General features: G+C 33.2%; 9 protein-coding genes and 3 long non-coding RNA genes across 20 annotated transcripts; 7 read left to right on the forward strand and 5 right to left on the reverse strand.

Moving 5' to 3' along the window:
• Positions 1 to 20,236: 20,236 nt before the first annotated feature.
• Positions 20,237 to 24,301, forward strand: LOC108489455 (asparagine synthetase [glutamine-hydrolyzing]-like). Of its 2 annotated transcripts, XM_017794013.2 has the most exons (13): positions 20,237 to 20,421; positions 21,320 to 21,458; positions 21,568 to 21,663; positions 21,764 to 21,905; positions 22,084 to 22,274; positions 22,395 to 22,553; positions 22,643 to 22,723; positions 22,803 to 23,024; positions 23,122 to 23,256; positions 23,382 to 23,462; positions 23,543 to 23,629; positions 23,718 to 23,825; positions 23,908 to 24,301. In XM_017794013.2, exons 1-13 carry the CDS (start codon positions 20,342 to 20,344, stop codon positions 24,070 to 24,072), a joined length of 1,686 nt encoding a protein of 561 aa, XP_017649502.1. In that variant the 5' UTR covers positions 20,237 to 20,341; the 3' UTR covers positions 24,073 to 24,301. The 2 variants fall into 2 exon arrangements, with proteins under 2 accessions (XP_017649502.1, XP_017649503.1); XM_017794014.2 differs by lacking the exon at positions 23,908 to 24,301 and having other exon boundaries at positions 20,238 to 20,421; positions 23,543 to 23,627; positions 23,718 to 23,740.
• Positions 24,302 to 28,162: 3,861 nt separating this feature from the next.
• LOC108489456 (chlorophyll a-b binding protein 6, chloroplastic-like) lies at positions 28,163 to 29,537 on the forward strand. Its single transcript, XM_017794015.2, has 4 exons — positions 28,163 to 28,465; positions 28,549 to 28,651; positions 28,784 to 29,072; positions 29,206 to 29,537. The coding sequence occupies exons 1-4, from the start codon at positions 28,266 to 28,268 to the stop codon at positions 29,355 to 29,357; spliced, it is 744 nt and encodes a 247-aa protein (XP_017649504.1). The 5' UTR covers positions 28,163 to 28,265; the 3' UTR covers positions 29,358 to 29,537.
• Positions 29,538 to 44,390: 14,853 nt separating this feature from the next.
• Positions 44,391 to 45,257, reverse strand: LOC108488103 (uncharacterized). The gene is made up of 2 exons (XM_017792410.1): positions 45,051 to 45,257; positions 44,391 to 44,978 (listed from the first exon to the last, which is right to left on the reverse strand). The coding sequence occupies exons 1-2, from the start codon at positions 45,255 to 45,257 to the stop codon at positions 44,391 to 44,393; spliced, it is 795 nt and encodes a 264-aa protein (XP_017647899.1).
• Positions 45,258 to 52,349: 7,092 nt separating this feature from the next.
• On the forward strand, positions 52,350 to 53,170 carry LOC128292812 (uncharacterized). Its single transcript, XR_008282744.1, has 2 exons — positions 52,350 to 52,395; positions 53,016 to 53,170. It is a non-coding gene; the product is annotated as an uncharacterized LOC128292812 (long non-coding RNA).
• A 9,971-nt stretch (positions 53,171 to 63,141) lies between these two features.
• On the reverse strand, positions 63,142 to 66,043 carry LOC108487590 (gibberellin 2-beta-dioxygenase 6). Its single transcript, XM_017791963.2, has 3 exons — positions 65,344 to 66,043; positions 63,638 to 63,959; positions 63,142 to 63,515 (listed from the first exon to the last, which is right to left on the reverse strand). The coding sequence occupies exons 1-3, from the start codon at positions 65,802 to 65,804 to the stop codon at positions 63,285 to 63,287; spliced, it is 1,014 nt and encodes a 337-aa protein (XP_017647452.1). The 5' UTR covers positions 65,805 to 66,043; the 3' UTR covers positions 63,142 to 63,284.
• On the forward strand, positions 65,648 to 66,490 carry LOC128293158 (uncharacterized). Of its 2 annotated transcripts, none has more exons than XR_008283240.1 (2): positions 65,648 to 65,783; positions 66,029 to 66,490. It is a non-coding gene; the product is annotated as an uncharacterized LOC128293158 (long non-coding RNA). The 2 variants fall into 2 exon arrangements; XR_008283241.1 differs by having other exon boundaries at positions 65,776 to 65,925.
• A 4,547-nt stretch (positions 66,491 to 71,037) lies between these two features.
• LOC108487199 (U-box domain-containing protein 44-like) lies at positions 71,038 to 75,292 on the forward strand. Its single transcript, XM_017791474.2, has 5 exons — positions 71,038 to 71,657; positions 71,740 to 72,528; positions 73,020 to 73,326; positions 73,409 to 73,873; positions 74,052 to 75,292. Exons 1-5 carry the CDS (start codon positions 71,223 to 71,225, stop codon positions 75,164 to 75,166), a joined length of 3,111 nt encoding a protein of 1,036 aa, XP_017646963.1. The 5' UTR covers positions 71,038 to 71,222; the 3' UTR covers positions 75,167 to 75,292.
• A 3,250-nt stretch (positions 75,293 to 78,542) lies between these two features.
• Positions 78,543 to 80,198, forward strand: LOC108489259 (uncharacterized). The gene is made up of 2 exons (XM_017793662.2): positions 78,543 to 79,653; positions 79,736 to 80,198. The coding sequence occupies exons 1-2, from the start codon at positions 78,714 to 78,716 to the stop codon at positions 80,086 to 80,088; spliced, it is 1,293 nt and encodes a 430-aa protein (XP_017649151.1). The 5' UTR covers positions 78,543 to 78,713; the 3' UTR covers positions 80,089 to 80,198.
• Positions 80,199 to 81,319: 1,121 nt separating this feature from the next.
• Positions 81,320 to 84,725, reverse strand: LOC108489257 (zinc finger CCCH domain-containing protein 66-like). 6 transcript variants are annotated; one of them, XM_017793660.2, is made up of 2 exons: positions 84,334 to 84,725; positions 81,320 to 83,893 (listed from the first exon to the last, which is right to left on the reverse strand). In XM_017793660.2, exon 2 carries the CDS (start codon positions 83,873 to 83,875, stop codon positions 81,764 to 81,766), a length of 2,112 nt encoding a protein of 703 aa, XP_017649149.1. In that variant the 5' UTR covers positions 83,876 to 83,893; positions 84,334 to 84,725; the 3' UTR covers positions 81,320 to 81,763. The 6 variants fall into 6 exon arrangements, with proteins under 6 accessions (XP_017649149.1, XP_017649150.1, XP_052884106.1 ...); XM_017793661.2 differs by having other exon boundaries at positions 81,320 to 83,867; positions 84,334 to 84,645; XM_053028146.1 differs by lacking the exon at positions 84,334 to 84,725 and adding an exon at positions 84,279 to 84,325 and having other exon boundaries at positions 81,320 to 83,867.
• Positions 84,726 to 88,444: 3,719 nt separating this feature from the next.
• On the reverse strand, positions 88,445 to 93,582 carry LOC108489403 (protein SMAX1-LIKE 6-like). The gene is made up of 4 exons (XM_017793940.2): positions 92,966 to 93,582; positions 91,498 to 92,711; positions 90,665 to 90,911; positions 88,445 to 90,508 (listed from the first exon to the last, which is right to left on the reverse strand). The coding sequence occupies exons 2-4, from the start codon at positions 92,688 to 92,690 to the stop codon at positions 88,598 to 88,600; spliced, it is 3,351 nt and encodes a 1,116-aa protein (XP_017649429.1). The 5' UTR covers positions 92,691 to 92,711; positions 92,966 to 93,582; the 3' UTR covers positions 88,445 to 88,597.
• LOC128292980 (uncharacterized) lies at positions 93,449 to 94,240 on the forward strand. Its single transcript, XR_008282988.1, has 2 exons — positions 93,449 to 93,729; positions 93,967 to 94,240. It is a non-coding gene; the product is annotated as an uncharacterized LOC128292980 (long non-coding RNA).
• A 12,941-nt stretch (positions 94,241 to 107,181) lies between these two features.
• Positions 107,182 to 110,185, reverse strand: LOC108488472 (phosphoinositide phospholipase C 2-like). Of its 2 annotated transcripts, none has more exons than XM_017792749.2 (9): positions 109,636 to 110,185; positions 109,314 to 109,510; positions 109,075 to 109,210; positions 108,783 to 108,986; positions 108,487 to 108,698; positions 108,272 to 108,389; positions 107,895 to 108,047; positions 107,716 to 107,802; positions 107,182 to 107,633 (listed from the first exon to the last, which is right to left on the reverse strand). In XM_017792749.2, exons 1-9 carry the CDS (start codon positions 109,939 to 109,941, stop codon positions 107,334 to 107,336), a joined length of 1,713 nt encoding a protein of 570 aa, XP_017648238.1. In that variant the 5' UTR covers positions 109,942 to 110,185; the 3' UTR covers positions 107,182 to 107,333. The 2 variants fall into 2 exon arrangements, with proteins under 2 accessions (XP_017648238.1, XP_052884714.1); XM_053028754.1 differs by having other exon boundaries at positions 107,940 to 108,047; positions 109,636 to 110,184.
• Between the last annotated feature and the right edge of the window lie 10,286 nt (positions 110,186 to 120,471).

The following is a 120,471-nucleotide window of genomic DNA, read 5'->3' on the forward strand; positions in this document are numbered from 1 at the left end:
CACGAGTCATAATTGACAAATTATGGAACAAAGATAACAAGGAAACCGAATAAAGAAATCCAAGATAGAAATCCGAATAAAGAAATCCGAATAAAGAAACCCAAGATATGATACTATGCCGGAGAATCGAAAACCAAACTCATAGAGAAAATACAGAATACCCCGATAATTCTTCAAAGAAAGAAAGTCCAAAAGAAAACATCATTTAATCCCACTGGAATCAAATATAACAAGAACAATATATCTTCCCATACATATATATCAGATGAAGCATCAAGTAGAAGAAACAGAAACATAATATCTTACGTATTCTCTCATCAATTCTTATCAGACGAAATGAAATAGAATACCCGATGAAATAGAGCAATATAAATTATAAACCAATCAGACTACCAATACTTTCATCCAATACCAGAATTAGAAGACATTCCCATATAACAAGAATTTCTTCAGAAGATCAATAGCCATAGAAATATTTCTGAGAACGGGTAAACACATAGAACATCTCAAAAGAGACTGCTAAATCATCCGATCATAACTATCACACTCGGATAGTTCACATTTCAAATATCATTTCCCCAACTAGTTCTGCCATCACAAATTTCATATTAAACCATTCACTAAAGAAGGCCAGTTCTGAATAAATTTCGATTTACACTTTTCACGACCTTGCACCTGAGCAATTCGATTTACCAAAGAGAATTCCTTCTCTAACTGGGACAATGCATAATTCCAATAATCTTTATATCAATCCGATACTTTACTGGCTCTGACTTTACTTATCAGCCCATTTTCAATCTCTGATCATACTTATAATTACTCTATCACTGAACTCTTTGGGTTCTCAACCGGAAACTTATTCAATATAAATCTCATGAAATTCCATTATAAGTACCACTTCGGTAAGGGGGAGGGGTTGTAGGACCTCTGACTCGACTTTCTTATACATACACATATGACACAACTTCCATCATCGTAGCAACATCATCAAAATCATGTCATTCATTCAGGCAATGCAACATTCATGTTGGCTTACACCAATTTTCTTATTGTCCCATTTAGACAATATACTTATGCATACATTCTATGTTTTCTAGATAGCTTTACTTATCCATTCATTTAATTAATTTAATTCATGCTTATGACATCATATAAGGCCAAACAAACATAGATATTTGCATCACAATCACAACTTTCATTTTGTGCATCATCATGTACATATCATTACAATCATATAATTCAGTCCAACAATTTAACATAGATAAGTTCATTTCATTATAATCCTTTATCTCATAAAAATTGTATATCATTAACATTCATCAACATTCAACGTCCAATCAAGACAAGGACATTTTCATTCGTATCATGATATTATGACCTTTATTCATACCTCTACTACTTTCTATTTATTCCGTTCATCTTATCAAGTAAGCCACATACACTACATCGTATGAGCATTAAGCAAATATGGATATTTATCACAACATGAACTTTCATCTCACATATTATCACATATGTATCATAAACTTTTATTCATACTTTTCTGAACCGAGACTTATCATAATCATAACTTTACTCAAATACCTTCGCATAATATTGAACATGGTCAGCGCAGCTCGGTTGGAGAGTACCTTGTCTAAATAAGACGGTACTTATACGCGTCGAAAGACATCACACTATCACAGATCAGTGGCATGTATAGCTAAATTTTTACACATGCTAAGTTAGTCCGAGAACAGACTAAACCTGCTCTGATACCACCAAATGTAATGCCCCATACCCGAGACCATCGCCGGAGTCGAACATGAGGTGTTAACAGACTTAATTCATTACTTAAACAGCTCAAACAATTTATTTTTAAAATTTTCAGTTAAACTAGCAATCTATGTCATAGTCGCTTAAAAATTCATATCTCAAGTTACGAAACTCGAAATCTAATTCCATCAATTTTACCTGAAACTAGACTCATTTATCTATTTACTAATTTTTTAATAGAATTTTTGGTCAAGCCAATTAGTACAGTTTATTAGTTAAAGTCTCCCCTATTTTAGGGTTCGACTGCTCTGACCTCTGTGTATTACGAATCAGATATCTCTCTGTACAGAATTTCAATGACTATGAAGTTTGTTTCTCTTAAAACTAGACTCAATAAAGAATCTGTACATATAAAGAATGACTTCTAATTATATTTGTACAATTTATGATAAATTTTTAAAGTCAGAATAAGGGATCCAGAAATCACTCTGGCCCTATTTCACAAAAATTCAAATATCTCATAAAATATAATTCATATACCTATTTTGTTCAATCCATATGAAAATAGACTCATTAAGATTCAATTTCATAACATACTCATCATTTAATTCTATTTCTACTATTTTTAGTGATTTTTCAAATTTACATCACTGCTGCTGTTAGAATCTATTTTATGGTAAATTTTACCTATTTCATGGTTTCCATGGATTAGCTAGCAATTTGACATACATAACACCAAATATGATCATGATTAGCCATTCCAATGGCTAATCATTACCAAGCATTTCCATTCCACTCAATAACCATATCATAAGACCATATATACAAAATGATTATAATACTATCCATGCCATACTCAAAATATACAAGCCATTATGCCAAGATGGTATACAGATAGTGTGAGCGAACCTCTGACCGTTCCCGATTTCCGAGCTGGCTTGTCAAAACTATAAGGAATGAAAAGGATGGAGTAAGCATAAATGCTTAGTAAGTTCACATGCAAATAGCAAGTAACATAACCATATAAGCAAACATAAAACATCATTTGCATAATCATCACCAAGACATTCATATCATATTTTCATTTATCATCTTACCATATTATTGTTATATCGATTTTTCAACCCGAGGGTTAAGTACATACCTGTTCAAAGTATCCATTTCACAACACTCACCAATACGTCTCTTTCATCTCTAGTATTCCTCCATTTGAGTAGAACTTTACCCGTTGAACACATCGGAATATAATTCGGATACATGGAAAGTTTGCACATAAGTGCCACATATGTAGCCAAGCTACCATGTAACCCGCCCATAAGTGAACTCGGACTCAACTCAACGAGCTCGGGCGTTCGCATCCACAAGTGAACTCGGACTCAACTCAACGAGCTCAGATGCCTAGTTACATCTCTCGAACTCGGACTCAACTTAACGAGTTCGGACATTCGCATCCATAAGTGAACTCGAACTCAACTCAACGAGTTCGGATGCTCAACCATCCTAGTGACATGTCACTTGTATCCTAATCCATTCCTAAGGTTCAACGGGACTTTTTTCCCAATCATGTGTCTCAACCACCTTCTACGAAATGCCGATACCGATACTCGGTAGTATTTCACATTTTCCAAGTATATCACACAATTTGACATATTATCAAACAATTATCACGAGTATAATATTTCATAATAATTATCATATCATTTAAATAACATAAAAACATTTAAAATAATAACTATGTTACCAACATTTACATATGAACTTACCTCGTATGCAAAAATGGCTACTTTTACCATTTCGTCCACAACTTGGTATTTTCCCCATTTTAGCCCGAATTTTAGTTTTCCTTACTCTATCATTTAAAATATAGTCTAATTAGGACTCAAATTATTCAAATTGACCCAAAATCATATTTTGGACAAATTACAGTTTTACCCCTAAACTTTTGCATATTTACACTTTTGCCCCAAAGCTCGTAAATTAAACTTCAGCCTATCTTATGTTTTATGACATGCTGATCATTTTTCCCTTCTATGGAAACATCAAATTCTCACTCTAACATGTACTTATGACTATTAGGTATTTTTACCGATTAAGCCCTTTTGCTCGTTTTCACTTAAAACCGAGTAGCACAAGTTGTCTAACATAATTTAAAACCTCATATTCTATCATAAAATACCAAAATACACAAATTTCACCTATGGGTATTTTTCCAAATATAAAACCTAGGTTAAATTATTGCTAGAATAAGCTAAATCAAGTTACCGGGACTCCAAAAATGTAAAAATCATTAAAAACGAGGCTAGAACGAACTTACAATCGAGCTTGGAAGCTTGAAAAACCCTAGCCATGGTTTCTCCTTGCTATATTCGGCCATGGGGTTGAAGATGAGCAAAATTGGCTTTTAATTTTGTATTTTAATTCATTTTACCCCTAAATGACGGAAATGCCCTTACTACTAAACTTTTCAAAAATTCCATCCATGTCCAATTTTTGTCCATAGACTTATAAATTGGTAAAATTGCTATTTAATACCTCCTAATTAATATTTCAAAACAATTTCATACTAGAAACTTCTAGAATGCAAGTTTTGCAAATTATTCGATTTAGTCCCTAATTTCAATTTAAGCACTTTATGCATAAAATTTCTTCACGAAATTTTCACACAATCATGCAATCATATCATAGACCTCAAAATAATCATAAAATAATTATTTCTATCTCGGATTTTGTGGTCACGAAACCACTATTCCGACTAGGCCCAAAATCAGGATATTACACCTATTCTACTGTTTGACAGTTCCGACCCTTCTTCACTCAAAATTAATTATCTCACAGTACAGAACTCAGATAATATTCCCGTTGATTTATCCTGAAAATAGACTCATTAGGGATTCTAAAAATATAAATTTAAGCCTCTAATTATTTTTCTCCAATTTTTGGTGATTTTGCAAAGTCAGAACAGGGGAACCCGAATTCATTCTGACATTGTCTCACAAAATTCATTATATATCATAATTTACAATTCAATTGCTTACACCGTTTCTTCTATAAGAAACTAGACTCAATAAGCTTTAATTTCATATTTTTTTCATCTTCTAATTTTATTTCTACAATTTATGGTGATTTTCAAAGTTAGTCTACTGCTGCTGTCCAATATTATTTTAGTGCAAGCTGTTTGTTACCATTTTTCCCTTAAGCTTTTAATAAATAACAATTTCATCCCTACTCAATTAGCCTCTCAATTGAGCTGATTTTTCTCAATTAATACTTTATTCTATCACCTTAAACTAGTTTACAACCTTTAAGAATCAAAAATTCAGAAATAAACTTTAATTCCAAACATTTTTACAATTAAGTCCTAAAAATCAATTTCTATTGAACTTACCTAATAAAATCATCTCATAAACAAATTAAAGCTTTAATTTTATTCTATTTCATCATAAATTTACAGCACTCAACCATGGTTACTTTCAATTTCATCCATGAAATCAAAAACTAATGAATTTAATAGTAGGACCTAGTTGTAAAAGTCTTAGAAACACAAAAATTACAAGAAAAAGGCAAGTATTAACTCACTTGGTGCAAAAATTATGGAATACCAGCTTAGATAACCCTCCTATGGCGTTTTTAGCTGCTGGAATTGAAGAGAAATGAAGAGAAATCTAGATATTTCCTATTTAGTCCTAGTTTTATTTAGTTAATTTTGCAATATTCCAATTTTACCCTTAATTTATCAATTTTCCTGCTGATTTCATGCTCTTGTCGTCCAGCCCAAATAAATTTTGGGTCCAATTCCTTTTAAACCCTCTCTCATTAGACACTTAAGCTATTTAATCATCCCATCCATTTTTACACCTTTTACAATTTAGTCCTTTTCATTTAATTAACTATCCAAACATTAAAATTTTCTAACGAAATTTTAATACCACATTACTAACACTTCATAAATATTTATAAAATTATTTTCAACTCGGTTTTACGAGATACTGGTCCTGATACCTTATTTTACCTAATTTCTTTAATAATTTCTTTTTCTAACTAACCACTAAATCGGTAAAATTTTTCTATCAATATTTTCATACGATTTTCCTATCATATCAATTTTCATGCAAAAATATTGAAATAAATTTATCTTTAAATCGGATTTGTGGTTACGAAACCACTATTCCGATAATCTTGAATTTAGGCCATTACAACTCTCCCCCCTTTAGGATTTTCGTCCTCGAAAATCTTACCAGTAAAGAGGTTTGGGTATTGTTTCGTCATTGCCTCCTCCGGTTCCCATGTCGCTTCCTCAATACCATGTTTTTGCCACAATACTTTCACCAAATTTATCTTTTTATTTCTAAACTCTTTTGTCTCCCGTGCCAATATCTTGACCGGTTCTTCACTGTAAGTCATATTCGGTTGAATCTCCACTTCTGTCGGAGAAATAACATGTGAAGGATCTGATTGATATCGTCGTAACATAGATATATGAAAAACATTATGGATTCTATCAAGTTCTGGTGGTAATGCCAATCGATAAGCGACCGGTCTAATTCTTTCTATGATTTCATATGGCCCAATAAATCTTGGACTCAGTTTACCCTTTCGACCGAATCGAAGAAATTTCTTTCAATGAGACACTTTCAAGAATACCTTGTCACCGACTTGAAATTCAATCTCTTTTCGTTTAAGGTCGGCATATGATTTTTGACAATCGGAAGCTGTTTTTAGACTATCCCGAATAACCTTTACTTTTTATTCTATTTCCCGGATCAAATTAACCCCATGTATCTTCCTTTCACTGAGTTTTGTCCAATATAGCGGTGTTCTACATTTTCTACCATACAAAGCTTCATATGGAGTCATTTTAATACTGGACTAATAACTATTATTGTAAGCAAATTCAATCAAAGGTAGATACCTCTCCCAATTACCTTCAAACTTTAGTATACAACATCGAAGCATATCTTCCAATACTTGAATTACACGCTCAGGTTGACTATCTGTTTAAGGATGAAATGCAGTGCTGAAATACAACTGAGTACCTAAGGCTTCTTGCAATTTGTCCCAGAAACGAGACGTAAATCGGGGATCTCTATCTGATATAATAGAGACAGGCACTCCATGTAGCCTGACAATCTCAGATATGTATAGTTCAGCTAATTTATCTAAAGAATAATCCATACGTACTGGAGTAAAGTGCGCCGACTTTGTCAATCAGTCAACAATCACCCAAATAGCATCTTTTTTCCTCGGAGACAAAGGTAACCCCGATACAAAATCCATAGTAATTCTTTCCCATTTCCATTCCAGTATAGTAATTGGTGAAGTAACCCTGAAGGTACCTGATGTTCAGCATATAACTGCTTCTCTCGCAGAATTTGCAACACAATTCTCAAATGTTTTGTATGTTCTTCTTCATCCCGAGAATAAACCAAAATATCATCAATGAATACTACTACAAATCTGTCTAAGTACTGTCTGAATATCCGGTTCATCAAATCCATGAATACTGCAGGTGAATTAGTTAGCCCAAATGGTATAACCAGAAACTCATAATGTCTGTACCTGGTTTTGAAGGCTGTTTTTGGCACATCTGACTCCTTTACCCATAACTGATAATAACCTGATCGAATATCAATCTTTGAAAACACAGTAGCACCTTTCAGCTGATCAAATAAATCATCAATCCGGGGTAACGGGTACGTATTCTTTATGGTTACTTTATTAAGTTGCCGGTAGTAGATACAAAGTCTTAAAGACCCGTCCTTCTTTTTCACAAACAGAACCCGAGCACCCCAAGGTGAATGACTCGGTCGGACAAAACCCCTGTCAACAAGCTCTTACAACTGTGTCTTTAACTCCTTTAATTCAGTAGAAGCCATCCGGTATGGAGCTATGGAAATCGGAATAGTTCCCGGAATCAAATCTATGGAAAATTTCACTTCTATTTTTGGTAGCAACCCTGGTAATTCATCTGAAAACACATCGGAATACTAAAGCTTCAGTTGTTCCGAAAGAAGAAATTACATGGGAATTCTTTCAGACCAAGTTCAGAAAAAAATATATCAGCCAGAGGTTCCTTGACCAGAAACAGAATAGGCAAAATGAAAAGCGGGGAAAGAAAGAAAGAAAGGAGAAAAGAAAGAAGAAAGGAAAAATTGTCTACAATTTACTACTGCATCATGCTGGGTTAACCAGTCCATGCCCAATATCACGTCAAATTCATCAAATGGTAGTAACATCAAATCAGCCGGGAAACAATAACCTCTTACCATCAGTGGACAATTTTTACAAATTTTATCCACCAAAACAGATTGACCCAAGGGGTTCAAGATTTTAACCACAAATTTAGTAGGTTCAACAAATAAATTTTTAACGATTGCAAGTTTAACACATATATATGAATGCGTAGAACCAAGATCAATCAATGCAGTAATATCAGTTCCATGTAAAGAAAATGTACCAGTAATAACATCGGGTGCTGAGGCATCTTCTCTGGCACGAATGGCGTATGTCCTAGCAGGTGCTCGTGCCCCAGACCTGCCTGCAATATCTTTCGTAGCTCCTCGGCTACCACTGACATTACCAGTTGGTCGAGGTGGTCTGCCCCTCGAAACTAGATTACTTAGCTTCGATATCTGCTCAGCTTCTTTTTCACCTCTTTCTGGACAATTTCTGAGGAAATGGTCAAAAGAACCACATCGGTAACAAGCCCCGCTCTTTAATCAACATTCACCAAAATGAGCTTTATTACAAGATCGACATCTCGACTTAGAGTGCCAACACGCTTATCTCGCCACTGATAGAGTGGAAGGTCTTGGATTAGTGCATTGAGAACCTCGCTCTCTACCCGAATACCCAGTGGCTGAGGTAGAACGATCCTGGTACTTCTTCAATTTCTTTGGAGCAGAAAAATGGGATTTTCCCATCGGTCTTTTACTAAAAATTCGAGCTTCTCTCTCAGCCTGTTTTTTTTCTTTGCTCAATTCTTCTGCTTTATAAGCTCTCTCTGCTAATGTAGCAAACTCTCGGATTTCAAGAATTCCGATCAGTAGGTTAATATCTTCATTCAACCCTTATTCGAATCGTTTGCACATTTCAGCTTCTGACTGTACCCATTCTCGAGCATATTTACTCAATCGAACAAATTCTCTTTCATACTCAGATACTGATCTGTTACCCTGTTTCAGCTCAAGAAATTCTTTTCTCTTCTGATCGAGAAACCTCTGGCTGATATATTTCTTTCTCGAACTCTCGTCGATGAATTCCCATGTAATTTCTTCTTTCGGAACAACTGAAGCTTTAGTATTCCACCAATAGTAAGCTGTGTCCTTTGGCAGTGAGACGACACATTTCAGACATTCTTCTGGTGTACAAGATAATTCCTCCAAAACCCGAGTAGTGTTTTCTAACCAGAATTCAACCCGTTCGGAATCATTGTCAACTGCTGCTTGAAATTCTTCGGCCCCATTTTTTCAAATTTTATCTACTAGAGCTTTCCCTTTTTTGACAGATTCAGTACCTGTACCCTGTGGGATCTTGGGAACCGGTGGAGGAGCAGGAGGGGAAGCTTGAACTTGCTGCACTACAGGGTTAGTTTTTAAGTATTGACTAAACCATTCATTCATCATTTGAAAGAAGGCTATTTTTGCCTCCTCCCCGACCCTCCGCTCTCGGCCTTCTACTGCTAGTTTCTTCTCTTTGTACTGAAGCCGGAGCATGACTCCCAGCTTCCTCAGATTGAGCTCGATCGGTAGACATTTACTATAAGAAAAACACATTTAAATGGTAAGGAGATATCACACTATCAATAATAATTTAAATGGCATGTATAGCTAATCTCGTATTTACTATGTCAGTCCGAGAACTGGCTAAACCGTAGCTCTGATACCAACAAATATAATACCCCTACCCGTATTCATTGTCAGAATAAGGTACGAGATATTACCGGAGTTTACGATTTTTTTTATATATTCAATATAGCCCCTTTATAAATATCTAACCTTGCCTACAATATTAAATCGAGACCAAAAATAATCCACATCAACCAATCCAATTCAACATATTTTCAAGATAGGTTAACGCATATATATTCACGCATATTTATAAGATAACATCATCGCATACCAAAACCAAGATTTGTTAGCCATACCATTGGTTGACCTTACATTCATTTCACAGAATCATTTACTTTATTAGCTTATACATGCCATTGATTTCCAAAATAAAGTTTTTTTTATATACCAAAATCCTGAGGTTGATAATGTGATGTGTCTCCGACCAAATCCGACCTCCGAGCTCTTAACACTACAAAACAAGGGAAAAGGAAACAGGGTAAGCACTTTGTGCTTAGTAAGCTCATGTAACAAGAATTATACTTACCTAATATTTTCAGTACAATACAATAAACATTCATATATCCATTCAATGCATTATTACCCTAACATGTACAAACTCAACATTCAAGTTAGTACAATAATTTCCATGTACCAATAATATATATTATGATTGATGAGCTCATCAATACCATGATTTCCATTTCCTTGTTATTTTTCCATATTTATCCCGTTGAATTTATCGGAATTTTGATGGATTTTCAGAGGTACACTTTTAGTGTACAATTTCGACTCTGTCAATTCATATTCATGTGCGCACATTTCCATTTCAGAGAGCACACTCCCTGAACCTCAACTTTGCAAATGGATTACCACCAAAGCTAAATCCTCAGAACGACAATTACTCTAATGAGCTTGGATCCGAATTACCACCAAAGCTAAATTTAGACCCTAATTTGGATTACCCGTCCAAGCTAAATCCATTTTACACATATTCTTCGGAGGGCTATATCAGATAGGATTACCCGTCCGGCTAGATCCTTTTACCGTCAATTCCTTTTCGAGATTCATCGAATTTTCCTTTCATTCAACCGGATTTCTTCCCATTTTATCAAATATATCAATGTTTCATTAATTTTCATACAATGAACATTCAATTCATATTCACATCAATAACATACAATCTCAAGCATTTAAGAATATAATTCAAGTTACGAACTTACCTTAATACTTGTTCGTGTACAAAAATCTACTAATCTGAACTTTTTCTTTCCTCGATCTAGCTTCAGATTTAAATCTTCCGGATCTAAATAAATAAATTTAATTATCAATTTAATACATTTCATGTTCATATGCAACAATTTCTATAATTTTATTATTATTATTTATAGTTTATTCAAAGCTGTCTATTTGAGTCATAGTCACTAAATTATTTATAACTCAAGCTACGTAACTCCAAATTAAGATCCGTTAATTTTTCCTGAAACTAGCTAGACTTATATATCTTCTTACCATAAAATTTTCAGAATTTTTAGTGTAGCCAATAAGTACAGTTTATTCTTTAAAATCACCCCTATTCTACTGTTTGACAATTTCGACCCTTCTTCACTAAAAATTAATTATCTCACAGTACAGAACTCAGATAATATTCCCGTTGATTTATCCTGAAAATAGACTCATTAGGGATTCTAAACATATAAATTTAAGCCTCTAATTATTTTTCTCTAATTTTTGGTGATTTTGCAAAGTCAGAACAGGAGAACCCTAATTCATTCTGACATTGTCTAACAAAATTCATTATATCTCATAATTTACAATTTAATTGCTTACACTGTTTCTTCTATAAGAAACTAGACTCAATAAGCTTTAATTTTATATTTTTTTCATCTTCTAATTTTATTTCTACAATTTATGGTGATTTTTGAAAGTTAGTCTACTCCTACTCTCCAATATTGTTTTAGTGCAAACTGTTTATTACCATTTTTTCCTTAAGCTTTTAATAAATAACAATTTCATCCCTACTCAATTAGCCTCTCAATTGAGCTGATTTTTCTCAATTAATACTTTATTCTATCACCTTAAACTAGTTTACAACCTTTAAGAATAAAAAATTCAGCAATAGACTTTAATTCCAAAAATTTTCACAATTACGTCCTAGAAATCAATTTCTATTGAACTTGCCTAATAAAATCATCTCATAAACAAATTAAAGCTTTAATTTCATTCTATTTCATTATAAACTTACAGCACTCAACCATGGTGGCTTTCAATTTCATCCATGAAATCAAAAACTAATGAATTTAATAGTAGGACCTAGTTGTAAAAGTCTTAGAAACACAAAAATTACAAGAAAAAGGCAAGGATTAACTCACTTGGTGCAAAAATTATGGAATACCAGCATAGATAACCCTCCTATGGCATTTTTAGCTGCTGGAATTGAAGAGAAATGAAGAGAAATCTAGATATTTTCTATTTAGTCCTAGTTTTATTTAGTTAATTTTACAATATTCCAATTTTGCCCTTAATTTATCAGTTTTCCTGCTGATTTCATGCCCTTGCCGTCCAGCCCAAATAAATTTTGGGTCTAATTCCTTTTCAAATCCTCTCTCATTAGACACTTAAACTATTTAATCATCCCATCCACTTTTATATCTTTTACAATTTAGTCCCTTTTCATTTAATTAACTATCCAAACATTAAAATTTCCTAACGAAATTTTAATACCACATTACTAACATTTCATAAATATTTATAAAATTATTTTCGACTCGGTTTTACGAGATATAGGCCCCGATACCTTATTTTACCCAGTTTCTTCAATAATTTCTTTTTCTAACTAACCACTAAATCGGTAAAATTTTTCTATCAATATTTTCATACGATTTTCCTATCATATCAATTTTCATGCAAAAATATTGAAATAAATTTCTCTTTAAATCGGATTTCTGGTTACGAAACCATTATTCCGATAACCTTGAATTTAGGCCATTACACCCTCTAACCCCAAACCGTCACCGGAACAGGGTTACGGAGCATTACTGGACCTATCGAACAATTTACAATTAATTCAAAATAAATTACATACATATCTTGATTTAATTATAAAGTCCCTATAATGGACCCTCGAGGTCCAAATCACACGTTAGAATCGAATCCAGACTTGTTCAGATACTTCAAAATATTTTTTTTTGTGAACTCAATATAACCCCTTTTATAAATATCTAACCTTCCTTACAAATTCAAATCGAGACCAATCCAAACAAATCAATTCATGAATTTATACATCTCTAATTATAACAAACTAATAATATAAAGTTCTAACATTTTCATGTTTATAACAATCTAACATAAGATGTCTAATTGATTCATTTAAATTATCATTCAACAAAATTACCCAAAACTATGATATAGACTATGTTTAAGACATATGTAATTGTATGAAACAACCATTACCATCATTTATCATTAATATTTATGTATCAAAATAACTACAAATTACAACCAAGGTACATGCCATTTTCAAAAGAGAAAAATACATCACCACGTATTTGAGTTCGGGATTGACTTGGATGCTCAATCGTTAGTCACTTTTGTACTTAACCTGCGCATGGAAACAAACCGTACGCTGAGTATGCACTCAGTGGTATTTCTATAAACCAACACTTAAATAATTATAAAATACATATATAACACTACTCAAATTCAATAACTATTCAAATATTCACCTTTCAATCTAGTATTCTATTTTATTTCAAACTCAGTATCAGTCATTATTTTTCAATAACAATTATTTGTTTATTTTTATTCAATAATAATCAGTTATTCAGTATCAAACAATCAATAACAATCAGTTATTTAGTACAGTAATTTAGTCATTCAGTAAGTATCAAATATTCAGTGCAGTAGTTTAGTTATTCAATAACTATCAATTATTTAATACAGTAATTTAGTTATTCAGTAACTATCAATTATTCAGTACAGTAGTTTACCCCTATTAACATAACTCGAACCTAGACGAATACACAGATCCAACCAACACATCAGTACGGCACATTGTGCCTCATCGACTTTGCGGAATTAAACTGTAACAGTACGGTACTTAGTACCTCATCCAATTAAACCGAAGTAACTGTAACAGTACGACATACAATGTGCCTCATCAACTCGAAATCGAAGTAACAGTACGACACTTATAGTGCCTCATCGACTCAAGGTCGAAGTATCCCTGAACACTTCAAATCCTATGGCATGCCAATTATATCCGACCCAATCCGATACAATTAATAAAGGTATTCAATTCATTTCTCAATTCACAGTAATTAATTATTTCAATATCCATTTCACAATAATCACAAATTCACATACACTCAATTCAATATCAAAACACTAATACTTACCTTAATATCTTTCCATACACATATAATAATAAAAAACAACAATTTAAATGTTAAGTTCAGTTTATAGAAATATAAACCGTAATTCTCGAATTACTCTTCGTCAACTTTCTCCTTTCCTTTCTTTGTCGAGGTATCCGGTATTACGTTAGCTACGGAAATTAAAATAATTATACCATTAATTATAGCATTAATTTATAATAATAATTGAATTTCTATCCAATTTATATTTTAGTTCAGACACTATTTCTACTCAAATTTCATTCAAACTCAAATTTAACTACTAAATTTTCAACATATTTCACTAATTTTGAATTTTCCTCAATTTAGTCCCTACAACATAAAACTTATAGCTTACTTCGCAATTTAATCCCTTTATTAATTCTAACTTGAAATTCTTTCAATTAAATCCCTAATTCATCTTTTTGCCCAACATAAATTATACTTGAAAACCTATAAACTTCTAAACTATCAACTTAATTTTATCAAAACCTTGTTTTAAGACTTCTAAAATATCAAAATTAAGAGAAAATGACTTAATTAAGCTTACCAATTAAACTCCAAGCTTCAAATTCCCTATTTCCCCTTTTTCTTTCTTTTTCTTCTTTCTTTCTTCTTCCTCTGCTCTATTGCGAAAGCTTCTCTGTTCTTTTACCCTTTTCTTTCTTTTGTCTTTCTTTTATTCTTTTATTATTTCATTTGTTTTATTTATTTTATTAACTTAATATATTATAATTTAATTATTATAAATATCTATCATATAATTAATAATATAATACAAACGTATACATTTACTTTTCTACATTTGTACATGATTAATATCATACATTTATCATAATTTTATCTAATTATTTCATAAAAATCTTATAAATAATTATTTAATTAATAACTATCTTTTTAATTTAATAAAAATAATAAATATCTTTGATATTAAGTAAATATATATATAAATTACAAATGTATATATTTTATTTAGTACACTTGGATTCATTATCACCTTACACTTGTCACCATTTAATTTATTTATCATATAAAAATCTTATAATATTATATAATTATAATAAATATCTATTTAAATAATTATAAATAATAATAAATATCTATTTAAATAATTATAAATAATAATAAATATCTATTTACTTTAATAAAAAGTAATTAAATAAATATGTTACAATTGTAGATATATTATTATTACATTTATATATTTTATTACCATACATTTAGCTTTAATTTATATATATTTCATTAATTTAATAAGATAATATCAATTAAATAATAATTTATACTATTATATTCTAATATTAATTAATAATAACTTAAACCATTAAAATCTTTAGATTTTTCTCATTGTTTTGCCGCCTCAACTATTACTTAATGGCATATTTGCCATTTTGGTCTTTTATATTTTCTTTTAATCTATAATTCAATTTTTACCCTTATTCAATCTAGTATTTCTTCCTATTTTCTCTTAATTAAGCTAAATTCACCTAATTAAAACTAATTAAACACACCACTAAACTCATAAATATTTTTAATAATTATTTACAAACCCATTTTGTTAAGACGGAGGCCCGATAATGTACTTTCCCGATGCCTAATCATTACGAAAAATAACCAAATTAAAGTACAAGTACTAAATTCATAATTTATGTAAAGTATAGGGTCCGCTAGCAGAACTTGACCTAAATTATAATATTTCCTTTAGAAGGGTTTGTTTGACCTAAAATTAAGTACTGAAATTTTATTACTAAATTTTATAAGTGTTGAATATATATTTAAAAATGTTTATAAATTAGTAAATATGTTAATTTAAATATTTCAATTTTTAAAATAGTAATTTATTTTTTTAAAATCAACTCAATATTTTCTACATTAAATGATAAGTAGCTACCTACCTACTTATTTCGGCTTTTTTAGATAAATAATCCAAAAATATTAAAAATTTATGAAAATGACCCTAGTACTAGATTATTTAGAAAAATGACCTAGTTTCTACAATGTCAATGGGTGCAACCACTTCTCATGGCAACACACACCAAAATGTAACGGAATCATTGCCTCATAATTAAAAAAATCATAAGATGAAAAAAAATCTTTTTTTTAGTACCGCCACTTCTCAAAGCGACAACCGTATAAATTTTCACCCTACTGTATTTTTCATGCATATTTCACGAAGTAAATGAAAAATATATATATTATTGATTTTTGGTGCTGCATCCTTTAATGGAGGCACTAAATTGAATAATTCTCTTTTTTTTTTTACATTCTTTTAAGTGGGGGCACCAAATTGGATTAAAATAAATATTTGTTGGTGTTGCCTCCTTCATCGGAGTCACTAATATTAGTAATTTTTTTTTATCTCTGGTGACTACTCTAGATGTGACGGTACCAATATTTTCTTTTTGGAATTTTTTGGTGATGCCACTTCACATGGAATCTCCAAAAATAGTGGCAGCGCCAAAAAATTTCAAAAAAAATTCTACTACTGCCACATCTCGAGTAGTCATCAAAGAGATTTTTTTTTTTTACTATTATTGGTGGCTTCATTGAAGGAGGCGACACCAACCAAAGCTTGGAACCAGAAAAGAAAATTTTATTCAATTTGATGTGTAATGACCTGAAATTCACGGGCACCGAAAAAGTGAGTTATAGGGCCTCCGTCTTAGTGAAATAAGTTCGAAAATAATTATTAAAAATATTTATGAGCCTAGTGGTGTGTCTAATTAGGATCTAATTAAGTGAATTTAGCTTAATTTAAAGTAAGTAATAAAAAGGATTAAATTGAATAAAGGGTAAAAGTTTAATTATAAAGCAATAGAAAATAAAAAGGATTAAAATGGCAATTAAGCCATTGACTACAAATGAGGTGGCATATTGGTGAAATAAAATCAAAGATTTTTTTAGGTTTTATATATTATAATGATTATTATTATGGTTTTATATTAAATTGTTATGATTATTTAATTGATAATATATTATAAATAAATTAAATAGAAGACAATTGTATGGTAATAAAATACACATGTGTAAGAATTGTATGGGTACATTTGTAATTTAAATATTTAATTACTTATAATTTAAGTATAAAAATATTTTATAATTATTAATTGTATTAATTAAATCATGAGATTTTTATTTAATAAGCAAATTAGATAATGACATTTGTAATAATATAAATATGTACACTTGTTATATAATTATTAATTTACTTAATATTAAAGTAAAAGATATTTTAATATATTATATTAATGTTATATTATGTTAATAAAATAATAAAGTATAAAAGAATTAAAGAAATAAAGAAACAAAAGGAAATAGAAACAGAGTTGAAAAAGGGGAAGCAGGGGAGAAAAGAGAAAGAAAAAGGGAAAGAAAAATAAAAGAGAAAATTAAGGATTTGAAGCTTAGAGTTAATTTGGTAAGTCAATTAAGTCCTTTTTAGTTAATTTTGATGTTTTAGGAGCTTTGAAACAAGATTTTGATGAAATTAAGTTGATAGTTCAAGAGTTCATATGTTTCCAAGTAGGGTTCATGTTGGAAAAATTATGGAATTAGGGATTTAATTGAATGAATTCTAAGTTAGAATTGATTAAGGGATTAAATTGTAAACTAGGCTATAAGTTTTATGTTGTAGGGACTAAATTGAAGAAATTTAGAAATTAGGGAAATATGCTGGAAATTTTATAGTTAAATATAAGTTTAGACAAAATTTGAATAGAAAAAGAGAGTGAATTGGATTAAGAAAATAATTAAGTTTAGTTAGGATTAAATTGGGAATAAGGTAGGAGTTGTTTAGAAATTTAATTATTTATTATAATTAATGCTGTAAATAATAATGTAAATTACTATTATTTTCGTAGCCAACAAAGAACCGGAAGCATCAGCATCGAAAGGAAAGGAGAAAGTCATCGAGGACTAAAACGGGAGAATTACGGTGTGTATTACTATAATTCAAATTTTAATTATTATTGATTGCTGAAATTTTAATTGTTATGTATGGTAAATAAGACTTGAGGTAAGTATGTGAAATCGATATGAATATTGAGTGAAAATGAAAGTGATATAAATTGAATCAAATTGAATTGAATAAGTGAATTATGGAATATGTGATTATTTGAAAAGTGTATTGATTGAAAATAAATAAATTGTGACAAATGTATGGTGTTGATGGTATACACTTGTGTGAAAATTAATTTGTATATGAATTAAGATAATAGATATTTGAATTGAATGAGTATTGAAAATTTTGTGTAAATGAAATTGAAATTAGAAAAAAAGTAAAATAATACCCTATTAACTTGTCGGACTAGATTCGATACAAATGGCATGCCATTGGATTTGTGATGTGATGAAGAGATTGTAGTTCGACCGAGAAGATGTTTCTATTATTATATACTTCGGTTTATCCGAATAGGCATTTAATGCCTTATTAGTGTGTTTGGGAGGATATATTATACCGGTGTGTTATGGAGGATTTACAATATTCCGGGTGTGTTTGGGTTGGACATTCTGGTGTGTTTGGATGGAATCCGCATATCTGTCATAGTCCGAGCTTTGTTAATAGGGTAAATAATTGAAATGAAATTTTGAAAATGAGATTATTTGTTTTAGCACTATTGAAAAGTACGAGAAAGAATGTATGAACTAAATTATGAATTGAGTTAGTATGAGAAAAATAAATTATGAATTTAAGATTTATGAAGTAAAATAATTTTATATAAAAGTAGTTTAAATAATTATAAATTTTATGGTTGATGTTTGTAATTTATTAATGTTAAATAGTCTTGATTTATAGTAATACCACTGAGTATATCCATACTCAGCGTACGGTTGCTTCCGTGCGCAGGTTAGTAGAAGTCAAGTGTCCTGGCTCAGCATCCAGAACAATCCCGACTCCAATACAAATTTGGTGATGTATATTTTTCTTTTGGGTAAAGGTGGCATGTACATAGGTGTTGTTTAGTCACTTGAATATGTATATTACTTTGGGTAGTGAAGGATGAATTATAAAATTTAGATGGTTAAATGAAATGGTAAGGAAAGTACATGATGTTTTGATACATGAACATTAAGTTGTTAAATGAATGAAGTTTTTAATCAATTTTGAATGATGCTATGATAATTATTAAGTTAAAATTTTGTTAATGATATAAATATTAGTTATATAAATGTGAAATATTGGTGTTGGTTGTTTTGGTTTGAATTTGCAGGAGGTTTAGGTAAAAATAAGCAGAAATGCTGCCGAAATTTTTATAAAAAAAAAAAATTTGGAATACTCGAACAAGTCCCGTTCTACTTTTAATACGTGTTTGAACTTCGAGAGTTCAAGATAGGGACTTAATTATTATATTATACTATGAAAGTTATATTAATTGTAAATTATTCGTAAGTTGTCTGATATGTCCGATAATGCCTCATAACCTCGTTCCGGTAACGGTTTGGGGTTAGGGGGTGTTACATGATGCCTCCATTAAAGAATGTGGCACCAAAAATCAATATATATATATATATATATATATATATCTTTCATTTACCTCTAGAAATATGAGTGAAAATATGGTGGGGTGAAAATCTATACGGGTGTCGTATTAAGAAGTGGCGGCATCCATTGACACTATAGAAATTAGGTCATTTTTTAAACAATCGATGCTAAAATTATTTGCATACTTTTTTAATATTTTTAGATTATTTATCTAAAAAGCACTTTTTTATTAAAAATTTAAAATAATTATCAAACTTGTTTAAAATATTAAATGTTGAAAATAAAATTTCCAATCATTTACTAAATACATCCTAAAAAATAAAAATTAAATGTATTATTTTAATTAAAAGTTGATTTTTATTTGGGTTGCTTTAGAAGAAAAACATGCAAAAAAGAGTTTTCTTCAAAATCAATTAAATGGAAATATTTTTTATTTTTTATTTATAAGATCAATCATTTCATTACAGTATATTTTATTTATATTTCATTTTAATGAAATTAAAATTTTAAATTAAATAAATATTATTTAAAAAATATCTTAATTAAATTAGTATTAATATTATTATTAGTCATGGATTAGAATGAGCAAGCGGTGGTCCTAAACATTTTATGAAAAACAATAGAAATTAAAAAAAAAAAAATTGAAAAGCGACGAAAGGTGCCGTTGTTGGCGAATCTGACCAACTTCAAAAATCAAAACACATAGTATTCCATATTGACACATGTCTATTTAATCTCATGCATGCAAAACTTGTCATCGTCTTCTCCCTTCTTAACTTTTTCCCTTCTCTTTGTATCTCTTGTTGTCTCTTAGCTTGCACTAGTTCTTTAAAAAGAAAAGGAAGAAAAAAAAGGTGCTTGGGAGTGAGAATCATTGAAGGAAAATGTGTGGGATTTTAGCAGTTTTGGGTTGCTCTGATGATTCTCAGACTAAAAGGGCTCGAGTGCTGGAGCTTTCCCGCAGGTAAACAATCTCTAGTTCTTACCACATTTTCTTTTCCATTTTGGGGTCTATTCTCTTAGCCTATTTTAATGTTTGCCTTTAAAATGGTTGAATAATCATTTTCCAAACAGGTTTAAATTATGATAATTTTTTGTTATTGCTTGCAAAGGCAAGGAGAAGAAAAAAAAACAGGAATAGTAATTTAAAGATAGATCATCTCCAAACTTGGAGGAGAACCCATGCTATGTGGAGTCTTGAAAACAGAGGACAAAGGAACTTCGAGGATTCCATGCTTTAACATTCTAAATCAATCATATACATATGAAAATGGAAAAGGATTATATTAAACCGAGAACACACGTGATCTTGTATCTTTTACCAACTGTTCAATGTTATACTAACATTTTTTTCTTCGTAGTATTGATACATCATTTTGGTAATTCTTTGGAGTTTAGATTCTGGACTCCAAACCATAAATCCTGAACCTTGATCCCATATTTTGAATCTTAAACCTTAAATCATGGACCTTAAATTTTGGACTTTAAATACTGAACCTTGACTTTAAACTTTGAATCCTAAATCATGAACCTTGAACCCTTTGAGGTTCAAGGTTCAATATTGAGAGTTTAGATTACAAAATTATCAAAATGACATGTCAATAACATGAAAAAAATATTAAAATAAAATTAAATAATTAATAAAAAATACAAAATGATGTAAGGTCCCTATTTTATACAATTCCTTCTCATAAAAATGAGAAAAATAATTTCCTTTAAATTTAACATTCGCGGTGCTTAGTTACTGGTATCAACGTCGGCTATCGGCCGAAATTTAACAAGAATATGGAAAAACTAATAGCTTAAATAGAGAGTAAATAATAAGCTGAAATATATATAATAATTGGATGGTGTGTGAACAGATTGAAGCACCGTGGTCCTGATTGGAGTGGACTCTACCAACACGGAGACTGCTATTTGGCCCATCAACGCCTTGCCGTCGTTGATCCTAATTCAGGTGACCAACCTCTCTTTAATGAAGACAAGAGTGTTGCTGTCACTGTAAGCCTCTCTCTCTATGTTTCAATAGTTGTACATCTTCAGCCTATATATGATGACTCATTTTTAACTTTTCAAAAATTTAAGGGCTAATTTATGTGGTGAAAACTAGGTGAATGGGGAGATTTACAACCACGAACAACTGAGGAAGAAGTTGGTAAACCACAAATTCAGTTCTGGCAGTGATTGTGATGTTATTGCCCATCTGGTAAAACTCCCCATTGCGAAACTTTTGAGGGATACAACTGATTTGGGGTGCAATTTTTTCAAATATAAAAATTGTTTCTTAAACTTGTACTATATTACAGTATGAGGAGTATGGGGAAGACTTTGTGGACATGTTGGATGGAATCTTCTCATTTGTGTTGCTAGATGCCCGTGACAATAGCTTCATTGTTGCTCGTGATGCTATTGGGATCACCTCCCTCTATATCGGCTGGGGCCTTGATGGTATTACATCTTGCTTTCTCTAATAGAATTTATTTTAGTTAGCCGTTGTTTTACGATTTTGACACTCTTCAGTTCACTACTGATATTTATAGTAATTGACCGCTCGCGATAGAAAATGTATGTGGGGCTTTGAGGAGACTGGTTTTGCTAAGTTGTTTTACTTGTTATATATATTCAGGTTCGATTTGGGTATCATCAGAGTTGAAAGGATTGAATGATGCTTGTGAACAGTTTGAGAGCTTTCCGCCTGGACACATGTACACTAGCAAATCAAGAGGACTCAGGAGGTGGTACAATCCACCCTGGTTCTCTGACTCTATTCCATCGGTTCCATTTGATCCGTTTGTTCTCAGACATGCACTTGAGAATGTAAGAATGAAGAGTTGCTATCTGAAAAACATTGGACAACTACATTAAACCAAGAAACAATTTTTTGTTCTTTGGCTTTCTGTAAGTTTATCTTACGTGTTATATGTGATATATTTGTAGGCTGTGATCAAAAGGCTAATGACTGATTTCCCTTTTGGAGTTTTGCTATCCGGAGGCCTTGATTCTTCATTGATTACTTCTATAACGGCTCGGTACTTGGCTGCTACCAAGGCTGCCAAACACGGGGGAAAGCTCCATTCTTTCTGTATCGGCCTAGAGGTAAGTCTAATAGTATAGGATGAATCCTTTCAAGTACAGCTTTAAAGGATTCAGTTGGTCTTAAAATTTGCTTATCGATATCTCTACAGGGTTCACCCGATTTGAAAGCTGCAAGGGAGGTTGCAGATTATTTGGGCACTGTCCATCATGAGTTTCACTTCACCGTTCAAGTACTGACCCAAGATTTAGTATTAGTTTTAATTCAAGCATGGGCATCTAACTTTGCTAATTTTCACTCCGATGTGGCAGGATGGAATTGATGCGATTGAAGATGTTATCTACCACATTGAAACCTATGATGTGACCACAATCAGGGCAAGCACTCCTATGTTTTTGATGGCACGGAAGATCAAATCACTAGGAGTGAAGATGCTTATTTCTGGTGAAGGAGCCGATGAGGTTTTTGGTGGATATTTGTATTTCCACAAGGCACCAAATAAGGAAGAATTCCACCGTGAAACTTGCCGCAAGGTACTTGGTAGTCACCACTTCAATTACCACCATTGGAATCCGAAAGGAATGATTTAACAGAAACCTAGTTTTTTTTTTTTTGGATACATTTGTCCAGATCAAAGCACTTCATCAGTATGATTGCCTGAGAGCTAACAAAGCAACATCAGCTTGGGGATTGGAGGTTCGAGTACCTTTCTTAGACAAAGAATTTCTCAACGTTGCCATGTCTATAGACCCCAAATCAAAGATGGTATGTAAACAAGTATTATTTTTAGTAAAAAGGACCAGCATATTGTTCCTAGAAAATTGCTTGGTTTGTTCATCAATGGGAGAGATTTAGACTGATCAAGAAAGCTTCTCCATGTTATGAATCAGATCAAAAAGGATGAAGGACGCATTGAGAAGTGGGTTCTTAGAAAGGCATTTGATGATGAGGAGTGTCCATATCTGCCTAAGGTCATATAACATCTTTTTTATTTCTTAATTTTAGAGTTAGTACCCAAATAACCTCTCCTCTTCTATTTGATGCCGTGCAGCATATCTTGTATCGACAGAAAGAACAATTTAGTGATGGCGTTGGTTATAGTTGGATCGATGGTCTTAAGGCGCATGCTGCGGATCGTGTAAAAACTGCCTTCTTATTGCTTTCAATTGAATAACTATCTATCATTTCCATTTGTTGATAAATTCTAACCTACCTTATACTTTCAGGTGAGTGATAAGATGATGGTTAATGCTTCTTGTATCTTTCCTCACAACACCCCGAAGACAAAAGAAGCATATTACTACAGGATGATTTTCGAGAGATTCTTCCCTCAGGTGATTTCTGGTTTGAAGTCTTTAACTTTGTCAATAGCATCTGATTGCTGAAGTGATCATCCTTATTTGCTGGGTTTAACAGAACTCGGCTAGATTGACAGTCCCTGGAGGAGCTAGCGTGGCATGCAGCACTGCTAAAGCTGTTGAGTGGGATGTTGCCTGGAAGAACAACCTTGATCCTTCAGGGAGGGCTGCCCTGGGAGTCCATCTCTCAGCTTACGCAATGTGCAAATCTCCTGTCCTTTAGACCTTAATTTTTTATTCGACCAACTCGAGTCTAGGTACTTCAACTAATTTCGCAATTAGGGTTGGTTATCTCATCTTTAAATTAGGGGCGTTTGTTATGAGAACTTTGTTAGAGCTTTCTATTCCAAAATTAAGTTTAGCTATGACGATGATAGTTTAACTTTCATTTTCGTCAGTTCTTTTGTTATGGGTGGAGATGTTGATATATTTGTTTCCTTCTTTGCGAGACATCTTTCCATTCCTAACAAGGGTGACGGTAACAGTTATGGCGGATGGCCTATTCTCTCCGGACCTTATCTAACCTAACAAATATGTCGTTGACCTTAATTTGCACGATAGGATTCTTCATCTTATTTTTACTTGGATAATGGTCCCTACCAACAAGCATTACGATAATTGGATACAGCATTGCTTTCACATCAACCGTCACTTTGACTTAGTTTTAGTTATTTTTCTTAACATTGTCAACATCATCCGTTTTTCTGTGTCTAGTAACAAAACGCTTAGGTATGGAACTTTCTTTTCCAATATTTTTCGAGCCTTGAAGTTAAAAGTCCATGTTGATCTCGGTCGAGCTAGTACCTTTTATTTCGATATATCGGCTTCTTATAGTTGTGGTTGGATTAAACGCGATAGTTAATGGATTCACAACCCCGATTGTGTTGGTCAATAAGCACAAGGAGCGACTGCTGATCAACAGGAGGAAGGCGTGTCACGTGAAGATGATCCTCCGCCTCCGAGAATGTATATTCCCGCTTTGATGGCTCCTTTGTCTCCTTGTACCCTTAGTCTTTTTGCTGCTATACATGGGTTTCTCTCCGTGTTAATGCTCAGTTTGATGTATTAATCATCTATGTTAATGATCGGTACAATTTTTTGGATGACCATATCTCGGACGTTGCCTATCGGTTCCCTGAACTTTTGGACGCTTGGCTTAATACTCTTAGTAGTTGTTTGATTAGAATGTTTGTTACTTAGATTGTTTATTTCTACTTTGAATGATACTATGTTATGTCTCTATTTTTCTTTTAATGTTATATGCATGTTACTATGGAGATGTATATATATATATATTTCTAATATGATTGTGATGTGTTTTTTACTTGTGTTAATACTTTAACATAAATATAAAAAATCTCATTGTTCAAATATAAATTTAACGCTTGCATCGCATTTGAGATAAATATTATATGATTTTGTTGGTATTGTTCTATTAAAGGTTATTGTTGGTTAGAGTGAAAAAAAAGTCAGTTTAGATCAATTTAATTAATTAATTTATCATATTTGATTTTTCCAATTTCAATTAACGTTATTATATTGGTTAGGTTGATTAAAGGTTTGACTAGGTTAATTAATTTAAGATTGTTGAAATTTGTTACTAAATTGATTAACTTAATTAAGTTTTTATATAAGGGCATATTCAGGGAGTTGGCAGTAGAGCCCGGCCCGGCCCAAAGGCCCGCCTAAAATGTGAGAGGGTTTGGGCAAAAATATAAGCTAGAAAAATGGGCTTGGGCAAAAAAGTAAGGTCCGTTTAAAAATGGGCCAGGCCTTGGGTAAGGCATTTTTAGCCCGGGCCCGGCCTGAATTTACTAAATGAAAAAAAAACTATTTTTTAATATTATTTTCTCTCTATTTTGCTACTATTTTAGTATTATGTTACTACTATTTTGTTGTTATTGTTTGGATATTATATAAAACTTATTTTATTGTTATTTTTTATTATTTTAAAGACATTTGCTACTTTTGTTATTATTTTAGAGACATTTTCTTGTTAAATAGCATCTATTTTAGTGTTATTTAAGTATACATATTTTTAAAATTTATTTTTAATTTGTTAAAAATATTTATTTTAATTTTTAGTATTTTTGATGGTTTATATATATTTTAAAATTATATAAAAATAATATAAAATTAATATGAACTTGCTGTGTCGGGCTTGGGTAAAATTTTAGGCCAATTTTTCGGGCCAGGCAGGGCTTGGGCCTAAATTTTTAGTTGGGCCCAACTCGGCCCGACCCATGCACACCTTTAGTTGGCAGGGCCGTGACCCCCTAAAATGGAAAATTATACTTTGACCCCCTCTAAAAATGATAAAAAATTAATTTAATTATTTAAAAATTATATTTTTACTATAGTAAAAATTACAATTTAATTCTGGCCTCCTAAAAAAATTTACTGGCTTCACTCTGCTTATATATATACATATATTGTTTATTTTAAATATATTTATACTATATATTTTTTAAATTAAATTCAACCCAAATTACAAACTTAATCCAAATTCAATAACCCAATTATTAATTATTTAACCCAATCCAATAGACCAAACCAACCCAAATGTGAACTATTTTACCCAACCCAATTCAAGATATAATAACCTATGTATAGCGCAAGCCACCATCTCCACATTTTCAATTAATAAGGATTAATATCTCATTTGGTACTTATATTTAGTTTCAATATTTAATTTGGTATTAGAATTTTTATTTCAATTTGGTATCTAAGTTTGGTGTCAATATTCAATTGATACCCAAGCTAAACAACATCATGTGACCTGATGAATTATTTGACATGTCTACTCTAGGTAACAAATTAAATATTGAAATCAAACTTAAGTATTTATATATGCAAAGGCCGATCCTTTTGGGGCCTAGGCAGCTTGGCCCCTAAATATTGGGAAATCTTGATTTTTCCCTTCAAACTTTTAGAAAATTTTGATTAGGCCCCTTCAAATTTTTAAAATTCTTATTATACCTTCTATTTTATTTTTTTTCTTTGAAAATTATAATTAACTTCTCTTAAAATTTTTAAAAATTCTTATTAATCTCACAAAAATTTCAATTAGGCCCCAATTTTTTAAAAAAAGATTTCATTGAACTTCTAATTTTTTTAAAAAAATTTTACTACACCCCTTCGAAATTTAGCTCCGATTACAGGATCCATCCCTGCTTGTATGAGACAGAGAAAACCTAAGTATGCATTTGAAAAAACTCAGGCACCATGCATTGGCAAATTACTTACACTACTACTACAACTTTTACCAGAGATATAATTTATAACTTCATAGTTGATAAAGTTAATTTTTTAATAATTTATTTAATTGAACCGTCCAGATCAATTAAATCGGTAAATTAATAATCTAATCAAAGAGGAATCTGATTTTAAATAGTTTAATAAAAAAAATGCCTTTGTGGGCTAACTTCTCTATGCTTTGGAGTAATTTAGCCAGAAAAAAAAACATATGATTAGGGGGAAAATGTCAATAATATAATTTAATTACAAATCAGCAATCAATTCAACTTTAAACCAAATTAAGGAAGATGGAAAGGACAAAAGAAAACACCAATCAATTTATATGAAATTAATTATACGAATATTTAAGTGTTTTAAATTTAAAATTTAACAAATTCGTTTCACGCAAAGGGAAGACAAAAAGAGTTAGGAACTGAAATGATACCCTTTTTTTGCCTTAAAAAAGGTTATATTTAAAAATAAATTCAATTTTATTTTTCCACGAAAAGAGAAAAAATTGACAATTAATAAGTTTAGATAGGTGTTAAATAGATACCTAATTTGGGATTTTTTTTTTAGCTATAAACTACAACAAATCACTAAGCTTTTTTATCTTAAAAAACCTTAATGAACAAAAAGACTAAGCCCTATAATCACTTAATATAAATTAACGTTTTAATTAAAATAAAATTTACTTGAATACAGATAAAAAAGATTTATTTAAGGGTAAAAAGTATAACTTACGGATAAATTTTATGAGCATTTTAACATGAAAATGTATAAAAAAATAGGAGTTTTTTTAAAATTTATAAACAAATTGAAAATATAACATGTGTTTTATATAATATATTAAAACTAAAAATTACATAAAGGAATGAACGTTTGTGATGCCCTGCTGATGTGTATAAGGTAATTTTCCTTTCAATATTCTATCCCATATAATTCCAAGTCTACTTCTTAGCTCCTATCTAATGTATCCACTCAAAGATTGATTAATTCCACGTGGCCCAATAACAAAGAAATTGCTACCATCTTTTAGCCAATAAAATCCCATTTTTAGATTCCCTCCAAATCCTTGGACCAGCTTTATCCACTTCCTTTCTCTTAACCTTCATACACACAGTTCAAACTTCCCCCAATCTCCCAAAAAAATAAAAATAAAATAAAGAACACACAACAATGGCCGCCAACACACTAATGAGCTGTGGCATAGCCACCACATTTCCTTCACTTCTTTCCTCATCAAAGTCCAAGTTCAGTGGCGCCGCCGTATCGTTGCCTAGTGCTGTTGGTACCAATGTTGGCCACCGTGTTAGCATGTCAGCTGATTGGATGCCTGGTCAACCTAGACCACCTTACCTTGATGGCTCAGCACCAGGGTAAGGTTTCAAAGTAGCTAAAAAAATTAACAACAAATGTATTTATAGCCATTTTTCTTACATCTAAAGCTTTTTTTTTTCAGTGACTTTGGGTTTGACCCACTAAGACTTGGTGAGGTCCCTGAGAACCTTGAGAGGTACAAAGAATCTGAGTTGATTCACTGCAGATGGGCTATGCTTGCTGTTGTAAGTGTTCCATCTTTGTTAATTTAATTAGCAGACAAATTGTATAGAAGGTTCATGTGCTATGCATCTTTTACAAATTTAATCTCATTTAATTATTCAAGTCCTAGTTCAAATTTGGGTTAATTTTTGCAGCCAGGTATATTGGTACCAGAGGCCTTAGGGTTAGGAAACTGGGTAAAAGCTCAAGAATGGGCAGCAATTCCAGGTGGCCAAGCCACTTACTTAGGGAACCCAGTCCCATGGGGTACCCTTCCCACCATCTTGGTCATTGAATTCCTATCCATCGCCTTCGTTGAGCACCAACGAAGCATGGAGAAGGACACCGAGAAGAAGAAGTACCCCGGCGGCGCTTTCGACCCCTTGGGATTCTCCAAGGACCCCAAAAAGTTCGAAGAATACAAGGTCAAAGAGATCAAGAACGGTAAATAAACCTTCATCACCTTTTCTCCGGATTTAAACGCCGATTTAATGTGATATCAATAAACTTGAGACGATTAAAAACATGTTTCTGACCGTAATTTAAATTCGTTTTTTTGTTTGTTTGTTTGGAATAGGCCGTCTAGCATTGTTGGCATTTGTGGGATTCTGTGTTCAACAATCAGCTTACCCAGGCACTGGACCATTGGAGAATTTGGCTACACATTTGGCTGATCCATGGCACAACAACATTGGAGATGTTATCATTCCTAGATCACTTTACCCTTAGATGATGATAGATTGATGGAATATTTTAAATGTAATGTCCGTTCTTGCATTGCGTAAAACATATGTAATGAATTCTAATTTGATGGCTTTGTTATGTGTAATTATAATTTTTTATGATCTGAATATCTTAAATTTTGTAAACTTTTTATCTATCAAAAATTTACAATTGGATTATTGTAAATTTCATATGTAATGATTCTCGAAAAAAAATCAAAGGTTAAATCGCTTGTTAGACATGTAAGTTAGAAATTTGGTAAATATATTTTATTATTGTTTATTTAAATAGGAAAACACCTTTGATCTTATTTCTTCGATATTACTTTTTTCTTTTACCCTTTGAAAATTCTAAAATATATTATATTTTCAAAGGAGGGTGAATATGTTCTAATGGCGAAATGAAGATCATGAATTTCACATTTAACTTGTCTGATTTAGGCACAAAACATTCAAAGACAAGAAACTTAAAAAAAGAAGGAAATATTTTATTTCTTAGTTTTAAGGTAAATATCCAAAGGATTTATGTCATTGACATCACAATAACCCCAATAAGAAAAACCAATTAAGTTTGATAGCAATGTAGATGATCAAACATCAGCTGGTGGAGTGTGGTAGCAAACACAAAGGGTTCCTCCAAAAACTGTAGGGTCTTTCTCGCAAGCGGATCGAATTAATCGACTTCCATAAGCCTTCAAGCATTTGTTCTGACAATCGGGCTGAGAACATGTAACAATCACCCCATCGCCCTCGATCGGCCTTGCTGCTTTGGCCGTGAATGTCAACATCACCAAAGCTATAACAGCTGCCATTGCCACCATTCTTTTACCCCTCATCTCCATCTCAAATGAAATCTTCCCTTGCCTTTTTTTTATTTAAACCTTTTATCCTTAAATTTTCTATAGACTGCAAAATGATGGGTTATTTGAGTGACCAAAAACTATGGTATTTAAAGTGTGTTTCATGTGTCCCAACGGATGACATGTCAATGGTTGCTCAAATCCTACCATAAATAATCTATTGCTGTATTTCCAAAAAAGGAGTAAATTTGGAGATTCATATACCATATGAAGTTTTGGGTAGTAAATCTGCTTATTATTTGGAAAACATGTGCGTATCTTGAGCTTTGGCCAATAATGGAAGGCATGTACTGTCATTACCTTTCTTTCTTTATTTCCTTTTATGAAGAAACTGAATTATTTTTATCCTTTTATGGAATCCATTTGATATATTTAAAGTTAAATATTCGAACTATTATATTGCCAAACAATCGTACCTAAACCCAGAAAATGGCTCAAACCAGAGAACAGCTCGCCAAGCCAGCAAATCAGTGTATTTGAAGCTGAATCACATCATTCCTCTCCTCCTTCGTCTTAGGACGGAAGGACCACTTTTGAGCACACCGTTCTTCACCTCAGCTTTCCTGAAAAATCTACCAATAAATGACGAACCCCATTATACAGATAATAGGACAGGGCTAAGGCAGCAATTGAGACGGAAATTAGGAGAAGCTTTGATGAATAAAAGAAGAATTGGTAGAAATTCGTATAGGTGAAGCAAATCAAACCTATTTTCAGACAAAGAAGATAAAAAAACAAAAGTATAGTGGCTAGGAAAGCCCCGGAGATTCTATGGGAAATTGGAAACGTCGAAGTAAGCTGTGGCTTATAAATAGGAAGATGAGGAGATAATGTACGAAGGTTTGATTCTCTGGTCTTGCTCCCAAGCCCTGGAATGTCACGAGATGTGGAGAGAAATCGATTCCCCTTGACTGTCATGTTCAACACTTGGCTCAGGCTCCTTGTTGGAGACACAGAATCAAACACATCTACAGAGGCCAAAGCCAAGCGAAAAAGTTTTTTCTTTAGGGGGCAAAATAACTAAATTATAATTTTACAATTTCTGTAAGGACTAAACTGGAAATTTACCCATTTTTTGGTCCCCTGGCGCCACCCCTACCGATCTGCACCGTGAAAACCGGAAGGGACAAAATCGGCATCAATTTTAGATAACCAAAAACAAAAAGAAGTCGAAATGAAAAACAGTTGGGTGGATTGAGAAGAAACCGTTAGCACAACACCGATCATCATTGAGTACACGGTCATCACGTGTGGCAGCGTTGGTGTTAAAGATTCTGGAGGTGGATGGTGCGATGGCAACACGCAAGGGCCTAGGGAGGATGTTGGATGAGACGAGCCTCGTGAGAGCTAGAGATGAAGCCATTGCTAAATAGAATAGTCTCAAATTTGCTTGCCTGCTAAAATGTAAAATTGAGCGAAATACTGGAAGGAGGAAGCTGCTAAAAAAGTAAAATTGACTAATTAAATTATTTGGATTTGGCATTTACATGGTGCGTATATATATATTTCAAATTCTGTTGCGTGATTGGACAAATGTGTTACACTTTTAATTTTAGAAGTCGGAATAATTTATACGAATCAAATGTAGTTTAAGAGGTGAAAAACATGGATCAATTACCTAGCAATCTAACAGTTTAATAATTTATTTCAAATACTGATCATCATCAACAACAATTAAATTTCTTAATACAACTCTCGAAAAAATAGTTGCAAAACAGTGACATAAAATTTTATCTAGTGTCAATTTAAAATCATCACGTATTAGTAATAGTATAGTAACAAAAAAGATAATGTGACCTTGTAATTAATATTCCATCACAATCATTTCATCTCCTAATTATAAATTACTTTGTACTACCAATAATCAAATAAAATTAGTAGTCGCAAAAGCAAAACCATCAAATTAATAATGATGTAATTATCATCACCTAGGATGATAAAAATAACAATATAAAGTTGCACGTTAATCTCCAAATATTTATATTTTACTAAACATATTAACATAATTCATTTATTACAAAATAATAGAAGTAAAACAATCTATACTTTTTACTTAAAAATCTAGGTAATTTTATTACTAATATAATGAAACTTAGATGTTGAAAGAAAAATAAAAAAATATAATCATAATATAGGTTATAAAATCATTTGTAGCTAGCCAGCTCGAATTTGTAAGAGAAAAACATACAATTACTTCACATAATCACGTTATAAAAGAATGAAACAAGAATAAGAGGTACAAGACAAGGGGAGATTAGCTGCTATCAAATGCATACAATTTCTAGATCCTGTGCCTTTCTATTATAGAAATATATGACCTTCATTTCTTGCTCTAGCCAAAATATCCCATGTATCAAGCTACTCCCTGATGTCTCATGGAAAAAGAAAATGTTTCAGAAAGGAAGATTCAAAATGATTAGCAAATGTCTCAAATGCAAGAGTTTGTTTTAAACGGGTTGTCTTTGGTTGGATTCAATTGTTGGTGGTTTCCTAAGTTTGGTTTGGAGACGAAAGAGAGTGTGAGATAATTGAAATTTATTTTATCTTATCTTTAACTCTTTAGTTACTAAATTTAAAATTATACATAAATTAAAATTTTATTGTAGTTATTTGACATAAAAAAATCATGTTTTTACTTACAATTTTCATTTAAATCCTTTATGATATTTGAAGTGAAGGTAATTTGTGTAACAGTGAGGAAAAATCATGGTTTGTTGTATAATATAAAGTGAAAGTTTTGTGGCTAATTTATTTTTCTTGTAAATGACAGGAACAACCAAGGTGAATTATCATTAAAAAAAGTTTTAATTTTTTCTTTTTTATTTAAGTTTAAATTAACTTTCTCAGGAGAATGTATACCACAATATTTGTAATTTATTTAGTTAAAAATCAAGATTTTACATCATTTAGCTAATCTCTATGATCTGAATATATTAAATTTTGTAAATTTTTTATCTAGCAAAATTTTACAATTGGGTTAATGTAAATTTCATATAGAATGGTTTTCATTTTTTTTGTGTGAAAAAAAAATCAAAGGTGAAGTTGCGCATTAGGTATGTGTCGTAACCATTTTTTTTAAAACGGGGATCGACTTTGATTTTGAAAGTGAAAATTAAAACGGGAGTCGCCACCAATCTTTATTGGATGTGATCGGATCACCCTTGTTTTAATAAAACATTTTAGTTTACTAGAACGACATTTTGGTCTCGAAATTTGAGAAAACGGGTTCGAGTCGGTTACGCATTTAGGAAGGATTAGCACCCTCGTAACGCCCAAAATTGGTACCTAATTGATTAATTAATGTCTTAATATCGTAAATTGAAAAGTTTTAAAATAAATTTTGAAATACGATCCCTTTTTATGAATGTCGAGTTTAAAAGTGCTTGAATTGGATCAAAACGATTGCTAAAGATTTCCTCGTCTCGAGACATCAGAGAATCACATCCCGTAAGTTAGGACGCGATACCTTGAACTTCCGAGCGCAAGTTTATCTTTAATTTTAATTGAAATTTCATGTGTTCTTAAAACTCGAAAGGATATTTGGCTATTTAGAATCAACGAGAGAATTGAAACCCCGTAAGTTAGGGCCAATTCTTCGGTGTTCCAAGACGCGAAACATTGTCTTATTTTCAAGATTTTCTTTTGTTTTAAATTCGGATCTAAAAATTTTAGTGAAGTATTTAAGAGGTACGTTTAGAAACAAATCACGATGAATAATTAAAATGATGAAACAAAAATGTACCATAAAAAGGTCATAATGTTAAAATGTTTGGACATGATTAGAATGAAAAAGCTTTACGAATCAATGTATGAAACATATAGACCACTCAATGAATAGGTGAGCAGGCTAAACGTATATAGTATTAAGCATGTATATTTCGAAATAGAAATAATATATAAATAACATGAATAATGAATAGATAAATAACATAACATGGTAAACGAATAAATGAATATAAAATGCAAAGTATTGAATTTAGAACATAAAACATGTAAGGGTATGATAAACGGACAAATAAGACCAAATGTAACAAAAGTATAATCATATGAAATCCAAGCATAATGAGTTGGGATTTAACCGATTTCAAAAATGGAATTTGGAGTTAAGAAATGTATAAAGTAGTTTTCCTTTATAAAAATAATGATGTAAATGAATTTTAAAGTGCATAACATACAAAATAATTTAAACCAAGTAATGCATATGAAACTTTAAATAGATGATATATACAATAAAAGGCCCAATATAAATAATATATGAAAGGGATAATGATATATGAAAATTTTTAAATAATAAAATATATAAAAAATTTCTTTTAAATATATACATAATAGATTTGAATGGAAATGTATATATGTACATACATATATGTAAATTGGTTTAAAAGAAAAAGACAAATCGTATATATAAGATAACGTGAAATCAATAATATATATTAAAACGATTATCACGAACTATGCATATAGATATGTATGTAAGATAATGAGTATATAAAATATTTTAGAGTAAGCAATGTACAGAAAGTTCAAAATAAGTAACAATGAAAGGAATTTAAAACGATTGATGTATAAGACAAGATAAAATAATGCATACAGAATTTTAAAATACGTGTTATGTATAAAATAACTTAAACTAAAAGATATATAAAAAAATCGCAAGATAATAATACGTATGGTAGTTTAAAATACACAATATATGTGGAAAGATAACTTTAGAATAAAATATACATAAAAGAGTTTTGACATAAATAATATAAATAAAAAATCTAAAGTTTAAAAACTATGTAAAAGATATAAATAAATGAAATGATAATAGCAAGAATAAAATATGTATATATGAAAAATAAACGTAATATTACTATATAAATATAAATAGAAGTATCATGAATGGAAATATAATAGGAACATAAATAAATAAATAAGATCAAGTGAAACAGTAATAATGTTAGAAAAATAGAATAAACATGAATATAAGTATAATAATAATAGTAATAATATAATAATGACAATAGTGACAAAAAGTAACAACAACAATAATAATAATAACAATATCAATAATAATGACGATGATGATAATAAATAAAATGAGTAATTAATGAAAGAAAATATATATAAAAATGAATGATAGATGAATAAATAATAAAATAATAAAAGATAACAAAATAGCAACAACAAAAGTAAATAAAATTGGAGAGAAATAAAAGAATTATGAATTAATGATTCCAATAATGTAAACGAATAATATTTACCAATAAATAAATGAACAAGTAAAACAGAAGAATAATGGAAAAATATATTTATAAACAAATAAATATATGAATGAGTGAGTGAGTAAACTAACAAAAATGGACTAGTTTGAAAGTCAAATGGGGTTTTGGGGTAAAAATAGAAATAAAATAAAATCAAAGGACCAAATTGCGGTGCGCTGAAAGTAACAGGGACTAAATGAGATAATATCCCTAGTCCTTATGCGTTGTGTTTTGGCTAGCAAGGCCCTGGGTTAAATTAAAAATGAAATAAAATTAAAGAGGAGAATTTGAAGAAAAATAAAAAGGAAAATGGGATTAAAATGAAAACGCAGAAAAGTGGAAGAGACTAGCCACACAAATTATCCATTTTAGGAGCATGGACCCTTTCCCTTTACCCAAACGGCGTTGTTTTAGTTTTATTATTTAAATAAAACTTTTATTTTGAAACCATCTTAGCCTTTATTTCCTTTTTTATTTTTTTTTCTAAAAACCTAACAGTTTCAGACTCTTCTATCTCTTCTCCTTCTTTTCAGCCGACAAGGCCATTCCCTGCTCACCTACACGCTACCATGGTCAGTGACCGGTGTTGCGGAGAATAAGCTTTTACGCTCTGTCTTCAAAGCTTCTTTTGAAGGCTAAACTTTTAGGAACCAAAGAACGAGGAAAAAAAGAGTTCTTTGTCCCTTTGCCGAACTCGATTACAACGACGGAGAAATCACTCCGACACGAGCTCAAAGGGATTCAGGTGAGCCATTTTCCTTCCTTTTAGTTTTTGCTTAAACAAATTCGCGAAGAGAAAGAAAAAAATAAAAGAAAATACAAAAGAAAAAACTAAATAAAAATAAAAAAGAACCAAGAACACCTTTTAGTTTCCAATATTTCTTAGATTTGCTTGTGTGCGTTTTGATTTCTAATATCTGTGTTACAATCTGTCTTTTTGTAAAAAAATAAAAACCTCCCTTTTCAAAATACAATCCCCTTTTTCTTTCAAAATTTCTCCCTTCGATTTTATAACCGATTACAATAACAATAAAAAATGCTCTTATTCCTCTATTGTGGCTGCTATTTTTTTTTGTTTGTGTTTGCAGGGTATGGGCGTGTCAGACGCATGGAGGGAGCATATGCCAGTGGTGGTGCACGAGGCAGCCATTGGTTGGCCGAGTGTGCTGCTGAGGCTTGAGGGCTGCTACTGTTTTCTCTTCTTTGCAGGGGGCTAGGATTTGGGCTTTAGGGTTTCTATTTAATTAGGTTTGGTCTTTTAGTTTGGGCCGAGCATAATTGGGCCTATACAGCTGCCCCTCTTTGCTCATTATCGTGTAACGAGAATAGAGCAAAGACTTTCAGGAAAGACCAATTTGCCCGGTCGCCAAGTCTGACTTCTTTGGTGCTCATCATTCTTCAGGTAGCTTTATTATGTTCCACTGCAACTTCGGGGAGATAAGTCTCACTCCGTTGTAACTTTAGGAAGATAAGGTTTGTTTGGATCTGCTCTACTGCAACTTCAGAGAGATAAGATCTGTGATTTTCAATCTACTGAAACTTCAAGGAGATCTGCTGTGGCTTTTAGCCCTCCAACGCCATTTCAGAGAGAGGTTATTTGATTTTCAGCCTGTTACCCTACTACTTAGGGGGTTAAGATCTGTAAATTCAGCTTGTTACCCTACTTCTTAGGGGGTTAAGGCCCTTCGTCTTCGATCTGTTTCCCTACTGCTTAGGGCGTTAAAATCTGTAAATTCAGCCTGTTACCCTACTGCTTAGGGGGTTAAGGCCCTTCGTCTTCGATCTGTTTCCCTACTACTTAGGGAGCTAAGATCTGTAAATTCAGCCTGTTACCCTACTGCTTAGGGGGTTAAGGCCCTTCGTATTCGATCTCTTTCCCTACTGCTTAGGGGGCTAAGATCTGTAAATTCAGCCTGTTACCCTACTGCTCAGGGGGTTAAGGCCCTTCGTCTTCGATCTGTTACACCATTCTTTGGAGAACATGACCTGTTGAATTCATTTCATGGACCTATTTATGTCAAATGATTAGGATGTCATGATCAGAATGAATCAAATGCTCCTAGCTAGACGTGTATGAATGACGTTTGCATGAATGCAAAATGTCCCTTTTTTTTAAATCACTCGTTGTTCATCGAGATTTTATTATTGACGTATTATTCTATCTTTTCCTTGACTGGTATCTCTACCAGAATACCTGAAGGATAATCGCAATTTGGGCTATTCTTTCCTCAACTTTTCCAATCCTTGAATTTGGGCGATTCAAACTAATTAGTCCGTTTCAGGTCCTTGTATCATTTAGAAGAATTTCAGAGTAATATGCAGAACTCTTTTGAATATTATTAGTCCATTAATCATCAATTTAATGAAAGACGCTTGAAAAAGATTATCGCAATAGGCAAGATGGAATTTTATTAAGAGCGAAGCTCAAGATGAACAAGGTAATTAAGATAGCACATTTGCTAAGGTACAAAATGAGAACCTACGAATTAATTAAGGTGGCACATTCTGCTAAACAAAATGAATAAGATAAGAATAGGTGCCCCAGATATCGCAGTATGAGCTTCGTTGCACAAACTTCTCGAGAACTCTTTGAACTCGGTATATGCTTGGAAGACCAAGAATACTTTGTTGATGCCTCAATACATAGCATCCCTCCCTCCTGTTAATTCAGAGAAGGCAAAACTGCCGCATGCCCCATGTTCGATCAAAATTTGAATTGTCCATTCCTGGGTTTTCAATTCAGACCCCTTTGGTCTCAAAGCGCCCTTTCACGGGTTTTCACATTGGCCTCTCCCTTTTTTTTTTTTGGTAAAATACCTCTTGACCAAATCCAAATTAACAGGATTAGGCGGGCTCTTACCATCCATCTCGGTCAAAATCAGAGCCCCTCCAGAGAAAGCCTTCTTTACTACATAAGGTCCTTCCCAATTCGGCATCTATTTCCCTCTGAAGTCCTTTTGTATGGGGAGGATCTTTTTCAATACGAGGTCTCCTTCATGGAATTCTCTAGGGCGAACCTTCTTATTATAAGCCCGTATCATTCTCTTTTGATACATTTGACCATGACGGATAGCCTTTAGCCTTTTTTCTTCAATCAAGTTCAATTGGTCGTATCGAGACTGGATCCATTCTGCTTCATCTAATTTTAGTTCTGAAAGTACGCGTAGAGAGGGAATCTCGATCTCAATAGGCAAAACTGTTTCCATTCCATAAACTAAAGAAAAAGGTATTGCCCCGGTAGAGGTTCTGACTGACGTCCGGTAGGCGTATAGGGCAAATGGTAATTTCTCGTGCCAATCTTTATAGGTCTCAGTCATTTTTCCTATGATCTTTTTGATGTTCTTATTGGCTGCTTCGACTGCATCATTCATCTTTGGGAGATAGTGATGAGTTATGATGTTTGATCTTGAAATGGCTACAAACTTCCGCTATCGTGCTGTTGTTCAAGTTCAATGCATTATCGGATATAATTCTTTCGGGCATCCCATATCGACATATAATCTCTTTCTTTAAGAATTTACTGTCTGCCGACTTTGTGACGTTAGCGTAAGAAGTAGCCTCTACCCACTTGGTGAAGTAATCTATGACCACAAAGATGAATCGGTGTCCATTAGATGCCTTTGGTGAGATCGGCCCAATGACATCCATGCCCCACATGGAGAAAGGCCATAGAGAAGTCATGACATGAAGGGGTGAAGGAGGTACATGCATTTTATCTCTATAAATTTGGCATTTATGGCACTTCTTGGCATAGTTGATGTAATCTCCTTCCATGGTGGACTAATAATATCCGAATCTCATAATCTGTCTGGGCATGGTGAACCATTAACGTGTGTTCCGCAGACACCCTCATGAACCTCTTCCAGGATTTGCTTAGCCTTGACAGCGTCTACACATCTTAAGAGTACATGATCCTTCCTTCTCTTGTATAAGATCTCTCCATCCAAGACATAGTCACTAGCCAGCCTTCTTAGTGTCCTTTTATCATTCTCAGTCGCTTGGTCTGGGTATTCACGACTCTTTTCATATCGTAAAATATCCTGGTACCAAGGATGATCATCTTTCTCTTCTTCTTCTTCAATGTTGCAGCAATGAGCCGGAGCCTCATAAATACTCATTTGGGTAGGCTTCATATCCTTTTGTTTATTCACTTTAATCATAGAAGCTAAGGTTGCCAAAGCATCAGCCATCTGGTTTTCGTCTCGTGGAAGGTAGCAGAAAGTGATATCGTCAAACTCCTCGATTAACTCAAGAACCAGCCTTCGATAATTGATTAGCTTAGAGTTTATTGTCTCCCATTCCCCTTTAAACTGATAGATCACTAATGCAGAATCCCCATATACCTCTAGCACTTTAATCTTACGTTCTATTACTACACGGATTCCCATGATACATACTTCGTATTTAGCCATATTGTTTGTGCAATCAAAATCCAGTTTGCTGGTGAAAGGATAATGATCTCCGTTTGGGGATACCAAGACTGCCCCGATTCCGTTACCCACAGCATTTGAAGCTCCGTCAAAATTCAGTTTCCACAGGTGACCTTCTTGAGAATCTTATTCCGTGGTCGCAACGTACATTAGGTCTTCATTTGGGAAGTCAAAGCTCAATGGTTCATAATCTTCTAAAGCTCTACTGGCCAGAAAATCTGCTATTGCACTCCCCTTTACAGCCTTTTGGTTCACGTAGACTATGTCAAACTCAGAAAGCAAAATTTTCCAACGAGCCATTCTTCTGTTCAAAGCATTTGACTCCATCACATACTTCAAATGATCTAGTTTCGAGATAAACCAAGTTGTGTGGTACAACATGTATTGTCTCAGTCTTCGGGTTGTCCAAATTAAAGCACAACACAACTTCTCGATCGACGAATATCTTGTCTCACATTCGGTGAATTTCTTGCTGAGATAGTATATCGCTTTCTCTTTTCTTCCTGACTCGTCATGTTGGCCCAACACGCATCCCATAGAGTTTTCAAACACTGTCAAGTACAGTATCAGTGGTTTATCCGGGCAAGGTGGTATCAGTACTGGGGCACTGGACAAATAATGTTTGACTTTATCAAAAGTTTTCTCGCACTCCTCATCCCAAACACCTGGATTATGCTTCCTAATGAGACGAAATATAGGGTCATATTTCTCCATTAGTTGTGAGATGAAACGGGCGATGTAATTTAATCTTCCTAGGAAACTTTAAACTTCTTTTTGAGTGCGTGACGGGGGTAATTCTTGTATAGCCTTGACTTTATCCAGGTCAATCTCGATTCCCCTTTCACTGACTACAAATCCCAACAATTTTCCTGACCTAGCCCCGAAGGTGCACTTTGCTGGATTGAGCTTTAGTTGGAACTTTCTTAATCTCAAAAATAGTTTCCTCAAGACTTGCACATGCCCCTTCTCGGTTTTGGATTTTGCAATCATGTCGTCAACGTAAACTTCGATCTCCTTGTGCATCATGTCATGGAACAAAGTTACCATGGCTCTCTGATATGTTGCTCTTGCGTTCTTTAATCCGAATGGCATCACTTTATAACAAAACGTTCCCCACATGGTTACAAATGTTGTCTTTTCCATGTTTTCAGGATGCATTTTTATCTGGTTATATCCCGAGAGGCCGTCCATGAAGGAGAAAAGTGAGTAACCTGCCGTGTTGTCCACTAGTATATCAATGTGAAGCAATGGAAAATTGTCTTTGGGGCTGGCTTTATTCAAGTCCCGATAGTCCACGCACATTCGTACCTTCCCATCTTTCTTAGGAACTGGGACTATGTTGGCTACCCATTCTGAATACTTGACCACTTGTAAGAAATCGGCGTCGAATTACTTTTTGACCTTTTCCTTTATCTTTAACAAAACATCGGGTCTCATCCTTTGGAGTTTCTATTGTACTGGCCTGCATTCTTCCTTTATGGGGAGTCGATGTACCACGATATCAGTATTCAATCCGGGCATGTCTTGATATGACCATGCGAAGACATCCTTGAATTTCTGGAGTAACTCGATGAGGTCTTGCTTTGTTTCTGCAGCGATACTAGCTCCAATTTTCACCTCTTTTCCTTCTCCTAAGCTAACAATTTCCACTGACTCCTTATGAGGTAGGATTTGTTTCTCCTCTTGATCTACCATTCTTAACAAATCAGGAGATAGGCTGCAATTTCGGTCATCTTCAAAATTCTCAGTGTCCTCCATACACAAATCTTGTTCAAAATGAATATTTGAGTCATTGGCAACGTTGCTCATATCATTGATATCTAGAGACCTGTTATGGATGAAGAAAGAAATCCAAAAAACAAAAGAATCTAAGAATATTTGATTTGTGTGGTATGATTATGAATGAAGTAAAAAGAATAAAAGAATATTTGCTCAATATGATACGCAAAAATACATTTTTATTGACATGACGATATTTGGACATATGCCTATTTCATAAAAGGGTTCTTATTGCCCTTAAGCATAGAGCAATAAGCTTGTTTTGAAAATTACTCTGAATTAATTCTAAAAGTTACAGAGATCTCCTCCACGGTCCAATTGTTCAAAACACTTCCAGGAATGTAATGGTAAATTCCAGATAAATCCCATTCTTCAGCTTTTTCTTCAGATATGGCGTTAATGCTCCAACTTCCCAACATCTCTTCTGCTACTTTCTGCATTGTCATCTCTTGTTTTGGATGGATAGTTTCTCCAGACACGAACGTTCGGGATAAATGAGGGCAGGTCATTGGTTCCCATTTGACCTCCTCACCGCGCAGACGTGCTCTTCTCATCTCTTGCCTTTTTTCCAGCTCCTTCTTCTTTTGCTTCACGGCTGGCTTGAATCCTAAGCCAAAGCGGTCTCGTTTTTCTTTTAGCATTAGTATCTCGCTCTTTCCTTGGATGCAACTTCCAAGTCCTCTTCCCGGCAGGGCTCCTTTACCGACCGTCAATCACAGGCACATCCTCGTAGCTTTAGATATTTTGGGCATTGAGATTTTGTTTCCTTGGACAATGAATGTAGCATTGACGAATTCTAGCAATCGAAAGGAACATTCTATCGTCTCATCGTCCACACCTACGTACGATGCGTCACTGGTGACGGATGCAATAATATCTTCCTCTGCGTTTATCGTTACCAACCTACCCTCAATTACCAACTTTAACTTTTGGTGTAGGGATGACGGCACTGCCCCCGCCGAGTGAATCCACGGTCTCCCCAACAGGCAATTGTATGATGGCTTGATGTCCATTACCAAGAAGTCCACCTCGTATGTATTTGGGCCAATCAAGAGAGGTATTTCGATCCTTCCCATCATTTTTCTTTCCGTACCTTCGAATGCTCTCACGACGTTTTGGTATGTCTTCATGTGAAAGTTATCCGCTGGCAATCTATTCAACGTGGACAAGGGCATGACATTCAATGCCGATTTATTATCAATCAATACCCCCGGCAATGTGTATCCTTTGCAGCGAGTGGTAATGTGTAGGGCCTTTGTAGATCCCATGCCTCCCGGTGGTATTTCATCATCATTAAAGAAAATAAAATTATCCGCGCTGATTTTATAGACCAGACGATCGAGTTTGTTGATAGAGATGTCATCCGCAACATATGTTTCATTTAAAACCTTCATCAATGACCACGGATTTTAAGAATTTTAAGAATTCTTTAGCCTCTTTTTCAGTTACAGGCTCATTGACGGGTGATTCAGGTCTGGTCGTCTTTTCCTTTTCTTGTTCAATGACCACGGATTTTCCTTTAGCTGATTCAGCCTTTGTGTTTGGAGTATAACGCATTCCGCTGCGTGTATAGAAACCCTCGTCTTGACCTTTCTTCGAAGTGCCAATTGGATTCTCCCTTCCCGGGATCGTTACGTTGCAGTCGTAATTCCAAGGAACCCTTTTGCTATCCTTATAAGGGAAAGCAACGGGTTTTTGAATTATAACCTTTGGCGCAATTGGTACTCTGACTTCATTGACTCTTGGTCGGGATATAATTACGACCCTTTTGCTACCCTCAGATATTGTTGGTTGGCCCTTGCTCTGACGTGCACACATCTTCTCCCTTCGGGCCCTCGGCGTACTCAAAGAATTCGATCTCTTTATTTTCTATCAATCTCTGTACCAGAGCCCTGAATTCATTGAACTTTTGGATCTCACGCCCTTCCTCGTCATGGAATTCACAATAATACTTCCCTCCTTCAGGCTTCTCCTCTAAACATTGTATAAGTAAACCTTCTTCCACCATTTTCTTCCAAACCCATCTCAACGGGGTCTTTACCTCCGATACGTCCATCTTAGTTCTCCTTCCTCTACTTTCACTTATCGGGTTTACCTCATTGTCTGAATGACTGGGTAACGGATTTCCCGCCACATTAGGTTTTGTGGGATCATCGAACTTCACAATGCCCATCTTTATGAAACTTTCGACTAATTTTTTGAAGGCCGTGCAGTTCTCAATTGTGTGCCCCGCAATTCCTGCATGGTATTCGCATTGCGCGTTTGCATCATACCACTTTGGGAATGGAGGTTGCATGGGTTTTAGGTAAAAGGGAGACACTACATGCGCATCGAACAGATTCTGGTAAAGCTCCCTATACGTCATTGGGATTGGCGTGAACTGGACTCTTTTCGTGTTAGGCCTTGGGTTGGAATCTTGACTTGCGGAGCCCTGATGGCTAGTAGTCACTGCCCTCAGCTGGTTTACTGTGACCGACTTGGAATAACCCTTATGATATGCGCTCGCATTGTTCACATCGTTTTCTTTCCTTTTTGGAGTCGTTCTCTTAGCATTTTCTCCCGCTTCAATCTTCCCACATCTTACCACGTTTTCTATCATCTCCCCGGACATTACTATGTCCGAGAAGCTTTTAGTAGCACTTCCTAACATGTGGTTAATGAATGGGGCCTTTAGAGTGTTGATAAATAGCATGGTCGTTTCCTTTTCCAAAAGGGGTGGCTGGACTTACATCGCTATTTCCTTCCACCGTTGTGCATACTGTCTGAAGCTCTCATTCAGCTTCTTTTCCATGTTTTGTAGGGTAATTCTGTCAGGTGCTATGTCCGTCACATGACCGTATTGTTTCATGAAAGCTTGAGCCAAGTCCTTCCACGAACCAATTTGGGCACGGCTGAGCTGGTTATACCACTTGGCCGCAGATCTGATCAGATTGTCCTGGAAACAGTGGATCAACAGCTGATCATTGTTAACATACCCTGTCATCCTTCGACAGAACATCGTAATATGAGCTTTAGGGCAGCTCGTCCCGTTATACTTTTCAAACTCCGGGGTTTTAAGTTTTGGTGGGAGCACCAGATCTGGGACCAAGCTTAAGTCCTTAGCATCGATCCCGCCACGGTAATCAGCAATCTCCATTGCTTTGAATTTTTCCTCAAGCCATTTGCACCGATCATCGAGTTGTTTTGCCATGTCTACTTTTTCTTTCTCCATTTCTGCCATGTCATCAAGGTCCGGGACAAATGGATTAGCTGGATTATCCCCGGGATTAGAGCCTGATCCTACAGGAATGTTTATTGGTATCGAGGCATTGCCCTAGTATTGTTGGGGCCTAATAGTGACGGGTACCATTCGTGGATGCACCTCAGGTTGTGGTTGGGTGTTTACCGAAGCAAAGCCTAGAGGATAAATAGGGTCTTCATTATCGTTCCCCATGGTGCTCTTCCCTTTCTCACGTTCTCTAGCCAGCAACTGCACCAACTGGCCTATCAGATTATTTTGGGATTCTTCCATTTTTTCCTTCATATCTTGTTGTATCTTAGCCAGTTGCTCTTGTATCTGTGCTTGTAATTGCTCTTGCATTTCCCTTTGCATTTGTTATATTCTCTCTAATCTCTGATCCATTGTTTTGGTTTTACGGCGGGTATAGTAGCTGTGTTCGGTTGGTTGATTCTCGTTGGTTTCCAGATTAACTGAAATAATTTTGTTTAATCAGGGTCTTTTCGCGAAATTTAATGCACATGATGAAATGTAATGCAAATGAATGAATGCAAAAAGAGGCGTTGATTCCAATTCAATTTTATTAGAAGAACTTCACTAGAAGAAAATTTTTTTTACATAGAACAGATGATTACATATACGACTTTGCCCTAATGCCCAAAGCCTTAATTTTCCTAAGGAGCCAAGCTAGGTTTCGGCCTCGATTTGATTCTGACTCGTACTTTAAGGTTAATACATCAACTTGGACTGCCAAGGTTTGCAAGTGATCGGCTACCTCCCGAACCTGAGTCACAGCTTCGCCCATGACATAGTCTCTATCTCTAATCTGGTTCTGAGAGTGGTGAAGCTGTTCCCTGCAATGGTCATTGTTTGCCTCAAGAAGTTCCACTCAAATTTTACTATCTCGTAGTGCAGTCTCGAGTTCTTCTACTTTCCCTTTCAACTCTTCGATCCTGCTCAGACTAGCCTTCAGCTTAATTATCGAATTACGGTTACGATGTTGATGAAGTGATCTTTCCAATTCAACCACCCGAGCACGTAACTTCTCCTTTTCATTTTGGCTTTCTAACAAACTCTTTTTCAGAGTGTCCTCTCATATTCGGCCATCTTGAAACCTTTTCTCCCAATGGTCGGCTCTAGTCTTTTCCTCTTTGATCTCTTGACGCCATTGCTCTAACATTTTACCTAAACCGGCAGTTCTTATTGACATACGCAGCTTCTTGTACCATAAATGAATAATTAAAATGATGAAACCAAAATGTACCATAAAAAGGTCATAATGTTAAAACGTTTGGACATGATTAGAATGACAAAGCTTTACGAATCAATGTATGAAACATATAGACCACTCAATGAATAGGTGAGCAGGCTAAACGTATATAATATTAAGCATGTATATTTCGAAATAGAAAGAATATATAAATAACATGAATAATGAATAGATAAATAACATAACATGGTAAACGAATAAATGAATATAAAATGCAAAGTATTGAATTTAGAACATAAAACATGTAAGGGTATGATAAACGGACAAATAAGACCAGATGTAACAAAAGTATAATCATATGAAATCCAAGCATAATGAGTTGGGATTTAACCGATTTCAAAATGGAATTTGGAGTTAAGAAATGTATAAAGTAGTTTTCCTTTATAAAAATAATGATGTAAATGAATTTTAAAGTGCATAACATACAAAATAATTTAAACCAAGTAATGCATATGAAACTTTAAATAGATGATATATACAATAAAAGGCCCAATATAAATAATATATGAAAGGGATAATGATATATGAAAAAGTTTTAAATAATAAAATATATAAAAAATTTCTTTTAAATATATACATAATAGATTTGAATGGAAATGTATATATGTACATACATATATGTAAATTGGTTTAAAAGAAAAAGACAAATCGTATATATAAGATAACGTGAAATCAATAATATATATTAAAACGATTTTATCACGAACTATGCATATAGATATGTATGTAAGATAATGAGTATATAAAATATTTTAGAGTAAGCAATGTACAGAAAGTTCAAAATAAGTAACAATGAAAGGAATTTAAAACGATTGATGTATAAGACAAGATAAAATAATGCATACGAAATTTTAAAATACGTGTTATGTATAAAATAACTTAAACTAAAAGATATATAAAAAATTGCAAGATAATAATACGTATGGTAGTTTAAAATACACAATATATGTGGAAAGATAACTTTAGAATAAAAATATACATAAAAGAGTTTTGACATAAATAATATAAATAAAAAATCTAAAGTTTAAAAACTATGTAAAAGATACAAATAAATGAAATGATAATAGCAAGAATAAAATATGTATATATGAAAAATAAACGTAATATCACTATATAAATATAAATAGAAGTATCGTGAATGGAAATATAATAGGAACATAAATAAATAAATAAGATCGGTGAAACAGTAATAATGTTAGAAAAATAGAATAAACATGAATATAAGTATAATAATAATAGTAATAATATAATAATGACAATAGTGACAAAAAGTAACAACAATAATAATAATAATAATAATAATATCAATAATAATGATGATGATGATAATAAATAAAATGAGTAATTAATGAAAGAAAATATATATAAAAAATGAATGATAGTGATACGAGTAACTTAGCCCAATTCAAAGGCCATAATAGAGATGAGTTTAGTTTTCCTCAAGGCCCAATTACGGGATCCAAATCCAAACAAATAAAGTCAAAACTCAACTTAGTGGTTCAAGACTTTATCACGAAAAAAATTCAAGAAGAAGAGTTGAAGTTTCAAGACAATAAATTCTGGAGTAATGATGAATTAGAAGAGACTAATTATGTTTGTGGGCCTAAACTCTCAATCTATGACGACAAGCCCATGTGGAAAATGCTAACAAGCTTAAGTATTTCATTTCAAGAACCCCAATTGATCTTACAAGCTTAGACATTTCATATTGGGTTTAAGTTTTAGGCTTAATTTTTATTATATATAAGCACAATATTTTGTTTATTAGCTCTTATTATTTTATTATTATTTTATTCCGAATTTTTATAATTATTAAGTATTTTAAGTTATTTAGAATTTTATGTTAACAAGAAAGTTTAGTTTAAAACTACTTCTTGTTTAGATTAAATTAGAGTTCTAGTATACTTAGGAGTTTTATTTAGATTTATTTATCTAGCCTATATATAAGCCTTTGCATTGTACACAGGGAGACAATTGATTATTATTCTATTTCTCTTTTGAGTTAATAAATTCTCTTTGAGTTTTTTTCTTTTCAAGAATTTCTCTTGAGTTTCTTTTAGAAGAGTTTTAACAATCTTTTTAGATTGTGGGGATCATCTTCAAACTTTTTCTTGCCCAAGGTTTTTATCTTGGAGGGGAAATTAGAGCCGCTTGAAGGGGGTTGTGGATTCTTCTTGTTTCCAAGGCTTCTTAGGACTTCTACACGCCACGTTCTATCTTTCCATTTATCTTCTTTATTCACTTCCTGAATCCTTGATTTATTATTTGTTTTAATTATTTTATCTAACTTGGATTTAATTTCGTTTCAGGTTGTGTCAAGAAAAATCTAAGTTTCTTTCCGAACGTCTAGAGCCCTAAGTCAAATCCGCGACTTTGACAAACTTTACGATCTGCTTTCGCATTCATCCTTCTCAACCTTTATCATTTGGTATCAGATTTGGGCGTTTTAGGTGTTCTTTTTTTAAATTGATTTCTCGAAAACAGCTTCAAAACAAATTTTACCCCTGCAGTTTTCAGAAAAATATTTTTCAGTGGGTAAACGATTTTCGAATGATCTAAAATTTTGCATACTATTTCTTGGCACTATTTTAAAGTATTAAAAAATATTTCCCACAAAAAAAGTGATAAAAAAGTACAAAAAAATACGAAAAAAATAAAAAATAAAAAATTTCGTGGGTTGAATTTTGTGCGAAACTTTCCAGATCAAATTTACATTATTTGAGGAGGCTTCAGTTTAAATTTTGTGATTTTTGGAAATCGGGAACACCTTGAACGAAGTTTGTCAAGTTGCTTCGCAGTTTTTCGGGTTTTCGGGTTTCAACAATTTTCATTGACTCTTAGCTTTAAGTATTCATTTGTTTTCCTTTTTATTTGTTCCTTACGCATTCTAACACTTTCTTGTTTTTTGTGTTAGTAGGTTAAAGCACGTTGCATATTCTTTCATCCTTGCAACAAAATTCTTTGATGTCTAAGCAAATTTTGGACTCATAGTGCTATTAGGTTTGCTTTGATAGTTTGATTCTAAAACATCTTGATTGATTGATATAGACACTTTTAAAAGACTCACAAGATTAATTCTTACCTCATTGAGAATTTTTTTTTGAGTGCATATAGGTGAGGTTTGCTTAATTTTTTCTTTTGAAGTGTTGTGCTTTTCCAGGCTTTCACTATGACTCGTGACACTCGTGCCCGTAAAAACCATGATGAGATACCATCTGATGACAAAGAACAAGATGTTACATTGGAGAATATTGTGGGGATGGTAAAATTGCAACATCAACAATTGAATGAGGTACGTGATACATTTGAGGCCAATTTGACTACGTGTCGAACAGAACTACAAGAGAACATTAATCAGCTTTCCAATCATATTCAATTGCTCACTCAAGCTGTTGCTCGTTTGGAGACTTCTTCGAATCGACGATCTCGTGCTCGTGATAATGATCATGATAGGGATAATGAACAACTTCGTCTTCGTTCTAATCCTGGTAGACACGAATATCGTCACATTGATGAAACTTTGGGTATTTCTAATCAATGCCATCCTTCTGTCGCTAAACCAAAGTTCAACATTCCACCATTCCAAGGAAAGTATGATCCAGATGCATATTGCGATTGGGAGGATAAAATGGAGATCATGTTCTGTTGTTATAAGTGTCCGGAGGAGGAGAAAGTTCCATTAGCTATATTGGCATTTTCTGATTATGCATTGAGTTGGTGGACTCAACTTGTGTTGAACCGCCAAAGGAATCGTGAACGAGATGTTGATTCATGGGAACAGTTGACACAAATCATGCGAAAACGTTTTATCCCACCTCATTATTATAGGGATATTAAACGAAGACTTCAACGCCTTGTTCAAGGTAATCGATCTGTTGATGAGTACTTTAAAGAGATGGAGATGCTTATGCATAGAGCAAATATCCAAGAAGATGAGGAGACTACCATGGTGCGGTTTGTAGATGGTTTGAATGTTTCGATAGCCAATGTTCTTGATCTTCAAACCTATATTGATCTTGAAGATACGGTACGTAAGGCAATTGAGATTGAGCGACAGTTTCAACAACGTCAATCTCGTTCATTTAGTACTTCACAATATTATAGAGGTACGAGTTCTAATTCTACTTTCAAGAATTCAAAATTTCCTTTTGCTATTAATAAGTTGCTGCCAAAACATGATGAGATTAAATCTTTTGAGGGGAAAAGTGGGGCTCCTACAAAACCTTCTTCTTCATCTTCTAAGCAGTTCACTTCTACTACTTCCCCAAAAAAACAATGAGCTCGTGAAATTGAATGTTTTAAGTGCAAAGGGCGTGGGCACTATAGCCGTGATTGTGCCAACACAAGACTTTTGTTGATCAAAGAAGATGGTGATTATACTTCTGATTCCGATAAAACAGACCCAGATATGCCCGAATTAATTGATGATGTCAACGATTGCGGTAAATTTTATGGTGAAGAAGAGTTGGTGGAACCACTAACTCATCCCCGATGTTTAGTTGTGAGGCGCACACTCAACATCCAATTGAAGGATGATCATGATCTTCAACGGAGTAATATATTCCATTCGAGGTGTTTGATTAAAGGTACACTTTGCTCATTTATCATTGATAGTGGAAGTTGTGCTAACGTTGTGAGCAGCTACCTTGTGGATTCTCTTGCTTGGCCATGTAGCAAACACCCTACACCATACCATCTTCAATGGCTTAACGAAGGTTCGGAGGTCCGTGTGGTAAAACAGTGCTTGATCACTTTTAAACTTGGGACTTACATTGATGATGTTTGGTGTGATGTCGTTCCCATGCATGCCGCCCACTTGTTACTTAGTAGACCATGGCAGTACGATCATGATGTTATTCATCATGGTAAATTAAATCGATATTCTTTTATTGTCAGTGGGAAAAAGTACACTTTCACCCCTTTGAATTCGAAAGATATTCACAATGATCAAATCGACATGATGAAGTTTTGTAAGGAGGTTATGGGAAGTAAGACACAAAATTCAAAAAAGGCTGAGACAAAAGAGGTCTCTTGTAACATCCCGAAATAGAGCCTAAACGGAACAGTGGTTGCGAAACCACAAATCCGAGGTAGAATGTAACGGCCTAATTTTCAGTGGTGTCAAAAATGGTGATTTGAGATCACTAAATCGGACAAATAAGATTGAACAAGATAGTAACTTAATATTTATGAGTCAAGTAAGAATTTAGAAGAATTTGTGAAATGGTGAAATTAGTGAATTAAAATAATTTATTAGGTCAGACGGGTCAAAAACGAGGTATCGAGACCTCGAATTTGAAAATCAAGCTATAAATATTTTTATAAATATTTATGAAGTGTCATTGAGTTAGTATTAAAGTTTCGTTAGAAAATTTTGATGTTTGGATAGCTAATTAATTAAAAGGACTAAATCGAAAATAGCTCAAAATTTGTTAAATTGTGAGTAAATAGCTTAAGTATTTAAAAGATGGATTTAAAGAGCAATTAGACCCAAAGGTTAATGGCTGGACGGTTTGGGTATGAAATAAGCAAGAAAACAATGTGAACAAGGGACAAAATTGGAATTAGCATAAAAGTTAATAGTTAAAAAATGATGTAATTGAAAATCTAGACATTTCTTCATCTTTCTCAGCCGAAACGCCGTAGCAGGTCTCCTATGCTGGTTTTTCATATTTTTCACCATGTAAGTTCAATTTTTACTATTTCTTAGTAATTTTATGTTTTGTGACTTTTACAATTAGGTCCAATCATCTAATTCATTAGTTTTTGATTTGGTGGGTGAAATTGGAAGTTACCCTGGCTGAGTAAGGGTATTTTATGATGAATTATTATGAAATTGAAGTTCTAATTTCATATTAAGGTTGTTTTATTAAGTCATTTTGATAGAAAATGGTATTTAGGACCTAATTGTGAGCAAAATTGTGAATTAGATGTTGGTGTTGAAATTCAGAATATCAAAGGCTGTGAAATAGTTTATAATGATAAAATAAAAGTGTTAATTTATAAAAAAATTAGTTCAATTGATGGGTGAATTGAGCAGGGACTAAATTGTAAAAACTGTAAATTTTGGGGTAAAAGTGTAATTTCGAATTTTGAACAGCATAAATTGTGAAGTGAAATAGAAATCAAATAAATGCTAATGAGTAGAAATATTTTATATTATAGATCAAGAATCCAAAGAAGAACGAGGAAAAGAAAAAATAAAGGACTAAATTGTAAGGTTTAGTCACATTTTGTATCAAGGTAAGTTTACAGTAAATAAATGCAATATTCTTTTATTTTACATTATTATTGTCAATTTCAGCATTTATATATTATGTTATGAAAATATTTAAAGTCGAATTTAAGGTGAAGTGACAGAGGAAAAGTGTTAGAAAGCCGGTTGAACCCTAGGAATGTTAGGATATTAGGGTTGACAGACGAAAATGAAATGAGCCATGTAAGTCCATATTAGAAATATGGCTTTGGAGACAGGATTGAGCCATGTAAGTCCATATTATATATGGCATTGGAGACAGGAATAATTCATGTAAGTCCATGTCAAAGACATGGCATTGGCAGGATATTGATAGACAGGAACGACCCTAGTATCCTTAGTATTCCGAGTGATTCAACGGGTCAGGATACGAGTTAAATTACAGTGAATTAACAGCAAAGGAAAAGTAGATTATACTTATGAAAAGGAAAGGTCGGTAAGAAAGAAGGTAAGGGAATAAAGAAGAAGATAGAAATTGAGAAGTAAAGAAATTTATGATGTTAGATGATATTATGCATAATTATCCATTATGTTGAATGTTGTGATTTATTTGCTTGTAAGCTTAGTAAGCCTAGTGCTTAATCTCTTTATTTTCTTCTTCTTATAGTACTTATCTAGTCACTCGGGGATCGAAGGAAATGTCGGAGGCCGATCACACTATCAAAGAAATAACTCGGTATAACTAGACGTTTTGTTTTGGGTATGGCATGTATAGAAACTTAGCTACTTTTGGTATAATATGAATAATGAATGATGTGTAAATACTTGCTAGTGATTAACTAAGAAAATAGCTGATGATATACATGTTTATTAATATGTATGATTGAATGATGATTATCACATGAAAATTATGAAAATGTGAAAGTAACCTAAAAACAGATTCAAGTAACAGAAATGATGTAACTTTGAAAAATCACTAAAATTGTAGAAACATAGTTTGAAGATGAATAATATATGAAATTAAAGCTTATTATGTATATTTTCTTATGGAATAAGCAAAATAGGTAAAAGTATTATATTTTATGATATATCTGAGTTTTAGTGAAATAGGGTCAGAGCGATTTCTGGATCCCCTGTTTCCACTTTGGAAATTCACCATAAATTGTACAAAACTAATTAGAAGGTATAATTTATATGGTTAGAATTCTTGTTGAATCTAGTTTTTAGAGAAACAAACGACTTAGTCATATGAATTTTTTACAGGAAGAAAAATGGTTCGTAGTAAGAAGAGGTCAGTGCAGTTGAGTTTTGAAACAGGGGAAACTTTAACTAATAAACTGTACTAATTGGCTAAGTCAAAAATTCTAGAAAAAAATTAGTAGATATATATATGAGTCTAGTTTCATGAAAAATTTACGGATCTTAATTTCGAGTTTTGAAACTCGAGAAATGAATTTTTAAGTAACCATGATGCAGAAAAACAGTTTATTCCGAAAATTAAAATAAGTGATTTAGAGTTGTTTAAAAGGTAAGATAAGTTTAGTAACACCTCAAGCTTGACTCCGGTGATGGTTTCGGGCGTGGGGGCGTTACATCTCTAGTGAAAAAAGCCAAATTAATAATGACCCAATGGTGAGTGCATCCTCTTGTGAGAAAAAAAGAGTGGTTCATAATTTTTATGCGAGTGGAAAAGATGTGCGACGAGCCTTACTCACTAAACAACCTTGCATCATTATTCGATTTAGGCAAAACTTTTTATCTTTGACTAACATTCATAACTCTTTGCCTAGTGTTTTTATGTCTCTTTTGCAGGAATATGAAGATATTTATGAAGAAGCACCTAAAGGATTGCCACCTTTGAGGGGTATTGAGCATCAAATTGACTTAATACCTGGGTCAACAATTCCAAATCGACCAGCTTATAGAAGCAATCCCGATGAGACGAAGGAGTTACAAAAGCAAGTAGATGAACTTTTGGCGAAGGGTCACATTCGTGAAAGTTTAAGTCCTTGTGCAGTGCCGGTAATTTTGGTGCCAAAGAAAGATGGTACGTATAGAATGTGCGTCGATTGTCGACCAATTAACCAAATTACTATTAAGTATAGACATCCTATTCCAAGGCTTGATGATATGTTTGATAAACTTTATGGTGCTTGTATCTTTACAAAAATTGATTTAAAAAGTGGCTACCATCAAATTCGAATGAAAGAGGGGGATGAATGGAAAACAGCATTTAAAACTATGTTTGGTTTATATGAATGGTTAGTCATGCCTTTCGGTTTGACTAATGCACCTAGTACTTTCATGCGCTTGATGAACCATGTTTTGAGACCTTATTTGGGTAAATTTGTGGTAGTATATTTTGATGATATTCTGATTTACTCAACTTCTTTAGATGACCATGTTTTTCATGTTAAATCGCTTTTGGATATTCTGAAACTGAAAAATTATTTGCCAACCTTGATAAATGCACTTTTTGTTGTGATAAACTAATCTTTTTAGGTTTTATAGTAAGTGCTCAAGGTATTCATGTCGATGAGGACAAAGTAAAGGCAATTAGAGAATGGCCCACTCCTAAATCAATTACCGAGGTGAGATCTTTCCATGGTTTAGCAAGTTTTTATAGACGTTTTGTGAAGGATTTCTCCACTATTGCTGCTCCATTAACTGAGATTATTAAAAAATCTGTGGGTTTTAAATGGGAAGAAGTTCAGGAAAAGGCTTTTCAAACTTTAAAGGATAAGTTATGTTCTGCTCCGGTTCTTAAATTACCTGATTTTTCTAATACTTTTGAACTTGAATGTGATGCTTCAGGTATTGGAATTGGTGCCGTGTTGATGCAAGAAAAAAGGCCAATTGCATATTTTAGTGAAAAACTGACAGGGGCACAATTAAACTACTCAACTTATGATAAGGAGTTGTTGGCATTAGTCCGAGCTCTACAAGTTTGGCAACATTACTTGTTGCCAAATGAGTTCGTTATCCATACAGATCATGAATCCCTAAAATGGTTAAAGGGACAATGTAAGTTAAGTAAGAGACACGCTCGATGGGTGGAATTCATAGAGACATTTCCATATACAATTAAGTATAAAACAGGTAGAGAAAATGTAGTTGCTGATGCCTTATCTCGTAGATATTCTTTGATAACTACATTAAATGCTAGAGTCTTAGGGTTTGAACATATAAAAGATTTATACTTAAATGATATTGATTTTGCAAATGTTTTTTCTAATTGTGGGAATGGTGCCTTTAACAAGTTTTATCTTGTAGATGGGTTTCTTTTTCGCCTAAACAGGTTATGTGTTCCACAATGTTCATTGAGAGAGTTATTAATTCGTGAAGCACATAGTGGAGGCCTCATGGGACATTTCGGTGTCGCCAAAACACTAGATATTCTACATGAACATTTTTATTAGCCGCACATGAAAAAGGACGTTGAAAAGGTCTGTTCTAATTGTATTACTTGTAAACAAGCAAAATCTAAGGTAATGCCTCATGGACTTTATACTCCTTTACCGATCCCTTTTTCGCCATGGGTAGACTTATCTATGGATTTCATTCTTGGTTTACCACGAACAAAAAAGGGTCGAGATAGTATCTTTATTGTTGTTGATAGGTTTTCAAAGATGGCTCACTTTATTCCTTGTCACAAAACGGACGATGCTACACATGTGGCTGACTTGTTCTTTTGAGAGGTGGTGCGCCTACATGGGATACCTCGCACCATTGTATCGGACAGAGACGTAAAGTTCCTAAGCCACTTTTGGAAAGTATTGTGGGGTAAGCTTGGTACTAAATTATTATATTCTACTACATGTCACCCCCAAACAGATGGACAAACTGAGGTAGTCAATCGAGTCTTAGGTGCTTTACTATGAACTGTTGTGGGTAAGAACCTTAAAAGTTGGGAAGAATATTTGCATTTTTTGAGTTTGCATATAACAGATCTATTCACTCTACAACTGCATATTCCCCATTTGAACTTGTTTATGGTTTTAATCTACTAACTGTACTTGATCTTGCACCATTGCCTATAGAAAATATTTCTAGTTTAGACGGTGAGAAGAAAGCTGAATTGGTGAAATCCATGCATGCGAAAGCAAGACAACGAATCGCCAAAACAAATGAAACAACTGCCAACAAAGCTAACAAGGGGCGCAAGCAAATTATCTTTGAGCCCGGTGACTGGGTTTGGGTCCACATGAGAAAAGAGCGATTTCCAACTAAACGCAAAACAAAATTGGACCCACGTGGCGATGGACCTTTTCAAGTACTCAAGCGCATTAATGACAATGCATATCAAATCGACCTTCCCGGTGAATATAATGTTAGTGCCACTTTTAATGTCGCTGACTTTTTTCCTTTTGATATTGCAGATTCGAGGGCGAAGCCTTTTGTGGAAGAGGGGAATGATACGAGTAACTCAGCCCAATTCAAAGGCCATAATAGAGATGAGTTTAGTTTTCCTCAAGGCCCAATTACGAGATCCAAATCCAAACAAATAAAGTCAAAACTCAACTTAGTGGTTCAAGACTTTATCACGAAAAAAATTCAAGAAGAAGAGTTGAAGTTTCAAGACAATAAATTCTGGAGTAATGATGAATTAGAAGAGACTAATTATATTTGTGGGCCTAAACTCTCAATCTATGACGACAAGCCCATGTGGAAAATGCTAACAAGCTTAAGCATTTCACTTCAAGAACCCCAATTGATCTTACAAGCTTAGACATTTCATATTGGGTTTAAGTTTTAGGCTTAATTTTTATTATATATAAGCATAATATTTTGTTTATTAGCTCTTATTATTTTATTATTATTTTATTCCAAATTTTTATAATTATTAAGTATTTTAAGTTATTTAGAATTTTATGTTAACAAGAAAGTTTAGTTTAAAACTACTTCTTGTTTAGATTAAATTAGAGTTCTAGTATACTTAGGAGTTTTATTTAGATTTATTTATCTAGCCTATATATAGGCCTTTGCATTGTATACAGGGAGACAATTGATTATTATTCTATTTCTCTTTTGAGTTAATAAATTCTCTTTGAGTTTTTTTCTTTTCAAGAATTTCTCTTGAGTTTCTTTTAGAAGAGTTTTAACAATCTTTTTAGATTGTGGGGATCATCTTCAAACTTTTTCTTGCCAAGGTTTTTATCTTGGAGGGGAAATTAGAGCCGCTTGAAGGGGGTTGTGGATTCTTCGTGTTTCCAAGGCTTCTTAGGACTTCTACACGCCACGTTCTATCTTTCCATTTATCTTCTTTATTCACTTCTTGAATCCTTGATTTATTATTTGTTTTAATTATTTTATCTAACTTGGATTTAATTTCGTTTCAGGTTGTGTCAAGAAAAATCCAAGTTTCTTTCCTAACGTCTAGAGCCCTAAGTCAAATCCATGACTTTGACAAACTTTACGATCCGCTTCGCTTCATCCTTCTCAACCTTTATCAGATAGATGAATAAATAATAAAATAATAAAAGATAACAAAATAGCAACAACAAAAGTAAATAAAATTGAGAGAAATAAAAGAATTATGAATTAATGATTCCAATAATGTAAACGAAAATTATTTACCAATAAATAAATGAACAAGTAAAACAGAAGAATAATGGAAAAATATATTTATAAACAAATAAATAGATGAATGAGTGAGTGAGTAAACTAACAAAATGGACTAATTTGAAAGTCAAATGGGGTTTTGGGGTAAAAATAGAAATAAAATAAAATCAAAGGACCAAATTATGCGGTGTCTTTGAAAGTAACAGGACTAAATGAGATAATATCCTAGTCCTTATGCGTTGTGTTTTGGCTAGCAAGGCCCTGGGTTAAATTAAAAATGGAATAAAATTAAAGAGGAGAATTTGAAGAAAAATAAAAAGGAAAATGGGATTAAACTGAAAACGCAGAAAAGTGGAAGAGACTAGCCACACAAATTATCCATCTTAGGCGCATGGACCCTTTCCCTTTACCCAAACAGCGTTGTTTTAGTTTTATTATTTAAATCAAACTTTTATTTTGAAACCATCTTAGCCTTTATTTCCTTTTTTTATTTTTTTTCTAAAAACCTAACAGTTTTAGACTCCTCTATCTCTTCTCCTTCTTTTCAGCCGACAAGGCCATTCCCTGCTCACCTGCACGCTGCCATGGCCGGTGACCGGTGTTGCGGAGAATGAGCTTTTACGCTCTGTCTTCAAAGCCTCTTTTGAAGGTTAAACTTTCAGCAACCAAAGAACAAGGAAAAAAAGAGTTCTTTGTCCCTTTGCCAAACTCGATTACAATGACGGAGAAATCACTCCGACGCGAGCTCAAAGGGATTCAGGTGAGCCATTTTCCTTCCTTTTAGTTTTTGCTTAAACAGATTCGCGAAGAGAAAGAAAAAAAATAAAAGAAAATACAAAAGAAAAAACTAAATAAAAATAAAAAAGAACCAAGAACACCTTTTAGTTTCCAATCTTTCTTAGATTTGCTTGTGTGCGTTTTGATTTCTAATATCTGTGTTACAATCTTTCTTTTTGTAAAAAAATAAAAAAACCCCTTTTCAAAATACAATCTCCTTTTTCTTTCAAAATTTCTCCCTTCGGTTTTATAACCGATTACAATAACAATAAAAAATGCTCTTATTCCTCTGTTGTGGTCATTGTTTTTTTGTTGTTTGTGTTTGCAGGTATGGGCGTGCAGACGCATGGAGGAGCATATGCTTGGTGGTGGTCTTGGCGCGCCATTGGTTGGCCGAGTGTCTTCTTGAGGCTTGAGGGTCTTCTTTGTTTTCTCTCTCTCTGGGGGCTAAGATTTGGGCTTTAGAGTTTGTATTTAATTGAGTTTGATCTTTTAGTTTGGGCTGGGAATAATTGGGCCTGTATAGTATGTAATCTACAAATCTAATGTAAAATTCATTCTATTTCGACTATTTTGATAAATATCTTTTATTATTGTTTTATTTAAATAGGGAAAGACCTTTGATCTTATTTCTTTGATATTAGTTTTTTTTTTCTTTTACCCTTTGAAAATTCTAAAATATATCATATTTTCAAAGGAGGGTGTATATGTTCAAATGGCGAAATGAAGATGATGAATTTCACATTTAACTTGTCTGATTTAGGCACAAACTTAACAAGAAACTTGAAAAAAAGAAGAAGAAAATTTATTTCTTAGTTATTCTAAGGCAAATATCCAAAGGATTTATGTCATTGAAATCATAATAACCCCAAAAAGAAAAACCAATTAAGTTTGATAGCAATGTAGATGATCAAACATCAGCTGGTGGAGTGTGGTAGCAAACACAAAGGGTTCCTCCAAAAACTGTAGGGTCTTTCTCGCAAGCGGATCGAATTAAGCGACTTCCATAAGCCTTCAAACATTTGTTCTGACAATCGGGCTGAGAACATGTAATCACAATCACCCCATCAGCCTCGGTCGGCCTTGCTGCTTCCGCCGTGAATGTCAACATCACCAAAGCTATAACAGCTGCCATTGCCACCATTCTTTTACCCCTTATCTCCATCTCAAATGAAATCTTCCCTTGCCTTTATTTTTTTATTTTAAACCTTTTATCCTTAGATTTTCTATAGACTGCAAAATGTTGGGTTATTTGAGTGACCAAAAACTATGGTATTTAAAGTGTGTGTTTCATGTGTCCCAACGGATGACATGTCAATGGTTGTTCAAATCCTACCATAAATAATCTATTGCTGTATTTCCAAAAAAGGAGTGAATTTGGAGATTCATATACCATATGAAGTTTTGGATAGTAAATCTGCTTATTATTTGGAAAATATGTGCGTATCTTGAGCTTTGGCCAATAATGGAAGGCATGTACTGTCATTACCTTTCTTTTTTTATTTCCTTTTATGAAGAATTTGAATTTTTTTTTTCCTTTTATGGAATCCATTTGATATATTTAAAGTTAAATATTCGAACTATTATATTGCCAAACAATCGTACCTAAACCCAGAAAATGGCTCAAACCAGAGAACAGCTCGCCAAGCCAGCAAATCAGTGTATTTGAAGCTGAATCACGTCATTCCTCTCCTCCTTCGTCTTAGGAAGGAAGGACCACTTTTGAGCACACCGTTCTTCACATCAGCTTTCCCGAAAAATCTGCCAATAAATGACGAACCCCATAACACAGATGATAGGACACGGCTAAGGCAGCAATTGAGACGGTAACTGGGGCAAGTTTTTCTGAATAAAAGAAGAATTGGTAGAAATTGGAATAGGTGAAGCAAATTGAACCCATTTTCAGAGAAAGAAGATACGAGACCAAAAGCGTAGTGGCTAGGAAAGCACCGGAGATCCTATTGGTAATTGAGAGAGTCGCAGAAAGCTGTGGCTTATAATCAGGAAGATGAGGAGATAATGGACGAAGGTTTGATTCTCTGGTCTTGCTTGAGAAGCGTAAAAAGTACCATATTTTAATCTTATTCTTAATGTGTTTTTAGACAATCTATCGATGTAAAATTCACCGGAATGTCAAGGGATGTAGAGAGAAATCGATTCCTATCGACTTTCACGTTCAACACTTGGCTCAGGCTCCTTGCTGGAGACAGAATCAAACACATCTGCAGAGGCCAAAGCCAAGCGAAAAATTTTTTTCTTGAGGGTGCAAAATAACTAAATCATAATTTTATAATTTCTGTAAGGACTAAACTGAAAATTTACCCTTTTTTGTCCCCCGGCGCCAACCCTTCCGATCTGCACCGTGAAAATCAGAAGGGACAAAATCAGCATCAATTTTAGATAACCAAAAATAAAAATATATCAAAACATATATTGTGAGATTTGGACCATGCTTTTTACATCAATATAAATTAACTTTACTACTAAACCGATATTTTATTTTAATATAATATTTAATATTTACATTTTAATTTTATTATTCATGCATATTACTTACATTAATTATATATTATTATTTATTTTTATTTTAAATTAATATCTGTTAAATATGTACACGCGTATACATATAATAAAAATTTTATTTTAAATAAAAATTTTAGACTATTAATTTCAAAATAAAAGAAATTACAACAATTACCCAATCCAAGCATGATATATAATAACCTACTATTAAAGTTATCCCCACTTAATGAGAATTTTGGAGGTTATTTCATGATAACTAAGCAATGTATTTTCTTCCTAATGGTGTAAGTAATTGGGTCATATTTATTTCTAATATGTAAAGTGAAAAGAAAAGTAGAGAAGAGAATTATGATATTTGTAAGGGGAGAGATTCATATGTAAAATTTAAGTGTGGTTTTGTATTTTTTATAATTTTTATGTGATTAATATTTTAAGTTATATTCCATCTTCAACTCATATAGATTATACATTTCAATTTTGAAATAAATCAAGAAAAATGATACATATTTTAATTTTTGTGGAGCACAGTTTTTAAACTTAATTTCAAGTTTCATACTTGCATCACCACATATGTAAATTGGTTGTTCTTAAAACGTAAAATATTGTTGTGCCGAATACTGAACAAATAACTCAAACACTAAAATATTTTTGGGAAGTGATTGATGGTATTTCCAATAATAATTTGGGTTTTATTTAAAATTATTGACAAAAAGGAAACAAAAAATAAGTGACAAATATTTGTGGGAAGTGATTGATGGTGTTTCCAATGATAGAGCATATAATTTGGGTTTTATTTAAAATTATTGACAAAAAGGAAACAAAAAAAGGTGACAAAATGCAAATGATTTGTTATAAAACCTTATAAGTGGTTACAAACAAGTATAATTGGGAAATGATATGTCTGAAAATTGTAAATAATAATAAGAATAAGAAAGCAAGTGAAGCCTTTGGACGTTTGTTTAACGACAAGTAGTAGTAGGCGCAGTTTCATCATTGACAAGGCAAAAAGGCTTAGCATCTAAATGAAAAAGAAAGATAAGGAATGGGAATTTTCTTTTTCAAATAGGATTCATCTATCACTGTATTCCGGGGTTGATTCAATATATCTACAAATTTGTTGTTGCAGTGAAATTAACAAGATGATATCATATCTATGAGTTAGATTTTTATTCGATCTGCCCTTGTTCTTCATGATTTCACATTTATTGTGTCTTTTTATTTTTAGCTGTAATTATTAAAAATCAGTAGCCATTATATTTTATGCTGAACGTACTATCCTTTTGTCTATAATTACTGGGAGGATTTTCCGCCACCCTCTACAACTTGATATTAGCTAAGCATCGCATTTTGTTTTACATAACACTCGATGAATCTGAGGTTTAATAATTTTTATTCAATTTTTTTATTTGTCGACAACTACTTTATTTTAAGTTTTAGAACATAAATTTATCAGTGAAGAAGACATACATAGACCCTCCATTGAATCCTCTTTTATTTTTGTACTTGAAGAAAAAATTTTGATGATAATAGCTTTTTTAGTCAATTGAAAAAGAAAACTAAAAAAAAAAGGGGAGATGAACGGTTTTTTTACTAAGATTTAGGGTTTAAAATTTTTAATTAATTAAATTTATTTAATAAAAAATCTATTCTCATCCCATTAGGAAATCCAAGTTGGAACTTAAAATCTAGTTGGACTGCCATGTAGGATTACCGTTAGAGAGATAATGGAACTTAACGGAAGAGTGATCACTTCGTAACAAAATAATAGCATAAGGGACTAAACATAACATTTCAAACATAAGTGACTAAAATGTTACCTGAAACAAACAAAAGTGACTATTTTTATAGTTTACCCTTCAATCTGAGTTGGAATGTTAATATTTATAATTTCTCATCCTATACCGAATTACAGACTGCATATTCCCGAGGAGTAATTAAGGATGAGTTAATGGTAGGATTGAATTAAAAGATTTTCCGTAATAAAGGGGGAATTAGTACAACAGAAAATTAAGAGTTACCCTACATAAAATAATTGATAATAGGTAATATATATATATATATATATATATATATATTAAACAGCTGCATTAAGCTTGAATCTTTGGAGACCAACTTTATAACCTAGAGTCTTGGTGTCATGTTGCACTTGCTGTTGGAAATCGGTATAAGTAAAAGGTTTGTATTTAGAACTACAGATCACACTGCCTTTTGCTGGGAACACAAAGTAGCATATGGAGAACCGCTCCGCCAGCTTGTTCGTTCTCACTCTATGTTTCACACTCATGTATTGGTCGTCGCTTATAGCCTATATACAACATATACCCGACAACACGTTCAAATCAAAAACCAAAATAAAATATAAATTGAATGAACTCCATATGCATTTAAAAAAAAGGGGGAAAAAATAGAGAGATTGATTTTATAGACCTGCAGCATGTCACCAATATTGACAACAAGGGTGCCTGAAATTGGGTTAACCAGTAGCCATTCATTGTCCTTGAGAAATTCCAGTCCCCCAACTTGGTCTTGGTTCACTATGGAAAGCACGGAGCTATCAGTGTGTTCCATCATGCCCCAAGTCTCATCAGCCAAGGACCCTGATGGGTATCGGTAAACACGTATGAATCCAGTGGATTCATCTAAGCTAGACTCGGATTGTTTAGGACCCAGATTCAGATTCTTCACCATTGCTTCGAACAAGGTTGTGGCGATTCTCGAAAGGTGTCTTCCATATTCTTCCAGATAATGCCTAGTCATATGGAAAAAGGAAAAAGAAAAAAAAGAGTTGGACAAAAGTACGTATCCTCCATTATACAAGTTGATCACCTTTTTCATTTAGATTAGCAATACAGGCATACAACGAGTAAACAAAGTGTGGCATGGTCATGTTGATTGTTGAGAGTTCAATAACTGGAATATATGAAGATACCCCATATATATGTATGATGGGAAAAGAATAATTTGCTATCAATAGAAAAGGTAGCTGGCTATTATAAGAGTTTTATTTTTGTATTAGTTTTATTCGAATTTCAACATTACATGTAATTTTCAGCCTTTATATCAAACTTTAATCGATCATCCAAATAATTAAAACTCAATAGAGTAATTAACAAAATCTTAATGATAGTTAACCTTTTTTTTCTTAAAAAAGGATGGTATGCACAAAAACGATGAAATATAAACTAAAATCCCCAACTTTTCAATAATCAACCCCTAAGGATATTCTACTATATTTATTAACATGAAGCTTCAAATCACATATACTGTTGAGTGAGGTAAATTGATCCATTCAGCCTAGAAAATCAAAAGTTTTTCTTTTTTTGAAAGTTTTCTCTTTTGAGTTTTTCGTAATAAAATTAAATTTAAAAAATCTTAATAAGGTCAAAATAAGTATTTTTTTTCCTATTTTTCCATCTATTTTTTTTATATAATGACACTGAATAGTATGTGATTAAAAAAACCTTAAAATTTTCTTTATCCTTGTATTCCAACTATGCACATGTTCATAGGTTTTCTTTTGCACGTGACTTGCTAAGATTTCTATTTCAACATCCATAAGATAAACTAGAAATGGGACGGACTCATAACTATGATTAGCATTCTCAAGCCTCCACAAATTAAAGAATTGTGTGTGCTTGAAGCTTTAATAGCCCACACTCCATACCCTGGAAAGTTTGGTAAACAATTGTTACTAAAAGAAAAACGATGATAGAAACTTATTTTTAAGTCCGTTGATTAAAATTAAAAAAACTGACATTCAACATATCTAATAATTCATCATTTGTAATTTCTATATTTGGATGTATTAATTCTTTATACTATATATGTATAATTCTTCAAGTTCCTAGTCTGAGCAATGGTGTATGGAAAATTAAACTAAAGAAACTGAGGTGATTGGTGGTCTATTATTGGTTATTGATACTGCAAGGCAGAGTCGAAAAGTTAATGATGCTGACCTAATAATCTTCTTTTTTTTGCAGAAAATATCTGGGACTGTCCAATCAGTTGGTCACTTCATTAGGGGGGTAGTATATTGCCGACCCATTAGCAATACAAATCAGAGGAAGCCCACCACAAGAAGAGGAACACAGGGAAAGAGGGGGACAGACAAGAAGCAAAATACAAACAGTTACCTGAAATCATGAAGCTTAGGATCTCCGGATTCAAACTGTTGGAGGTGACAGAGTGGAACATTTATGCCTTCCAACCAATTGATATTCAAGGCACCCCTTAGGGCATCCCCAGTTGGGGTCAAGAGGGGGGTGCCCCAAAAGTAAGACAAAGGGTTAGTGAGTAGGGCTTGCTTGGACTCGAAGGATAGAGACAACACCCTCTTCACATGTTCCTCGAGTTTGCTCAAAAGGCTGGGAGGAATCCCATGATTGACCAAACGGAAAATACCCCATTCTTTACAAACCTCTCCAAGCTTTTCCAGGCTAAGACATTCAAGATCCACTAGAGGAATATCAACTGATGATGAAGCTTGGGTAGTGTCCCCCATGGAGTTGCTGTTGTTGTTGAGTTCAGCTAGCTGGGGAGGAGTAGAAGCCTTGAGCTGGCGAAAGACTGGAGGGTAAGATTCAAGGTTGCTCATTTCAAGCGTTATTTTCTATTGTTTAATTCATGTTTAACTTAACAACAGCTAAAGGGCAAAAGAGAGAAGAGAAGAGGGTCTTTTAGGTTTTGTCCTCTGGGAGAAGTTAAATTTATTCTGTGTACGTACCTAGGGGGCCCATTTCGATTTTTCATGAAGCGTGTCAATCTATGTCCTGCCTCACTTTGTTTTCTTTGGCATTTTAAATTTGCCTGTTTGTGCAGACTGTCTCTTGGTATTGGATCCGATTTTACTCTGGAATTGATATCTCAAATGAAAGGAAAAAAAACCCTGTTAAGTATTTTTATTCATCGAAATTTTTTTTAGGAAATAAAAATCAAATTCCTCAGCACTTAACGTATACAAGGGCTGGTATTTATGCAGACTGCGGTCTCTGGAAATTTTTATGCATTGTAGGGACGTGTTGGGTGTTTTCCCTTCCCTTCCCTTCCCTTCCCTTCCCTGCAAGGCTCCAACCGGTGAGCACTAGAACTGGAAAAGCTCGTATAAAATTGTATAGCCGCCTTTGTTGATTTTCTTTTCATTTCCCTTTCGTTTTTAATTCTTTTCATTTCCCTTTCGTTTTTACTTTCTAATACCAAACATAATATTTAAATTATTTCTGTTAGAAAAATAATAGTTAATATTCTTTTTTTTAATGTTTTTTTCCCACCCATTCTTGCAAACATGGTTTGAGATCAAGTTAATTAGTTTCCTATACATGGTGAACTTTCAATTCTCAACTTTTAATATAATAAATTGAAATTGAAAAAAATAAACTTTTAAGATAATGAAAGACTTCAGAATTCAAACATCTCACCTTTCAACTCTACCAATGAACAATGTTTTGTCGTTACTTTTTATTATGTTCCAAAATAATCGTTAATTATATATAAAAAAAAGTAACTTAATACAATCAAGGGATTCAACATGTGATTAGTTTAAGGTTGGAAATTTTGCATGGATAGAGATGAAGGAAGAAGTGAATTATATTGAGAATGCTGAATGCATATCAGATGAGAAAAGGTAAAAGCATAAATCGCAATCAAGGCGGTCGCGGGAGAGCTGAAAACTGGGCTAGAATGGTTAAGGCTGTCCTTTTAAATTGAATTGATTGTTGGTATTTGGCCTTTGCATGCCATGCCTGCCTGGTTGGCAAACTACAACTCCTTCCCCTCGGTTTTCATGATCCAGGGTACCTGTTGCAGTAGAGAATGAAGGAGAGAGAAAGTTGGCACAAACCAACGATGAAAACAACAAATATTCTTAGAAAAAATAAAACAAAATAATCAATCTTGAAAGTGGTGTTGGACCAGGGATTAATTGTTTGTTTTTCTGAATAATAATTTAATTTATAATTAATTTTGTATGTATGTAGTAGGTGATGGAGCTAGTTGGAAGTGTGATGGAGATTCATTTTTACGATTATCATCATGAATGCGATGTTTTTCTTGAACCTTCATATGGTCCTGCCTGACTCCTCACCTGCTCTTGCTTTTGGACCTCTACATTTGTTGTCCCCCCCTCCCCTTTTTTCTATATCTTTTTGGGTTTTACCATTATGTAGTGTTTTATACTTTTACTGGCTGCGACTCCTTTATATTACCATTCATAAATTTGATTACCATCGTCAAATACTGGCATCCCATTCAGTCTTGTATCTCAAGACGAATTCAATAATTATATATTTGAAAAGAAACAGAAATTGCTATTGACCGATGGAAAAGCACGCAAAATCAAACAAGAAAGATAAAAAATTACCCTGAGTTAATATGCTCACCTATCACGCACTCCTAAATTCCTCTACTTTACTGGAGCTAGCAATAACATTATCCATAGATAAAATGTCAATAATACAAGGAGAAACATCAAAAGTATCAAGTGCTATAGACAATAAGGCCACCTTAGACAAACAATATTAAATAATATTTAAAAATGTATTTATTATCCACATTTAAATTTATAATTACCTTCAAACAATCCGATTTTACAATCATTTTTTTTACTCACATCTCCAAAATATTAATATCATAATAAATCAACTGAGCAAAATATATACAAATTGACTCTTTAAAAATTGTCATATCAACATTACACTTAACCCAACCTTCTCTTGGTTTCTTTCTGTAGTGTACCGAGCCGAATTGAAGTTGTTGCAGTGTACCAAAAGTCTCCCATGAAGCTCTCCAACTCTACAAGAAATTGTCAGCAAACATCTCAATTTGAGAAGCAACTAAGTCGACTTTAACAAAGGAAAATCTTAGATATCAAATAAATATATTTAGATAGTGTAATACAAAGGCAAGTTATGTAAGTCGATTTTAATCGTGAATATAAAAATAAACAATACAATAGGCATTTGAGTTCCTAACATTAAACAAATTAAAGTATCAACACATTGATTGGTAAATAAGAAGCTAATAAACATAGTCATGCAATCATCAATAATAGGACCAAGCAATAAACTCTTTGAAGAAGACTATTAATAAGATAAATAACAACAATAGCATCCAATTCAACGATAATAAGAGAAGTATGTAGACTTTTAGCAAGTAAAAGACCATCCCTTGGTGTCTAAAGTTTAGCAACCATGTTAGTCGTGCGGACTAAGTATCTATGGCAGCCAGCAATCTATTGTCCATTGTATAAAGTATAATAGCACTCGCTCCTGGAGCACCCGAATTGTTCACTGATGAATCGTCACAATGGAGCTGTTTTGAATCACCCTAACAGTGACGGTGACCATTTGACATGAATGATACTTAACAAACCTTTATTCTTTATATTCATGTAGAGAGTAAAGCAGTCAGCGGCAAGAGAAATAATTTTAGAAATGAACAGGTTCTCTTTGAAAGGCTTGTAAAAGAAATAAAAAATGATAGCATTTCCGGGTATGGAGGAAGAAGACAATGTTAGATTTTATTAAAATAAATCTACAATATAACTTAATAAACCTGGATCTGTCATGTCAAATCATTAAGAATAAATCAAGAACAAAACTAGATAACGTACCTGAATTCATGGATTTCTTGAAACTTTATGGAACTTGGGGATTTGATCTTCCAAATTAGCCCACAAGAAATTCAGAGAATATCTGCTCTCTCTTTCCTAATGATGGGATATTAGAAAAGATATCTTGTGTATAATTTGGGGACCATAACCCTAATATTTATAACCTTATCATATTAGTTCTAATCAAATTCTAATTAGCCCATCATTAATTAGAATTTGATTAGAAGAGAATCTACACATGTTTGACCCATACTTTATTTAATAATTAAAAATCCAATAAAATTCTAATCAAATTAGATCATTTTTAATTTGGGCTAACCTATCATAATAGTAAATAATAACATGTAATTATCCTTATTATATATGTGATGTCCAAATTTTCCAACGCACAAACATGATGAACCAAAGGATGCAATGCCAAAAGAAGAAAATTTTAGAAATCAGATTCCGTTTAAACCAATCATCAAATGGAAGATTCCAACTAGTAACGGAAAGCAGTCTCAAAGTCTAGCTATAATGTTGCAATTCCCTAGAATACCAGGGTTGGTTTCAGGGTTAGTATTGCAGAAAGGACAGTAGTTCCTCTTGTTCGCAGTAAGGTTCTTGTAGGCAGATAATTTCCAAAGTTTCCCAAATGAAAGTGATATTAGGGGTAAGTTTGAGATTATAAATATTCAATTTCCAACATAAAATTTGAGGACGAGGTGCGTGCGTGCTGTTTTTCAATTTTATTTTTTAAAGATTTCAGTCGTGTCAGATTGCAAAAAAAAAAAAAAACTTCTTGTTCATTATGCTTGTAATTTCTTGTCGTTTAATTTTATTTTAATATATCAAGTAAAAAAAAGCGGCTAAAAGTATTATAAAAATCTTTATTTTATATTTTTAGTCTTTTTATTATAAAAATAGACAAATTAATTATTATAAGTTTAGATGAGTGAGCAAAACAGTTCATTTGTTAATATTGTACCATTAAATGTTTATTTTGATGTTTATATATAAGATATAATAATAAATTTAACTTTCAATATTTACACATTTATTCAATTGTACTCGTACTCTTAAAGTAAATTAGAAAATTTTTAAAATTAATAAGGTTAAAGGGTCAAAAGACCTTAGTAAACAATTTTAAAAAAGTCAATTAAACCCTTTTAAAATTTAAAATTATTAACAAAATCATAAAATTATAAACAAAATTTGATACCGACCAACAAATTCAAAATCTAATCCCAATTTTTCTTTAAAAATTTAATTTAATGGGTCAATATTGTTATTTTTAATAAAAGAGTAGAGATTAAATAAAATAATAGGATCAAAATGAATAAATATATAAAGATTGATGGCTAAATTTATTATAATACCTTATATAAATACCAAAATAAATATTTAACGGTGCAATGGAGCTATTTTGCCCACTCACGAAGGATTGATTTATTCATTTTTTCAGTAGAAGAGTTAAAATGCAATCGAGAATATAGTATTTTTTATCTAAAAAAACATTATGAGTTTATAACGAGGTATGTTTTGTTTATGGGCTCAAAATTTTTATGAGAAAAGCCTTGTAACATCATTTTGGGCTTAAAAACCAATAATACATTCTATTGAGCTTAAAACCCAACTCATTTTACTGATTGAAATTGAACCAACCTTCGGCCTCCAACTTTTGCCTTCAGCGCGCCTTCATTTTACTGATTAAAAATGATAATACGCCACTAGACTAGTGAATGAATTATTTCAGTTAAACTTGAAATGGTAGATGGTGAAAAATAATAAAATTGGTCAAATGTTACGAGCAAAATTGTAATCTTTTAGGTTGTTACAAGTAGACTCTAATTCTAATTAATATGAATAATATATTGGTTAATAAACTTTTTAGTATTTTTATTGTTATGATTTTATAATCTATATTTATAGTTTGTGGTTGTTGTTCTTTCGTCAATTACCTTTAAAATTTAAATTTATGTTTTTATTTAAAAGTATAATATATTTTACTATTACATCAAATATTTGTTGATTGTACAATAAAATTAATAATCAAAATATATTCTAATTTTAGTAAGGAAAAAAGTTAGAATTTCATTTTCGTTTTAATTTTAAAAAATAAAAAACATTAAAAAATTTACGTTTTGTTGAAAATTTTAAAATATAAAATAAATTTGTTTATTTAACAATTTTCAAAGTATTTCAATTCTAATCCTTATAAATACTTTTTTCAAATATTCTAATTAAAACCAACAAAAGGAAAAAGGCGTATCCAGTTCCATAATTAACAGTGGAATGGGAGGAAAGTCTACTCCTGCCAAAGTCAAACCTTGACTGACTTTTCAGCTTCAGCCCACCTTTTAGCAATCCAAACTTGACCTCTTTTTTTTCTGCATTATTTTTCTCCGATGTCATGCTCGCTGTGAAATGACATCACCATCCTATTCGGCTGCCGCTGCGGCGGAGTCCATCCACCGTTCCCTCGCAGAACTCTCTTCCTCTTCCTCCTCTGATTCCTTCGACAACTCCCGCCGCTTCACTGCCTTCGCTTCCCGACTCCACCTCCTTCTCAACCACCACTACTTCCTCAACTCCGACTCTCTCTCCCCGGCTCTACAGACGGGTCTAAAAGGAATCGCCTCTGATCTTTCCAAAGCCGTCCTTACGGTGTCGGTTTACCGTAAACGAAGCAAGATCTTCGTCCTTATCAACTGCAAATCTCTTTCTACTTCTCTCCAACAACACTCCTCCGCCATCGCTTCCTGGCTCGCCTTGATCGAGTCTTCTCTCTCCGATGATCTCCCCGATCTCCGCAAGAAAACCTCTGATCTCTCTCGTGACATGAAACTATCTCATTTCGCCGTATAAAAATCTCACCAAATCCTTTCCTTCAAAATATAATATTTTTCTTAAATTTTAACCGTAATTGTTTCTTTTTCTTTAGGTTACCGAAAATGAGGAAAGACTACACCGTACCCTACAAAAGGAGGGAGAAGGAAGGCAAACTAGCAAAGCAGTTCAAAGCGCCATAATAATGGATTTAGCGAGATGTTTAGGAATAGATTCATGTAATTACGAGGAGTTAATTAATCAAGTTAAGTTGTTTAAAACGGATTTAGCAAACTCAAATTCCGTTTCCGAAAGACGGATTTTAGTTTCCTTAGAAAAGATTTTAGGCAGCTGGTCAGCAGTTCCCGGAATGTTAACTTTAAAGGTTGACCGTGATTTTGAAGAAGACGCTCACATTTTACCGTTTAAGAATTTTTTGTGTCCGTTAACTAAGGAAGTGATGAAAGAACCTGTTGTGTTAGAGTCATCTCAGACTTATGAGAGAAGCGCAATTGAGTATTGGTTCGAGAGGTGTTTGGAGGATGGAAGGGACCCGACTTGTCCGGTAACGGGTGAGGTTTTGAAGTCGTTGGAGTTGAAACCGAATATTGGTTTGGCGGGTGCTATTGAGGAATGGGTTAATAGGAATGTTGAGATTGAGGTGAAGTGCGCGGTGGAGCAGCTAAGTAAGGAGAGTATGGAGGCAGAGGGTGTTGAAAGGGTGTTGGATGTGGTTTATAAGATATCTGAGGAGCATCCTTCGAATTGGTTTCGAGTTAGAAATGCTGGGCTTGTGGTGATGATTGTTAATTTGCTAAGGAATTCTTCAAAGAGTATTGGAACTGTTTTGAGAAGTAAAGCTCTAATGGCTTTGCTTAGCATGGCTAAGGATGAAGAAAGCAAGGTTAGCACTTCATTCTCTCTCATCTTCTCTATCAATTTAGAAAGTATGAACTAGAATGTGATAGAAAAAGTGTTAGAATTTGGTTGAATTAAGCTTTCCTTATTTGCATTTAAGATTGGCACTGAATCACATCTATGTTTGGTTGACTTATGTCTTCGCAAATGATAAGAGTTTGTTTCTCACATGAGCAAAGATGATGCAAGTAAGTAAATTGGTATATGAGTAGTTAAGGAAATGTTGAAGTAAACACGTCGTGTTGGATGGAATTCCCAAATGTTTGCCTTCATCTCATTTCGAAATTTCCAAGTCACATTGTTTGTTTTCTATTCTCTCATACGAAAATGAAGGTAGAATATTTGCCTGCATTTTTTATGTATATTTTATGCTTATCTTTGTCAAAGTAAGTCTGTTACTTCTTTATTAAAGGAAAAAAAAAGGGCCATGTAAAGCATTACAGAGTCTAGTCTCTAATATTGTGTCATTATTAATAGAAAATAATGCTTGAAGAGGGCATCACTAGGTTCGCCATACATAGTCTGATTGGAAGCTCAGAGAAAGAGAGGGAGTATGCTGTGAAGTTACTACTAGAGTTCTCTAGTGATGAAGCTTGCTGCACTAGAATTGCTTCAGAGAAGGGTGCATTAGTTCTTCTGTCGAGCATGGCTGGAAATCTAGAGCATCCTGCTTTAGCCAATGTGGCTGAGCAGGTACTGACGCGAATAGAGGTTGCTGAGGATAGTGTTCAGAATTTAGCAGCTGCAGGAAGATTTGAACCCTTGCTCAGTAGATTGCGTGGAGGTATGTCTTATGCTAACTCATTTACTTGAAGAAGAATTTATGATGCTATATAAATTTGAAGGTGCTCTTTTACTTTGAGTAGGACCTGATGATATTAAAATAGAGATGGCTTCCATTATTGGGAGAATGACCTTGACGAATAACAGTAAAGAACAAATTGCCCAGCAATGTGCTCAAACACTAGTTGAGTTGTTATCTAAGCCAGAGGGAAGAACGCCAAGCTTGCTAGCGTTAAATAACCTGTCAGGGTTGGATGACAATGCAACCATTCTTGTCGAATCTGCTGTTCTTCCTGCATTAGTATCTATTCTCTTACAAAACCAAGGTGCTTTACAAGAATGGAAAGAATTTGCTGCATCGATAATTGCAAACATAGTATCAAAACCTGGCCACTGGGAATTAGCTTCAATTGATAACAAAGGGAACTCAATGCAGTCAGAATCAGTAGTTTTTAGTCTTGTTGTCCTTCTTTTAGTTACATCTCCCCAATGTCAAGCATCTATTCTCCGCATCCTATATGGAATGGCTAGCTCACCACAAGCTGCAGGTAATCTTTTGTTGAAATCCTTCTGTGGAAGTAGACATCTTGTTGACAACATGACACCATTATCTCTTTGCTTATAATGGAATTTCTGAAGGAATTTGGACATGGATTTCCTTAAAGTATCCTGTTATGATAATGTTTTTTGTTTGTTTATTTTATTCAAATATGTTGGATCTTGCAGAGTCAGTAGCCATGCATATAAAAAGTTCTGAAGATGGCATCAATACAATCTTTCATTTTCTTGAATACCCAGATGTTGAACACAGAATTTATGCTTTTAAGCTTACAAGAATACTCACAGAAAGGTTTGCTCAGGATTTAGCTCATGAGGTAAAACATTCTGGCAAGCTTCTCCTATTTAAAGAGAAATTACTAGACAATCAGTCAACAGAAAGTGAGAAATCTGATGCTGCATGTGTACTTGCCAATCTTCCACTCTCTGAAGATGAGGTAAAGACAGTCCTGGAGGCAAGCTTTGTTAAATGGATAGTAATGAATCTTAAAAAGCAGCAATGCATATCCAACGGGAGAACATCCCAGCCCACATCAAGCATGGAAGAAGGACTTCTAGGCCTATTACTCCACTTTACGAGGAGCCTTGATCAAGAGACTATTAGTGTGGTCAAGGAGCATCAACTGATGACCATTTTCTGTGAGCAGCTCAGTTTTCCTGCAAAACCTAGAGTGAAACAGCTTGCTGCTGTTGGATTGATGAACTTGTCTGAAGCTGGAAGGATGCTTGCAGCTCCAGACTCAGAACCACCAGCTCCCAAAGGATTTTGTGCTTCTTTGATATTCATGTGCAGGAGGGCCTCTCCTGAACCTTCCAATTGTCCCATTCACAACGCTCCTTGTGAATACAATAGTCAACTCTGCTTACTAAAATCCAATTGTATCAGACCTTTGGTAGATCTTCTTCATGATGAGGATGCCAATGTTCAAATTGCTGCAATTGAGGCACTTTCAACTCTTGTGTTAGATACTTCTCGTGGTTACAAAAGAGCTGTGGATGAGCTTGAAAAGCAGGATGTTATTGCAGCTGTTATAGAACTTTTTACAGAAATTCGTCCTGGGGTACTCCAAGAGAGGGCTCTTTGGATGATAGAGAGGGCATTGAGAGTGGATAGCCCTGCTCATAGGCACTCACTCAATCAGTCACTGGTTAGGGCTCTGGTAGAAGCCTTAAAGCATGGAACTGCTAATGCAAAGAGACACGCTCAGGATGCTCTTACCAACCTAAAGGAGATATCAGGAGTAAGCGCAAAAGCCTCTAGTCAATCTCGGCCACAGAGGTAGATCGCAATGGTAGTTTTTCTGGGTCAATATTGTATACTGTTGTGATGCTTCAATCTTGTACAGCATTCATGATCACCAAATTTTGTATTCATTGATATATAAATTCATTACAAATGTTATTTATAATTCATGAATTACTTTCATTTTTTTTTGCTTGTCAGTATGATTACATACAGTTCGCTTCTGTCTTCAGTTATAGTTAAACATTCTGTGTATTTAGATAAACAAGCAACATGCTTGAAAAAGAGAAAAGAACTTGTGTCCCAGTCAAATCGACAAATTCAATTGGACCTTTTAGTGTTGACGGAGGGATAAAAAGGTCTGCTCTCTCTGTCTTCCCTGATCCAAAGCCTTTATACGGCATATGTGAGCATGTTAGTTAGCTTAAACTAGATTTATGGGGAACATAACAATCTGCTCAATTCAGGTGTAAGTGCCCGATACGTGCATATTTAATTGTATCAACTCTTTGTTAGATCATATTTTATGCTCATCTGAATGTCTTGGATGCATACATTTTGGAATCATCGAAAGCAAGTGAACTTTGCTAAATTTTCTACACTCTGCTCCCTGTGTCCTTTTTCTAGAACATTGAAACCCTAACAGAGTCTATGCTGATAATTGAAAAAAGGAAATGAAATTTCCTCTCTAATGGGAAGAACAGAGTCAATTCAAATAATTGGGAATATATACTTTGAATTGATGAGCAAAGTTGATATATATACCATTTGAAAAAAAATAAATGCTGAAGAAAATGTTGGACTAAAAACTAACTAATTTTTTGGAACTACTTGTCAAGTTTGGTAGAATTCTTCTAAAGAGCAAGCATAGAAGGTTCTTAATCTTTTACAGCTATTAAATCCTTTTCTTCAAGATGTGTTGATGGATCCGGTTCAATTGATACCTAAAATATTTACTTAAAGCCTGGTACGGCCTATTCATAAAACCTTGCTTGGCTCGTTTAGTTTATGTCAATGCTTTAATGTTTTGAATATATTTTAAAAATGATTGTCATTGCCATGAATGAGGTATTAAGTTTGATGAATCCTGAGTAAGAAAGAACCTTCACATTTTGCTGATGACCTGTTGATGTTTATATAGTTAATATAGATTCTGCCGGGGCCATCACCAATAGTCCAGAGGTTTTCTGCCAGTTTTCAGGCCAGAAACTTAGTTCTGGTATTTTCCTTTTTATGCTGATCTAAAGTCTGTATCAGAAGTGACAGGTTTCAAGATTAGTTCTCTCCCTGTCAAATACCCAGGGGGTCTCACTGGATTACAGTCAGGTGTAGTGACAAGGACTAGTCCTCTTTGGCGGAGAAGATTGCATTGAGAATCAAAAACTTCTCTTCAAAGCCTCTCATATGGTGGGTGCCTGCAACTTATTCATTCTGTTCTTTTTCAGCATCTGAAACTTTTGGTGTAGGAACTTTATATTGCCTACAAAGGTTATTAAAGAAGGTAACACAACTTTGTGCTGCTTTCTTTCTGAAAGGTGGCGAAGGCAATCCAAAAGGCCATCCTAACTCAGGAGGAGGTTTGGAACTCAATGAAATGCCCTTTCCTGGAACAAAACTTGCATTGTTAAGAATCCCGAGATGGGTTGGCTGGATTCAAGCATATTTGTTCAACGGAATAGATGTTAAGTTGCTGCCTTTTTCTCCAGGGATTCAGAGATGCATATATTGCCAAGTAGGAGGTATAATTTGGAGGAGAATACAAGTCTGCCATTGTTTGGAATGGGACAAAGCACATGCAGGATATAAGATTTGATTGGTACAAGCATATCTGGTTTGAGCTTCCGTACTGAGACATACCCTTATCTCCTGCATGCCGATCTTAGACATATTACCAACTAAATGTAGAATTGGGTTATGGGGGAATTTACAATATCTTGAATATTTGTTCTCTCGGGAAGAATTGGAAACAACAGATAATGTTTTCTTTACTTCCAAACAGTCGGCGGTGAAGCTTCTCTCTGCCTGTGGCATTGTTACTTTAAACAAAGGAACACGAGACCAAGCAGATCGGATGATGTTTTATTTTGCTTAATTTTCCAACACAGTTGGCTCTCGCTTACCTCACTTACCAACATATCTTATTGATAATGTAAATCAGTCTAATAGTTTAAGCTTTGGCAACCCAAATTATTAATTCTAATTATTAAAGCAGCAAACAGATGATCGGAAGTTACCATTGCCAGCTGACGAAATCGAAACCAATTCCTGCCATTTCACTTAAATCAAGAATCTAGTGAGTCACATGCCTTGTACAAATTATTACGTGAGCCACAGTAGAGATACAGTGTATTCTCAGACTGATCCACAGCTCCATACCTGTTTCCCCTTTTTTTATTTTCATTAGCTCCATGGCTGTTTCAGTTGCTTTCCCTTGGCAATTTGAATGAAATTTAGAACATAATAGCTAAAGGACAATAATTAATTCACTAGTTCCATCATGAATATGTGACATTACTTTTCACTATTTTAAACGATTAAGCTTAAGGATAATATGAAAATATGACATGGACATTTAAAAAGAAAATTAGGAATTGGAATTTCTCAGCCCAGTTTCATTTGCTTTTTAAATTATTCATCAATTGTTTCTCTCAACATACAAGAACAAAAGTGTTAGTCAATCATTAGGGATAAAAATGTTAGATTTTATTACATTTTAAAGATTAAAGTGTGTGTAAGGCTTGGGTTCCTTCAATCAGGCTTGAACCAAGGAAAAGTAAATCAACCCTAGCACATCTTAGATTCAGACCACAAGAAAAAGCCTAGAAATTCCCACCAGTTAAAAAAAAAAAAGCAGATATATAGAAACATCAAACACAGCAACAGATTTCGGTCGGAAGAGGGCAGTGCTTTACCCTCTTGTTTAAAGTCATTGTTGGGTAGTTCTTAACTAATGTCCAAAGCCTAGTTTTGAAAAGCCAGTTTAAAGACGGGGAAATGTCCGCATCTTGGGCTTCAAACCCCAAAGAATTTCCACAGTCTGTCACTGCTGACTCGACTACTCCTCTGACTCAATGTCTCACTCTCACTTACCCAATTGTCTCCTTCCACGCATTCCATATACCTCATCATTATTCTTATTTGATAATGTCCCACTTCTTTCCTTTCTACGTAACATATCACCCATGTTTTGCTTCGCTATTTTTGATGCTATAAGAATAAGATGCTGATAATGTCACAAAGGTTACTTCATGTTTAAACCCATTGATGCAAAAGACAAGTAAATTGCTGGAAGGAAAATAGACTTGTCATAACTAGGCATGCTATCCCTGATATATTGTTAATCAGCTCAGCTTTGCCCAATTACTTTCAAACGCAAATCCCGCCTTCCAACTTCTCTTTCATTATCACCACTAACATTCAAAATTTCTGCTTTTGGCTTTTAGGGGCCCCTTTGCTTTTAGTTCCTTTTTGTTAGAGTTGGAAAGCTAAAGTTAAAGGTTACTCCAACAAAAACCCAAATTCATTCTCTCTTCATCTTCCGTTTCCCTAGTTTGTTTACTTTACCTTCTTTTCTTTTTTTTAACAACATGAAGTTGTTATCTTCTTCTCCTTCCGTTTCTTCTTCTACTTCTTCGGCTGTCTCTTTTGATCCCAAAATTTGTTCTCCAAAAAGTGCAACTGGTGGTTGCCTTTCAGGGATCTTACGTCGAATTCTTTGTTCCAGGACTCTCCCAACACACCCTTCCGATCACATTACTGAGTCTAATTCAGTAGCCAGTTGTAACAAACCACAACAGTTCAGTGATGCTTCCAAGGTCACTCCTGGGATTGTTGCTAGGCTGATGGGGTTGGATTCCTTGCCTGAAACCACCTTGCTTAACACTCAATTCCCTCCCAATTCAATTGCAAGAAGCCGGTCCATGAATTCAGCTGATTATAAGCAAGATACTGTTTCCATCCATGGAAAGCATAAACGAGTCAACTCTACACTGTCTTTCCGAGACATGCCTACTTACTTTGAGCTAGAAAATGAAGAATTTTTCGTGCTCAGCTTTGAGAAGGGAAGCGAAAGGAAAGAGCTGAGATCCAAACAAAGGAAATGTAAAGGATGCGGTGGAGAATTGAAGCAAAGAAAAGAAGCCAAGGAAAATATGGTGGAGAAAGTTGCTGGGAAAAAGAACAAGGACAAGGACGAGCAAGCTAGCAAAAGGGTTTTGAATGTGTTGGATGAAGAGAAGCTGAACAGGAGAATTGTTGAGAAGCCTAATCAGGAAATAGCCAAATGCAGGGAAGTTAATGATTTGTGCTTGGAGAAACCAAGTGTTGCCAAAAAGGGTCTGGAGAGCTCTAAATGTTTGGAGAAGAAAGGATCAGTTCCTGATGCAGCAAAACCGAGGAAGAAAAAGAAGAAATTACAACATCCCGGGGCTCAAAATGTAGAGCCTGAATGCAGCTCAGAAGATTCGAGCCCTGTTTCTGTTCTTGTTTTTGATCAATTCATCATTGACCATGATGTTCCTACATCAGGTTGGTGCTTCTCTATTCCGTGTATACGTTTATATTTACGTTCAATCTTTTTTAAACCGGACTTTGAAATTATTTGTAACAGAGGAAGATTCAAAAGTAGCAGAAGGGTCAAACCCAAGAAGGAAATTATCTCCAGACCTGGAAAATTATGGATGCAAAACTCCTTGTAATGATGGTAATTTGACGGAAGATGATCCAAGGGAAAACAGCACTCAAGTAAAAAACTTTGAATGGAGGAAAAAAGATTGCCACGGTGAGAAAAACTTGGAAGGTTGGGATTCAATTTGCAGGGTGATTGAAGCTGAGGTAGGTAAAGCAAGTTGGTTATGCTCTAACAATGAACAACTTGAAGATATTACTACAGATTTTGGATCAAAAATTTTGGACCAATTGTTAGATGAGCTTGTAATTCAACTTCATGGAATTATCCCATGAAGAATTTGAACTTGTAAAAGTATAGTAGTGAAGCCAGGCATTGTAAATTATTTCCAATTGCAAAATCCTATAGTCAAAGATATACAGCCCTCTACTATCTTCTTTCAAAATTTTCTGTCAAATCTTGCCTCACTTTCTCAACTAAATATGATTTTAAAATTATTTGACATGAAAGATGTGGCTGACAGCAATATATATATATATCCTGAAATTATCCAATTTCAGCATAACAATTAATAATAGTATTAAATTACCATATAAGAAGTTGGTCTACATCCTTGAACATGAGTTTGAGGGTTGGAAGAATACTTTTCTAACCGGCAACCTTGGACCAATGTTTTGGTGCTTTATTAAATTACAAATAACCCTGGAGATTAATAAAATAATCAGATTGCATGCAATGCCGGCTGCCGAAGTCATGGGATGGCCTGCCCTGGAATCTGGATTAACAATTTTTTTAGTATTCCTTTTACTAACAACAGTTTTTTTTATCATTCGGTTTCTGCATCTGCAAGTAACCTTGGATCAACATTTGACTAAAACATTCTCCTATTTTCAGAGAGAGAGCAAAACTTCTGTTTCTTTCCGCTTAACTTAATTGATTCATGCAAAATTTAAATAGTCTTTTTATTTGTTACATAAATATCGAGTGTTTTTTTTTTTTCAAAATAAAATGTAACACTATTAAATTTAACAAAAAAAAACAATTTACCAAATTTAACAAGTGAAGATAAAATTTAAAATTAAAAGGCAATTAAAATATTAAAAATAAAACCTTTATTTATTTTTATGTATGCATAAAAATCGTTATTTTTGTCTGAAAGAAGTGTTTCTCGTTCCCCTAGGCTTCTAGTGCCCTTTCCACTACCAAGAATAAGAAAAAAGTTAAGTGAGGGGCGGGGAGGAAAATAAGCCGAACACATTTTGGGCTACCTTTTTAACTTAGTGCTCAAAACAATACGAACCCACTTTGAATCATGGAATCAATGAACCTCTCTCACCTTTTGAAATGCCAAAAAGTAAGATTTCAGATTTCAAAAAGTTGATAGCTCTATCACATTGTAAAGATAGATTGAAGTATTACAGTGGCGAATCAATCTCTCATTTTATGTGCTTTGTGTTGTAAAGAAATCAAACTCTCAATTTCCTTTGCAGCTGAAGATAGAATGGTGGGTGGGTTTGATTTGCAAAGAGATTCAACAATATCATCAAATGTAAAAGGATAAGCAAGTTTTTAACAGAAAAATAGATATATAAATTAAATAATGCAGTAGTTTTTGATACATAAAATATGAACAAGCCCCCACCAAAAGAAAATATACTAAAAGAATCAGTGCTGCGCTTGCTTCCCTTTGCAAATTGAAATGAATGTAACCCTGAAACTTGACTAATTGAAGTGTTGAACATTGGCCTAACTATCCTCTCCTGCTTTAGACCGACCTATCCAAGAAAACCCAATATTGTGACAAAAAGGAATAACAGACATTATTCTTGAGAACCTCAGAGTAGGTTTGGCAGAAACCTTTTTCTTCTGCTCACCTTGTATTCTCTCCTGGTCCATTTCATTCCAATTACAGATGCTGAGTATTTGATAAAAATTCAAAGAAATGGGCAAAAATACAAAAACTAGTTAAAAGTTAACTTAGGAGATAATGGTGGGGATAGCCTTGTGCTTTTAGGCCACCATCTGTTTCTGGTCCATGTACAATTGCTCCACCCAAGCAGGAAGCAGCTCCGCGCCCCCAGGGTTACGATGACACTGCTCCTCCTCAAAACTTAACTGCCCGGCAGAAGGAGGGTCCACCACCAGAGACTGGACCCATGACACATCAGGCTCATCTGTAGTTGATGATATAGAACGAGGCGCATTTCCCAAATTGCTGCCACTGCTTCGGAACCCGAAGGAAGCAGATTTTCTTAGTTTGTTTAGCTCTTCTCCCTGTATGCCCCAGTCTAGTTTGCCATCAGGGGAACCCCAGTCTGACAGGTTGGAAGGCATTGCACTTGCAGAAGAAGCTGGCGAAGACAGCCCTGAATGACGATTTACAGCAGTACGCTCGATAAAGCTCTGGCTACGCTTTGCAAAGGCAGATGACCTTGAACTTAAAACTGCAGCCGCAGACGGCCCAGATGGATCGATCCCAAAGGATGAAGATGCCCTCACCGGAGAGGATGGTAGGTTGGTCGGATAGCTAGCCCTGAGCTGCTGGTTAATATTCTGGCGCGTATGAACTCCAGTGGGAGATTGCAGCTGAGATGCTGCAGCATCAAGCGAAAGTCCTTGTATTTGTGGCATAATACTAGGATCAAGAGATCCAAAAATATCATCGAGGTTAGTTGGCTTCACCCCTCCAAATCTATTTAGTTCACCAGTTCGGTCACCAGCGGCAGAAAATGCTGTAGAATTGTTCCAGCTGGTTGGGGAGGAAAGGCCAGATATCTCATCAATTAACTGTTGCTGCTGCTGGCGGCGGCGACGACATTCCAGCCCCAGTAGTTCCATGTCTAAATCCATATCCCGAGCACTAAGTGTAGTTTTCAACCTACTACCAGGAAGCTGCAAGGTAGGAGGTATGATGTTAGACTGATTTGGCCACATCGAACCACCCATAGGAGAAGAAGCACCAGTAGGGGTCAAGGGCGGTGTTGATGTCGGAGGTATCATAACAGATGGGGAGCCAAGAGCAAGCGGGCTCATGGAACCCATGTCTAAGGGGGAACCAGCAGCCGAATAAGATCTCGGGGAAGGCACTGCTGAGCCGGTTGAAGCATACAAGGGACGAAGCTCCTCAGGCTTGTGAGCAAAGAAACAAACTCTCCTGGTACAATTAGTCTCATCCTTGCATAAACGGGTTCGATACTGGGCAGGATGAAGCCAGCACTCAAAAATACCATGTGCATACTCACAGTTATCACCTTGCCTGCATGATCCCTTACGAAATTCAGGGCAAGGTACACAGCTATAATGATATTTCCTAGGATCACGCCTCCTAGCATTTTCCCCAGGATGAACAAAGGGGCACTCAGTCCAATCGTGAGAGTAAGCCCTTGAACAAGGCTTGACCTTGAAACTATACATCCTAAACTCATCAGTGCCGTATATCCCGTTCTTAATATCCGGAAGAGTAAGATCAACGGGATACTCTTTCTTCTCAGTTCCATCTTTCGAAACCCGGGGCATGGAACCCTCTTGTTCCTCTAGCCCTCCCATTTCATTTCCTAACTGAGCAGGCAAGCCCTCTATCTCCCCAACACAGTCACTTCCTTTCAGCAAAGACTCCAACCTCTTCTTCCTCAAGCCAAAAGCCGAGTTACAAGCCGGAGCAATCAAATCACCAGGCCGGTTTCCATTAGCATCGAGAGAATCGATATCAGCAGAAGCATCAAGCAAGATTTTGACAATTTCAGGCGAATAAAAAGAGCCACCAGCAGCAGCACAGTGGAGAGCGGTGGCCCCATCGGAACCACAAGCCCTGTTAACATCAACACGGCCCCTTTCAACAATATAATTCACCACATCCTGGCTCCCGAACAAGGAAGCAATCAAAAGGGGTGTCCTTTCTTCAAACCCCATCTTCTTCGAACCCAATCGCCTTCCATACCACAAGCCTGCCTCATCCATATCATGACCCCCTTCTTCAACAGCAATTTTAAAGCCAATCAAATCATTTGAAGCCGACAACTCCAGCAAAACCGAGAACTTTTGAGGAACCTCATCTTCTTTACGAGACTCACCCTCCATCGTTAAACAAGTTTGAGTTGGCTTCCTCTTCGGACCACTGCACATGGAAATTTGTCTTATTTTCTGCAAAATAAAATTGACTTAAAAGGAGAACAAAGAGAGAGAGAAAGAAGGCTGAAATCCCACAGTTTATGAACATAACGAAAGACATAATAAATTTTTGCATTAAGCCTTCAATTTTTATAGATAAGGATCTGATCATTAAAACCACAACCATTAACTACATAACAAATAAACTTATCCAAGAATTAAGAAAATCAAGACATAAAATTAAGACCAAATAAGAAACAGAAAGAAAGAGTTACGGAAACCTCAACAAAAAAAAAATTAACTGCGCATACAAAAACACTCCAGCCTAATCTCCAACCATGGTACTAACATTAAAAATCAACTACCCCCAACAATAAAAACACATCAAAGTTTCTTTCCTTTTCACATATTTTCTCACCAACAAAACAGAACAAGGAAAAAAGGAGCAAAAAGAAACCCCAAAAAAAACATACCTTTGAAACACAAATTTGAGAACAAGAACAGAAACCCGGAATGTCTCTTTAAGAAAAAGAAAAGGAAAAAAAAAAAAAAACAAGCTTTGTGTGTTTTAAACTTGAAAGTTCAAACCGAGCTTAAAGAGAGAGAGAAAGCGAGAAATGGAAAAGAGACAGGATTAATTTTATCTCATTCTTAAACTACATACATATATTTAAAAAGTTAATTAAAAATGAGATATTATAATCTTTAACCAACTTATGATATTAAATTTTTTAAATTTTGAATTTTTTTTCCTTTTTTAAAAAAATAGTTTAATACATTTTATTCTTATAATAATAACAATAATAATAGTCAAAAAGAATGAGCCTCTTTTTCCCTCTCAAAAAAATGGGACCCATAAAATTCAAATGCAAATGCAAATGCACATGAAATTGCTAATTAAACTCAAATTCCATTTTTCTTTACGTTTTGGGGGTTAAGGTTTACGTGGGGAGGGATCCACGGAGAGAGGTGTTAATATCTACCTTCCATCGAATGACAAACGGACGCGTGTTAATAAAAATTATTTTATTTTCTTTATGTGGAAACGGACACTCGATTTTGGAGAATCCGGATTCGTCACGATTTCCGCCTCTTTTTGGCTCCAAGCGGATGACGTGGGCGTACCTGCACCGTCAGCAAGGTTATTTTAAAGCCGACTCGTTTGTGGTTTCTGATAAAATTAGCCGGCTGTGACTTTGAATAATGGACTGGCCAATGGAGATGATGGCCGGAAGGCGTACGGCCTGCATTTTACTTGTCTGTGAAGGATGTTGGGTGTAAGAATAAAGATTGGATATGGTTTTAAGGAGACAAACAAAACTCGTTGGTACTATCGACGAATCGCAGCGTTTCGATATGTTCTAGAAGAAGCGTTTGTCTGTCATCTTGTTGGGAATTTTTATAGCCCTTTGGTCAATTCATATATAAATATGAAAAAGGTCATTAAATAAATGAAATGAGAATTTTAATTTGTAGGTTAAATTTTGGATCATGTCTTGGGGGGCATAATTGCTAATCTAACATCTAAGATTCAGGATTATAAGTATCTTCGATTGGGGTCCGAATAAATTTAAATGATTTTCAGTTTTAAATTTCAAATTTTATTAACAATGAAATATTATAATCAAAGTGATTAATTTAGAGATAAAATCTTAAAATTCAAAATTTAATAATGGAAGTGTCTCTTTAGACATCAACAAGAGGAAAGGAAGGAAGGGCTATGATTTCACTATTTTTTTTATTTTTTAAATGAGAAATTTGAGTAGTAAGTATGAAATGAATAGTTGAAGGCACCAAGAAAAAGTCCATGGCGTGCTGAAATGAAGGACCCACAATTTGAAAGCGAAGCCAATGCCAAGTTTTCCTCATAGTAAATTTCATAAAGAAAAACACTTGCATTTTCATGTTTGTAATTAGATCTACAGTATGAGTAGATAGATTCCTCGGTGTTACACCCTGTTTGGAATTCCAATTTAACTCCATTCATTCTATTTTCTCATTTTTACATTCATTCTTGCTTGGGAAAAATAATTATTTTCCATGTTCTTAGCTCTTCTTTTGAAGAAGAATTTGTTCTTATAACTGAAAATTACTTAGCTTTAATTTTTTTTAAATTTATTGGTTACCAAAAAAGAAAATATTGATTATATGGTTGAATCCAAGTTTGTAGGTGGTGTAGAGGCAGTCTCATTTTGGGTTAGGGAAAACACAAAATGGAAACAAGAATGCATGTGTACAAATAATTCTATCAAAGGTTTGATGAATAGATGTTCCATTTAATATAGTGGGAAATGGCTTTTATCATTTCAAGAGTAAAGAATATCAAAGCCCACTATCATATATTTAACCACCCATTCTTAAACATAATTAATTGCTTTTCATATAGTTGATTATCAACACAAAAGATAAAAGGTTATTGACTTTAAATGATTCAACATTCTAGTATATTAATTCCAAGAAAATATTAAAATAAAATAAAATGAAGCACCCTTTTATATATTACATTTTAATTCTGTACAAATAAATCAACAAAAATTGGGCTAAGTGGAATCGAGAGATTAATAAATAAATGATTGCAATTTAGTATTATTTCAGTATTTATATTTTGATTAAAAAAAAGTATTTTTAAAAAGTTTAAAAGTATCTTATTTTAAAATATTTTTTACTCAAAATGTTATTGAGAAGTAATGTAAATTGGTTCTGTAAAATTAATAACCATTATAGAGATGAATTTCATATACGTAATTTCTAAAATAAGGATTGAATAATAATAGTAAGATAGTTATAAAAGGAGTTGCCAATTTTCCAGTTTGCAGCATCAAAGGGAAAGTAGAAGTCAGAGTTGGCCTACAAAAATTGGAATTATATTACAAAGGAGTTTTCTTGCTCCACAAGGTGAGCTTTAAATGGACTGGACCACCGCCCATTCCCTGTGCCTGCCTTCTTTTTTTAATTTTTTTCTCTGAAAGCATTGTGGAATTATGGAAAACAAGGATGTTGATTTTTTTATTAAGTTAAAATCAGTCATAGGTGCATGTATTTTTATAAATTTTATTTTTATTTTTCTACTTAAATTTATATCTAATTATTATAACTATTATTTTTTTAAATTAGTTGGTGTGATATTTTAAAATAATGTAAAAAATTTACTTGATTGTAATGTAATTAAGAAAATGACATCCTAATGAATTTAAATTCAATAAAATAATTTTGACAATGTTAACAATTGGACATAAATTTTAAAATTTAAAAAGTAGTTGGAATAAACTTCTAAAAGTAAAAAGTACTAAAATCAAATTCCAAATTTACAAAGAATATAGAGATTTATAGATACATTTTAACCTTTTTAATATTATAAAGTATTCATTTAAATGGTAAATTGAGTGTAGGGATGAGAATGAAGCGGACAAAGTTAGATGTTATTATATCCATCATTACTCGATAGTTGACACGTTCTAATCCATTACTTGCCTCGCTCTACTATAAATATATAATATTAAAAATCATAACTATTTATATGGATGTTAGATTCATACATTCTTACCTTACATTGCTTTATTTTAAATTTATTTTTATTATTTATATTTAATATTTTCAATATTTTTAAAAGTTTAAATATAAAATATATAATTTTTATAATACATTAGTATATTTTTACCTTTTAATATATATAAATAAAAGGATTATGTGTGAAATTACAGAGTTTATTGACCCGACTAAAGCAGAAACGACAGGAACCTAAAAGAAGTAACATGAATTTTGTTCATTGCCGGTTTAAAACAAAACCAATTGGCCTAGGAAGGAAACTTGGTTGATTTAAATAGGGAGAAAATGCAGCAGTGGTAATTTATGAATAGAAAGGGTACATAATAAGAATAAACTACGACGTAAGGGAAGGTAGAGTAGGATTCATTTTGTCATTTGCAAACGGCTTGTGAACTAAAAACCTTGGGGGGCTTAGGCAGTGGCGCAGTGTTAGCGTATAGGGCCTTTACTTTCAATGAAATGACCTATGAATTTCCCAAACACTGGGCCTAGTAGTTGGGCAGATAGTATCCTTATAGCAACTTTGGTTTTTATGACTAAAATTAAATCAGTATTATTTTTAATAAGTATTTTTTTTTGATAAAAAATATTTTTGAGAAAAAATATTAATAAATTAGATGTTTTTGAAAAAAAATACTTCTCAAACCCTAAAAATTAGTCCAAAAGTATTTTTGACAGCAGAGAATTTTAGCTTCTCTTCAAAACTTCTTGAGTGTTTTTTACCCCAAAATTATTTTTTAAAAATAATATTAAACTGACCCTAATTAATTAGGCCCTTGACTCAAACCCAATAGTTTAAGAACAAGCAAGCCTGAAATTAGAACCATTGGGCTGAAACAGCACATACTAGCCCAACCTCTTTGTACTCAAACTAACAATGCTGTTATACCAACGACCCCTGCAATTTACAGGGGTGGTTCTCCTTGTCCAATGAGATAATGCAAAGAATCAGAGTAGCATTTTTAAGCCCTTGCATGCGAGCTTCAACTTAAAAGGAAGGTGAGATTATGAATAAATCCAGGTAATTTGCAGGCAGTCTTTGGACCAGAAGAAACGTTATACATTCTTTGGCTGCGTTTTATACAACACAAAAATAATACCCCCAAAAGAATGCCTCACAAACAAGACTTTTCCATAACTTAAAAGCTACAATATGCATTTAATTACATCCTCAAAAAAGGAAGAAAACAATCAGCTCAGACTAATTTTTGCAGGAAGACATATTCCGGGAGCTTGTTCCTTCACCACACTACCTTCACGTGCAACTAGTTTCACAACTGATTCGGGATTGAGGTTGAATTTTTGCTCAGCCTCAGCAAAGCTTCTTCCCAGCACATTTGCAACCCAATCTTCTAGAGCTCCCTTTTTGTCCGAAAACCAGACAGCAGCAAGTATTTGTACCATCACTTCTTCATTAATCTCTAACAGAACTTCACTTCCAACTGTCCTTTGAAATTGTGAGCTGATTTCCTTTACAATTTTATTAGCAAGTCCATCGAAATCGAATGACTTGAAATGTATCTTTTTATATACTTCGCTAAAGAATTCTTCCAACCAAACTTCTGAGTTCTCAGACAAGGACTCGCTTTTTGACGGCCCCAAATCAATGTCTGCCTCATCGGTCTCCTCCACTGGAAAATTTAAATCCAAACAAGATCTAGACACTTTGGGTTCTCGTTCTTGTGTGTCTGTTTTTTCTAGCTCAGATGACTCGGAAGTGTTGATTAGCTTTCTTTTATTAGCAGATGTAGGACTAAAAGCTTCTTTTATGGTCGTTACTCTGATACCTGTGTCGTTGCTTCTGCTTGCATCATCAGTAACAGGAGCAACTAAGATCTGCATTTGCCAATTTTTGGCTCCGAGTACTCTTTTCTCGGGGAATTTCATGTGTTCCTTCTCGGGGAGAATATGCATATTACCTTTTGTTATGGCTGACGTTGTTATAAGAACCATATTGTTGATGCTTATTTCTCTCCCATGCGAATCCGGAAATTTACCTGTTCTGATAGCCAGGTCCAAACTATGCTGGACACAAAAATCAGCCTTATCAACATTTTCAAGGAAGACCACGGAATGGGGTTTCTTTCTTAGCTCCTCAGCAATGAAGTCGGAAACCGTTTTCCCTCTAAACTTCACATCATAACCATTTAACTCTTCACATTCAAAGATTGAGTCTGAGTGGCTAACTTTGTCTTGTGAGCTCAAATCCACAGATATGAAGTATTCCTGGCTGCCAAATAGTACCTCCGCAAGTGCTGAAGCAATTCTTCTTTTCCCAACTCTGTCAGGTCCAAGGAAAGTAAGCCACATATCCCCTTTACAGTTCACGCCATGGGAGCTTCGGTACCTATGCCTTAATTGGGATACAGCTTGGCTGACAGAATTTACAGCTTCATCTTGCCAGCCAACTTTTTCAGCAAGAACTTTCCTAATGGACTTGTAATCTCCTAGATCAAACTGCTCTCCTGATGTAAGACCAGAGCATGACGAAGATTGGGCAAACTGATATGACGTATTCTCGCTATTTGCATCAAATTCTGCGGATACGGAACCTGAGAAGCGCTGAAGATGTTCTTTATGATTTGGCGATTTTGTGGTGTTTGATTCCTGACTGATTGATGCATAAATTGTTCCCAACTTTAAATCCGTTGTGACGGGGGGAACAAATGAAGATGGTGAGGGTCCACAACAGGAGCTCAGACGTTGATGAGGATGATGGGTAAGCCAGGGCACATCTTTTTCAGTCCGCTGAGCTAGGCTTGAAACATCTGCATGTAACCTGGACTGGAACTTCATATTCTTAGCATCAGAAGTACATGATATCGATGTAGTATGGTTAGGTAGAAAGATCTGTTGCATTTGAATTTGTCTGCTGGGACTTCGATTGGGGAAAAGACTTTCATTGATAGACAGGTCTCCGCCACTTCTTTGCTTCTTATCTGTGGGAAACTGAGGGCCCTCGACTATTGCAACTTGAGACGCAGAGGGGTGAACATCTAACTTGGGGAATGTTGGAGCGCAGTGGAGACGTTGGCAAATATCATTCCATTTTTTCTGCAACCCCAAAACTTTAGCACTCAACATGGTTTCACCAGCATTAGCCTGCACTGAATGATGAAGCACATTCTTAAAAAAACAATTATAATTTCATCGATGAAATAGTGCATATGACTAATGCCAAGAACGGATAAAAGATATCTATCTGATTGTATATCTAACACTGAATCAAAGATTTGAAAATCTGAAGTGCTAACTCACCTTTGCCGCATCCTCTCCTTTGCTTGTGTCAACTGCTGCCGTTCGTAACCAAGAAGGCAAGTTCTCCGAATATTGATCTGCAACTGAAACTGTTGATCCTACCTTCAGAAAGGCATCAAGTTCTTGTTCATACTTCTCATTGCAAAGGTTACATCGAGGACTAGACTGGTTTCTGCCGCTTAAAGGACTCCTCAAATCTGAAGGTGTAGGAAATAAGCCACCAAATGGAACAAACGACCTCATCAAGCTGTAAGAATATCATGAGCATGGAACTTGAGATCCAATGTGTTAAAAACTGTTAGAAGCTAAAGTGCACAGGCAGTATTTACACATATATATATATATTCTCAATAAATGTGAATTTCATTCAAAGCACTCGCACTTAAAAACTGTGCCCGCTTTTTTGCTCCAAAACCTAGAGACTTAACAACTTAAATACAAAATTATGATATTACATTGAAATATTGTCTCTCCATTTCTTCGACTGACATCTGCAACTCCACATTAAAAGGCCATTAAATCATCAAACCAGATACCCTGAATCAGATATAGCTCCAAATATTGATTTTTGATAGCCTTTTTATCTCATAAAGTGCCTAGTACTATTTTTTTAGTACTGTAAAGGACAAACCCATGAGACATGAAACCTTTTTTTTTAAAAAACAGGTAGTAGTACATTACGATTATTTTATTGAATGTTTTGTATGACAACAACATCAGGCGGATAAAAGCAGCTGAAAGAACAACGTTATTTTAATAACAAAAACATGGTTTCAAATCCAATCCATGTGAAAGAAATTGGAAGCATTGTAATCGAAAGTAAAATTACCCACCTGGATTTGGGGTAAGCCCCATCAAAAGAACTCTTGGAAGAAGTAATGGGTAACAATTGCAAATCCCAATCTTTTTCTATATTGGGAAACTTATCAGAAAACTTCCTATATATTTCAACACTGTCTACAGCCCCAATCAACCATAGTTTCCTTCTATAAACTTCCATTAAACCAGTTAACTTGAGAACCAAAGAAGTAGCCACATCACTTGAGACCCCATCCAAAATCAATCCTTTTAAATCTCCAACTTGTAAAACCACCCCTCCTCCAGACCCATTGCACTTCTCCAAAATTGCTTCCATTTCCTTCAACTTTAACCCCGAATTCTCCTCATTTCCCTCATTTATCTCCTTTTCAATCGATATTGGAATCAGCCCAGCCAAATCCCCATCCAAGATACCAGCTTTCCCCTTTGTTAAACTCTCTGTAAAAACCCTCAAAGCTTCCATGGCACAAACTCCGACAAGCAACGGATTTTTTCCGCTCTTTTTACCCATGACTTCGCTAATTCTCTTACAATTCTCATCAATCCCATCTTCTTGACCCGGAAACAGCAAATTATACCCGACCCTACCAGAAATTGAATCCGCTAAGTTGCACAAAAATATAGGCGGGCAATGGGCAAGGGAAAACCGAGAAGAAACTTGAGTTACCGGCGGGCGAACTAAAGCTAACTTTATGTCACAGCTCCGAAACCCAGCTTCCCCGAAAACCCGACTAACAATCGGATCATCCAGAATCGATAAAATTAAGTATTTAAGCTCAACCTTCAAAACTGACGGCGTTTGGGAGCAACCGGTGGCGTTAGTGTTATTATTGCTACTGTGTAACTGTTGTAAATGGTAACTTTCTGGATGACGCCGTTGACTGGCTTGTGACCGTTTAATTGCCGCCATCAGTGAGTTAGAGATCGGAGGGTTCTCGACGGACTTCGACGAAGGTAAGCGGTCTAGTGAAACCCCGACGCAAAGCTCCAGCGCGCGGAATTGAAGCCGGGACGGGTACGCGCTGCTACGTGCACGTGCACATGCATCTCGGAGAGTGGACGACGGTAAGGAAAGCAGCGCCGACACCGCGTGGAGTGATGTCGTTTGTGCATGGCTCCTTCGACGCGCTACGGCCACAGCTTCGTCTAAAGCACGTGCCGCTTCTTCAGTTAAGAATTGCCGAGCTGCGGTTACCGACGTCGGCATCGCCGGCCAGCACAAAAGAAACTACACACAAAAACAATATTAATTAAAAAATCCTAACCTAGACCCCATATTGAATGCTAAGACTAAAAAAACCCATTAAATTTACACGTGAAAAAAAGCTAGACAAGAAACTACAAATGACTGCTTTGCTAAGATCAAATTAAAGAAAAAGAACTAAAACACTCTTAAACAACAAAACAACAGAAACCCAGATGTTAATTTGCTACATAAAGAATAAAGAAGACGAGATTCAAAAGCTTTTAAAAAAATGATACCTTTATTGATAGGATCAAAGGGTCCTTACATGCCCAGCTAAAACTCAAAAAAGAAACGAGACATGGGTAAGTGGTAGAAACACAAAATATCCTGATAATATCAGAAAGGGATTCCTTACGAAAAACAAACTAACAAAAACCCAAGAGAAGTTTCTCGGAATCAAAGTAAGTAAATAGTACAGAGAGGGTGGAGGGTTCAGGTTTTAATTCAAGAGTAGTTTTATTGAGAGGCAGAGGAAAAAGTAAAAGAGAGAAAAAGAAAAAAAGGGACTAGAAACAGCGACGGTGATAGCAAAATTGATAAGAAAAGGAACGATTCCGGGGTTTAAGCAGAAGATTGAAGGAAAAAGGAGAAAACAAGGGAAAGGGGAAAGGAAGGGTGAGTTAAGGAGACAAAAGCGAAGAAGACACAAAGGGCAGCAAAGGGTATAAATGAATTTATATTTTTTTTTTCATTTCATTTTTAACAACTTTGAAAGTTTTGAACTCCACATCTAATGAACATATTTATTTTACATAACAGAACAGCAACCAATAATGATTGTGGGTCCATAAGTCTGATTCGTAATTAACCCAATATTTTTTGTGCAGGGAGTGTTTACTTCAAAAACTTTTTGAAATTATTTATGGGGGAAGCGTGGAACTTGGAGGTATGAGAGGGGGAGAGAAAACAAAGCGCTTTTGGTGGCTTGGTGTGTGAGTGGGGTCATGTCAGGGGAAAAGGAACAAACAAATGGTGAGCATAGATTCTCCATCACTCAAAAGTAAGATATTCTCAGCACTAGTTTTCTATTACTAGTATTACTATTATTTTTTTCGGTTTTTTTCTTCATTTCCTTTCTTGTTTTGTTTACAGGAAAAGTGTATAAATATATTAATTATTCTTATAAATAATCTTTCTCCAATTTGGATCACAATATTCTTTTTTGGTATATTTTAAAAATAAAAATCTGTACTCGTTTTATAAGTAATTAACTATATAAATTGGGTTTCGTTTGAAGAAAGGAGATGCCATGTCCACCGAAGCAAATGGGACAAGGAAAGGAGCAGTGGAGTCACTTTCGAGATAGCTTTGAGCCTTAAAACGAGCTTTTCTTTAGGGAAGATGGAAACAAAAAAATAATATATATATATATATAAAAATAAATAGAGAGCTAACAAAACAAAAGGTGATGTATAGATTTGTATATACTAATGATAGGTACACAAAGCTTGGAAGGTCCAATTAATTAGTACTTGTAGTTGTTAATTAAATATATTTTATTTTTATTGAAGTTTTAGAAAATATTTTTTGAGGGTCAACGTTAACGTTTTCCTAGAGATAGATAAAAGCAAAACAAAATTAGTGGAATATATTAATAAAAAGAAAATTTAGATTAAAAAGAAAAGAAGATGAATGATCCAATTGAATTCGGTAATGTCCACCACATGTGTACCGCTGGTAGCGTCGCAGTCATAAAAAAGAAAAGGTCCATCATTTATTATGCATTGGCATTACTTTTTCCATAGATTGACACCTTTCCTTATTTTGCAATTCATCTTACCTCTACCCTATCAATTACACTTCTTCTTCTTCTTTTTACTTTTATATCACATTTTGTAAATTTACCCACTTATATAAATATATAAAATAAAAATAGGGTTTTCTTCCTTTTAAGTCATATTTATATAAATTTTATCTCTATGTGTTAAAAAAATGGAAGTCATACATACTTTAGATATTTTGGTTTGAAAGGTGGTGCACAAGGTGAGCCATTCCTGGCCACTCATGCAATATCTCTATGTTCTCATATCCACACAGTTGGAAATCTAGGTTGTTTTTCGTTTGTGTGTGTGAAAGGGACCTAAATTTTATTATTATAAATTTAAATTTTTAGACCAACACCACCTTCTTTAGCTTTGAAATTGTTTTAATATATGTTTTATGATCATATATTTTTGTTTACAGCTCTCCATTTTTTACTTCCACGATAATTTTGATATGTAAATATTTATTTTTATTGCTATAAATGACATTTTCATACCAAAGGATTAAATCAATTTAAAATAAAATATACAGTTGATAAAAATTTTCATTTTTACAATCAAAATTAGTGGGTTGATAAAATATATTTTCAATAGGCAACTTTCAAATATTTAATAAAAATTTATTCCCTATTCATGTTAAATCAAGAGCCAAACTTGTGGCGTAAAAAAACCCACTTTGCCTTCCTTATCAATCCCAAACCCAAAGTGGGGAATTTTAACTTCTAATAGAAAGAAAAGATGAAAAAACTATGCATTATACACCACAACCAAAAAGTTATGAAATATGATTATAATTTAAACATTACCAAAAAATTTGAAATATATTTATATTTAATTCATCAACTATTAAAAAATTAGATTAAGAATCCATATATAGATTCGGATTGAAATATTTAACACTTTAATTTCTCATGTTTTACTATTTATATTTCAAGATTTATTTTTTATATTTGAGAAATATACACTCACTAATATTTTATCTCCTACCATGCATGAATTAAATAATTTTTTTATTTATTTAAATAACCTTTAATGATATAATTAAAGAAATACAATAATATATATTTTTATTTTAAAATTAATAGTTGATATTAGAAGGATTTTCTTTCTATATAAATTTAAATTTTTATACAAGTAACAAAAAGCAAATGGAAAAAAAAATGGTACACTAACTTTTACGTTGATAAACGTTATATATGAATGTAATAGATATTTTAGGACAAAATATTCAATAATACTAATTTAATGAAATATGATTAGTACAATATTACATCTGAAAATAAAAATGCAAAATAATATTTAAAATACAATAAAATTGTATTAAATAAATTTGTAATATATTTTAAATAACATCTGCGTAATAAATTATTAAATTTAATTATTAGTAAAATGTTTAGAAAAAAAATCATTCCACGTACTCTTGGAACAAATTATTTGGAAGGGATTATTAATGTTTTAACCTTTAGATAATTTATTTTAGCTCGCTATCCTTCTTTTTGAAGAAGGTTCACCTTTAACAAAACTGTAATTATAAAAATTAAGTTTAAAATTACAACAATATAATAACACAATCCTAATATAAGAAATAATTACAATATTTTGTTATAAAAACCATAATATACTTGTGCATTAAATAGATCTAAAGATTCTGATAATAATTTATTGGGATAAATCCCAAAACTATATATGAATTATGGTTTAATGTGTAATTGTATATATGAATTTTGATTTTGATTCAATTCTTGTAAATTATTAATACAATTGTTGGTATAATATTATTTTATATTTATATATTGCATACATAAATAATTAAAATTATCTAATATAAAATAAATTGATATATTTTTCTTTAAATGTGTATGATTAAATCAAATTTAAAATTTTAAATATACATTTTAACCATAATTAGAGTTTCACTGTATATATAACTATATAATTACACCAAAATAAATTTTATGTATATAATAATGTAACGCCCCTTACCCGAGATCGTTGCCGAAGTCGAGCACAAGGCACTACTAAACTTATTTGAGCACTTAACCAAATTCAGATAATTTATATCATACTTTTCAGACAAGCTGTCCAACTGCGTCATAGTTGCTAAATAATTCATATCTCGAGTTATAAAACTCGAAATCCAAATCCGTAAATTTTCCCCGAGTTTATACTCATATATCTACTTACCAATTTTTTTATATAATTTTTGGTTGGTCCAATTAGTACAGTTTATTAGTTAAATCCTACCCTATTTCAGGGTTTGGCTACTTTGACCCTTGTGCACTACGAACCAAATTTCTCTCTGTACAAAATTTAAATAACCATGCCATTTATTTCTCTTAAAAATAGACCCAATGGGGAATCCATACATATACAGTATGACTCATAATTATTTTTGTGCAATTTTTAATGATTTTCTAAAATCAGAAAAGGGGAACTCGAAGTCATTCAGACTCTATCTCACCACAATTTAAATATCTCATAACATAAAATCCAATTGTATGCACCGTTTCCTCTATATGAAACTAGACTCATTAGGCTTTAATCTCATTTTTTTTCTCAGCCCTTAACTCAATTTCCACAATTTATGGTGAATTTTCAAAGTCAAACTACTGCTACTTACCAAAAACTGTTTTAGTACAAATATTATTAACTAGTTTATAACATCTTTACTTCAATTCATTCAAACTCTATACATGCCATATAAATCTTTAAACATAAAACAAAAACTACCAGAATTGATCTGAATAGTGTACCCTGTTGTGTTGATCTGATCTACCAACTTCTCTTTAATTCAATCTACAAAAGAAATTATCAAACACACACAAATAAGCTTATTGAATCTTAGTAAGCTCATAGGCATAAAAACACAAATCATATCAAATATTGTACACAATCATATATCTATTAGTTTAACTATTTCATCCTCCAAATCACAATTCATTAATAACTCATTGGAATAATTTCCATATGGCTACTCACAATTTAACTCCCTTATTTTTCTGCTAATTTTATTGCCTTTGCCGTCCAGCCTATTCACTTTTAGGCTTAATTTCCCTTTAAATCTTCCTTCTTTTAACACTTGAGCTATTTAATCCTTTTAGCAAAATTTATTTTTATTTCAATTTAGTCCTTTTTATTTAATTGACTACCTAATCGTTAAAATTTCTCAACCAAACTTTAATACTAGCCAAATGAAACTTCATAAATATTTATAAAAATATTTTATAGCTTGATTTTCAAATTCGAGGTCTCAATACCTCGTTTTTGACCCGTTTGACCTAATAAATTCTTTTAATTCACTAATTTCACCATTTCACAAATTCTTCTAAATTCTTACTTGACTCATAAATATTAAATTACTATCTTGTTCAATCTTATTTGTCAGATTTAGTGATCTTAAATCACCATTTTCGACACCACTAAAAATTAGGCCGTTACAATTATACATTAAATTAAAATTTATATATAATTTTGAGATTTACCTAATTTATTTCTAAGTCTTCCTGAAAAACTATTTTTTCAAATAGCAGAAATCTACATATAATAAACGTGTTCCGTTATCATAATTTAAAAAAATTGAATAAAATACAAAAAATAATTATAAAAAGGACAAGCATTGTGATTTGTGACCAGAAGGAAATATAACAAACAGAATAAATAAATAAATAAATAAGCTTTACCACGCACATTTCTTTTTAGTTTTATTTTCTGAATTTTATGTTTTGCTTCTATAGGGTGGCATTTATAGACTCCATATAAATTCAGCAATGGAACGAAATCTGATTATTGGAATTAATTAATTAAGATAACTGATTATTTATTTTTGATGAAATTAAGTACTTAATTTCCATAAAAACCAGTCAAATATTATTATGATATATGTTATTAGCATAAAATTAGGACTCAATTTTACATTACATAGAGAAAGATTTTTGAATAAAAAGTGGGCAAATTGCAAACTATTTTTTGGCGAAGAAAGCATACAAATTGCAATCTATGGCTTTAAATAAATTTGCTTTTATTTGAATATTTAAATAAATTTACCAACTTCAGTAATAATTAATCCATGTGAATCAAATCTATGATTTGATGTTTAGATATATTTCGTAGTTAAATTATATGATAATGTAATACTCATTCGTTGGTGACACATGTAACTTAACCAACTCCATTAAAACTCTAACTTTCCATATTTACACATGTTATTTCTAATAGAATATAATTTTTTAAAAAATAGTAAAGGAGGGATAAGTGTGAGAGCCTTTCAATTATGGAATGGTATGAATTAACTGAGTTAGGTTTGAGAAAAGTTTAAAATCATAAATATTAAATATTAGATGTAATAAATAAATATAGTAATTGTTGGATTGTTTTGACAAAGCATAGGAGATAAATAAGTTCTACGGTGATTTTGCAAATTTCTTTTATGGGGCCATTAAATATTATTTAAGGTAATTATAAAATTTATTTATTGACGTATTATTTTTTAAAAAATATGATTCAATTTAATTCTTCTAAATTTTAAAATGTCTTCACAATTTTTTATAAAAGCAAATAGAAGTAAATTTCTAATTACAAGACTCTAGGGAGAGTCTGTCATTATTTCAGGCTGTTGAATATCATTCTCCAGTAAAGCTTGAACACACTTAGATGGCTCCCCAAAATAACACTTCACATTCAAAGCTCTAGTCAACATCTTCGCTATGCAGTCCGCAATCTTGTTTTGCTCCATCGGCACGTGTCAAAATCTGATTTGTCATTCCTTCAAAATCATAATCACAGTATGTATAAGTTAAACTTTCGAAAGATTACTTTTAATCACATACCCAATGCTAACCACATTAATCAATATATCATTATCGCTCTCAACTTCAATTTGTCAAAACCCTTCATGCCAAACAATATTTTGATATGAAAATCAATATTTATTAGATCCAATGATAAAAATTATTTTTACATAAAATTTAAATTATATATTACAAATTATTTTTTCATATAAATTGAAAATTATGTTTTTTATGATCCAACTCCATTTTACTTTAAATTCAATAAAATGTAATAAATATATTTTTCAAAGTATTCACTAAAATAAGCTTAGTGATTAAATCTTCGTATTTCAATTAAAAGAATAAATATTAATTATAAATTTTAAAATTGTTTCACACCTAGAATGAAGATGAAAATCACCAGTAAAGATACAAAAACTTTTTACATCTCACATAATTCCATGATTAAAATATAATAAATATTAAAGAGCGTTAATTAAAAAAAACGAATTGATTTTAATGGAAGTGTTGAGTTAAAAGTGGGAAGCCACTTCTTGCTAAGGAGTCAATTTTTTAGATGGGACCCGAAGTAGACTACAAAGCCTTGGGTCCCCCCTCATTTATAGGTGAAAGGTCCATATTGTCACGTGCGTGATAGGTAGGCAAGGCATAGTCATTTATTCCTTTTCTTTATTTTTAAAAACCAACAAAGTTGTTACTCGTGGAACGAGCTCATGAAGTCTGAACGTACGTAACCGCTGCTCTTTGGAGGATAACTCCAAAGAGAAGATCGAAAATGGCCTTTTGATGTGCTTCCTTTTGTTTGGTTCCTAATATTGTGTTCCAAATTCATTAAAATCAAACTCAATTATTAAATTTATATAAAATCCTAAATGATTATGACCAAATTAAATATTTTATTATGGAAAATACAATTAATAATGAAATTAGGATTAAAAGTATTGGCCACTTTCTACTCCAATTACCTACTTCAAAAGTTTTATCGTGTGATCCGATTGGCATTTCGCAGCTCTAAAAACACTATCTTCCATTTATTTAATCTGGTTTGATTTCCTTTTTAGAAAGATAATTTTGATTCATTTAAAATCAAAATAGAAGAAATAAAATACAAAAATTTCATGAATAACTAACAAAATTATAATTCTATTACCTAGCTCGAATCTATCCGTCTTTAAAATAAATTTTTTACTCATTTAAAATATTAGTTTAATAAATTTAAAATTACATTTTGACTTCTCTAAAATATAAAATTTTCATTTAATCTTTTAAAATTATATTTTTATTATCATAAAATTACAAATTTAATTTCGATCTCTAAAAAATTTTTAGCTTCACTTGTATCTATTAACAAAATACTTTACTCATCAACTTTCTTTATGCCATTTTTTCTTACGATATAAATTGATTAACAATTACATTTCGATATTTAATTATCCAATAATTAAAGCATATATCTTTTTACTTTAAAGAACTGAATCCCAAATTTTCTACCTCACAGTATAAGAAAAAAGAGATTGTATACTGATTTAGTCGATGGTCCAACCAAAAGGAATCACTACAATGTTGGCTACGAAAAATGCTTTAGTTAGGCAGTGGGAATATATATTATATACGTTTGGTAAATGTGTTTCAATAAGTCAACCATTTTTTGTATTATTTTTACAAGCTGAATGCCCAAGTGGCCCTACAAAGTCCTGCCTATGTTCTTATTCAAACTTGTGCTCCGTTTGTTGACTATCTAGGGTTCTCAACAATATTTTCAAAGTATGATAAAATCAATTTTTAATTGTTTTATCACAATTTATTTAATTTAATTAAATAAAATATTAAAAGTTATAAAAAAAATCAGTTTAATGATTTAAACTCTTTAATTGAATTAGTATTTCTACTGATTCAAACCACATTACTTCTAAATAAGAAAACACAAATTAATTTAAATTATTATATATTATTCCATTTCATCATCGATTTGAATTTAATTATTTGAATATATTTTGTTTAATTTGATATCCAATTTGAAACATCATAATTGTTTGAATTAAATTGAATTTTATTTTTATTTATTTTTATAGTGTGAAATATTTCTTTTATTTGATTCATGATAATAACTCTAGTATTATATAAAAGGTTGAATATATGTTTTATTTAATTTTAAAATTTAAACCAAATAAATACTAAAACTATTCATAAATTTTGATATAATTTGTAATGTTACCGGTCAACTTTAATTTAATGTAATCTTATACATCAAATTTCAATTATGGTTCAATTTTCACATGTTATCTATGTGGCACAATTTTTCGTTAAATCGCATGTAAATTACTGACATGATATTTTATTATATTAAAAACAAAGAAATTAATTTAACTTATTTCAACTTACATTAAAAAAAAATATACACACTTGGGAAAAAAGTTTCTTATTTTTAAAAAAACTGTGCCTGCATAAATAACTAGGCTAGTGAAATGTGAGAACTGAACCAAAATTAAAGTTTAGTGTATCCAAATGCACTAAATAATTTGATGTGTAACATTACAAATTGTATCAAAATTAATGTATAATTTTAATATTATCTCTTTTTAAAAAGAAAATGTACAAAAGAGCAAAATAATATTAATAAAAAAGTCCGAAGTAGCACTATTAAATTTGTTCGCAATAAATAAACAATCTGACTCGACTCAATGGTAATATGGTGAAAACCTATCTCACAAGCTTTCTCAAGAGAAGCAACAATGGCTAGGCTTCAACAAGCATCGAAGGCACCACCTAACGTGTGTGCAAAACCTGCATGTACCAACTCCTCTTAATCACAAACAATGGCACCGAAAGTTGTACTCCTCTTGTCACTACTCCGTGTGGTATTGATGTTGATCTTCAAGTGCCCCTCAAAAGGGGCATCCCAACTAACGACCCTCAACTTACAATGAAGTCTCAAACCAAACAATAGGTTATAATCTGAAAGTTACAATTGAGAGTTTGAGCTCGGGTGTGAACATCTTGAAGAGACAATGCTTGACCCTGAATGTTATCTAAAATCCTTACTTCTTAGAATTGTTTCAAAATTAGAAGAAAATTGGAAAGTTTGTAAAAGCTTCTTTGTCCAACTTCCTCATCTAATATTCCAACCAATCAACAGTCTTGCAAAAGGAAGCATGCAACAAGTCGTTATTAATTCTCTGCATAAAGATAAAGCCTCCTTAGATAGGGAGCAATCCCAAATGGCATGCAAAATGTCTTCTTTTGGGACACCACGTCTTTGTTATCGAGGGTGAATGATGGAGGATAAATGGACACATTTAATAGCAATGGGAAGAATATTATGATCAACTCTCCATCCAAACAACTTAATCTAAGGGAGGGTCCTCAACTTTCATAATTCTTTCTAATAAACTCTACGAGGACCCACCAAAAGAATTCAATAGAAGCTAATTATGATCCATTAACCTACACATAAACAGTCAAGAGTAGATAGAAAGCATTTCTAAATAAAACAAGGAGGTTGACCAAAATGCAGCTTTGGGAGGTGGTGGTGCCACCCCTCCATCCACCAACCACAGTCCAAACACTCACTCTCATTCTAAAACTGCAAAAGGGTGAATCATAGGAAGCAAAGAGAAAGAGGAAAGAGAAGGGGAAGAAAAAAAAAGGACAATCAACCAATGACCACTAGTGGTTGGTCGAGTCCACGAGGGCAAAGAATAGTTTGGACTCTAGTGGCGTTGGAGATAAAAAGAAGCTAGAGTTATATAATGCATTAGTCAACCATAAGAAATAAAATACTTCCATAAAAACAATGTATTTCCTTTTTTTTTCTCACTTTTATAGAAGAGAAGCTTTAACTACTTATTGTTCATTAATTTTAGTTTATTTATGAATTTAGTTTATAATAAAATAAAATACTATAAACTTAAGCTAAAGATTGCAAAATCAGAGGTAAATTCTAAAAATAATAATTTAATAATCGTATATTTGGGAATAAAAAATAGATTAAATAAAATAATAATATTAAAAATATTTGGTGTGTGGAATACCCTCATAGAAAGAAGATTGAGGTGACGGGAGATAGATAAAATTTCTCTCTCATCTATAATTTAGATAGATGCTGAGCCAATCCCCAATCGCTTTCGACTTTTCAACCTCTCAATAGCCAGAGGGATTCTCCCTCTTCCCTTCCTCTTTGCCTCGTCACCGCTCATTTGGACTTGCTTCACCCAACTTCCAACCATCATCTAAATTTTACCCTTCATGTTTTATTTTTTAAAAATATTTTTATTCCATCTTAAATTAATATATATAACATCAAATCACTTAATGGAATTCAATATTAATAGTTGTACCTCATCCAACTACCCACCCACACCATGTACCAATGAGAGCTTTGCTTGATTTGGATGCGGGGGGAAAACAGTAATTATCTTTAAATCAATAAATTCGTTTCATGAACAATAAAATATTTATTATTGTTTTAAGCCAAAAAAAAAAATTGAATTATAATTAACTGAATTTGTTTTATTTGTTTATACAATTCTTACTCATCCTTATATGACAGGCTCTTAAAACAAAACAAAATATATAAAAAAAAAAAAAAACAAAAATTCGAAGAATCTGGGCACTAAATACAAATATTGATGTATTTAAAATGTTTATAAAAAACAATAAAGAAAAAAGAGATAAAATCTAATGGCTTTTTGTTGAATCTTTCACTTTCTGCGTAAAGTAGCTTTTTGCTTGAAGTGGAATATATTGGTCGACACCATTAGAAAAATAAATGTTGACATTTACCATTGTGTTTGTCTTGTTTTGAGCCCAGACCAAACAACAAACAATCTGGTATCTTGTTTTTCCCATTTCTATCCATGAGATATGCTTGTGTTTTTACTTTTTAGGTCATTAGAAAAGAAAAAAAGAAGAAGACCATTTCCATTTTATAATCTATTAATAAATTTTATTTTTAATCATTTAATTATAAAAATTACGAATTATTTATCTAATTATTAGTAAATTTTTTATTATTCAATTACGAAAAATTATAAAATTGGGTCACTAAAAATATAAAATTAAATAATTAAATGATTATTTTATAACTTTTTATATTAAATAAAAATAATAATAATTGAATGACTACTAATATAATTTACAATTTACAATTATAATTACAAGTACTTATTCTACCAATAAAGAAAATTAGAATATATTTATGGTTATACTTAAAGCTGGAAGAAAAGTGAGATAGCATGAAGACTGTGAGAGACTTTACCCAAATTCTGTAATTTAAAAAATGTTAAAAAGGAAAGGTGTAGGATATGATAAAAAGTGATTGGAGTTTGAAGAAAGAGTAAAATCATGATTAAAAAGCAAACTAAACCCACAGAAATCAACGAAATAAAAAGGGCAAGGAAAGCAAATGAGGTAGCAAGCAATGGGTTGTCGTCTTATTTCCATGTTTGTGGTTGTAACTTTAACGATAAGATGGCCACTTTGATAATTGGATGTGACACCATTTGTTGTCAAGTTGAAGAAAACAGAAGGGAAGAAAAAATATTATGGATGATTTAATGGGTGGGTTTGTGTGTTTGTGGGCCTAACACTTGTTCATCATGAATCCCCTTGAATTCATCTCAACATTATTACTAAAACCAATAATTTGTTTTTTAATTCCTTAAATTTTAAAGTGTTTAATTGAAAAGGGAAGGAGCAGCTCCCTGTTTGATGGATTGCGGGATTTGGAAGATTCTACTACTGAACATATTCCATCTTCCACTCAAATATGAAGCTTAAAAAGTGAGAATTACTTCTCCAATTCAAATAATAAAGCATATAATTTTTCTTTTTTTTTGGGACACCAAAATTGAAAGTACCAAAATACCCTTTTTATTCGGGTTGCACTTTACCTTTTTTTTTTTTATATAAAAAAAATCTCACAGAATCTTTTTTTTTTTTTGAAAGTTATATTGAAGTCCTCATTGTAAATTAGATGAGATTATCCAGCAAAATCAAACGATCAGATCTGTATGTAATTTTGGCAACCTTTAATATTTTGATTCATGGACTTCAATATGATACTTTCACTGGTTTAATATTTAATAAATAAATAAAAGGAAACGAGTCTTTTTTTTCCCCTCCTTTGCAAAGCCTAATTTGATAATGGCTAATGAAATAAGTCCAACATTTACTATCTATGCCAATAAAACCCATTTCAAAATTGGCCCAATGAAATAATAATTCAAAATTGGGCTTGAGAGAGATCCATTCTATACCCATTTTTATTGCCTGCAAATTGGGTTAATTTGAAAAAAAAATAAGACCAAATTATACTGGTACAATATCACATATCAAAGCTTCTTCCTACCTACGTTCCTTAATATAATTACGACTGCTGTGGATAATAATGATGCCATTGCCCCACCCTTAACTTCTTTTTTCATTAGCACACCAATACCAGGATGTTGAGAAAGCCCAAAAATTTTCACTCTCATAGCTTTGCTAATGCCACCACCAACTTCTCAATCGCAAACAGAAGAGGTGCTGGGAGCTTTCCCGACGGTCGTGAAATTGCCATTAAAAGGGGAGAAACCTCAGGCAAGGAAAAAGAAATTCCAAGTCGATTCAGAATTAGCATTGTTATCAAGGCTTCACCACAAGCATTTAGTGGGGTTAATTGGATTCTGCCAAGAAAATGACGAGAGGTTTTGGGTTTACGACTAAATGAGTGATGGGTCACTTTTACGATCATTTGCATAACAAGGACAACACTGAATAGGGTGATAGGGTTCTAAATTCTGCAGTGCCACCGATCATTCATCTAGACATTAAGCCGTCCAACACGACTATTTGGTATGAATTGGATGACCCAAGTTTCAGATTCTGGATTATCACTATTGGGACCCGAATCTGATGAAGAATTAGTGTCAACCACGGCAGTTGGGCCCTGAATGCATTTGACGGGAAGGAAAGCTGTTTTCAGAAATGTAGAAGATTGGACTGGACCAATGGGGGAGGCTATTGGTGGGGGATCCAAGGGTTGGGGTGCCGGACATTCATTGGGCTGAGGCAGTGGAGCTGATGGCTAATACAGCTATACAATGTGCGACTTTGGGAGGAAAAGAGTGGCTTAATACGATGGACATTGTTGCCAATTTGGAGATATCATTGACACCCTGCTACTCTCTTCTACTACAATTCCCATTCCTACAGATTGAGCTTTTAGAAGAGTTCATGCGATTCTTTTCAATTCTTTTTATATCCTAATTTTATCTGAATTTTTTCCATTTTAATTTCAAATCTATAAAATATATATAAACTAACTAGATTAAATTCTGAATGGTTTATTTATTTATTAATTTGTTAACGTAAAATAGAAAGATTGAAAGTAGATAATGTGATGTTGTATTGAAGCTAAAGGTTTTTGTGATCAGTGATCACAGACAAAATGGAATGTTTTGTTTTAGCTGTCAACTTTTATGTCTTTTAGGTTGCGTTTTTGTACAACTCAAATATTTGGAGTACTTCTTTTCTCTTTTTGTCTTGAACTTAAAGTGGTTCTTATCAGATTTCTTCCCCCCCCCGCCCCCCAACCAGTTTATGGTAATAACAAGTCTTGTTGTCAGCATCATCAAAACGCAAACTCTAGGAGACAAACCAAATGGTACATCTATAGCTCAAGTTTTCATTCTTCATGAAATATATATTATATTCACATTAAAAAGCTGAAGTTAGAGTGGTTTAAATTGACAGAAATCAAATCTAATAGTAATTATAGTTAAGAAACATATAATCACTACCATGTTCACAGTTTGATCTGCTAGGAGCAGTCTGATTGTAGCATTTTAAACTGCTTATCTTGAAGAAATGAAACAAACAATTTATCAAAAAGAGAAAAGGGTTAGTAGATAATCTTCCAAGTTTTTATAATGCAGAGACCTTGTAAGATTTCTTTACCAATTTGTATCAAGAATATAATATAAACTGTGAAATGTCCATCAACACTGTTCATTATGCATACGGTGTTGGTATTTTCAATACAACATTAAACAAATCGCAGTTGTCAGCTATCATTACGGAGCCTCAAATTTGACGCTCAATAGAAGCCTTGCATGCTTGTACTTATTTCCTTTTTTGTCATGTAATGGAACTGCCCTAATTCCCGTTCTCAACTCTGATACCGGCAAGCATACTTGGCCTCCGAAATAATGCCTCCCTGTAGTGTTATAGTCCAGGATTTTAATCCGAAGCACAGCTAATTCAGGAGCTCTTAATTGGATTTTGAACTCCTCATCCCATACAGGTAACCATTCATCTTCTACGGTTGCTGTTTGCTTTACATCCTTATCTGCTGGAACACCAGCAACTCCAATCTGCAGGCAGATAAATTAGTCACCAAAAACTGCATATGTACTTCATATCAATATCTTTCATATGGAATTTTAATAGTCTCACTCTCGTATAGAAGTCTGGCGGGGAATAGCGATCGAATGCTGTGTGGTGGAAATCCTGATGCCAACCTTCCCCCAGGTATACTTTTACCTGTAAAGAAAACGGTCAAGATTTCAGCTATGGAGGAGTGACAAATGAAGGAATCCAAAGATGCAGTTATAAGTAGGGATATATCGATCCACCGTCATAATGGTCTTGACATCCCACGGTAAATTAGGGTCAAAAACCTCATCATTCGGTCCCCTGTGCAATAAAAAGTCAGGTTTTTTCACGTAGCCGCATCCACCATTGGCTCTAAACATTCCTTGCATTATCCATAGACGCTTTCCATGTCCCTGTTGGAAGAATAACAAGGAAAAGAATGGTTTGAACATAAACAATAGGTGGGTAAGAATGGCACTTATTCCAAAACGCAATTACAGTAAAATTCAGGAACTAATAGTTAAACCCATTTTTTTAAAAGAAAAATGTTGCTGGAAGGTCGGCAGGCAATAGTTAAGGAGATTTCCTTTCTTTGACATAAGGGTCTAAATTGGACCTGAAATGGTCTTACTCTTACCTGCATATTAAATGCAACCATTTGAGCTCCATGCATCCATCCAACAAAAGGATTGTAATTAGAAGAGTCAAGGCGTGTGCGCTTAGGATACACCCTCAGCAAATTTCGTTGAGTAAACCTAGAGAAAGAATGTAATGAATTTGATAACCAATAAAAGGGCGAATAAAAATCTCAATGTCTATCATCAGTGTCAAAACAGAGGCAGCTATGTATACATGACAGTTTTTGTTCCATATGTTTTAGCAACGCTTTCAAGTTTTTGCTCGCTCAAGCTAATCCGACTGACTTTCTTAGGATCATCACTCAGCCAATTCTCTAATCCACCTTTCAGCTTCCTTGCATTTATAGCAATTAGTTGCCTGTATTCAGGCACAACTTTCCCCTCGTCTTCTTCCGGAACATGTTCTCCTTCTTCTGGTGGATTCCACTAACAAATCATAAATGACAAGAAGATAAGAAGTTATTCTCGATGTTACATCAATGAAGCTTAATATATACAACTCCAAGGCACCTGGCTACTGCTTTGACATTCATTTGCCACCGTTCCACCTTCATTTTCTGAAATTTCTTCCCCTTGGGTGTTTCCTTCGAGGTACTCTTTTGGAGGTTTCGTTGAAATCAAAACCCTTTTCTTCAATGATTCTGGTGAAAGAAATTGCTCTAAATTTTCTGTTTCGCTAGTGTAAAGCATGTCCCCAAAAGTTTCTGTAACCATCTAAAGAAAATCATGCTTTTAAGAAAAAATAACATTCAAGGTTAGCGTTAGTAAAATTTCCATACTGAAACCATCATTTTAGGCTCACCTTAGCCACTTTTTCCTGAAGATTGGGATTCAAGTGGTCTTCAAAAGTGATTATAACAGGATATTCTGAAGCTTTAAATGCATTCTCCTTAATTGCTTCCAAACATTTTTGAAGGCCTACAGAAGAAGTCAGAGTCCTGCAAGTTTCAATGAATCCATCACATAGTTTTCATCGGTTTTAACAAAACCGATAATTTCATATCAGATTCACGAACTGTAGAAAAATCAGGTTTCTTTTACCTTCCATGACAAACATTGACATCATTCCCACTGGAATTTGGCCATAGATCCAGTTCAATTACTCTAACACCTCTAAGCAGAGCATCTTTAATCGGTTCAACACTGCTGGCACTGCTGAATTGATTCCCAGTCAAGTATGAGTTATGGCCCGTGAATAAGAAATAATGTGACAGTGGAGCATTCATGTCATGGTGCACCTAAATTCACAAAAAATCGATCTTCCTATGAATTAATAAACCTAGATTGAAGCTTTCCACAATACTAAACTGTAATCTTATCAAAACTATGAGACATTATCCAAGAAAAAAAAACCCAGGGTTACCTTTGAAGGAGGGTGAGCAAGGTTAAGGTCACCAAGGAGATATCTAAAGAAGGCTTCTAAGTGTAGCCCCCTCCTCTGGAAGATATTGAGATGCTTGAGACTATCAAAAATGGCTTGAGCATCCTCCTTTGTTGCATTCTTTTGACCTTGATGATCAATCAGAAACCTCAGCAGGTCATCCACAGTCATCATTCCGCTTGGCGAGAAACTGTAAAAGGCATTCTTGATATCAAGAGGTGGTTCAACCACCCTTGTCTTGAACACTCTCCTCCAACACAAGCACACTTTGAAACTCTGTTTCGGCATCCTGGTTTTCACCTAAGAAAAGATCAAAATCTCAACTTCTGGTGATGTTTCTTTTATCTTTCTCATATAATAAAAGGCAAAGTGATTCAAGTTTGAAAGTGGCTCATATTATTTATACCACTGGTGTATCAAAATCCAGGTATTGTGGATGGTGAACTTGAGATTTTAATATTATTGCCTCCTCATTGCTTGGTCAAATTTATGAGGTTTTTAATATTATATGGTGTAAAGCATTGTGCTGCTACAAAATAAAGTAGCAAGTAGACTTTCCCTTCCCAAACCATAAATTACTCACAGCTGTCATTAAAATTTTAATTAACAAAATGATAATGGCACAAATAACCCCTAAAGTATAGAAAATGTTTTAATATGTTTCCTAAACTTTAAAACTGTGGATTTTAGTACTAAAAGTTTTATTCCCTCTACTAAAGTGAGAATAATCTAGTCTAATGCGTTTGTTTTTTAAAAGAAGTGGATTTAGACCAACCGCGACAATCACCTTATTGAGCAACAATAGAAGAGCCAGATAAACAGGGCTAATTCCAATTAGTTGCATGTTGTAGAATGAAGCTAGTGCTTTGTTGTGATCAAAGCATTGAACACTAACAACTCCAACCCCAACCCACGCCTAGTAGCATTTACAGCAATCAATATTCTATTAAAAGTATAATCTAACTGTGCACAAATAGGAAGAATGCTTACTAATAGTAACCGGATCCATCATTATCCCTTCCAACCTCATCTTATTCAAAACATCTAACGCCTCTGCAACATTGCCATTTTGACAGGATCCAGAAATCATTGCATTCCAACAAACCATATCCCGTACTGGCATATCATCAAATAGTTTAAGTGCATAGCTTAAAGCTCTGAACCGCATATACACATGAACCAAGGAAGTGGTGACAAAATTCCAGTTTTGGCTCCAACCAAAATATCCTCATTCTATCAAATGGATTTTACAGGATTTAAGCGCAGGAGCAAGAGTGTAGAAATCAGTCGAAGCCCAAAGGTAAATGAAATTTGATAGAAACAGCCTACAACTTCCCCAAAATGAGCAATGCGAACAAAAACAGACACCATCGAAATACAGGTATAAACATCTTTTTCCGAGATCTAATGGAATGTGGAATGTGCGACGCGAGAATGAGACATCGCCAAGTTAAGTATAAACATTAACAAGCTTGACAGAGAATAAGATGCTTTCAGCTTTCTCCGTAACAACAACAACGGCATGGAGGAGCTTAGCAAGGTGCAATCAGTTGCAGGATTTGAATAGTCGATTGAATTTCGATTCTTTCCTTTCAATTGAGCCATTTTTTTATATATTTTTTCCTTTTCTAAATAATGTAATAGAGCCTAAACGGCTCATTTTGTTCTTTTAAATCACATCATAAACTAGTATTTTTATTATTACAAAATGATTTATCACCGTTTACTATCTACAATACTTTTTCCCAAACATAACACTAAAGATGTTTTTCTTTTTGGTTCTCTGTTTCTCCTTAATAGCCATTTTCATTCTCATTTTTTTTTAGCTTTGGGTAACCAGAGGCCAAAAAGAACACACACTCGCTACAGTAGGAAGGGACTTTTCGTGAGAGAGAAACCCTAATTTTTCTCAGTCGTTTCTGTTTTTTTGTGATTTTTGAAATCGCCTGCTTCATCGTAGATTGATTTTCAGGTATTGGAATGAAGCAATCAAAGGATACATTCGAAGCAGCATTGGAGGAGCAAGAGGAATCGCCACCTGATTCCCCAGTTGGTGAGGATGAGCTGAACAGCCAAACTCTAAATGAACCCCCAGAACCAAACCGATGGTGGACACAAATTGCTTGTAGATGATGATGATTACGATGACATTGGTCCCAACGTAAAAAATCCCTCTCATTCATCATCAAGTTCAACTCCTAAGTTGCACTCTACAAGTTCCCTTCTAGCGCAACTCCTAAGTTGATAAAAAGTTTGAATACTATGTTAACGTATTGTTATTTTCTTAATGACTCGTTGATAAAAGTTCATTTTTGTAAATGTTAATGATAAAATCAATTTTCCTTTTAAAATTAGGTTATCAAGACAAAATTCACTAACAATAATTTATAAAACAAATTAAAATAAAAGTTTAATATTTTATTAATATAAAATGATATGGATTAAAAGTTTTTATTATCTTTTAAAAAATTAAAATATGTTTAAATAATATAATTTATTTTAATTTTGAAAATATTTTTAATATTATTTCTCTAATCAATTAATATCTAATTAAGTCGTGAAATTAATTCAATCAAAAATTAAAAAATAATTTTCAAATTTGTTATTACTACTGATAATTAATTGTTGATTGTTTAATAGTAGCAATTTTCAATACACAACCACGTTTGCCAGCTACCAACTTGATGGTAAGGATTAAACAATGACTCTTGACTTAAAAACTTGGATTTTTTTTTTATTAACAATCAAATGGAGAGAGTGGTAAATGATTTTATGTTAATGCATTTGACTCTTGCCTTAAAATCTTGTGTAGTTCATTTCCTCTCTCAAAAAAAAATTACAGTGCAGTTAAAACTTGAATTTTTAAAGTAAATTTGAGTCTTTGGGAATTTTTTTTATTATTTAAAGAATATTGGAAAGCAAATCTTCTAGTGACAATAGCTTATTAAAGTAAAAAAAGAAATGACCTTCTACGTTAGGGTTGACTTTAGCAAAAAATATGAGAATAATAGATTAAAGGTCGTACATCTCATTTTATATGTTATATTTCATATCCATCCTTCATGCACTAAAGTACATAGATATTTGGGGGAAAAATCAATTGTACGTGAAAGCATTAACCACTCTTATCAGTTCACACTGAATTGACTTTGAATTAGAAACAAAATTAGGTACACAACAATAATTTCTTTGAAAATTTCTCATCAATATTTTTTTTTCCATTCATACTTAATTCTAAAATTTAAACTACTAACATAGAAAGAATTGGATGACAATGTGATTCCACATCATTCCTATCTTTTTTCATTAGGAGAATGACAAATTGTAACACCCCCTAACCCTTATCCGTCGTTAGAATAGGGTTACGGAACATTACTGGACTTTTCAGAACAAATACAAACATTACACAATTCAATTAGTATACATTTCATAAATTAATCATATAGTCCCTTTTATGGGTCCTCGAGGCCCAAAATATATGTTAGAATTAAATCGGAACATAATCGGAAACTCAAAAAAAATTTCATGAAATTTTAAATTTTTTCCTAAATGTAGGGCTCACACGCCCGTTTGGCCCAAGGACACGCCCGCGCTTCAGGCCGTGTCTTACTCCGTGTAACTTCTTGACTTACCTCACACGGCCAAGCCATACGCCCGTGTACTAGGCTGTGTTCCTCACACGGCTGAGACACACGCCCGTGTCTCTGCCTGTGTGGCAAAACCTGAGCATTATGTTTTAAAAAATTTTAAATTGCAAGATACACACATCTTAACCACACGCCCATGTATAAGCCGTGTGTCACACACGATCTGATCACACGCCCATGTGCCAGGCCGTGTTGACTCAAACTGAGCCTTATACATCAAGATTACCAACCTTGCAAATTCTGATCAACAAGCAACTCAAAATCCAATTGTTCAACTAATCCAAAACACATTCAAATACCTCTAATACATGCCAAATTCATCAATTTAATGACTTAACCAGTGTACCAACATAGGTAATTTACAAATATTTACTAACTCAATTCATTTAACTTCATCTAAACCAACTCAAACTTTATACCAAATTTCAACATAAAATTTGCATATGTTAAATTCATTCATACTTCAACCAAAACATACCATTTTATAATCTCAACATACCTCATAAACTTATAAATATAATCAACTAAAATCTTCTATATCATCACTTACAACCATATCTCAAAATAACATACACATGACAACCTAGGTACATGCCATTACCAAAAGAAATATATTTTACCACTTTGAGTTCGGGATCGACTTTGGATGCTGATTCAACGATTTGATTTTAACCTAACCTGTGCACGGAAACAAACCGTACGCTGAGTATACACTCAGTGGTATTTCTAGAATCCGAATACTTTAGAGAAAATAATATGTGAACATTGATCAATCAATAATTCAAATCATCCATTTAACCTTCATTTTATCAATAGCTAATTCAAATATATTTTCTCACTTTGATTCATATAACATTTAGCAATAGAAATCCTCTTTTCATGAACCATTGGTTCATGCATTTCATTTGCACAATTCATGTAACATCCCTTACCCGTATTCGTTGCCGGAATAGGGTAGGAGGCATTACCGGAGTTTACCGAATTAATTTTCCATCAATACAAGTTAAATACTATTCATTTACTAAAACATGTCATGACGTCCTTTAGATGGGCCTCTAAAGCCCAAAACATACTTCGAGACCAAACCAGAATTAAATCGAAACCATAGGGAATTTTTTGCAAAATCCCAAAGTTTTTTTTTTTGCTCAAATAACCCCTTTATAAATATCTAACCTTCCTTGTAAATTTTAAAACCGAGACCAATCCAACCAACCAATTCATTTCAATCAATTTGATACCAAATTATACTTCTATTATAACTACACTATTTAACATATTCGTCATTCTTTACTTTAATGTATATTCATTAAACAAGTCTTAGTATTTATATAATCATCAAACCTTATACATGCCATATAAATCAAAAAGGAAATTTACAAAAGCTACCGGAGATAATCTGGATAGTGTGATCCTATGTGTTGATCCGATCCTCCGTATACTTGCACGTCGATCTATAAGAGACATTGAATACACTCAAGTAAGCTTATAAAAGCTTAGTAAGTTCATAGGCATAAAACATAAATCTTACCAAATATTTATACACTTATACAATATACACAATTATTAAGTTCACCTGTCAACCACAGTCATTGGTGAGTTCCCTTGTATAAACTTACTACCACTTATCCATTTCCTTTAATTCTTTCAGGCCCATTTGTCACATATCATTCTTTAACCAAATTAGGGAATGGTTACGGAAAATTAGGTACTTCACTTTCACTTTGCCATAGTATAACTATGGTCTTGCATATGATCACTTATCACTTTTTTTGAAGTCATAGTCCTGCCACAGTCTTACACTGATCACATTTATCACTTGTCACTGATCAGATAAGTGTAGCTAAAGCTACCACTTATCACTTATCACTTGTCACTGATCAGATAAGTGTAGCTGAGGCTACCACTTATCACTTGTCACTGATCAGAAGTACTCAAATCCGACATTCCGCTCAATTTGATCATTTATTCGATTTTCGGGTTGTTATTTTATTCTCTATTCATCAATAAATATATTTCATCATACATTATATAATTCATAAAATTAACATATAATCATTAAACTTCAACCATATGAACTTACCTGGGTCGATTTGTAAAATTTGTGAAAGTTCCGGGACTAATCAGCTACTTTTTCTTTTCCTCGACTTGCTTCGGGTTCTCGATCTATCATTGTAAAACCATTCACTATCAGTATTGACTTCATCTTCAACCCGCTTATAAGTAATATTATCTATAATTTAATTGTTTACTTATGTATATTCCAATGCTGTCCATCGGTGTCATAGTCGCTAAATTATTTTTATCTTTAGCTACAGAACTCCAAATTAGGATCCGCTAATTTTTCCTGAAACTAGACTCATATATCTTCTTATCATAAAATTTTTAGAATTTTTAGTTTATCCAATAAGTACAGTTTATTCTTTGAAGTCACCCCTGTTCTGCTGTCTGACAATTCCAACCCTTCTTCACTAAAAATTAATTATCTATTCATACAGAATTCGGATGATGTCCGTGTTTGTTTCTATTGAAAATAGACTCATTAAGGATTTTAAAAATATAAATTTAAACCCATAATTATTTTTATTCAATTTTTTATGATTTTTCAAATTCAAAAGAGGGGAGCCCGTATTCATTCTGATATTGTCTTACAAAATCTATTATATCTCATGATTTACAATTCCTTTGCTTACACCGTTTCTTCTATAAGAAACTAGACTCAATAAGCTTTAATTTCATATTTTATTAATTCTATAATTCGATTTCTAAAAATTTTAGTGATTTTTCAAATTTAGACTACTGCTGCTGTCTAAAACTGTTTTAGTGCAAATGTTGATTTCGATTTTTGCCCCAAATTTCACAGTTCATACAATTCAGTCCTTATTCAATTAACCCCTCAACGAAGCTAATTTTTCCCAATTAATGCTTTACCTAGACATTATATGTTATTTCACAATTATTTAACTTCAAAATTACCACATAAAACCCTAACTTCAAACTCTTTCACCATTAGGTCCCAAACATTCACTTTTTATTCAATTCTTTCAATAAAATTAGCATATAAACAATTTAAAGTTCTAATTCATGCTAAATCATCATATACTTTCATCAAATATTCATAGAAACTTCCAATTTCTTTCATAGAATCAAAAACTAATGAATTCAACAAGTGGACCTAGTTGTAAAAGTCATAAAAACACAAAAATTTCAAGAAATAATCAAGAATTGAACTTACTTTCAGTAAAAATATGAAAAAAAAGCTTAAGAAAACCCTTCTATGGTGTTTTTTTTTTTATGATAATGCAGAAAAATAATGAGAAATCTAGATAATTCCACTTTAGTCCTAGTTTTATTAAGTAAATTTTGCAATATTCTAATTTTACCCTTAATTCATCAATTTTCCTGCTGATTTCATGCACTTTGCCGTCCAGCACAAATAGACCTTGGGTCTATTTTCCTTTTAAACCCTCTTTCTTTTATCATTTAAGCTATTTAATCATTTCTCATAATTTTACATTTGTTACAATTTAATCCTTTTTATTCAATTAACTATCGAAACTTTAAAATTTCTTGACGAAACTTTAATATTAACTTATTAACACTCCATAAATATTTATAAAAATATTTATGGCTCGTTTTAAAAATTTTCAAACTCTCGATATCTCGTTTCCAATTCTAATTTTTTTAAATTTATATTTCTAGTACACTATTCGCTATTTCAAAATTTTTTCCTAACTTCACACTTAACTTATATTCACTAAATTATTAATATTTTATACTAATTTGTCGGATTTAGTGATCTCGAATCACTGTTCTGACACCACTGAAAATTTAGGCTAGTACAATTCAATTCAATGTCAAATTTCAAATTCACGTTCAATATCAATCTTATTGCCAATTCATTTATTTACCTCTATTAACACGACTTGGACTTTGGTGGATACATGGATCCAACCAAAACAAACTAGTATGGCACCCAATGCCTCATCGGATAATTTGAAGTGATAAGTTGACACCCAATGTCCCATCGACCATGCCGAAGTAAGTTGGTACCCAGTACCTCATCGAATTTATCTGAAGTAATAATGTTATGACACCCAGTGTCTCATCGACTCGTGGTCGAAGTGTCCCTGAACTCTTCTAATCCTATGGCATGCCAACTATATCCGACTCAGCCCGATACAGTTAATAGGGTTTCAATTCACTTTTCAGATATAATCAATATCCAATATTGATTTTTCACATAATCACATAATTACACATATATTCATTTCAATTCAAAAATCAATCCATTCAATATATATATCTATCAATTCAAACCATTCAATCAATTATTAAAATATCAATTAGTCACCTCAATAATTACCATAAAATTTAATAAAAATACAATAATTAATAACTAAGTTCGGATTATAGAAATACAAACTTAATTTTTGAATTAATCTTCGTTGACTTTGTCTTTTCTTTTCCTAGCCGAGGTCTCAAGCTCAACGTTTGCTACGAAATTAAAATAATTGAAAATCATAAATACAACACAATTTAACATTGAATATTTCAATTTATACACAATTTTTGCCTAAATTTCAATATAGTCCTTAAATCAAACTAACTCTTTTTCTTACAAAACTAATTTCATATCTCAATTCAATTTCCACTTTAATCTAATTTCAACTCCCTAATTTCACCATGAAACCCTAATTTTTAAATTCTCTCAATTTAGTCCATATTACTTAAAACTTATGATTTATTTTACAATTCAATTATTTTCTCAATTCTAACTTGAAATTCTATCAATTTAACCCTAATTCTTCAATTTATTCAACATGAACAACATCTAAAAATTCACTAATTTTCAAAATTTCAACATAAATTAAATAGTATTTTGTTCTAGGATTCCAAAAACTCAAAAATTACAAGAACGTCTAAATTGACTTATCAATTGAACTTGGAACTTTAAAAACCTTAATTTCTCTTTTTCTTTTCTTTCCCCTGTTTCGTTCCAACTTCCGTTCTTCTTTTTCTTTGTTTTATTTATTATTTACTTTATGTTTATTATATTATTATAATATTATATTAACATAATAATAATTATTTCTTAAATAATAAGTAAAGACATGTATGTATTACAAATGTATATATGTATTTATTACACATGTACATTATTATTACCATACAAATGTCACAATTTGGTTTATTTATTTATTTAGTCCTTCAACTTTTTTTTAATCTATAATTAAGTTTTCACACTTAATTCAATTTAATCTTTATGCCTAATTAACCTTAATTCAAGCTAATTTTCCTAACTAAAACTTAATTAACCACACAAAAAATATTTACGAATCCGTTTCACAAAAACAGTGACAAAAAATGCACTTTTCCAATACTAGTAAATTTTTGAGTCGTTACATTTCTTCCTTCTTAATAAATTTCGTTCTCGAAATTTTACCTGAAAAAAGGTGGGGGTACTGATATCTCATAGTTTCTTCCGGTTTTCATGTTGCTTCCTCAATACTATGACTTCGCCATAATACTTTCACTAATGGTACTCGTTTATTTCGCAATTCTTTCACCTTTCGAGCTAATATTTCAATCGATTCTTCTTCATATGACAAATCAGGTCGAATCTCAACATCTTCTGTTGAAATAACATGTGAAGGGTCTGATCTGTATCTTATGAGTGTAGAAACATGAAAAACATCATGAATTTTCTAAAATTTTGAGGTAAAGCTAAATGATATGCTACTGGTCCAACTCTTTCTGTAATTTCATACGACCCAATTAAACGAGGACTCAACTTTCCCTTTCAACCAAATCTCAAAATTTTCTTCTAAGGCAATACTTTAAGCAATATCTTATCACCAACAGAATACTCAATGTCTCAACGTTTCAAGTTTGCATATGATTTTTGTCTGTCAAAGGCTGCTTTTAATCTGTCTTGAATCTTCTTAACAGTATCTTCTGTTTCTTGGATTAACTGTAGCCCAATTATTTTTCTTTCATTTAATTCCATCCAACACACAGAGGATTGACATCTTTGACCATATAATGTTCCCAACCTAATTCAAAATCAATAACACAAGCTCGAAGTATATCTTCCAAAATCTGAATAACTCACTCTGATTGTCCATCAGTCTGTGGATGAAAAGCCGTATTAAAATTAGGTCGAGTACCAAGTAATTCATGCAACTGCCTCTAAAATCTCAATGTGAACCGCGAATTTCGATTAGAGATTATTAACACAGGAATACCATGCAATCTCACAATTTCCCGTACGTAAACTTTAGCAAGATTTTGAAGTGACCAATTAGCTCTGACAACAATGAAGTGAGCCGATTTTGTAAGCCAATTAACAATTACTCAAATAGCATTTTTCTTACTCGCTGGCAATGGTAACCCCGTTACAAAATCCATTGTAATACAATCCCATTTCCATTTAGGAATGTTAATAGGCTGAAATAGTCCAGTAGGAACCTGATGTTCTGCCTTTGCTCGTTGACAAGTTAAACATTTAGCTATATTTTCAACTATATCTCTTTCCTCCCGGATGCATTGCAAAAGGACTGTCATGTGCTTCATAAAGTATCAACTCTTTCAATTTAGAAACAGCTGGAACACAAATCCAATTACGAAATCTTAGACAATCATGTTCATCAATGTTGAAATTCTCTAACCTACCATTCTAAACCATTTCTCTTTTCTTCATCAACTTGTCATCTTCTAACTGTGCTGACCTGATCTGATCAAACATCATCGGTTTAACTCTTAATTCAAGTAATAAGCTTCCATCATCACTGATACTGAGCTGTGCAAACATTGCTCGTAATTCAATTACTACTTTTCTACTCAATGCATCAGCTACAACATTTGTCTTTCCCGGATGATAATCAATAATACAGTCATAATTCTTTAAAAGCTCTATCGATCGACATTGTCTCAAATTTAACTCCTTTTGAGATAATAGATACTTGAGACTTTTATAATCGGTATAAATATAACATTTCTCACCGTACAAGTAGAGTCTCCAGATCTTTAGTGCAAAAATCACAACAGCCAGTTCCAGATCATATGTAGGGTAATTATATTCATGCGGTTTTAATTGCCCAGATGCATATGCTATCACCTTTCCATCTTGCATCAAGACACATCTGAGACCATTTAAAGAAGCATAACTATA

The sequence above is a fragment of the Gossypium arboreum genome, chromosome 5, assembly GCF_025698485.1.
Source record: "Gossypium arboreum isolate Shixiya-1 chromosome 5, ASM2569848v2, whole genome shotgun sequence".
Lineage (NCBI taxonomy): Eukaryota > Viridiplantae > Streptophyta > Magnoliopsida > Malvales > Malvaceae > Gossypium > Gossypium arboreum.

Bases quoted from the DNA above. Each gene is read 5' to 3' on its own strand.
- LOC108489455 (XM_017794013.2), top strand. From the start codon at position 20,342: ATGTGTGGGATTTTAGCAGTTTTGGGTTGCTCTGATGATTCTCAGACT. The intron at 20,422-21,319 runs GTAAACAATCTC...GTGTGTGAACAG, and splicing joins GTGCTGGAGCTTTCCCGCAG to ATTGAAGCACCGTGGTCCTG. The intron at 23,630-23,717 runs GTAAAAACTGCC...TTATACTTTCAG, and splicing joins AGGCGCATGCTGCGGATCGT to GTGAGTGATAAGATGATGGT.
- LOC108489456 (XM_017794015.2), top strand. From the start codon at position 28,266: ATGGCCGCCAACACACTAATGAGCTGTGGCATAGCCACCACATTTCCT. The intron at 28,652-28,783 runs GTAAGTGTTCCA...TAATTTTTGCAG, and splicing joins GATGGGCTATGCTTGCTGTT to CCAGGTATATTGGTACCAGA. The intron at 29,073-29,205 runs GTAAATAAACCT...TGTTTGGAATAG, and splicing joins GGTCAAAGAGATCAAGAACG to GCCGTCTAGCATTGTTGGCA.
- LOC108488103 (XM_017792410.1), bottom strand. From the start codon at position 45,257: ATGCAAAGGGAAATGCAAGAGCAATTACAAGCACAGATACAAGAGCAA. The intron at 44,979-45,050 runs GTAAACACCCAA...CAACAATACTAG, and splicing joins ATCCTCTAGGCTTTGCTTCG to GGCAATGCCTCGATACCAAT.
- LOC108487590 (XM_017791963.2), bottom strand. From the start codon at position 65,804: ATGAGCAACCTTGAATCTTACCCTCCAGTCTTTCGCCAGCTCAAGGCT. The intron at 63,960-65,343 runs GTAACTGTTTGT...CCATATGACTAG, and splicing joins CCTAAGCTTCATGATTTCAG to GCATTATCTGGAAGAATATG. The intron at 63,516-63,637 runs GTCTATAAAATC...TGTTGTATATAG, and splicing joins ATATTGGTGACATGCTGCAG to GCTATAAGCGACGACCAATA.
- LOC108487199 (XM_017791474.2), top strand. From the start codon at position 71,223: ATGACATCACCATCCTATTCGGCTGCCGCTGCGGCGGAGTCCATCCAC. The intron at 73,327-73,408 runs GTATGTCTTATG...TACTTTGAGTAG, and splicing joins GCTCAGTAGATTGCGTGGAG to GACCTGATGATATTAAAATA. The intron at 73,874-74,051 runs GTAATCTTTTGT...TGGATCTTGCAG, and splicing joins TAGCTCACCACAAGCTGCAG to AGTCAGTAGCCATGCATATA.
- LOC108489259 (XM_017793662.2), top strand. From the start codon at position 78,714: ATGAAGTTGTTATCTTCTTCTCCTTCCGTTTCTTCTTCTACTTCTTCG. The intron at 79,654-79,735 runs GTTGGTGCTTCT...TATTTGTAACAG, and splicing joins CCATGATGTTCCTACATCAG to AGGAAGATTCAAAAGTAGCA.
- LOC108489257 (XM_017793660.2), bottom strand. From the start codon at position 83,875: ATGTGCAGTGGTCCGAAGAGGAAGCCAACTCAAACTTGTTTAACGATG.
- LOC108489403 (XM_017793940.2), bottom strand. From the start codon at position 92,690: ATGCCGACGTCGGTAACCGCAGCTCGGCAATTCTTAACTGAAGAAGCG. The intron at 90,912-91,497 runs GTGGGTAATTTT...ATATTCTTACAG, and splicing joins GGGGCTTACCCCAAATCCAG to CTTGATGAGGTCGTTTGTTC. The intron at 90,509-90,664 runs GTGAGTTAGCAC...CATTCAGTGCAG, and splicing joins AAGGAGAGGATGCGGCAAAG to GCTAATGCTGGTGAAACCAT.
- LOC108488472 (XM_017792749.2), bottom strand. From the start codon at position 109,941: ATGCCGAAACAGAGTTTCAAAGTGTGCTTGTGTTGGAGGAGAGTGTTC. The intron at 108,390-108,486 runs GTATACATAGCT...TTCTTTCTCTAG, and splicing joins TATGGAACAAAAACTGTCAT to GTTTACTCAACGAAATTTGC. The intron at 107,634-107,715 runs GTGAGACTATTA...ATCTGCCTGCAG, and splicing joins CGCCAGACTTCTATACGAGA to ATTGGAGTTGCTGGTGTTCC.